We start from the raw sequence: 144,179 nt of genomic DNA on the forward strand, positions 1-144,179 counted from the left end.
GCTGACTACCTGGACAACACTTACCGAGTGGGCATTATTACAAAGTGCGAATACGCCACACTGGACACATCGCGAGTCCAATCAATCCTGGCCGTGGATTCCGAGGACGAATGGCATGGAGTGATGAAGGTCAACAACTGCCCAACCAGTTCAAACTGGACACAGCTGCCTCTGCCAACCTGATTTCGCAGGTGGACTTCAAGAGAATCAAGAAGCCCCGCACAATCCTTCCAGCTGCCTGCAAACACCTGGACTACAATGGAAAAGCAATCAAGGCACTGGGTCCTGCCATCTGCAGGTGTCCAGCCGACATACACAAGCGAGCTTACGCTTCGAGATTGTTAAACCAGACAGGCCGTCCCTGCTAGGTGTGCACGCCTGTAAGCAACTGAACCTCATTCAAAGGGTCTACACCACGACGTTGTCCCATTCGGATCTTCAGGCCAGCATCAACGACATCCTAACCCAGTACCCAAATGTATTTAGAGGGATGGACACGCTGCCTTACGAGTACAAGATTCTATTGCGGCCTGATGCCAAGCCAGTGGTCCACGCAGCACGACGTGTCCCTGCTCCACTGAGAGAGCGTCTGAAGGCAACACACGAGTCTACAACAAAAAGACATCATTTCCAAGTTCACTGAACCAACCGACTGGGTCAGCTCGATGGTGTGCGTAAAGAAGCCTTCGGGAGACCTACACATCTGCATTGACCCAAGGATCTAAACAAAACCATGATGCGGGAACATTACCCCATCCCGAAGAGGGAAGAAACCACAAGTGAGATGGCACACGCGCGCTTCTTCACAAAATTGGACGCAACCTAAGGATTTTGGCAAATCCAACTTGAAGAATCCAGCAGAAGGCTCTGCACCTTATTTATTTTAAGTCTTTTTTATTGGTATTTCTCATATTTATAAACGGTTGTATATAAACACACATCACATTTTTCTCGCCCACGCTAATTTCCTTTATTATACAGAGGTTTAGTTTGTCCTTCGTTTAGCTGACACTTCGTGCATTTCATTGCCCTCGGATCGGTCTATGGGTCCTCCCCCGTTCCCTCTCTCTCTCCCCCCCCCCCCCCACCACCCCCCCCTGCTTTGCTGTGCTTTTCTTTTATTTTCCGGACAGAGTGGAATCATCTCACGTGGTTTCCTCGCCTTCCTTCCTTTGGGATGGTGCTGCCGAGCAGGATCTCCGGCGTGTGATTAGAGAAGCGAAAGCAAGGGCGTTGGCCCCCTTCCCCATGTGTAGCTCTCGCTGCTCCTATACCACGAAGATTGCCACTATTGGGCATGGCTTCACCCTCACCCCCACAACCTTGGACATTGCCTCGGAGAAGGCTTGTCCCGAACCCAGCAAGCTTGGGGCAAGCCCAAAACATGTGGGTGTGGTTGGCCGGGCCCTCTGGCACCGCTCACATTTGTCCTCCACCTCCGGGAAGAACCTGCTCATTCGGGTTCTGGTCAGGTGCGCTCTGTGCACCACTTTGAGCTGCATTAGGCTTAGCCTTGCGCAGGCGGAGGAGAAGTTAACCTTGCTCAGTGCTTCGCTCCAGAGTCCCCATCCTACCTCTGTCCCCAGTTCGTCCTCCCATTTTTGTCTGATCTCGTCCAGTGGAGTCCGGCTCTGTCCAGTAGCTGTCCATATATTTTCCCCCTTCTTGTGCTTGTGCCTATCAGGTCCTCTAGTAGTGTGGTTTCTGGGGCCCCTGGGTACCCCACTGTCTCTTTGTGGAGGAAATGTTTTATCTGGAGGTGTCTCATTTCCTGTCCTTTTGCTAGCCTCCACTTCCTCATCAGTTCGCCTCGTGTCGCCAGTCTGTGCCCTACGTAGAAGTCCCCGACCGTCAATGTGCCCCCGTCCCGCCTCCATCTTATGAAGGTGGTATCTAGCATGGCTGGGGGGAATCTGTGATTGCTGCAGATGGGGCCATGGGGGCCATTTTAGTTATCCTGAAGTGCTGTCTCAACTGGGTCCATGTTCTCAGCGTGGCCGCTACCACTGGGCTCGTTGTGTATCTTGTTGAGGGGGATGGAGAGCTGCTGTGGCCAGAGCCCAGAGGGTCATTCCTTTACAGGATGCCTCCTGTAAATGGAGGATGCCTCCTCCATTTGTACCCAATCTGTGTCGGGTTCTGGTACCCATCCCCTCACTCTTTCTGCCGTTGCTGCCCAGTGTAGTATTGTGGGTTTGGTAAGGCAAGCCCCCTTTGATTTTCCTTCTTTGCAGTGACTGTTTTGGGATTCTCGAGTTCTTAACCCCCCCCCCCCCCCCCCCACACACACACACACAAACGCCATGATTAGACTGTCTACGTTTTGGAAAAAGGCCTTGGGGATGAAGATCGGAATGGATCTAAACAGGAAGAGGAACCTTGGCAGTACATTCATCTTGATTGCCTGCACTCTCCCCACCAGGGAGAGTGGGAGTGAGCCCCACCTTTGAAGGTCTCTTCTTACTTCCTCCACCAGACTGGTCAGGTTCCACTTGTGGATCTGTGTCCAATCTCTGGCTATCTGGGTCCCCAGGTAGCGGAATCTGTTCTGGGCTGTTTTGAACGGGAGCCCCACCAGCTCTCTCCCTCCCCGTTTGGGTTCACTGGGAATGCCTCGCTTTTGCCCAGGTCAAGTTTGTAGCCCGAGAAGGTTCCAAACTCTTTCAGCATTTGCAGTATTTCCTTCAGTCCCTCCTGTGGCTTCAAGACATAGAGGAGCAGGTCATCTGCATAGAGTGAAACTCTGTGCTCTCTGTCTCCTCTCCGGATTCCCTTCCAGCTTTTCGCGTCCCGCAGGGCTATCGCCAGGGGTTCGATGGCTAGCGCGAACAAGAGTGGGGCAGGGGGCAGCCCTGTTTTGTTCCTCTCTGCAGCTGGAAGTATTTAGAGCTGGTGGTGTTAGTTCGGATGCTCGCTTTGGGAGCGTTGTACAGGAGCCTCACCCAGGCGGTGACCCCGCTCCGAGTCAAACCATTCCAGTACCTCGAGGAGGTATTTCCATTCAAATCTGTCGAAGGCCTTTTTCTGCATCCAGGGAGACAATCACCTCTGTGTTCTCTCCCCAGAGGGGGTCATTATTACGTTCAGCAGCTGCCTGATGTTCGCTGTGAGCTGCCGATCCTTGACAAAGCCGGTTTGGTCCTCTGCGACCACCTCTGGTACACAGCCCTCCAGCCTTTTGGCCAGGACCTTTGCGAGTATTTTCGCATCCACGTTCAGCAGTGAAATGGGTCTGTGTGATCCGCATTCCGTCAGGTCTTTATCTTCTTTGGGTATCAGTGAAATTGTGGCCTGCGCTCGCGTTGGGGGCAGGGTGCCCCTTGCCAGTGAGTCCGCGAACATGTCCCTTAGGTGTGGAGCCAGGACTGGTGCAAATTTTTTTGTAGAAGTCTGCCGGGAACCCATCAGGTCCCGGTTCCTTCCCCGCCTGCATGGAGCTGATGTTCTCCATGATTTCTCCCAGGTCTATTGGTGCTTCCAGCTCCGCCCGTCTGTCTTCCCCCACAACTGGTAGTTGCACTCCGTCTAGGAACAGTTTCAGCCCCGCGTCCCCGTTGGGGGGCTCGGAGGTGTACAGTCCCCTGGTAGAAGGTCTCAAATGTCCGATTGACCTCCTTTGGTTCTGTTACCAGTCTGCGTCTGCTATCCTTTAGCTGCGCTATTTCCCTTGTGACTGCCTGCTTTCTCAGCTGGTGAGCCAATAGGCGGCCAGCCTTGTCTCTGTTCATAGAAGGTCCCCCGTGTCTGGCTGAGTTGGTACACTGCTTTCCTAGTGGATAGCAGGTTAAAGTCCATTTGCAGCTTTTTTCTCTCTGCCAGCAGCTCTACGGTCGGGGCCTCGAGAGTATTTTCTGTCGTTACCTTCCAGGATGGAGTCCACCAGTTGTTGCCTGGCCCTCTCTTCCCTATCTCTGCTTGCCTTGTAGGCTATGATCTCTCCTCAAATCACGGCCTTCTGTGCCTATGGCCCACGATGTTTTCTGACAGAAGGCCTTGTCGGCCAGGAGGTCCGTGTCCAGCCTCCATGTGGGGCGCTGGGGCCCAGCCTGTCTCCAACCTCACATCCATATAGTCTGGAGCGTGGTCAGAGATAACGATCGCGGAGTACTCCGCTCCCGTGATCCCTGAAAGCACCAATTTCCCCACTGCAAAGAAGTCGATACGGGTGTATACCTTGTGTACTTGTGAGAAGTATGAAAAATTCCTTCTCTCCCGGGTGCAGGAACCTCCATGGGTCCACCGTCCCCATCTGCTCCATAAATGCTCCTAGTTCCCTAGCCATGCCAAACCCCTGCTCTGGGTTTGATCGGTCGGTCAGTGGGGTCCTGTACACAGTTGAAGTCGCCCCCCCATGATCAGTCGGTGTGTATCAAGGTCGGGGATTTCTGCCATGGTCCTTCTTTATGAATTCTGTGTCGTCCCAGTTGGGAGCGTACACATTTTACCAGTACGACCGGTGCCCCTTCCAGGACACCGCTGACCATGACGTACCATCCCCCCTGGGTCCGTAACTGTCTTGGTTTCCGTAAACCTCGTCCTCTTACTAATTAATATTGCTACCCCCCCTAGCCCTCGTCCCGTAGCATGAGTGGTATGTCTGTCCCACCCAGCCCTTTCTTACCAGCAGTCGGTCCTTCTCCCTCAGGTGCATCTCTTGTAGGTAGATTATGTCTGCTTTCAGGCTTCTTAGGTGGGTGAAGACTCTGATCTTTTGACCGGGCCATTGAGTCCCCTTACGTTCCAGGTAACAATTCTGGTGGTGGGTTTGTGACCCCCAGTCCTGCAGGGTCACCCATACTTACCTGGTGGATGGTCCCCTACCACCAGGGTTTCCCTTTGTTAGGGGGCCGTACAAAATGTCCGCGGTCGCTGCTCTCGCCATGGGGTCGGGCCCCAGGGCTCCGGAGTTTCCTTTTTGTCCAGGGGGCACCCACCATGGCCGCCAGCTGTGCGTACGCCACGTGGCTGCGCCCCTGAACTCCAGGGTCTCCCTTCGTCCTGAAGCCCTCCAGAGTGGCTGTTTGTGGCACCATCTTGGTTCCTCGCCCTGCTCCATGCCTGCCGAGGCCTTGTGTTCGTGCTGCTTATCCACCTCACCCTTCCCTTTGCCTCTCTTTTGTTCTGCGCTCTCCCCCCGACTCCTCTCCCCTCCCCTTAGTCCCTGTTCCTCTGTTCTCCCCCCTGTGTTCTTCCCCCCCTTCTCTTTGTGCCAGGCGCTCCCTCTCCCCTGAGAAAGCGCGCCGTGGCCCTCCTTTCTTCCTGCCCTCCGTGTTGGCCCTTCTCGCTAGCACGGTGCCCCCCTCCCAGCACTTGCCCTGCTCTGGTCCTGTTTTACCTTTCTTTTGCTAGTCCTTGTCTCGCCCTCCTGTCCGCCTTTTTCACCCTCATTCACCTTGCTTCGCTCCCCCCCATTGCATTGAGAGGTGGAACAAGCCCGGAACAAGTTAGCACAGTCCCGTACAGTGCACCAAACATGTGTGTACAGTTCGTGATCGTATTGTTTGCGGCCTGCCCGCTGCTCTTTGTTCCGATTCCTTCTTTCTTTTCAATCCCCGTCGCTTTCATGATGACCGTTGTGACTGTCCCTCCCCCAGTTTGTTCGCTCTAACGAACTCCTCTGCTGCCGCTGGGGTGTTAAAAAACAGCTCCTTCCCCTCAAATGTTACCCAGAGTTTGGCCGGGAATAGCATCCCAAATTTCACATTACTTTTGTAGAGTGCTGATTTGGCCCTGTTGAATTCAGCCCTTCTTTTGGCCAGATCCGCCCCAATGTCCTGGTACACCCTTCTGGTCTTCCCTTCCCACTTGCCCGCTTTTCGTCTGCCGGGCCCACTTTAGGATTTTTTTCCCTTGTCTTGGAACCTGTGCAGCTTCACGATAATCGCTCTGGGCTGCTCCCCGGCTTTGGGCCTGGGTCGAGCGACCTGTGCGCCCTGTTGATTTCTGGGGGTTTGGAAACTTCTCCCCTTCCCACTAGCTTGCCCAGCATTTGGGTGACGTAGCCTGTTGGATCTCTGCCCTCCATCCCCTCTGGCAGCCCCACTATTTTAACATTCTGCCGTCTGGACCTATTTTCCTGGTCCTCCATTTTCCCTCTTAGGCTCCCCTGGGTCGTTACCAGCCTTTTCACCTCGGTTTTCCTGAGTTACCATCCTGTCGCTCTGGTCCGAGGCGGCCCTCTCCAACTCCTGAATAGTTTACTCCTGCACCTCCACCTTCCTTTCCAGGCCCGTTGATGGTTCGCTGCATTTTTTCTGTTGTCTCCGCCAGCATCTCCTTCATCATTGTGTGGAGCTGTGTCCTGAGTGCCTCCTCATGGCGTTTATCTCCTCCTTTATGGCGTTTTTGTCCGTTTTCAGCATGCTTCTCCATTCCTCCCCCTGTGCGGGGTGGGGGGGGTGGGGGGGGGGGGGGGGGGGAATGGTCGCCGCGTCCTGTTCCTGCTCCGCTGTTCGGCTCACCAGCTTTTTCCGCTTCCTGGTTCGCCTGAACCTCTGTCTCGCCCCATGGGCTGCCTGCGCGGCCGCAGCTCCTGCTTTTTTCCTTCGCCTTCGCTGCTGCTCCTTCTTACATCTTGCCGTCCCCTCAATTTATTATTTGCAGGCATATTCCTGTCTGTGCCTTTCTCTTTTTTTTCCTGGGTTTTGGTGCAAAAAAGAAATTCTTTTTTTTTTGTTCCCCCCAAAGAACAAAAAAACCCCAAGGGTTTTTTTTTCTCCTCCTTTTAAAAACGATTTTTTTTAATAAAAGGGATTTTTTTTCTTTTGAAAGTTTTTTTTTCCCTTTAAAAAAGTTTTTTGTTTTTTAAAAATTTGCAGGAGAGGAACAAGGAAGGTTGAATTTAAAAAATCTTGTTTTGTTCTTGTGTTATCCTCTCCGTGCTCTGACTTTCAGGCCGTTTCTGAGCGATCCCCACTCCTCCTCCACATGCAGCAACTCGGGACCAGTCTCGCCTTCTTTTTTTCTCTCCCTCTCCAGCTCCGTGAACGGAGCTTTTCGGCTCTGCACCTTCAACATGCCTTTTGGCAGATTCTGCTACAACCGAATGCCACTTAGCATCATCTCGGCATCAGAGATTTTCCATCACATCATGGAGCAGATGATGGAGGGAATAGAAGGGATTTGTGTCTATGTTGACGATATCATAATCTGGTCCACAACCCCAGAGGAACATGTGTCGCAACTCAAGAAAGTATTCCGACGCATACATGAACATGGCCTCAAGCTAAACAGGTCCAATTGCTGTTTTGGGACATCCACGCTGAAGTTCCTGGGCGATCAGATTTTGCAACACAGTGTGCGCCCGGACACAGACAAAATTAAAGCCATCGAGGCAATGAAAGTTTCCGAGGACAAGAAGGCAGTACTGCGCTTCCTGGGAATGGTCAATTTCCTTGGCAAGTTCATCCCGAATTTGGCCACACACACCACGGCCCTACGCAACCTGGTGAAACAATCAACCGCCTTTGAGTGTAAGGCGGAGCACCACACAGAGTGGCTGGAGCTGAAAGCCAAGCTCACCATTGCACCCGTCCTTGCATTCTTTGACCCAGACTGAGAGACCAAGATATCCACAGATGCGAGTCAGGATGGCATTGGGGCGGTGTTGATTCAAAGAGACGACACGTCACCCTGGGTACCAGTAGCATACGCGTCACGGGCAATGACACACACTGAGACCAGATATGCGCAGATTGAGAAGGAGTGTTTAGGTCTTCTCACCGGCATCCTCAAAGTTCATGATTATGTCTACCGCTTGCCAATATTTACTGTTGAGATGGATCATCGGCCTCTGGTCCACATCATCCAAAAGGACCTGAACGACATGATGCCACGTTTGCAGAGAATTCAGCTCAAACTCCGGAGGTGTGGGCCGGGATTCTCCCCTACCCGGCGGGGCGGGGGGTCGCGGCGGGATGGAGTGGCGTGAACCACTCCGGCGTCGGGTCGCCCCAAAGGTGCGGATTTCTCTGCACCTTTAGGGGCCAAGCACTCACCATGAGGGGCTAGGCCTGCGCCGGAGTGGTTTCTGCTCCACTGGCTGCCGTGGAAGACCGTTGGCGCCACGCCAGCTGGGGCCGAAAGGACTTCGCCGGGCGGCGGAAATCCGCGCATGCGCGGAAGCGTCAGTGCCCGCTGACGTCATCCCCACGCATGCACAGGGGGTTGTCTCTTACGCGTCGGCCATCGCGGAGGCTGTGGCCGAGGCAGAGGGAAAAGAGTGCCCCCACGGCCCAGGCCCGCCCGCGGATCGGTGGGCCCCGATCGTGGGCCAGGCCACCGTAGGGGCACCCCCCGGGGCCAGATCGCCCCGTGCCTCCCCAGGACCCCGGAGCCCGCCCGCGTTGCCTAGTCCCGCCGGTAAGAGAGGTGGTTTGATTCTCGCCGGCGGGACAGGCATGACAACAGCGGGACTTCGGCCCATCGCGGGCCGGAGAATCACCGGGGTGGGGGGGGGGGCCGTCGACCGGCGCAGCGCGATTCCCGCCCCCGCCGAATATCCGGTGCCGGAGAATTCGGCAACCGGCGGGGGCGAGATTCACGCCAGCTCCCGGCGATTCTCCGACCCAACGGGGGGGGCGGAGAATCCCGCCCATGATTTCAACTTGGTGTACACACCTGGCAAGGAGCTCATCATCGCCGATGCTTTATCCCGTTCCATCAACTCACCCAGTGAACCACTGGAGATCATCCAGCACATTGAATTGCAGGTACAACTGTGTGCAAGCACTCTCCCAGCAACAGATGAGATCGTTCTCATCCGAGAAGAGACAGCCAAAGACCCCCTGTTGCAACGAGTCATCCACAGCCTCACCAATGGCTGGCAGAAAGGGCAATGCCCTTAATTCTACAACATCAAGGACGATCTGACGCTGATCGATGGTATCCTGCTCAAACTGGACAGGATAGTCATCCCACTACGTCTCCAGAGCATGGTGCTGTGGCAGATTCATGAGGGACACCTGGGCGTAGAAAAGTGCAGACGCAGGGCCCGGCAAGCTGTCTACTGGCCCGGCATCAGTCAGGACATCACGGACATGGTCCTGAACTGCGAAACCTGTCAGAGGTTTCAACCAGCGCAGAGCAAGGAGACGCTCCAACCACATGACCTATTCCACGCGAATGGTCGCGACTATATCTTATCATCGATTACTGTTCGAATTATCCTGAGGTGCTGAAGCTGCCAGACCTCACCTCACGGACCGTCATCAAAGCGTGTAAAGAGACAGTCTCATGGCTTCCCGAGCACCGTCATGAGCGACAATGGCCCGTGCTTCCACAGTCGAGAATGATCCACATTTGCCAAGAGCTACAATTTCAGACATGTCACCTCCAGTCCGCACTATCCACAGTCCAATGGCAAAGTCGAAAAAGGGGTGCACATCGTTAAGCAGCTCATCCGCAAGGCCTCGGACTCCGCTTCCGACATACACCTTGCACTATTTGCGTACCGGACGACTCCCTTGTCCTCTGGCATGTCGCCAGCTCAAGTGCTGATGAACAGGGACCTGCGGACGACGCTTCCAGCCGTACACCTGCCCAAACTGGATCACCTCCCGGTGCTGCAAAAGATGCAGCAGCTTCGCGACAGCCAGAAGCAGGGCTATGATGCACATGCCACCGATCTGGACGTGCTATCCCTGGCAGACACAGTCAGGATCAAGATACCGGATGGTGGGTGGTCTGCTCCAGCTGTCGTTATTCGACAGGCTGCACCCAGATCCTATGTCATACGTATGGCTGATGGCTCCATTGTGCGAAGGAATCGAAGGGCACTGCGAAAAGTTGCTTGACAAAACCACTTTCCCCTCCATTTCCACATGTCGAATTGCCGCCTCCAGACACCTCAAACTACGAGGCCACCAGTCGTGCCTCCCACTCTCCTGTCAAGACACCGTCAACCCCTCCACCACCTCTCCGGTGGTCGACAAGGATCAGACGCAAGCCTCAGAGACTGGACTTATGAGCATTTGTTTTGTTTGTTCTGCTCCGTATTCCTCAGTCAGTCACATTAGACAGACACATTCACATGTATATACATCTAAAAAAAAAGGGGAGATGTCATGATATGCAAACATGCAACCAATGAACACTCAGAATAGGACACAACCAATGGGCAGTCAGGACACTCAGAGGTGGCACCACCACAAGGGGGCATGACATCAACGCTATAAAAGGGATGAGGCACTCACACTCTGTCTCTTTCCACAGACAGACATCTAAAGAGTTAGATAGGGTTGATCAGCAGCAGCACGTGGCTTAGAGCAAGCTGGTACAGTTAGACTGAGTTACTACAGTCAGATTAGCAGAGAGTCGAACTCATTTGAGAACTGTGTTAATAGTTCAATAAACACGTTGAACTCATTTCAGAGTCTGGAGCATCCTTTAGTTAAGACTGCATCAAGTAGCAGCTTGTATTATCCGAAGCAGCATAACACAACAGGCAGCACTGTTGCTTCACAACGCCAGGATCCCAGGTTCAATTCCCAGCTTGGGTCACTGTCTGTGCAGAATCTGCATGTTCTCCCTATGTCTGCATGGGTTTCCTCCGGGGGATCCAGTTTCCTCCCACAAATCCCGAAAGATATGCTTGTTAGGTGAATTGGACATTCTGAATTCTCCCTCAGTGTACCCGAACGGGCGCCGGAGTGTGGCGTCTAGTGGCTTTACACAGTAACTTCATTGCAGTGTCAATGTAAACCTACTCGTGACACTAATAAAGATTATTATTATTATATTTCAAATCCAGAGGGTTTGTGGTTGGAGAGGAACTTGCAAGTGGTGCTGTTCCCATGTATGTGCTGCCCTTGTCTTTTTTAGTGACAGAGGCTCATTAAACCAGCATGTCCACACTGGAAATCATAGAATCATAAAGTAGCTATAGTACATTTAGCCCATTGTGTGAATTTTTCAATTTTCTTATAAAAGCAACAATTCAATTGACCTCTACCACACTCTCAGGCAGTTCCCTGTTTTCTCTCTACCTCCCTTTTTAGATAGTGGGGCTATATTAGCTACCCTCCAATCTGTGGGAACTATTCCAGAGTTTATAGAATCTTGAAAGATGACCACCATCCACTGTTTCTAGGACCACTTTCTTAAGTACTCTGGGATGTAGATTATCAGGCCATGGGGATTTATTGGCCTTCAATCCCATCAACTTTCCCAACCCCATTTCCCTTCTAATTCTGATTTCTTTCAGTTCCTCCCTCAGTTCCCCAACATTTCTGGGATGTTATTTGTGTCTTTCTTTGTGAAGACACAACCAAAGTATGTATTTAGTTGATCAGCCATTTCTTTGTTCCCTATTATAAATCCCCCTGTTTCTGACTGTAAAGGACCTACATTTGACTTCATCAAACTTCTTCCTGCACATACCCATAGATACTTTTACAAACAATTTTTATATTTCCTGCAAACTTACTCTCCCACTCTATTTTTCCCTTCTTGATCAATCCCTTGATCATCCTTCGGTGAATTTTAAACTGCTCCCAATCCTCAGGTCTGTTGTTTTGTTTCTGGTCAATTTGCCCCTTCGTTGGATCTAATACTATCTCTCATTTCCCTTGTAAGCCATGGTTTGACCACCTTTCCCATTTTACTTTTGCACCAGACAGGAAAAAAAACAATTGTTACAGCTCACCCATGTGTTCTTTGCATGTTTGCAATTGCCTATCCACTCATCCGTTTAAGTAACGTTTCTCAATCCATCATAGCCAACTTGTGCCTTATACCATTCTTTATTAAGATTCAGGACCCTAGTCTCAAAATCAACTATACCACTCTACATCTTTATGAAGAATTACATCATATTATGGTCACTCATCCCCAAGGGGCCTTGCACAACCAGATTGCCAATTATTCCTTTCTCATCACACAATACCCAGTCTAAGATGGCCTATTCGCTAATTGGTTCTTCAATGTATTGGTCCAAAAGAAATCCCGTATACACTCCAGAAGTTTCTCCTCTACAATATTGTTACTAATTAGATTTGCTCAATCTATATGCCAATTAAACTCATTCATAATTACAGATGTTCCGACTTCACGTGCATCCCTAATTTCCATACCCAACATCACTACAATTTGGGAGTCTACATGCAACCTCCACTAATGATTTTTGCTCCTTGGTATTTCTCAGTTCTACCAATACAGATTCCGCATTATCGGAGCTATTCGGCAGAATTCTCCATTCCTGAGACTAAGGGCTGCATTCTCCAATTGCCGACGCCGCAATCTCGATTCCAATGAGAAACGATACTGGATTCGCCGGATTCGCGATTGACACTCAGGAGGCTGACAAGCTTAAGCCGCATATATGCACTGCACTCCCCACACACACCATCCCAGCCAACAAGATGACAGTGAGGAGAGCGGCAACCTGTTTTACGGACGCTAATCTTGAGACCCTGCTGGACGCCGTGGAGGAGAGGCGGGTGACCCTTTACCCCAGCCTGGGAAGGAGTCTGCCAGCCACCACCATTCGCCGTGCCTCAGTGCAGGTGGCAGAGGCCATAAGCACCAGGAGCAACACTATCCGGACTGGCCAGCAGTGCCATAAGAAACTGCACGATCTCCTCAAGGTGGCCAGGGTGAGTAGGCAGCACTGTGACACTGGCACCAAACCCCGCCCCACACACCCATAAACCTACTAGCCCCCCCCCTCCCCCCGCCCCACCCCAACCAGGAGGCATCCAAATCCGCACCCTGCACCACATTCCGGCAGCCATACCGGCCACCATAGCTGGATGCCCTGACCACGAAAGCCACCAGCTACCCACCCCTGGGCTGCATGCGGCGGACTGTCAAACACTGTGTGTTTTCTGTTCCCCACGCGCCCGACCCCTCAGGAGAAGGCCGCCCATACCCGCCCAGAGCGGTATAAGACTGGAGGAGGACCGCCGGACCTGTGTCCTCTCACTGCAGCAGAGTAGAGGGCCTAGAACATGGTAAGTGGGGGTCACCGGGGTGGAGGTCAGCATTGGGCAAGGAAGTGAGGCCCACTGAATTGTGGGTCACGTGTGTCACCACCGCCCAACACCACCCTCACACCGCCCTCAACCTCGGCCCAAATCACACTCACACCTACAACACCCTTACACCACCCCCACGACTCCAACTCCCCCCCGGCCGGCAGTCTAATCATACATTTTGTCTTGTGTCTTGCAGGATCTGCTGCTGATGCGCCCGGTTGGGGGGGGGGGGGGGGGGTGGTATGGCAGAGGGTGGGGTGCGGGGGTGGTGGGGTGGAGGGTGGTGGCTGGGGTGCGAAGGGTGGTAGGGTGGGGGCACCCATATGGCCAGTGTCAATCTGAAGAACCAGGAGCCACGGTGGGTGGTCAGTGGGATGCACAGCAAGGTGGCTGCCTTGCAGGCCGTGGCAAAGGCGGTGCATGCCTGGACACGCCCCAGTCCCGTGGGGGTCACCTTGGCCCTACGGCTCGGCCCCCTGTCACCTCCCCTGCAATGGCAGGTACCCCCACCCCCAGCCAGCTTGGTAAGTGTCAGGACCAGCAGCCCACTGCCGTGCCTCTCCGTGTCTCTCCCCCTCATCAGCCACAGCACCTGTTTCTCGAATTTTAAAAGCGCAAGTACACTTCGCTGTCAGGAATTTGCCCCAGTGGAGGCAGGGAATCACGGAGGCCCCGGAAAATACCGGGTCGGGCCAGCTAATGGTATGCCAATTGCGTTTACTGGCGAGTGGAACACATTGACGCCGCTGTCGCGACACCGGAGAATTGCGATTTGGCATGAAACCAGTGCCCGCCACGATTTCACCGTCAAAAACGATTCTCCGCCCAATTGCGATTCGTGAATCTGGCATCAGCCAACGGAGAATTCCGCCCAACATCTTTCCTTACTACTGCATTAATTTCCTCTTTAACCTGCAATGAAATTCCACTGCCTTTTCCTTTTTATCTTTCCTACCTAAATACTGAAAACCCCTGGATATTCAGTTCCCATCTCTGGTCACCCTGCAGCCACGTCTCCGTATTCCCAACTACATCATACTTGTTTCCATCTGTTTGCGTGATTAATTCATCTGCTTTGTGAATGTTCGGTGTATTAGGCACAAAGCCTTAAGGCTTATCTAGTTCGCACTATTTGTCCCATTCCCACTAATTCCCATTCCGGTTCTTGCGAATGATACTGAAGTTTGTGAAATCATCAGTGAACCTTCCCATGCCTGTCTTTGTGATGGAGAGAAGGTCTTTGATGAAGCAGTTGAAGGTGGTTGAGCCTAGGACACTGCCCTGAGAAACCCCTGCAATGATATCCTGGGACTGAGATGATTGGCCTCCAACTACTAGAACCATCTTCCGTTGTACTCGGCATGAATCCAACCAGTGGAAGATTTTCCCTTTGATTCCCATTGACTCCAGTTTTGCTAGAGTTCCTTGATGCCACACTGAGTCAAATGCTGTCTTGATGTCAAAGGCAGTCACTGTTACCTCATCTCATAAAAGCAAAACATTTAATGGATCTTCAAATAAAAATTTGAATGAATTTCATGTGAGTTTACTTGAAGTGTACAACAGCATGGTAGAACAGTGGTCAGCACGATGGCTTCACAGCACCAGGTTCGATTCCCGCTTGGGTCACTGTCTGTGCGGAGTCTGCACGTTCTCCCCGTGCCTGCATGGGTTTCCTCCGTGTGCTCCGGTTTCCTCCCATAAGTCCCAAAAGACACGCTGTTAGGAAATTTGGACATTTTAAATTCTCCCTCAGTGTACCTGAACAGGCGCCGAAATGTGGTGACTAGGGGCTTTTCACAGTAACTTCATTGCAGTGTTAATGAAGCCCACTTGTGACAATAAAGATTATTATTATTACTTTCCCTATAGACCACAGCAATCTAAAGCTGTTGGGTTGCAGGGAGGGTGACCCACGGTGCGACTCCAATTCATAAAATTTACAGTGCAAAGGATGCCATTCGTCCCATCGAGTCTGTACCGGCCCTTGGAAAGGGAACCCTACTCAAGCCCTCGCCTCCACCCCATACCATAACCCAGTAACCCTACTTAACCTTTTTGGACACTAAGAGCAATTTAGCATGGCTAATCCACCTAACCTGCACATCTTTGGACTGTGGGAGGAAACCAGAGCACCCGGAGGAAACCGACGCAGACACGGGGAAAATGTGCAGACTCTGCACAGACAGTGACCCAAGCTGGGAATCGAGCCCGGGACCCTGGAACAAAGAACAAAGAAAAGTACACGAACAGGTCCTTCGGCCCTCCAAGCCTGCGCCGACCATGCTGCCCGTCTAAACTAAAATCTTTTACACTTCCAGGGGCTGTATCTCTCTAATCCCATCCTGTTCATGTATTTGTCAAGATGCCCTTAAACGTCACTATCATCCCTGCTTCCACCACCTCCTCCGGCAGCGAGTTCCAGGCACCCACTACCCTCTGTGTAAAAAACTTACCTCGTACATCTCCTCTAAACCTTGTCCCTCGCGCCTTAAACCTATGCCCCCTAGTAATTGACCACTCTACCCTGGGAAAAAGTCTCTGACTATCCACTCTGTCTATGCCCCTCATAATTTTGTAGACCTCTATCAGGTCGCCCCTCAACCTCCTTCATTCCAATGAGAACAAATCAAGTTTATTCAACCTCTCCTCATAGCTAATGCCCTCCATACCAGGCAACACCCTGGTAAATCTCCTCTGCACCCTCTCTAAAGCCTCCACATCCTTCTAGTAGTGTGGCGACCAGGCTTGAACACTATACTCCAAGTGTGGCCTAACTAAGGTTCTATACAGCTGCAACATGACTTGCCAATTTTTATACTCAATGCCCCGGCCAATGAAGGCAAGCATGCCGTATGCCTTCTTGACTACCTTCTCCACCTGTGTTGCCCCTTTCAGTGACCTGTGGACCTGTACACCTAGATCTCTCTGACTTTCAATATTCTTGAGGGTTCTACCATTCACTTTATATTTCCTACCTGCATTAGACCTTCCAAAATGCATTACCTCACATTTGTCCGGATTAAACTCCATCTGCCATCTCTCTGCCCAAGTCTCCAAACAATCTAAATCCTGCTGTAGTCTCTGACAGTCCGCATCGCTATCCGCAATTCCACCAACCTTTGTGTCGTCTGCAAACTTACTAATCAGACCAGTTGCATTTTCCTACAAATCATTTATATATACTACGAACAGCAAAGGTCCCAGCATTGATCCCTGCGGAACACCACTAGTCACAGCCCTCCAATCAGAAAAGCACCCTTCCATTGCTACTCTCTGCCTTCTATGACCTAGCCAGTTCTGTATCCATCTTGCCAACTCACCTCTGATCCTGTGTGACTTCACCTTTTGTACCAGTCTGCCATGAGGGACCTTGTCAAAGACCTTACTGAAGTCCATATAGACAACATCCACTGCCCTACCTGCATCAATCATCTTTGTGACGTCCTCGACAAACTCTATCAAGTTAGTGAGGCATAACCTCCCCTTCACAAAACTATGCTGCCTCTCGCTAATACGTCCACTTGCTTCCAAATGGGAGTAGATCCTGGCTCGAAGAATTCTTTCCAGTAATTTCCCGACCACTGACGTAAGGTTCACCAGCCTGTAGTTCCCTGGATTATCCTTGCTACCCTTCTTAAACAAAGGAACAACATTGGCTATTCTCCAGTCCCCCGGGACATCACCTGAAGACAGTGAGGATCCAAAGATTTCTGTCAAGGCCTCAGCAATTTCCTCTCTTGCCTCCTTCAGAATTCTCGGGTAGATCCCATCAGGCCCTGGGGATTTATCCACCTTAATATTTTTCAAGACACCCAACACCTCGTCCTTTTGGATCTCAATGTGACCCAGGCTATCTACACACCCTTCTCCAGACTCAACATCCACCAATTTCTTCTTTGGTGAATATTGATGCAAAGTATTCATTTAGTACCTCACCCATTTCCTCTGGCTCCACACATAGATTCCCTCCCTTGTCCTTCAGTGGGCCAGCCCTTTCCCTGGCTACCCTCTTGCTTTTTTTGTACGTGTAAAAAGCCTTGGGATTTTCCTTAACCCTATTTGCTAGTGACTTTTTGTGACCCCTTTTAGCCCTCCTGACTCCTTGCTTAAGTTCCTTCCTACTTTCCTTACATTCCACACAGGAGCTGTGAAGCAACTGTGCTAACCACCGTGTAATTGGTCATCTTTGGAGCATGCCTGCAAGGAGATAGTGCCTGGTTTGAATCATAAGCTGATTGTTATTTTCACTGAGGACAAGGTGTGCTTACAGTGCTTCGCACTGCCCTAGATCTGGCTGTTTGATCAACTGGCTCATCCCGAGACAATCCCCCCCACTTATCACACGGAATATATCAGGGCTTGTAGATAAGGTTGGTAATATTTGGTGATTGTGTCTAATCTAGATACTTTGACTGTAGATCATGTTGGTGATGCTCTTTTGAACAGGACCACTGAAAGCAAGACAGACCTTGATTGCAGTGTTTCTGAAGTCGCATTCAAATTGTAATATTTTAGTACTGCCATTGCTGGGAAGAGGAGTATCTGCCCATGCTCACTGATTGCCAAAGAAAACTCTTCCATGTGTCTGCAGATGTTGGTGTCCAGGCACAAGCAGAGATGAATTGACATGGGGCAATGTGATAAAATAAAACGTTTTTCTTGTATAGGAAACATATAAGGATACTTATGAGACTAACTGATATTGCTGAACTCACAGAATCATCCATGGCAGATTAAAATTGGCACACTTAATGCCTCAAATTATTCTGCAAGATCTATGTCCTGCTTTTTCCTACATCATTAGTTTAAATAGTTTTTTCCAAAAGTGCTCTACTATATTCCTAACCATTGGACTTGGAAGTTTACACATTATGCAAATATATTTTTTTAAAACCCTTAGTTTTAAAGAAACCTTTGCTTTCTGTTCTCCTTTTTGGTTTCTCCAATTCTCCCTGAATTGTGATAAGCTTTTAATCAAGCTGTTCACTGGAATTAAATAGAGCCTCAATGAGGAGTCTATTTAAGCATTCTTGCTACAGATTATTCCTTCTGTTTATTGTTAGTTACCAAAACAATAAATGCTCTTCCATAATACAATGAAAACATGCCAAGAAGTCGACCTACGTGTTTCCAAAACAGTTAGACAGATAAAATCACTCCTTCAAGGATTGTTTCTGTAGTCAATATCACATTGCACTGAAAGATTTTGCACAGCATGATCAACAAGGGAAACTAAGGTAAGACGTTAAATCTGCCATTGTAGGCAATCTTCTTCAAGTGAATAAAGATGAGTTATTTATAAAAAAGCTTTCAGAATTTGGTAGTATTCATGAACTTATGTGTGCCAATGCTTGGGAAAGGACTGTGAATTCTCACGAATAGATAAGACAATTTTAAGCAATAGACACAAGACTTAAGATCGTCACCCAAAGCCAGAAAATAGTTTCCAAGTCAATTTGACAATAAGTAACCCTTGGGAAGTAAACAACAATGTGATTAATACTGTAATTGCAATTTTGGCATTTAAATATGCAGGGGATAGATGAATAAATGCCCACTGTAAAATATAAATAATTTAGAATGGTATTTGCTGCTTTATTCCTTACAATGCTGTGATAATTCAGTGCAGAATTTTGAGATATAGCAATGGAATACAACTATTATTGTTCCAGTTATTCAAACAGAGGCACATACTGATAAATGGATGCTCATTACTGTAATTATTTCCCATGCCAAGAGACATTTTTCTACATGCATTGAATGGGCACATTTGAATTATCTTGTCATTTTGTTTCAGCAACAATATTTAAATTATTAACACATTAATAAGTATTGTACCAAACTATAAAACTGACATGGCTTAGAGTACCTCAATTTTATGGACCTCCAGTTTATAAAGTGAAAACACGTCGCCAATATTAATTTTAATCAAATAAAATTGTGCGTTTTAAAAATAGTTCATGGATGACAATTATGCTGACTTTACTCAACGGGAGAATCCATATCAATGGCATACGATTATTTGTTAAATCAAGTTATAGGAGTATTAATTTAAGAATGCTTTAAGAGGCATTTTTGAGGACATCCAGTTGGCATAAATTGCACAAGCTGGTAAATTTTAATGAAACATTAAAGTAAGTCAAGCAGAGTTCGATTGAAAAATAGCCTCAATATTTTCCATTTGTCCTTTAGATTATCTGCCTGACACTGCAAAGAGTTCAGAATTTAAAATGTTAACAGGATTATAATATTTACAGTATATTGCAAGAATGCATTGATTAAGAGGTTAAATGTGCGTATAATGTTACCATATAACAAACAATGAACATCACAAACAATTTCCCCCAATATTACTGCATAAATATCTGGTATGTATTTAGTGGACTGCAGCATAAGATGGCAAATATGTTAACGGACAAGGCTTTGAGAACTTATGGCTGAAATGTGAGTTCCCAGTGTGAAGTCTCACTCACTGCCAACACATATATGGCACTGATGCTTGCACTCAGAACCATGTGCTGACTAATACGTTTGTGAGGAGCTTACCTGTATTTTTTTTTATATAGGCTACTGGTAGTCCAGGCCCTTAGCTTGGGGTGCATATTCAAAAATAGTGGGCTGAATTTTCCAAAGTAATGGCAAAGTGTCATTTTTGACAGGAAAAGCGGTGCAAATCGCATTGGCCCCTGCGGCTTGACCCGAATCACAATCTTTAGACGCTTAGAAAAAAATGTTTTGGGTGGTACAGTGGCGCAGTGGTTGGCACTGCTGCCTCACGGTACTGAGGACCTGGGTTCGATTCCGGTCACTGTCTGTGTGGAGTTTGCACATTCTCCCCGTGGGTCTCACCCCCACAACCCAAAAAGATGTGTAGGCTAGGTGGATTGGGGGGGGGCGAAATTGCCCCTTAATTAGAAAAAACTTTAAAAATGAAAAACATGAAAAATACTACGCCAGAGGTGCAAAGTGTCTGACTGACCTACCCTGGGGGTCATTTGAGCTCTTCAGTCAAGGGGCTCAGGATCTAAATGGCTCCACAGCACATGATCTCGTACAAACCAGGGGGATGGCAGCTAGAAGACCAGCATCCAGATTTTCAGAGGGGGTCTTAACTCAATTGCTGGGTGCCATGGAGGAGAGGAAGGCCACAATCTACCCACAGATTGGCAGGATCACCAATTCCGCCTGGGAGACAGTGGCAGCACTGGTCCATGCCAGCAGACTGACCAAAGAATAAGAGTTCAATGTAGGAAAAGATGAATGACCCACTACAATCTGCAAAGGTAAGTGCCCCCTGGCCTCCCCTTGGCATGGCACCCTTCCATCAACCCCAGAATGTCACCTTAACCCAACATGCCACCTCGCAGGTTCCTAACACGCGACATCCCAGCAACATCCTCAAATCCTCCGCCAGCACTCCTCATCACAACCCCTCCCTGCTTAAGCATAGTGCCCACACAGGCCAGTTGTCCTCAACCTTTGACCTGCCAAGCGTCACATTATCCCCTTTTGTGTCCCCGCAGGAGAAGATAGCCCACAACTGCAGAGAGAGAGAGAAGATGGGCGGGGGAACGCCCAAACTTAGGATCTTGACACTTTTTGAGGAGGGAGCCATGAAGCTCGCAGGGGAGGAGCAGGACTGGGCCTGCACAGAGAGCAAGGTTGGCCTGTGACATGAAAGTGAGGTCAGTAAGAAGTCTTACAACACCAGGTTAAAGTCCAGCAGGTTTGTTTCGATGTCACTAACTTTCGGAGTGCTGCTCCTTCCTCAGGTGAATGAAGGGGTATGTTCCAGAAACATATATATAGACAAATTCATAGATGCCAGACAATGCTTGGAATTCGAGCATTAGCAAGTGATTAAATCTTTACAGATCCAGAGATGGGGTAACCCCAGGTTAAAGAGGTGTGAATTGTGTCAAGCCAGGACAGTTGGTAGGATTTCACAGGCCAGATGGTGGGGGATGAATGTAATGCGACATGAATCCCAGGTCCCGGAACCTAGCTATAAGTTTCTGCTCGGCGATTCTGCGTTGTCGCGCGTCCTGAAGGCCGCCTTGGAGAACGCTTACCCGGAGAGGGGGCAGCACGGTAGCATTGTGGATAGCACAATTGCTTCACAGCTCCAGGGTCCCAGGTTCGATTCCGGCTTGGGTCACTGTCTGTGCGGAGTCTGCACATCCTCCCCGTGTGTGCGTGGGTTTCCTCTGGGTGCTCCGGTTTCCTCCCACAGTCCAAAGATGGCAGGTTAGGTGGATTGGCCATGATAAATTGCCCTTAGTGTCCAAAATTGCCCTTAGTGTTGGGTGGGGTTGCTGGGTTGTGGGGTTGGGTGGAGGTGTGGACCTTGGGTAGGGTGCTCTTTCCAAGAGCCGGTGCAGACTCGATGGGCCGAATGGCCTCCTTCTGCACTGTAAATTCTATGAGATCAGAGGCTGAATGCCCTTGACTGCTGAAGTGTTCCCCGACTGGAAGGGAACATCCAGTCGGGGAACACTTCAGCAGTCAAGGGCATTCAGCCTCTGATCTCCGGGTAAGCATTCTCCAAGGCGGCCTTCAGGACGCGCGACAACGCAGAATCGCCGAGCAGAAACTTATAGCCAAGTTCCGCACACATGTGTGCGGCCTCAACTGGGACCTGGGATTCATGTAGCATTACATTCATCCCCCACCATCTGGCCTGCAAAATCCTACCAACTGTCCTGGCTTGACACAATTCACACCTCTTTAACCTGGGGTTACCCCATCTCTGGATCTGTAAAGATTTAATCACCTGCTAATGCTCGAATTCCAAGCATTGGCTGGCATCTTTGAATTTGTCTATATATATGTTTCTGGAACATACCTCTTCATTCACCTGAGGAAGGAGCAGCGCTCCGGAAGCTAGTGACAGCGAAACAAACCTGTTGCACTTTAACCTGGTGTTGTAAGACATCTTACTGATCTCACCCCAGTCCAACGCCGGCATCTCCACATCATGAAAGTGAGGAGCCACTGAGCCTTCATCCAGATGACCAGTCTCAAGTGAGGTTTTGGTTGTACAAATCCTTGACCAGGCCATGTACTTAAACCATGTCCCTTGCCTTGCAGGAACATCAACTGATGAGCCTTGGTTGTCAACCAGCAGTGCTCCACTAGCCACCCTCAACAGCACCTTGGACGAGATCTCCGAGGAGGATACAGATGACGTGTTACAGCTATCATCCGCACCATCCACTGTCGCAGAGACAAACACTTTGGTGGGCAAACTTAGCAAACAGGCTTGTGGGTCACTGCCTGGTGAGCACCACACTGCTTCTGATGCACATCAGTTGGGGACAAGAACGCCCTCGCGATCGGAGAGTCAGAGATCTGCTGGATCACAGGACTTAGCTATGCCCCAACAAGATGCCATGCCTCTGGACAGAGTTGTCCCTCAGCTGCTTGAGATGCAAAGGCAGAGCCGGTAATAGCAGAAGGGTGTATCAGCGGCATTCCTGTGACTGTAAGATTGAATGGAGGAGTCCCAAAGCCTTCAGTCGCAGGAAATGTTGCTGGTGTTGCATGGCACTCAGGCAACACTGCAAGGGTGGCATCTGCTGTGGGATGCCTGGGGCAATGCATCAAAACATCGTCATCACCAAGGGTGTCACCTCGCGGTGCGCCAAGTTATGAAGGGCGTAGCAGACCACGATGATGTGGGAGATACGCTAGAGACTAGATTGCAGGCCCCACCGGACCTGTCAAGGTAGTGGAAGTGTGTCTTAAGCAGCCTGATGCATCGCTCAATCATAGACCAGGTGGCACTGAGAGCCTCGTTGTAACAGGCCTCTGCATTTGTCTCAGGCCTCCACACCGGTATCATCAACTGAGACCTCAATGTGTATCCCTTGTCACCCAATGAACAATCCCTGCAGCCTGTGCTAACCCTCGAATATCCCAGTAATTTGAGTTTGCCGAGAATATAACTATCATGAACGTTCTCTGGATAACTTGCACACACCTCATCTGGTGGTCGCAGGCCATCTGGACATTAAGGGAGTGGTATCCTTCCAGTTGATAAACGGGATTCCCTGATGCCATGGGTGCCATCAGTGGCCCTCCACACCTGTGACAGACCAGCTATGGTGCTGAAACCCACAGTCTTCCGCTTATGATGGGCCTGGTTCAGGGCAAAAGTAATATAGTCCAATGCCGTAGTGTAGAGTGCATTTGTGAACTCAAGGAGCCATTTGTGGGTGGATGGCTGCGAGACGACGCACATTGAGCCCTGGAACGATCCCGTGGCATAGATGTTTAGCGCTGCTGTGACCTTCATGGACAAGGGTGTGTGTGCCCTCCTCTCCCCGTGGCGTTAAGTTGGAAAAACTCGTGCACAGGTGCCGCATTGTCTCTCTGTTGTAGCAGAGGGCTCGGTTCTCCAGAAATATTTCCAAATGCGGTAGCGAGCGGGAATTGCCGTGTGTTTCCCGGTGCTTGGCCCAGCGAGGCCGGCAACACTTTTGAACGTTAACTGGTCCACTTATTGAGGCCTCCTGGCTTCCCGCCCTGAATGCCGGCTCGCCAGCTGAATTGCCAGGACTGCGCTCGCCAGCCCCCCACTAACAAGGTTGAGCAGCACTTAGGCTGCACTTTCTCAGCCAACCCCAGCCAGCTCACAATAATGGCGCAGAGGAGACTGGCCCCAAGATTTGGGGATGCTAACCTGGGGAGGCTCCTGGACACAGTGGAGGACAGGAGGGATGTTCTGTTCCCCTGAGGGTCCCAGAGGGTAAGCCACAAGGCAGCCAATGTTGCCTTGGACGAGATAGGCAGCTGGCTGCCTCCACCTCTGATGTGCATCCTGGGGACACAACTAGACGTAGTGGTAGAGGTAGGAAGGCAAAGCACATCGAGGATCACTGAGGGCACCAGGAGAGGGGGGACGGGGTAGGTAGGGTGTGAGGGGGTGGGGGATGCACCATCGGGAGAGGTGGGGCATATATTAAACAATAAACACCCTTGTGCACAATCAGTAGGAAGCCTCTGTCACTTTTTTCTGCAATGTATCACCGCGTGCAGGTGATGGGTGTGAGCGGGCACCAGTGCCCAGCTCTCTGCGGGTTATCATTACCTCCCCCCCGCCCTCGACAGTGATCTGCGGACAGTGACGATACAGTCCCAGCACCCTGGAATGATGTGACACATACCCTCGTAGGGTGGGAAATGGGAGTGATGGGTGGGTAAGAATGCAGCAATAGGCCACGTCCTAGGTCAATCGGGCCAGTATGACGGCCTCCCTGGCCCTCCAGGCTTGCTGGGCCCTCACTGCCGCTGCCCGTCCTGGAGCCTCCGGCTGGGCCTCATCCCACAGCCCCTGCTGGTCCCACGCCTCCTCATCATCCTCTTTCGACTCCTCTTACTCCTCCTCCTCCGAGGTGGCCGCATGTGCCTCATCGCCAACCTCCAGCTCATCGCCCCGCTGCTGTGCAAGGTTGTGGAGGAGACAACAGACCACAACAAAGCGGCGGCCCTCAGGGCGGTGTACTGGAGTGTGCCTCCGGAGTGGCCGAAGCACCAGACCTGCATTTTGAGGAACCTGATGCACCAATCACAGCCCGCGTGGCTGCATGGGCCTCGTTGTAGCGGGTCTCCGCTTCAGGCTCCGGCCTCCGACTTGGCATCATTAGCCAGGTCCTCGGCGGATGTCCCTTATCTCCCAAGAGCCAGCCATCCATCCTGGGGTGCTCCTCAAAGAAGGCAGGGATGACCTACTGCCCTAGGATGCAGCTGTTGTGCGCACTCCCCGGGAAGCGGGCACACATGTGCATTATCTTGATCTGGTGGTCGCACATGAGCTGTATATTGAGGGAGTGGAACCTGCTTCCGGTTAACATAGGGAACCCCTGTATGACCTGGTCAGCGCAGGGCACCATGCATGGCCTCTATGGACTTGGGGCGATGGTGGAGAAACCTGCTGCCATGGGATGGGTCCATGTCAAAAACAATGTAGTCTTCCGCCCGGGCATACAGGGCATTCATGACCTGCCAGAAGCACCTGTGGGCTATGGCCTGTGAGATACCACACAGGTCCCCACTCGAGCCCTGGAATGATCCCGTGGCATAAATGTTCAGGGCTGTGTTGCTCTTTTTAACCTTAGTCTATTTGCTCTGTTTAGGTCACCTTTGCTCATGAGTCGCCAGGTATCTTTATGATACTGCCACGTGGTTCAAGTTCAGGTTATGATTAATAACACAGCACACCGCTTAGTAAGGATTAAAACAACGGTCATTTATTATATACAACAAGCAATATTAATACCCTAATACTACTATTTATATAATAAACCTATCACTACTGACCAATACTTAACTTAGGAAGAGCCCACCAGGTCAGGGAAACGAATGGCTTGTCCAATCAAATCTGGCCCGCGGGATTCAAAAGGCTGCTACAGGTCGGTGGCTAGGTGTCTCTACCGGATAGCGATCGTTGGATTCAAACTTACACTTGCCGGTGGCTGGTCTTGCGAAGGTCTCGAGCAGGCGAAGATGAGAGAGAGAGCGATCTGAACTTGGACCTTCACTTTTATAGGGCCCAGGGGCTTCCCGCCTCCCGGGGCGGCCCTTGACCCTGAGTCCCAAGTGATTGGATTCTGTCCCCAGTCTCTGGGGTCGATGTGTCCAATGGTGAGGCGATTCCTCGATCGGGGGGTGGTCGCTCACCTGTCTTTGTTTCGGCCACTGCAGGCGCCGACAGGTCTGGCCCGGTATTCAATTGCTAATATGTTGCAATTGTTCCCGGGGATAGCCGATTTAACTGTGGATGTCTGAGTAGATTAGGTGTAAACAGTCCTGAATGCAACTGCGGGTACCTGGGTTGATGGGCTATTGATAGCCCTGAGTATCGATCTGGGCTACGTTCCCAGAGCTGAATATGCAAAACTGTCTGCAGCTGCCTGCTTGTGTCTTCTTAGCTGCTTTTCCCAGCAGTCTTTCACTGACCTTGACGGCCACCAGGAGCAGGTGTCCTCCTTCTCCACATGGTGCCAAGTCCACGAGGATATGGCACAGGTGTCGCGCCGTCTCCTTATTGAGGCGGAGCTTCCTGTGGCACATGCTGTCTGTCATTTATTCGAATGACCAGCAGTGCCTGTACACCGTGGGCCGCCGCGGGACCCCCCTCTGGGTCCCTCCCTGGCCTGATGGGCGGCCGGGTCCTCAGGCTGTGAGGCGGGGTCCGGCACCTGGGCTGCTGCCTCGAGCATCTGCAGGTGCTGCTGCCACTTTCTCCGGCGTCTGGCCGCATTGCGTAGCACCAGAATCACTGGGGCAACTTCTGCGTCCAACATCCCTGCCATAATGTTCAACACCTGTAATGCATTGGGAGAGGGCGTTAGACCGACAAACAGCAGTGGCTTCCATTCCGGGACCCTCTATTCCCCCATTGATTCCCCCGACCATTCTACTCAGAACGCCCTCCCCATGTCCCCCAGGCAGCAGCGGGCCCCCCCCTCACCGGGCCCCAGACCCTGTACCCTGGACACCCTCTAACAACACCACTTGGGCTGGGTGCTGGCCCCCTCCACTGTGGCACTCACCCACCCTCTGTCAGTGGACACGTCGCTGCAGCTGTGCCCCATCTCCTGGGCGTTTGGATGTTGGCTGCTGCACCTGTGGTGTTGCATCCCGCAGTGTTCAGGTATACTGTCCAGGCATCACGGTCTGTTTGGGATGCCAGGCAATTACTCCCGCATGCTACATGGCCCGCCTACCCACAGGAATACACTTGGGTTTTGTGAAGTGCTCAGCTAACCACGGTTGCCAATTCCCCATTGGCAATAACATTCAACTGTAAGGCCAGAGGCCTCGGCAGCCAGTGGGGGTTGTGGGTGGTCTGGGGGCACATGGTTAAGGACATGGGTTGCCCCCGGAACAGGTACACATGATCCAGGGATTGGAATGGAGGTGCAGCGAGCCGTTGCCCCCCCCTACCCTCCCAAGGCGGCCCATCGCTGCGGAGGGTCCCCCCACCCCCAGCTGAGGGTTTTCCATCCCCCACTGAGCACAGGTGCAGCAAGCCCAGCGCTCCCGGGCTCTTTGCCTGTGAGCAGAGCTGGCAAATCACCTCCTCGGCTCCCCACAGAAGCCCTTCCATCAGGTTCACGTTTTTCAAAAGGAGTACTAATTGGTGCCTGTGTGCCCACTTGCTGGGGAGGCCGCTGAATGACAGGAGGCCGTTGGATGATGGGGGGCTCATGTATGGAAATGGGGCTTAAGTACAGATAATTGGTTTCTCGCTGTGCTACAGCGAGATTCTGAATTCGCCATTGGGAGCAGGTCAGTTGCATCGCAAACTGTTTGCCTGGCGCGTTCCCGCTTTTGGTCTCTCCCACTATTCATCGGCCTTGTTACGCTTGAGCACAAGTGTTGTCCAACAGTTCCATGAAGGACACCCGGGTCCTGAAACCCCTGGGTCTCCTTCTTCACCATCGAACCCCATATTTAGCATGAGCTGTGTCTGGCCCTTGAGCTTGCACTGTGGCCCCCTGGCTTTTAGGTGCTGTGTTCTCCCTTGGTGCTGTGATTCATTGTTGCTGGCGTCTATGCTCCTCCAGCGCTGTTATAAGCAGAATTGCCAGCTCTCTCGGATCTCTCGGAAAGCTGCGATGAATAAGAGAGATAGACACAGTCTGTTTGGTGTACCAACCAGTTACTTCAGACTCCCCCCTCACCCTTTTCCTCCCAGTCCTGGTGGGCAGGAAGATTCAGTGAGGTCGGAAAACTCGAATTTAGACTCACTGATTAGATTAAAATGCATTTATTCATTCAAATTAATTCAAATCAGATTCTTGCCCTTCCTGCGAGTGAACCTGATTTTGTCATCAGTGAGCGCACAGGAAGATTGTAATCGGAAATTTTCACCAGCGCAAGTCCTGGGATGAATTCTCCGCAGCCCCACGGCAAGATCGCATTTGACACGGGGGCAGAGAATCCAATTTCACGCCGAAATCGGGCCTGGCGCTTGTCCGACGATTCTCCAGGATCCGAGAATCGGCGTGTTAGCGGAGTACTCTGCGCGGCTGGGGGCCATTACCAGAGGCCCGTCCAGCTTTCCTCCGCTCCCAACCGGTCGAGTTCCCAACGGCGTGGTTCTAACCACCTATCGCCGTTCGGGAAGCTTGCTTGGCGGCTGCGGACTGGGTTGGGGGTATTGGACACCGGGGCGGTGGGGGGGGGTGGGGGGGGGGTGGCCTTATGGACGGCCGGGGGGACAGATTAGGCTGGTTGGATCTTCGGGCGGGCGGCCGATTGGGGGGGGGGGGGGGGGGGGGGGCTATATTCTTCTTCAACTGCCTCCATGGTCCGAGTCTGCCATGGCGCTCAGCGCGGCCGCTGGAGGCCGCTGACGTGCGAATGCACGGACTCATAACCGGAAGTGGAGGGGCCCGTATCCGCAGCTAAAGCTGCGTGAATCACTCTGGGTCCCTGCTGGCAACCTGCAGGTGAGTGAATTGGCTTATCTTTTTTATAGGAAGCTCCGGAGTGAAACGCTAGCGTTTTATGCCAGCGTGGGGACAAAGTCCCAATTTGGGGAGAATCCAGCTGCCTGTTTTTGGTTTCTCGCGATATTTTGTGGCTACTTGTGGGATTTGTGCCCGCGACGTATGGACCTACAAAATGGCGGCCAATATATTTTTATTCTTGAAGCAATGTTCCTAAATTATCTTTCCCTCTTTCTTCTTTTTAAAGGAATCAACCAGTTCCAGAGCTGTTGAAAGTAACTTACAAAGTCCTCATGTATATCACGGTGAACATGAACGATCCTGCCAGGTAACAAACTTATAAACCTTAAGAACAAATTTACTGCAAAGCTGAGCCATGCAACAACCTGTAGAAACAATAGTTAGAATTTTGTAGAACATCTTGATGGGGAGCAACTGAGCCCAAGAGGTTTATATGAATTGCAATTAAACACTTAGTAAATAAAACAGCATTGGTTGAAAAACTTGCGAATATCTTTGTGACATGTGTTATGTGAATAACGTTAGGAATTTTTGATTTTGATTATTCCATCTGGATATTAAAAAATGAATTTAAAATTGAATGGTTATGGATGAGATTTTTAAAATAATGGGACTGGCTTTCTAAATGCAAGCTTCCAACATGAGCCTCATTCATCAACTGAACTGAGCCATTTATGTTTTGCTGGAATAATTATGCTGAGGTTTGGAGGCCTGATTGTTGTATCTGGTGGTAGGGGAGACAGGAAGATACTGCTAACAGATAAACACGAGGAAGGGGGTTACATTTCAATTTTTACTTCAATTGTCACATAGTGTAAAACATTTTGTGACAATTTATTGATCGCAATTTTGATCAAGTTTTATTTTAAACTTGGTTAGTCTGTACCATACCTTCAACATTTTAATAGTCTGGGGTATTGATCCTTCGAATAAATCACGCATCTCAGAAGGGAAAAGCATTTTTTTTGGAACTGTTTGAGATTATCTGGCATTAAGTACATTTTAAATAGATTTGAAATGACTCTAATGTTTCACTCCTTAAATAAATACAGAAAGAAATGTGTTTTTGCAGGCACGGAAGTGAGTTTTTTAAAGCAGCTCACATAAATGACACTGTCAGCATGAAGTCCTTGTTAACAAGTAAAGATTTTGATCCTGCCATTCGAGGTGTGTTTAATAATAGACTATTGCTCTCTGCATTTATTTTTTTCCTCCCCATTTGTGTTCCCCTCTCCACATTGCATTAAAAATCCATTGTGTTTGCCTTGGTGGAAGCAGTCGATACCTGAAAGTTAACAACAGTAAGAAATGGATTTTGATTAATTTGTTTATGTTATTCTCCTCCATCTATTCTGTCTCAATCCCTTCTCCAACTATATATATAATTCATTACATTTCTATCCCTCAGCACTGTGGCTAACCCTGCTGCCTCACAGTGCCAGGGACCAGGATTCAGTTCCGACTTTGGGTGACTGCGTGAGTTTCCTACGCGTGCTCCAGTTTCCACCCACAGTCCAAAGATGTGCAGGTTAGGTGGATTGGTTGTGCTAAATTGCCCTTAGTGTCCAAAAGGTTAGGTGGGGTTATGGGGATAGGGTGGGGGAGTGGACCTAGATTGATGCTCTTTCAGAGGGTAGGTGCAGACTTGATGGGCCGAATGGCCTCCACCTGCACTGTAGGAATTCTATGATACAGACTTATCCCAACACCTCTCTATTGATACACCATTGCTGCTTGATGATTATATTCATATTGTATATAGAGGGCAATCAATAGAAATTCATGAAGTACAAAATCTGAGCATGAGGGACTGCAGGTAACTCATGAGCACTGGAGGGTTTAGCTTCTCATTTTAAACAGCTTGACCTTCCACGTTTTGAATTCCCCAAACTATGGTGTTAAAAAGTCAAATTATATGTTTTTTTAATGAATTCTATATTCGATTTTAGTCGGAGCTTTTAAAATTCACCCTCTCTTACCATTTTTCCTCCGCTTTCCGACAAATTGGTGGTTAGTGCATTTCAACTCAGCATCTTGCCTCGAGCATGCCTAAACGGTAGGTGTTGTTCTCCCGGTTTGTGTTGGGTATCGCTGGAGCTTTGCAGTAGGCCCAAGACTGACATGTGGGCAGAACCCTACCCCTCCCCCACTTGGCCACCTGTCCCTTGCTGTTCAGTTGCTCCCATTAACACATTCTGCTATCCCACCTTTTGTCATTATTAGCAATCTTCATCCCATAATGTTACCATTAACACTCTCTTTCGCCCGGGACAAATTTGTCAGTATCTCCCTTGGCCGACCTATCCCTGTTCTTCTATTCTGCCCCACCTCCTCTGACCCCTTTGCAACTATATAATTCTTTACACCTCTATCTTTCTTCAGTTCTGTAGAGGGGTCATTTAAACTTGAAACATTAACTCTGTTTCTTTCCACAAACCTTTCCAGACCTGCGGAGGGCTCCAGCATTTTCTGTTTTTATTTCAGATTTCCAGCATCTGCAATATTTTGCTTTTATTTATCAGTCCATTCTGAGTCCTTGGTCCTAATATCTGATCACCAAACAAAGTTGTCACTATTTACCCCTTCGAAAATTTGCTGAATCTTGGGAACTTCTCCGAGAATCACTTGGATTCCCTCACAATCCTATTTTTGAGCTTTTCTCCGTAACTATAATCTCTCAATCCTGATTTCATTCAGGTGAATCTTCACTGTTTCCTAGCTTGACTCTAATAATCTTGCTGGAATGGAGTACCCTGGACTCCACACAATCGGCTGAATTTAGTGGAGCCTGCTGCAGCTGGTGGAATGGAATGTGGACTGGGAGAGATGGATGGGAATTCTCGCATCCGACTCCCGGCAACAGAAAAACTGTCTTCCTTTTAGTGGAGGGGACAAAATGGGCCCAATCCAGGAAACTCACACTCTGGTGGTTAGATGTCAATTAGGCTTATTAACGAACCACTTGAGAGCAATTATCTCCGAACCCACTGGGATTTAATACAACTGATGGATATATTGGGTCTCCTGAGCCTCCAAACAGCTGCCCAGAAAACCCAGTTGGGTTTGGCTGCTGCCCCTTTGGCATGCAGTGCCCAATCAGGGGAACTGGCATTGGGACGTGGATGGATGCGGAACGTCAAGCCCTCACCCAACCGGCCTTGATGCCAATCCCCCCTCTCTACCATCGCCGGTGACCCCTTCCCCGAGGTCCCCCCACCCTGCCTACATGTAACTGTCTCCAGGGATCCAGCGTCAATCCCTGATGAAGACCTCAGTTCATTACCAGCAGCAGCCACCTCTCCAGGTGACCCTGCCTATACTGGAGAACTGCCAGCCTCTTACTGGCCGGCAGCATTCGATTGAGTGGGAGGCCTAATGCTGTCCAGAGAGGTTCCTGGTCACAATTAAATAGCATTGATCATCCTGGGAAAAAACAGGTTCTCACTGGTTCTCTAACTGGTGGGTGGGGCCCCTGTCACCAACACCACATTCTGCCCAATGTTCCTGTGTCTGCCTGCCAAGTGTTCTTGTAAATAGTCACTGTCACTTCCTTATGCTTATGTTTAACATAAAATCCAAAACCCATTTGCCTATTACATACCGATTTCTATCTGTACTCTTGCCTTTAAAGCTTCTAAATCTGCAATCCTGGATCTCTAACTTCTCCTCTCTTTTTAAGGATCTTACTTTGCTATGAATAATACTTTCACTTATTTTCTGCGATTAATGTTGTATGTGTCTCACTGAATATTTACCCAGCTGTTGTTCATTGCTGTCTCAATTTTGTCTCTTAGAAACCATCCGTGCTGTTTGCTTTTCCCTTCAAGTAGGCCCAGTACTAAAGATTGTCTTATAAATGCTTGTGGAAATCTGCAAAATCTTTTGTCAGTAACTTGGCGGAATTATCCCAGAATCGCAAAGTGCGATAGCATGCCCAAAGGAAGGTATTTTTTTGCAACGTATTGTCCGCTTCCCATCTCATTAATTATGCAGCCACAGGAAACATGCCGTATCCCTGGCGGGTGGCTTCTGAATCGCCCACCACACCGCTACCTCACCATATCCTTACTCAGGGTGCCATATCTAAACCGCGGCTGTGCACACAGTTCTCAATGCTTGAAGCCCAGGAATGTTTCAGTGAAGATATGATCCTGAAAGCCAGGAAGAGTTCAGTGACCCATCACTGGAATGCCTTTTGGAGGCCCGCCATGACGTCCTCCACCCCTCGCTTTGGCTACAGGAGGTCCAGTATCTCACCACTCCGGCTTGGGAGGTGGCGGCAGTGGCAGTCAGTGCCAACGCTGCATAGAAAAGATCGGACATTCAGTGCAGGAAGAGGATGAATGATCTCATTCATGCTGCCAGTGAAAGTAAATCATCTCATCACTCTAAACTTACACTGACCAGCCCAGCACACATTCACTGGAGCCTCACTCACTGGCGGAGCAAGGCACATCACCACTCACTCGCTCGCCCATGCATATCTCCATCTGGTCTCATTTCCTCCGGAGACAGCTTCCTTTGCCCTCACCAGCTGGAGGCCACTTGCACAGATCAACATGAACCCACCTACACATCCTGGGATACCCCCCTTCCCCAGTACAGCTCTTCCCTGCGACCTCTTCCCTTGCCTGAGACCACCTTTCCCCATGTTGAAGCAAGCCCTATAGCCGCTGAAAGCTCACCCCTGCTTTACTGCTGGTCGGGTAGGCAGAAACTTGCCCATGTGATCCAGAAAAGCAATGTGGTGCTGATACTTAGTGCTGATGCCCATGTGTGCTGCCTGAAACCAGGCAAATTAACCTCCAAGTCCTGAGCGAACTGAAGGTTACCTGGTGCACGTCACTTATGTACAGTCGTAAAACGTATCAGGGTATAATCATGCTGATGTGGGTGCATGATTTAGAGTGGGGTGATGTTTCTGGTGAGCAGGTTCATAATGTGATCTTAATGTATTGAAATTGGTGTTCCGTTGTGCGGTGGCTTGGAACACGGCCTGCCATTGATGGGTGGAGCAGACTGTGGCAAACTGATTTCATAATGACGTGAATGTGCCTTCTCACCATATGTTTTGCTCACGCCACCAAACATGCCCGCCACAAACTGGAGACGAAAACGTTGTCCAGTGGTTCATAAAGACCATGTTATTGCTGCGGGCTGTAATATTGTGGAGGTCCAGTTTAGCTCTGTGCGCTATACAGCTGGTTTGTGGTGCAGAACAAAGCCAGCAGCGCGGGTTCAATTCCTGTACCAGCTGAGATTATTCATGAAGGCTTGAGGTGTGGTGACCCTCAGGTTAAATCATCACCAGTCAGCTCTTCCCTCAAAGGGGAAAGCAGCCTATGGTCATCTTGGAGACTTTCTTATTGCAGGTCCTAATAGACGCATGGGCGCTTTCAACAAAACCTCAATTTTGCAATGCGAAAATTGTTGTGTCTTCTAAACATCTACTGAATTTCACAGGGAGAGAAGAGAAGGTGCTCAGTATCAGTAAGCTTTTTGATGTGTTGCACCTTTATGACTTGATGGATGTTATATGGCAACTTGGAATAGGTGGTAAACATTGTGTCTAGGAAGTGATGTTGAAGACGTTTTGGCAATTTCTTAGCCATGCTAATATATAATGCGGGTTAACAGCATCTCAAACGCCAGAAAAACAGCACAGTTCCGTCATTTCTTCCTTGGTGAAGCAAAGCATTTTTCTTTGGTATTCCCAAGTTGGTGTGTTTAATCTATATGCATGGACCCATTCAAAAGAATTCAAAAAGAGACAATTAACCTTCAGAGCTCCAAAGTCAGGACTTTTTATTTTAATTATGACAAAGCCCCGTTTCTCACAAATTGCTCCTCTGAAAGATCACCTTTAGGCAGTTGACTGAGAAGTGCATTGTTACTGGGGAACTCTGACTGATGACTCTGACTCGGCAGAACAGCCGGAGAAAACTGCCGATGCCATTTAACACAGTTCTTCCATTTCCTCAGCGTTTCCAACAAAGTTAAGGCAGATGAGTAGGAAAAACCTGTAGAAATTTACTGCGCAATTCACTAGGCTGCTTAGAAAGTGCTTCATTGTCACACTGTTGGGCATTTTCCTGCTCCAAGTTGACAGAAAGGCACTCATTGACCTAAAAATATCCACTACAACGTTTTAAAAAAAATTTAGAGTAGCCAATTATTTTTATTTTTCCAATTAAGGGGCAATTTAGCATGGCCAATCCACCTAACCAGCACATCTTTGGGTTGTGGGGGTGAAACCCATGCAGACATGGGGAGAATGTGCAAACTTCACACGGATGGTGACCCAGGGCTGGGATTCGAACCCGGGTCCTCAGCGCCGCAGTCCTAGTGATAACCACTGCGCCGCAGTCCTAGTGATAACCACTGCGCCACATGCCGCCTGTCCACTACAATGTTAGCACCATTCAACCTGAAAGTCTTGGGAAGAAAAATTTAATACAATCATAAAATGATGCAGCATGGAAGGAGGCCATTCAGCCTATTGTGCTGGCACCGGCTCTTTGAAAGAACTGTCCAATTAACCCCACTGTAATGCTCTATATGTTGGAGAAATGCAACTCTTTGTACAATCCTCTTTTCAGCACTGTGACTGGTCCTGAGAACTGAACAAACCCCTTTTCAAAAAAAAAATGAACCATTAAGAGATGGTTGAATAACAAGAATATATGTATTGATTTATAATGCCAGCATCCATGTTACAAATGTATAGATAATGATATTGCCAGCTGGCTAGTTAGATAATGACATTAATTTTCACATACTAATGGCAAACATTTGTTCCTGAATCATTTATTTTATTTGTACAAACTGTAAAATGTAAGTTGTAAAATAATATCATCAATGTTTTGGCATTCCACTAAGTATTTGTTCTGAAACTGAAATTCGATAATATAATTTAAAGGGAATTTAGAAGAAACAATACTACATACAGCATTATTAAATGGAAATAAGGAAATTGCAGAGTTCATTCTGGATATGATGCCATCGCTGATCAATGAACCAATGACGTCTGATATGTACAGAGGTAAAATATAGCAATGGCGTTCTCTTTGTTTATAGAAACAGCTCTGACTGTGTTAAAGATGATAGACAAATGCAAGGTGTTGTTATTTTAGTATCTTATTTTTAGACTCACTTAAATTCAAATGCTGGCTTATATATATTTATCAAAAATGAACACATTTGGAAGACAAATTAAGTGCTAATTTTTACCTATTTAACTGGTCATGATGCTCTGGAATATTGGTTTACAGATGCTTAATGTAGTCAATTGAAAATTGTTTATCGTTAATGGAGGTCTTCTAAATTAAAATAACTGTTTCTCAACCTATTTCAAGGCCTATATATGAGGTGAAAATGCCATAGCAGTGCTATCGAATGATGCAGTTGATTAAACATTGGCCTTTCACTGACAACATGTGGATCAAACAAACGTAGGATGAAAGTCTCCTCAATTTCTTGGCTGAAAGAGAGTTTGTGTAATGTATTGGGACTGTCTCGCTTCCTAATATGGCATAGGATTGCAACACAAAATTGTTCCCAATTCGCCACAAAATGGCATTGTCACTCAGGTGGGCCTCAGGATGGTTGATGTCGGAAAATCAGAGAAATGTCACACTAGTGTATTGGCAAGTGCTCTCCCGAAGTTGGGCTGAAGCACACTGCGGTTGAGTTTCTGCTTGTTTACACCAATAATTTCAGTACAATCTGGGTGAAATCGTTGCTAAAGATTGGAAATTTTAAAAATGAGATATGTCTAAAAGCACTTGCAAATATGTCTTCTGCCATCTTTTGCATGAATTCAAGGTTCAATTTTCTTGGATAAGATGTTGCCCACAAAACTGGTCAGGACCCTCGGACTAAATTGCAAGCTTAAGCCAATTGTGCTGGCTCCGGAATGTTCTTCAAATAGTGCTCCTTAACTGCGTGGTCATTTGTAGAAACGTATCTTTGATTTTTCCATATCAAAATGATTTAATTTACTTCAAAACCCACCAGTGTATTTCAATGAACCTATTAAATAGTTCAGGATAGTTTTAAATAATTTTCAAAGCTTTTCAGTTAGGTTACTCAGACAGAGAGGACCAAATACCCTTATTAAAAATATTTGGTTTTGCAGATTGTTAGGATCTCAGATGAGAACCCAACTATATGCAATTTATAAAACCCGGAGGAAAGGTGACTCCTGAAGAGTGAAAAATATGTTAAAACAAACTTTAATTTAAACACAACATCAATCACATCAGCAACAATGTAATAGCTTTACAGTTAACAGTTTAAACAGTTTTTAAATAAAAGGAAAAATCTTACTTACTCCCTACACCTGCAGCTATATATATTTTAATTAAGCAAACCAATTTAGCTCAAAGACCATAAGTTAACAATCAGGTTTACTTGCTTTACTCTGTACCAAGTCCTTGGAGAGAGCATTTCAGGAGCCAATTCAAGATGCGTCTGTTCAACTTAAAATCCTATGGGAAACTGAAACTACAGACAGACCTGGATCCTCCCCTTAATTACATCCTAAACTTAAGACATTTTACTGTCTCCTCCCACAAGATGTCTCATGACCTGGTTTGCCAGCACCAAAACATAATCCCTCATAAATTATCTACACCCATGGACTCTACTAAATCCAAAACAATATTCCATCAGTCCACTACATGTAAACAAGTAAATGGTTATAATTAATGGTCACCTTATGTTTACAACCCCTTAATCACAGCTTTAGCAGACACACTAGCTGTACGTATCTTGAACCAGATTTTAATAACATTACTGCAACAAATATAAAATATAATAATTTCTTACATTCATCACAAGATAACCCCATTTTCAGCTGAATGAGTCAAATGCACTGCTTAAATATTCAAATAAATTATTTTTAATGGAAAGCAATAAATAAACAATTGCATTCTATTGTGCTGCTCAATTGCATGGGTTCAAGGAATAATTTCCTCTTGTGATTATGCAAATTAATTTTATTGCACACTGAAACTGCAACATAACCAATGCAATTTCAAGTGCCTTTTGGGCACAATTTCACAATCATACCCGAAACAGAAATTCTACCCATGATGGGAGACAATGATGGGACGCAAGGCCAAAACATTGCTGATTGACTGACTGTACAGAGATCGTCACCAGTTTGCTTTTAATGCATTTGAACTCAGTAACAAAAACCTGTGCTCAGTAATGTGAAAGATGTTGGTTTTCTGAAATGCAACCTTTTCATTTTTGTTCACCGGTGTCAGTATCTGAGCTTCTGAGGTTAAATTAAACCTTCTGGCATAGTGAAATAAAGAACCAAGGAAATTTGTTACTCAGTAAAGATGTTTAGCGTGGAGCTATTTCTAACACTGTCTACATGAATGAACACTATTGACATGAATAAAGACATGAGTGATGTCTCCAGCATCACTTTCAATTCCTTTTTTGTATCTATCTACAGGTGAGACACCCATGCACATTGCTGTTCTGAAACAAGATGTGGAAATGGTTAAAGAACTTTTGAAGCGAGGTGCTGATGTGATGAATGCTCGTGCAACAGGATCCTGCTTTGTTCCCGGAGAAGAATGTCAGTGTTACTATGGTAAAGTCTCATTGGTCTTCTGAGAGTTAAGATGGTCAATTTTCCATTATATTGACAGTTTGAGCAGACACCAAACTATATAGCCAGGCTTAATTGTATGCACAATGAGCTCCTGCCATGTAATTTGCTGGTCATTCGGGGATTTCCTTTATGGGGGAAGAAGGAGGGTGCAGGATATATAGCACAAATGCAGAAACTTGATTGGATTACAAAATCATAAATACTTCTGGAAATAATGCAGCACAAGAGATTTGCCCTGTGTGGTATTGCAGGCATCATCCACACAGGTTATCTTTCACAGTGAAAATAAGGAACTAACATTCCACTTCAGTGATGTTTTTGTGATGAAGGAATCTGGCTGCTAATGCTTGATTTCAGCAAATCTTACAAGGTAAGAGTAACCTCATGCATCAATTAGATTGGCAAAACAGATATACCATAACATACTTTCCCACGTAGATGCTTTACCTTTGAACGCTTCCTTATTTATTCATTCTACAGCAGAGTATACTTAACAAGTACTTATATCTGTATTACGATCCCAGCCCAGCCCAGTCCAGACCCGAACAGAATAGGATACTGGACCAAAACCCCAATATTTTTGTTTATTTGGTAAGACTGTGTGGAAAGAATGATGTGCTCCAGGAGTGACTGCATAAAGAAATAGGGATTTGGTATTTTTAAAACAAAACTTTATTATTAACACAGTATTAAAATATTTAAACTCACATCCAAAAATAACTTATAATTAACCCTTAAACAATACTACGAAGTACAGTAAATATCATACCCTTAATTACTATCTCTATTCCCAATTAAACTACAAGAAAGGAAATACATACAACTCTCAATCCAACCTACATCCCAATGACACAGAGGAATTTTTTCCAGAACAGATTTGGCTCCTGTTGGAACCCATGCAGGCTCTGGCTGGATATCTTCAAAAAGCTGTTTCAAATTGCAAATAGTTGGATCTTACACCAGGATCTTAGCACAGAGACAACTGGCTGCACAGTATGACCGTCTCCACAGCACAACCAGTTACCACTATGCTGGTGGGATAGCACAAGGCTCACTCAGTGAAGAGACCTACAGTAGACCACACTGGGAGAAACAGGACAGGGGCAACAGAGCCCATCGCTAACACCGGTTGCGACAGCCACTGGTACCCCTGTTGGCAGGGATGGGTGGTGAGGATAGAGGCTGCCCACATCACAGGCCATGCGTCAGTCACTGATGGGAACAGGGGTGCAGTGCAGACGACATCATTTCAAAGGGGCTGGAAAAGGGATGGTGGGACATGTTGAGGGTGGCACAGCATTACAGCTCAGTGTGACCGTGTAAACTGATGACATTGAATGGTCAAGTGAATCTCATTTTGCTAACATTCTCAGAATTTTGGACAACAGCCAGCTGTGCTCGCTATCTACCTGGCCGCTGCAATCACTGCAGATGCACGGTGGCAAGAGCACCAAGGCCAGCCCAGGGAGGCCCCGGCTCAAGCCTGCCCCAGAAGAGCTGGGGCCAGCCAGTGAGTCTCAAGTGCCGGCTGTCCACCTAAGAATTGAGAAAGCAGCTCCACATTAGGGCATGTGTATAACATCGGTGCCTGTCCTTCAAGGAGTTGCCAAACCACGAGTGCTGCCAATGATTCCTGATCACCAGGGATACTGTGCCAGATGGTGGTGCATCTGACACCGCAGGGGTATGGAGAAGGGCGCCAGCTTCCAGTGGGCGTCAAGGTGATGGTCGCCCTGAACATTTATCCCTCTGGTTCACTCCAGGGGGTGATCAGGGACCTATGTGGGATCTCGCAAATGTCCGCATACAGGCGCTTCCGCACTGTCACATATGCCCTATGCACCCAAACACTGGACTACCTAACCTTGAACCTGGACCAGGCTGTGGTAGTCACCAGTGTTGTATTGTATTGTTTATACCGCATACGAGGGGTATTACGGTAAGGCCCCTGTACTACAGGTAGGGGGGTAGATTCCTGCCTGCTGGCTCCACCCAGGAGGCGGAGTATAAATGTGTGTGCTCACCGAGCTGCAGCCATTTCGGCAGCAGCTGCGGGAGGCTACACATCTCTGCGTAATAAAGCCTTGATTACTCTCTACTCTCGTCTCGTCGTAATTGATAGTGCATCAATTTATTATGCAGAGATTTTACAACGATGGACCTCCGCATCAAGCCGGATCGCCTGCAGCTGCACCCTCAAGCAGACAACGCCAAGTCTGCCTTCGCACATTGGCTAGCTTGCTTTGAAGCATTCATCGGATCTGCGACTGAACCACCCTCAGAGGCACAGAAGCTCCAGATCCTTTACAAGCGGCTGAGCTCTGATATCTTTCCCCTCATCTGGGACGCGCCAACCTACGCTGAGGCCATGGCGCTACTGAAGGAGAACTACACTCAGCAGACTAACAAAATCTACGCCAGGCACCTCCTGTCCACGCGGCATCAACTCCCCGGTGAGTCTGTGGAAGATTTCTGGCATGCCCTGCACGTCCTGGTGAGAGACTGAGATTGCCAGGCCTTTTTGGCTGTTGAACATTCTGACCTGCTAGTTAGAGACGCGTTCGTTACGGGCATAGGGTCAGCCTACATCCGCGAGCGCCTCTTAGAAGGGGCTACCCTCGACCTCGCGCCGACCAAGAAACCAGCGACTTCGCTCACAGTCGCCTCACGCAATGTACAGGCGTATGACCCGACCACACGGCCCACCCCTCCTGGGCATCGTGGGCCCTGCCAGCGAACACCACATCGAGGACCCCATCAGTGACCACCCCCAGCCAATCCCAGGCCTGTGCCACGTGGCAGCCAACCAACCCCGGGGGACCCAAGTGCTACTTCTGCGGACAGATAAAACACCCACGGCAGTGCTGCCCGGCGCGGAGCACACTCTGCAAGACCTGCGGGAAGAAAGCACATTTCACTGCTGTGTGCCAGGCCCGCTCGATCGCCGCTATTGTCCCTGCACCCCCACGTGCGACCCGTGGGCGCTGCGGTCTTCCTCGCCTCAGACCATGTGCGGCCCGTGGGCACCGCCATCTTGCTCGCCATCTTGCTCGCCTCACAAAACGTGCGGCCCCTGGGCACCGCCATCTTGCTCGCCTCACAACATGTGCGGCCCGTGGGCGCCACCACCTTGCTCGCCATCTTGCTCGCCTCACAAAACGTGCGGCCCCTGGGTGCCGCCATCTTGCCTGCCTCAGGACACGTGCGGCTCGTGGGTGCCGCCATCTTCCCCGCCTCAGGACCCCTGCTTGTCGGCCATCTCATCGGGCCGCTCATCGCCTGCAACTGCTGCCGACCAACCGCGTCTCGCCTCCATCACGATCGACCAGTCCCGACCGCACAACCTCACGACGGCATCGACGACAGTGAAGGTCGATGGGCACAAGATCTCCTTCCTTCTGGACTCCGGGAGCACAGAGAGTTTCATCCACCCCAATACGGTAAGGCGCTGTTCCGTTATGGTACACCCCATTAACCAGAAAATCTCCCTGGCCTCCGGATCCCACTCCGTGGCGATCTGGGGGTACTGCACCACTGCCCTCACCATCCAGGGCGTAGAGTTCAGCAGTTTCCGGCTCTACGTTCTCCCCGACCTCTGTGCTGCCTTGCAACTCAGCCTGGACTTCCAGTGCAACCTCCAGAGCCTAACCCTGAAATTTGGCGGGCCCCTACCACCCCTTACTGTATGCGGCCTCATGACCCTTAAGGTTGACCCACCTTCTCTGTTTGCAAACCTCACCCCGGATTGCAAACCTGCTGCTACGGGAAGGCATCATTGAGGCCAGCAACAGCCCCTGGAAAGTCCAAGTGGTAGTTGTGAAAACTAGGGAGAAAAACAGGATGGTCATTGACTACAGTCAGACCATCAATCGGTACACGCAGCTCGACGCGTACCCCCTCCAACGCATATCTAATATGGTCAATCAGATTGCACAGTACCGGGTCTTCTCAACAGTGGACCTGAAATCTGCCTACCACCAGCTCCCCATGCGCAAGGCAGGCCGCCCGTACACCGCGTTTGAAGCAACAGCCGCCTTTACCACTTCTTTAGGGTTCCCTTTGGCGTCACAAACGGGGTCTCGGTCTTCCAACAGGAGATGGACCGAATGGTTGACTGGTATGAGCTGCGGGCCACCTTCCCGTACCTGGATAATGTCACCATCTGCGGCCACGACCACCAAGACCACGACGCTAACCTTTCCAAATTCCTCCACACCACTAAACTCTTCAACCTAACCTACAACAAGGAGAAGTGTGTGTTCAGCACGAACCGATTAGCCATCCTTGGCTATGTGGTCCAGAACGGAGTCCTAGGGTCCGATCCCGATCGCATGCGCCCCCTCATGGAACTCCCCCTCCCCCAATGCCCTCAAACGATGCCTGGGCTTCTTCTCTTACGATGCCCAGTGGGTCCCTAACTATGCGGACAAGGTCCGCCCACTCATTCACTCCACTGTTTTCCCCCTGACGGCCGAGGCTCACCAGGCCTTCAACCGTATCAAGGCCGACATCGCCAAGGCCGCGATGCACGCAGTCGACGAGACACTCCCCTTCCAAGTCGAGAGCGATGCATCAGACGTCGCTCTAGCTGCCACCCTCAACCAGGCAGGCAGGCCCGTGGCATTCTTTTCTCGCACCCTCCATGCCTCCGAAATCCGGCACTCCTCCGTTGAAAAGGAGGCCCGAGCTATCGTTGAAGCTGTGCGGCATTGGAGGCAATACCTGGCCGGCAGGAGATTCACTCTCCTCACTGACCAATGGTCAGTTGCCTTCATGTTCAACAACACACCGCGGGGTAAGATCAAAAATGTTAATATCTTGAGGTGGAGGATCGAGCTCTCCACCTACAATTACGAGATGTTGTAATGCCCCGGTAAGCTCAATGAGCCCCGCGATGCCCTCTCCCGAGGTACTTGTGCCAGCACACAAGTGGACCGACTCCGGACCCTGCACGACGATCTATGTCACCCAGGGCTCACCCGCTTTTATCACTTCATAAAGGCCCGCAATCAGTCCTATTCCATCGAGGAAGTCAGGGCTGTCACCAGAGACTGCCAGGTCTGTGCGGAGTGTAAACCGCACTTCTACCGGCCAGACCGAGCGCACCTGGTGAAGGCCTCCCGCCTTTTTGAACGCCTCAGCGTGGACTTCAAAGGGCCCCTCCCCTCCACCGACCGAAACAAGTACTTTCTTAATGTGGTCGACGAATATTCCAGATTCCCCTTCGACGTCCCATGCCCCGATATGACATCTGCCACCGTCATCAAAGCCCTCAACACCACCTTCGCTCTGTTCAGTTTCCCCGCCTACGTCCACAGTGACCGGGGATCCTCATTTATGAGCGATGAGCTGCGCCAGTACCTGCTCAACAGGGGCATTGCCTCGAGCAGGATGACCAGCTACAACCCCCGGGGAAACGGGCAGGTGGAGAGGGAGAATGGGACGGTCTGGAAGGCCGTCCAGGTGGCCCTACGGTCCAGAAATCTCCCGACCTCCCCCTGGCAGGAGGTCCTCCCCGACGCCCTTCACTCCATTCGGTCGCTCCTTTGCACTGCGACAAACGAAACTCCCCATGAACGTCTCTTTGCCTTCCCCAGGAAGTCCACCTCTTGGGTTTCGCTCCCAACGTGGCTGGCAGCTCCAGAACCCGTCCTCCTCTGCTAGCACGTGCGGCTCCACAAGGCGGACCTGTTGGTTGAGAGGGTACAGCTACTTCACACGTAGGCAGTATGCCCATGTAGCGTACCCCGGCGGGCGCCAAGACACAGTCTCCCTCAGGGACCTGGCACCAGCTGGGTCCCCACACAGCCCCTGCCTTGGCGCCACCCTCCCTCCCCCCAATGCACCCCACCACAGCCCCGCTCCAGGACGATCCGTCCTCCCCTTGGACCCACCCGGGGATGAAGATGAGGTCGACACGCTCCCGGAGTCACCGATGACCGAACCGACGCCGAAATTGCCACCAGAACTGCGGCGCTCGCAACGACGGATCAAGGCACCGATCGTCTGAATTTGTAAACTTTTCCTTAAAATGTTAAACAACTGAATGTAAATAGTTTTCCACCACCCCCGCTGGACTCTTTTTTAACAGGGGGTGAATGTGGTAGTCACCACTGTTGTATTGTATATACCGCATACGAGGAGTATTACGGTAAGGTCCCTGTACTACAGGTATGGAGGTAGATCCCTGCCTGCTGGCTCCACCCAGTAGGCGGAGTATAGATATGTGGGCTCTCCGAGCTGCAGCATTTCGGCAGCAGCTGCGGGAGGCTACACATCTCTGCGTAATAAAGCCTCGATTACTCTCTACTCTCGTCTCGTCGTAACTGATAGTGCATCACAGGCCCACCAAGATACCCGGGCAGCAGGATTTGACACCATCGCTGGCTTTCCCCAGGCCCAGGGGGATATTGATGGCAGGCATGACGCCCTCTGAGCACCAGTTCAACAAAGTGTGCCCTTCATTGATAGGAAATGTTAGAGACATCTCTGTTAGGTCCCCCTCAAACGCATAAGAAAAATTACAACGATCCATCATTGGGCAGGAACATGGAGTCTCAGGGGTCACCTTTAGCAGCACAGTATCGGATAATCAGTTGCAGATGTGTGGACATTTGGCCAAGTTCCATGCGACAGTGGGAGCACTTGGACTGTGAATGGGGGAGCCTGTTGCTGTCAGGAGTTCCACACTGTCTTGGGGTTCAACCAGGTGACCTCTGACCATGAGAGAGATTGGTAGGTCTGCTGGAGAACAACACTTGGAGCGGGTGCAAGAGCAAGCATTTCGGCCAGGAAAGGGTGTAAGCCTCCCTCAGTAGCCTGGACCAGTCCATTCAGAGTATGAGCTCTAACATCCATGGAATACATGAGGCGCTGCAAAGCCTAAACTGAAAGGTTGCACTATTGACACAATGGTTACTGGAATGGACGTCTGCTCTGCACCAGCAGTCAGCTCAATCAACCCCACCTGAAGACCAGCCCAAGGCTGTGGAGGTAACTGAAGAGAGTGAGGGTATCAAGAGGTCCTCAGCACCCTCATCTCCCTCGATCTCCCCAGTATCTCTGCCAGAGCCCTCGTGTGCTCCACAGTGCCAGTGACCATGGCTGTGCATGGAGAGGCCACAGTCTGAGTACGATCCCAATGAGTATGGACGAGGCCAGCCACCGTGCCTCATTGCTGTTGTGAGAGAGAAATGGGCAGCCAGCCTCCATCGGCTCTGAGGCAACATGGGGGTCACTTTACAGGTATGAACACGGGCTCAGGGTGCAGTCTCACCTAGAGCTCTAATGAGTTCACTGTGGTTACATTATTCACATTGCATATATCACATTTGAATAAATTTACTTACACCTGTATGTGAATCGGTGTGTGTTTGTCACTAGAGATATCAAAAAGAAGGTGGTTCTTACCAATAATAATGAGTGTGACCAGCCGAGGTCCATCTTGATCTGTCGTCAACAGGATCAAGGTTGTCAGCTGGTGCTTTGGAGGGATTTTTCCCTCTCTCTGTATCATGTAAGATTCCAGTGTACAAAGCTCAAACACTGTTTCATGTATCTTTCATTGTCCATCAAAGTTTGGCTTTGAGGTTGGCTCAATGATCAAAGTCCACAAGGAGATGCTGGGCAGCAGGTTCATCTCAAGCATGAGTGCAGGGTGCAAGACACTTATTTACACTGCAGTGTTACACATTGGCCTAGGTGAATGCATCACAGTTCCAGAGGTCATGTATCGTGCAGATAATATTAGTTATTTGCTATGTCAACTAGTTTGGGCTGCATTTGTAATCCAGGTATCACAGGATGTGTCTTGTTCACTAAGCAGAGATATATGTAAACCAGGAATGTTGGTGTGAATGTCAGAAACTAGACCATTGGCCAGAATGGATGGTGTGCAATTTCTTGCAAAGTGCTGTTGCTGAACAGTTATGGGCTGTTATGTGCATCATGCCTTATCTGCATGTATGTTACAACATACAATTCTATCAGCATGTATTGGGTTTGAAGTCTGACATAGTGCCACTCTCAGCATTGTGGGCACTGTTTGATTGTGAACAATTTGGTGGTAGGGTCCCATATTTACAGTCGCTGGCATTCATGGGAGGGGCGGCCAGGTTGTGAATGACTTAGTACCATGTGTGTTTGCAATATATCGAGGCTATGGTTGTGATGGTGATGGCTTCAGCCATGTGTGACCGAGTCCAACTGCAGTACATCCCAACCCTTCCCCCCCTCCATTCCTGCCCTCGCAAAAATGGGAAGTGTCCTGCTCAGGGGCAGGACATAGGATTTTCAGACAGCTCTGTAATTTTCGCCACAACTGAGAGGCTCTCCATCGTGGCAAAACGCTTGGTCTGTGCAATCTATGGTTTTCTTAGAATAACAGGAGGGCAACAATCAGACTGTTGTAACTGAATAAACTGTCCAGCTAGTCCCGATTCTCATTTAGCTCTGAAATTCTAATTTTAACATGGTTATCCTGAAGGGTTTTAAGATACTAGAGCACCATGTTACTTAAGTATAGGCACGTGGCTATCAAACAATAGCACATGTGGAATAATCATTTTTGAGATTCTTAATCATTTTGAAACCTCTGCAAAATATCTGTTGCAACTGTCTTTCACAATGTTGACTGTAGACTGATGTGCAGAGATGGGTTCATTTTTTGATTCAGCTCTATGCAGGTTATTATTGTGTCTGTGTTTGACCATATTTTCTTACCTCCAGGTGAATATTTGTTGTCGTTTGCAGCATGCATTGGCAATGAAGAGATTGTCAGAACTCTTATTAAGCATAGTGCTCCATTAGAGGCACAGGATTCATTAGGTAAGTATTCCATAATCATTCCAACAGTTGTGCCTGAATTAAACTTTTTTTAAGGAATGTTCCCTTTTTTACCGATGGCTCCATAGCAGATGTAAACTGCAATCGTAACTATTCATGAAATACAAAGGTGGGTTAAACGCTTTTACAAATTCTTTCTTCTGAAATGTCAGACCACTGTGGAAACTTTTGTTTTAAATTGGAACAACAGACATGAAACATCATCGTGCGGGATATCAGCAGCATTAAAAACATCAGGAAAGAAGATGTGATGAATTGAGAAACATTGAGAGGAAATTGCTGAGGCCTTGACAGAAATCTTTGGATCCTCGCTGTCTTCAGGGGATGTCCCGGAGGACTGGAGAATAGCCAATGTTGTTCCTCTGTTTAAGAAGGGTAGCAAGGATAATCCCGGGAACTACAGGCCAGTGAGCCTTACTTCAGTGGTAGGGAAATTACTGGAGAGAATTCTTCGAGACAGGATCTACTCCCATTTGGAAGCAAATGGACGTATTAGTGAGAGGCAGCATGGTTTTGTGAAGGGGAGGTCGTGTCTCACTAACTTGATAGAGTTTTTCGAGGAGGTCACTAAGATGATTGATGCAGGTAGGGCAGTGGATGTTGTCTATATGGACTTCAGTAAGGCCTTTGACAAGGTCCCTCATGGTAGACTAGTACAAAAGGTGAAGTCACACGGGATCAGGGGTGAGCTGGCAAGGTGGATACAGAACTGGCTAGGCCATAGAAGGCAGAGAGTAGCAATGGAGGGATGCTTTTCTAATTGGAGGGCTGTGACCAGTGGTGTTCCACAGGGATCAGTGCTGGGACCTTTGCTCTTTGTAGTATATATAAATGATTTGGAGGAAAATGTAACTGGTCTGATTAGTAAGTTTGCAGACGACACAAAGGTTGGTGGAATTGCGGATAGCGATGAGGACTGTCGGAGGATACAGCAGGATTTAGATTGTCTGGAGACTTGGGTGGAGAGATGGCAGATGGAGTTTAATCCGGACAAATATGAGGTAATGCATTTTGGAAGGTCTAATGCAGGTAGGGAATATACAGTGAATGGTAGAACCCTCAAGTGTATTGAAAATCAAAGAGATCTAGGAGTACAGGTCCACAGGTCATTGAAAGGGGCAACACAGGTGGAGAAGCTAGTCAAGAAGGCATACGGCATGCTTGCCTTCATTGGCCGGGGCATTGAGTATAAGAATTGGCAAGTCATGTTGCAGCTGTATAGAACCTTAGTTAGGCCATACTTGGAGTATAGTGTTCAATTCTGGTCGCCACACTACCAGAAGGATGTGGAGGCTTTAGAGAGGGTGCAGAAGAGATTTACCAGAATGTTGCCTGGTATGGAGGGCATTAGCTATGAGGAGCGGTTGAATAAACTCGGTTTGTTCTCACTGGAACGAAGGAGGTTGAGGGGAGACCTGATAGAGGTATACAAAATTATGAGGGGCATAGACAGAGTGGATAGTCAGAGGCTTTTCCCCAGGGTAGAGGGGTCAATTACTATGGGGCATAGGTTTAAGGTGAGAGGGGCAAGGTTTAGAGTAGATGTACGAGGCAAGTTTTTTACGCAGAGGGTAGTGGGTGCCTGGAACTCGCTACCGGAGGAGGTGGTGGAAGCAGGGACGATAGGGACATTTAAGGGGCATCTTGACAAATACATGAATAGGATGGGAATAGAAGGATACGGACCCAGGAAGTGTAGAAGATTGTAGTTTAGTCGGGCAGCATGGTCGGCACGGGCTTGGAGGGCCGAAGGGCCTGTTCCTGTGCTGTACATTTCTTTGTTCTTTGTTTTTGTTCTTTATTTGTAGGTAATCACAAACTTATGCTTATGTGCCCACTGGGATAGAATTGTATTCTCAAATAAAATTAGAACAATTCTAGTTAGTGGCATTGCATAATTGTGGCAATGGACTCCCAATGTGTGCAGAATCCATGGCACCGGAGGTAACAGCATGCATTGATTTAACAGCCTTAATGTAGGCCCGAGGTACTTTACACCAAAGGGAGAAAAATATCAATAAAAGGAGATTTTACTGGCTGAGTTTTTCCAGCACCCTCTGTTCTTGGTTCAGATTCTAGCATCTGCAATATTTTGCTTATTTAAGTAAAAGGGGAAACAGACAAAGAGCCATTGTGTGAGAGTGAGGCGAGGTGACCAAAGGCTTGATTGAAAAGATGTGTGTAATAATAATAATCGCTTATTGTCACAAGTAGGCTTCAATGAAGTTACTGTGAAAAGCCCCTAGGTGTGAGAATGTTTTTCAAGACAAGGAAGAAATTTGACAGTGTAAGGTGATGAACCAAAGGGAAAAGGCCATGCACAGTGTGCGAGGATAATGGACTGAAAGTTATAAGTCTGGAAGTGATTGCAGAGATAGATTGCTATGCTCCAATGCCTCAACAGTGGCATGAATGCATTTCACACCATTTGCCAGCCTGGGCACGCAAATTGTACAGTAAAGACTGCTGATACATCATTAACGGGCTGGCGCTGCAATTTCCAGGCCCCCCCCATGATGCTTCACCTCCGCCAGGAGGAATTTCCATCGGCGAGGTTCACTTGTGGTATTTAATATCGGGAAACTTGTGCCGAGGCAGCTGTGGGAGAGAGAGGGAGAATGAAAAGTGTCCAACATCGCTATAGTGTGCTGACAGCTGTGCCGCTGGCTGGGGGCTTCTGCCAGCAGTGGGGGAGTGTGGGGGGGTGGGGGGGGGGAGTAGTGGGGTCAGCCAGGAGGTGGGTCATGGGGTCAGGGTGCCCGGGCAACCTGAAAAGCAGCTAGGTGGCTTTGCAAACTGCTGACTGCCCACTGTGACCTTAGCATCACAGTTCGTTTGGGTGCCTCCCCAGGCCACCCCTCTAGGTACCCTTTGGGCCCAGCCGACCCATTAATGGGATGGGCATGCTCCAGCGCAATCAGTGCCATCTTCTTGGCTGGGTTGAAGGTGTGGGGGTAGTGGAGTGCCGATATACAGCTCCTGCTTTTCAGGCTCTCCAGTGCTGATCCCGACTCCATTGTATCACAGGCCGACATGCATTGGAATTGCAATAGTTTCACGTGGCGCTGGAGCTCGCCCATTAACGTGTCCTGAATTGCTCCGGGACCGGCGCCGCTTTCGGGGCCAGAGAACAGTCACAATTCAGCGCTTAGTCTCTCAAACGGAGAATACTGCCCAATAAGCTTTTCCTGTCATCTTTAGTAGCTTAACCAAATGTATGGAGCTGGATTCTCCGATTCTAAGGCTATGTCCTGATGCCGGCGTGGGAACTGTGGCCTTTTACGACCGAAAATTCGGTGCACAACGGCTACCGATCCTCCATTTGGTGGGGGGCTAGCAGACAGGCAGCGTAGAGCTGCCGATATGGCCTGGAGAATTGCTAGGTCCGTGGCCGTGCATGCGTACGGCAGCGGCCGCACCGTGCAACATGGCACCGGCCACGCATAGACCCGGCCTGCAAAATAGTGCCCCCCTTTTGGCCAGCACGCGAGCCGCAGACTGTACCCCAACAGTGCCCCCAGCCCCTGCCAAAGCCCCCACTGCCCGCGGATCGGCCCTCCCCCTACTATGGCGGCGCTGGACTGAGTCCGCAGCCGCCACGCTGAGTTCCCGGCAGGTAAGACCATGAAAGACCCACACAGTTGGGAACTCGGCCGGTCGGGGGGGGGGGGGGAGCATTGGGGGATGGGCCTCAGGCAACGTCCTGAGGACGTCGATACGGCGCACGACGAGTACGCCGCTTTGGAGGGGGCGGAGCATCGTAAAAGTGGTGCCGCACCCGATTCCGTCGGAAATTCTCCGGCCAATCACCGAACGTGATTTTGGCATCGGGGACCGGAGAATCCCGCTGTAGGTATCTGTTGCTTTCCTGCTCTGTGAATTCACTTGAGATATTTTTCTACTTTCAAATGTAAATTTCAGTTGTTGTCATTTCTTCATTGGCTGTTTGTTTGTTTGTTTATTTGAAACAAGTTTGAATTTCTTAGCAAGTCTTCTGGTACAGGCGTGGAAGTTGTTTTCTTCCATCTACAAGCTCATGAATGCTGAAATCAGAAGCTAGGAGCAGTAATTATGATATGCATTCTCTGTTGTGTGAGCCTCTGTAGAAATAAAAATGTCCCCGAACTGATTGGGCGTTAGAGTTGTTACATGTTTGTTATTGGGTGATAAACAATCCGACATGAGATAGAAAAATATTTCACTTTGAAAATATAGCCCCAGTTTTACAATATGAGCAAAATCAATTCTAGTGGTGAAGAGTATTTACTTCACTGAATAAAGGGCATGTTCTTGCGATTGAAGGTGAGGAATTGTATATCATGGTGAAAGTTGTGCTTGCTGCAAAAATACTGAATAGTTTCAGACAAATTGGCCAGAGGCACATTCCTCCAAAGATGATGCAGGAATGTGAAGATTTTCTTACATTTATTGATAAAGCCTTGGAAATGCTGCAGAAGGAGGTAACTTTCTTTGAGACAAAAGCAACTTTACAATCATATTCAAATGAGACGCAGGAGTTAAGAATGTTCAGGAGTTAAGAATGCTGAGATGTAACACTGCCACCATTGGGCCTTTAGTTAATTGCCCCACATTTCACCCACTCAAATCTCAGTTAATAATTGCTCCTCCGTGTCTCCTGTATGCACTTTATGAATCTGCAGATAACAGGAATTGATCATGGTTATGTTTGAGAAATTCCACAAACGTTCAAATTTTGGCAAGTTTTCCTGAAGACAATATGGATTTCAATACTTCAGATAAGTGCAACTGTTCATATCTCTTTGGACAGCAGGTCCTGGTATTCATTCTGCTGTTGTCATATTTATACCATTTTGAGACCCAACTTTTATTTTTTTCACTTGTTTCATTAGCACTCTCTTTTGCTTTGCAACATCAACACTTCTTTCATGCATCTATCTTGCCTGATATCCTATTCACAGACTTTCCCCATTGATTTTTTAATGCCCTCTTCCCTTTCCCCACTTGGGTAAATATTTTACATCTCTAATTTCATCCAGTTTTGGCAAAAGATCATTGAATTGAAGTATTCGTTCTGCTCCTTTCACCACGGATGCTCTCCATCATACTGAGTATTTCCACCATCTTTTGTATTTATTTCAGAATAAGAGTATTGCTATGTCATTCACGATAAATATGCTCTTCTAAATCTTGTATCCTGGTTGTCCATCTCGCGTAATAGTTAGCATAGCCAAAATTGACACACTAAACATTACTTATGACAATAACACTTCAACACCCAACTTTCAGCATTATAGGCACGATTTAACTAAATGGGAATAAATTCCTATAGCGAGCGTGTTTAGCCATGTGTTTCCCGGTGCTCACAGTGCTCAGAAACATGAGGATATAAAACGTGACTCATGTTTGGCGACTTCAGCGGGGAACGTGCGGCCGAGGCCACACAAAGCTCGCTCGGTTGGAGCTCCACTCGCCTGAAGTCCTCAGTGTAGCAAGAGATCGGGATGCTATTAAATGGCGTCCCAATCTCCGAGGCCCCGGGAAAACAACCCCTGACACCCACCCTCCCAAGCACTCAACACACTCAATGCACCTTGGCAGTGCCAACCTGGCACCCTGGCAGTTCCCCTGCCAGATGGAAGTGCCAGGATGCCTGGGTGGCACCAGCAGTACCAGAGTATCACTCAGCCCAAAGGGCATGCACCTGGGGACCCCCAATCTCCTGAGAGACCTCCACGAGTACCGTTCTGTTGGTTCCCATTTGTGGAGACCAGTACTGAACGGTGCTTTCCCGAGGTCTCTGAGCTGTCTCGCTTTAATATGCAGATTTGCTGATATGTGATCCCACCTACAATGGGAGGGACTCACATTGCAATGTCTCTTGAGATCGTGGGATCTCTTGGCTTTTATTGACCACGCTATGCCACGGCAAGCTGCTTTTTGGCTACAGTGTGGTCATTAAATAGTGCTGTGCCCTAAGAGTGAGAATGCAGGATGTTTTGTGCTAACCAAATGGAATCAAAGGTTTGAATTAATGCTAATACTGTACGTGCAAATTAACCATGAATTTGACCAATTTAGGTGGTTTTAAGATTTCACTTTAACTTATGAATTCACCCTAAATGCAGACTCACATACTCTTGTTCAAAATGCACATTCATACCTGAAAATACTTGTCCACATAGTTCCCATAGGCTTTGAGCCATCAGCATCACTCTCAGGCAGAATAAGTTACATCGGTATGAATGCTTACAATGATTGGGAAGGCATACTGCTTCTGAAAGTGATTACAAATATGAATCATTTTTCTGCAGGTAACACAGTGCTTCATGTGTTAGTTCTACAACCAGAAAAAGAACAGGCATATTCCATGTATGACCTCATCACATCTCTTGTGTCTGAGAAACATCATCAATTTGTAGAAAACATTGTGAACAATGATGGCTACACTCCATTGAAGCTCGCAGCAGCTGAGGGTGACTTTGTAGTAAGTAAATGTTTTTTCTGCAATAAAATGAACCTATCTCATTAGTTGGTAAGGGAAAATAAAGTGAAGTAGCACATGTCGTGATATCATGGTTGTATTGTAATACACCGACTGGTCACTAGGAGTCTCACTAGTATATAAAGCCAGCTGACCTCAGACTGCAGGAACCAAAGAGAAAATGCTGGAAAATCTCAGCAGGTCTGGCAGCATCTGTGGGAGAGAAAAGAGCTAACGTTTCAAGTCCAGATGACCTTGCCACACTTGCTGAGATTTTCCAGCATTTTCTCTTTGGTTTTAGATTCAAACATCCGCAGTAATTACTTTTACCAGACTGGCTGGAGGAAGTTGAAGAGAGAGGCTGCTTATGCGTGTTTTTACTGTTATTCATCTGTTGTCTTGTATATAGTTTATCCACAGTTAATATTAATAAACCATTTATAGCTTTAGTTACAAGTGTTCTTATAATAAATCAGGCCATCTGACAAAAACATTACACCACACTCTCTCAGAGTCAGATGGTTTGGGGTTTAAATCCCTTACCAAGGACTTAAAAGATCTCTTTCAATATATACCTTTCTATTATTTCGGACAAAACATTTTCATTGTTGAAAAGAGAGACATATTGCTAAAGTTTTTTATCCTGCATGGATCAGGACAACTAAAAGAATGCCAGATTTTAAACAATCACAGCAATTTATACTGCAGGAGGAAAGTGTGCTGATTTGTTAGCTAGTCAACTCTGATTGGCCAAGGCATTGCCATGGAGAAAGCAAAGGGGACATATTGGCTTCCCAAGCTGCTGACTAATTAAAAAAACCACAAAGCTTGAATATATTTCTTTGCTTTGCTGAGAATGGGTCACGATGTATGAATGAATGTCACTTCCAGAAAGCGTAAATGAGTCAGGTTATGACCTCAACTGATTATCTTAAGTTGGTTGTTAGTGTAGCTATAGTATCAGCAAGTGCCACAGAATCACATCTAAAAGTAGTTTTGTTTTGGTTTTTGGACGGGTTGATTGAGTACGTTCTATACTGTGCCCATTCCGAACAACCGAAGGAACAAACTGTTTGATTCGATCAGCCAATATTTGGGACATATGGCCTACGTACCTGGCATCACGTCAGCACTAAAATTCAGGCACAACATTGTTCAATTGTGTCTTTTTGGACTGTCGGCAGCAACTGTTAGTGGAAAATTCTACTCGTGTAGCCACTACATACTAGCAGCGTGAAATGGCTTTCTTAATCTGTTGTTCAAATTTTTGAGATACTTTGCATGGTAATTTGAGGGAGGCACAACACTTTTCAGGCCCAAAAGTATTGCCCATTTATGAGTTTGTACAACGCATCATGGACAATGATCGGTCTAGCCATTATACCGCAGGATAGTTTTGAAGTGCTCTGTTTCTGAATCAGGCCTGCAGGGTGAACAAATGGCTTCAGACCCTATTTAAAAGATTGCTGATAAAGCCTATCTTTTCCTGTGTGTAACTATATGAATCCCAACTGGTGAATGTAAGCTTGCAGTAGACAGTAGCGTATTTCTCAATTAACCATCGAGGAAAGGGAGCGAGATGGACTGTTTCATCTGAAAAGTGAATTTTGGCCAGGGATGGAGTGTATTAAGTTGTTGTAAAGAAATCCTTAGACACAGCTGCAGATTCAAAGGTCACAAACATACCAGTCCATCAAAAACACATTTCTTGTGGAAATTGAAAGAAATATTTGAAAGATCTGAGCATGTACAGTATCTCCTGGCCACACTATCTATTTGGGCATTTATGATATTATTAAAACTGAACTCGATTTAGTGATTTGCTAAATTTATTCGTTCAGTGAATGAAGTTTCAGAAAATGGGGCCTCATTTATATTGTGCCGTGATATAGAGACACAACTCAAATGTCAATGGCTTTCCTCAGCAGCACGTTTGTAAATTAGCTCACAATGCCGAAGGAGCAGATAGGTGTTGCTAGCATATGTATGTCATGAAAATCTTTACAATTGGAAAATTGCTGGGAGATTATGCAAAAATTGTATAAAACACTAGTTAGGCCACAGCTATAGTACGGCGAAGAATTCTGTTCACCGTATTACATGAAAGCGAAGGCTTTTGTGCTCATCCTAGCCAAATTCAACATAAAGGTTGTAGGTCAGGTGAACTTAATATGCTTTGGAGTTTCTAAACCCTGGCCCAAAACAATGCTAAAGAAAGCGATGGACGCATGTTGAAACGCAGAAGTTGTCAAACATCTGCCAGAGCACATGTTTGGCTTCTCCAAATATAGAGCAGAAACATTGGCCCCACTGACTCTTCTTGGGATGGGAGGAAGGCAGAGGTTGCGGGATTGCTCCCACTCCTCTTCAAGTTTAATTACTAGCTCAGCTTCCTAGAAGGGTTGCTGCATTTCATGGCTTGACCCTCCCCCACATTACCACCCCACAAGCCCAGAAATGGCAAGTCACCAGCTTCTGAAACAAATTCAAATGGAATCCAGCCATGAATTTGATTCAGGCCTCTGATCTGGTACCATTGGATTAACAGTACACTTTTAAGTTCTTAATATAATTGCTCAGTCCATTGATTGGTTGATGTACGTTGCAATTGAAAATTGGCTCCAGGATATCTCCATACTCAGGAACGACCTCTTTCCTGCTGTGTCCCGGTTCCAGTTAGATCTCTATTACATGGGGCTGAACATTTAAGCCCCGATGCGGGCACAGAGGTGAGTGGAATATTGTACCAGCGGTTCATAGAACATAGAACATTACAGCACAGTACAGGTCCTTCGGCCCTCGATGTTGCGCCGACCTGTGAAACCACTCCACCCCATTCTCAGGCCATTTTCACGGAGGTGGAATGGGAAGGACAGCAAGGCTACTCGCCAACAAGCAGCTAGCCATTTGAGGCTTATGAAGGTCCACATAGACAGTTTGCAACAGTGTGACTTCATGGAGGTGGACTCCTGGTGACAGACTAGGGGACATTGCTCCAGGCAAATTTCAAAGTCCTCCCTGCTTGCCTGGTTTGAGCATCAGCCACCGGCCATGAGCGGTTCCCTCTCCAGTGGTGAACTGGCTGCAAAGGCCCATTTTCATTTCAGGTTTTGAAAAGTTGTAGAGAGGGCTTTCAGCCATTCATCTTGTTCCTTTTATAACTCTTTTTCTTTTAAAAATAAATAAATTTAGAGTACCCAATTATTTGTTTTCCAATTAAGGGGCAATTTAGCATGGTCAATCCACCTATCCTGCACATCTTTGGATTGTGGGGGTGAAACCCAAGCAGACACAGGGAGAATGAAACACCACACGGACAGTGACCCAGGGCCGGGATTCGAACCCGGGTCCTCAGCGTCGCAGTCCCAGTACTAACCACTGCCGCCCTTTTAACTCTTTTTCTGATGTTGACTTACCATGCTCCTGATTTTCCATACTGCAAATCCGTGCAACATATGCCAGCTACATCCACTCATGCCGCAGATTCCTGCACTGCTCTCTCCCATGATATTCGCAGCTGTTGGCTGTTCCTGAGCTAAAATATGTAGATAGCGCTGATGCACTATCAATTACGACAAGACGAGAGTAGAGAGTAATCAAGTCTTTATTAAGCAGAGATGTGTTGCGTCCTGCAGCTGCTGCCGAAATGGCTGCAGCTCAGTGAGCACACACATTTATACTCCGCCTAGTGGGCGGAGCCAGCAGGCAGGGAGCTACCCCCGTACCTGTAGTACAGGAGCCTTACCGTATTACCTCTCATATACATATTATACAAACAGTGGTGACTACCACAAGCGCTTGCAACTTGGAACCAGTATTGAAATATAAAGATAGGCCATGCTAAATTGCCCCTTAGCGTGAAGTTGCAGGAATAGGACGGGGGTTTGAGCTTAGTTAGGGTGGTCTTTCAAAGAGTCGTTGCAGACTCCATGGGCTGAATGGCCTCTTCTGCACTCTTCTATGATTCTATAAAAACCAGACCAGCTTTAACCGCTGAATTAACTGTTGATCGGAACTTTCTAAACTGCCTTGGGTAGTGGTTGAGTCACTGTAACAAAACAAGCAGAAAGAACAGTGCGGCAGTACAGTGGTTAGCACAGTTGCTTCACAGCTCCAGGGTCCCAGGTTCGATTCCCGGCTTGGGTCACTGTCTGTGCAGAGTCTGCACGTTCTCCCCGTGTCTGCGTGGGTTTCCTCCGGGTTCTCCAGCGAGGTCCAAGGCCCTCTGCTCGTGAACGGTTAGGGGGTGCAGGACAGGAGAACCCCCTCCGGTTCTCATGCGCTCACGCTGGTTGTGCGCTGTCTTGTCCTGGGGTGGGGGGGGGGGTTGGATAAAGCATCACCATTAGGCGGGTATCATCAGGGCGTGCAGATATAGACAACATTGTTGCTGGTTCAGGAGACAGCACGCCATGGCTTCGCTCCAGGGGGGTCCCGGGGCTCATGTGGGTCGAGTAGATAGTTGGGCACCGTGAACCCCCCCAAACCCCCCTGACCCCCCAACATTGCCCCTGATGCCCCAGTCCCCCCCAACACTCCCAACCCCCCCTGATTCCCCCCCAGCACTGCCCCTGATGCCCCAATCCCCCCCAACACTCCCAACCCCCCCTGCCCCCCCCACCCCACTTCCCCCCCCGTTCCGGGGGTGGTGGCCTGGGGGCACCCTCATGGCACTTACCCTGGCAGCCTGGGTGAAGTCGTGCAACTTCTTGCGGCACCGTTCCCCCCTGTCCGGGGGGGTCTGCCCCACAGCACTGACTGCGGTGCCCACCTCCCGCCAGCCGCGCCTCACCGCGCTGGATGGCTGGCGATGCCCACGTCTTGGGCAGAGGGTGCCCCTTCTCTGTTCCATCTCATCCACCAGGGTGTCCAGGTCCGTGTCCCGGAACCTCGGTGCGGCTCTTCGGGGCTCAGCCATCTCCTCTCTTCTCATCCGGATCGCGCCATTTATGACGCAGCGCTGCGTCATTCGGGCGTCGCGCGGTGACGACGCGGCCTTCGCGACATGCCCCCCCGAGGTTCTCGCGGCCCCGATCCTAGCCCATTTTCGGGTCCTGAATCGGTCGGGATCGGGGCCGTTTCGCGCCGTCGTGAACCTCGACGGCGTTCACGACGGAGTGGGCACTTCGGCGCGGGAGTGGAGAATCGCGCCCCCGATTCACCCCCCCTCTGTTGTGCTCCATTCCTCACAGCCGGGAGTCAAGTGGGTGTGAGTTGCTGCAAGTATGTACCAGTGGCCGTCATGGCATTTGAGGGGGAGCAAGGAGGTAAGAAAACGGTTTAAATTTTCGGGCTTGCTGGGGGGTGTAAGCCTGGACCTCGGGGAGTAGTGGGAGTGACTTGGGATGTCCCCCTCAGGATCTGGGTACCCTGGCTGAGACCCCCATTGCTGCATTAGACCATTTAAACCTTTCCCTAGCAGCAACTTACAGGCTTCTGGTGACTGCTGACTGCTCACGGGACCCTGCAAATGCTCTGAGAGCTACTGGTCATGTGGCAACCCACCCTGGCCGCCCATCTGAACACCCTCATATCCCAGCAACAGCAGCTAGCACATCCCTGAGGATCACAAGATCCAAGTGCTGCCTGTCCACCTTTTGAACGGCGGGACAAGGGGTCCTGGGGGTGGCGCGGGGCGATCTGACCCCGGGGGGTGCCCCCCACGGTGGCCTGGCCCGCGATCGGGGCCCACCGATCCGCGGGCGGGCCTGTGCCGTGGGGGCACTCTTTCCCTGCCGCCTCCGCCACGGTCTCCACCATGGTGGAGGCGGAAGAGACTCTCCCCACTGCGCATGCGTGGGAAACTGTCAGCGGCTGCTGACGCTCCCGCGCACGCGCCGCCCCGAGATGTCATTTCCGCGCCAGCTGGCGGGGCAACAAAGGCCGTTTCCGCCAGCTGGCGGGGCGGAAATTCCTCCGGCGTCGGCCTAGCCCCTCAATCTTGGGGCTCGGCCCCCAAAGATGCGGAGCATTCCGGACCTTTGGGGTGGCGTGATGCCCGTCTGATTGGCGCCGTTTTGGGCGCCAGTCGGCGGACATCGCGCCGTTTCGGGAGAATTTCGCCCATGGTCCCTGTCACAACCTATGATGAACCCTGGCTCCACATCACAATGCGGCTAAGGTCCCAGCAAACACACCCATCCCTCATTCGCCTCCATCTGTAGGATGTGATCGCACACCAGTCTCTCATCTTAGAGCCACATGCCTGCACAGGCATGTCCCCATCACACAACCAGTTTCCAAACTCCTGGTGGGATAGCACAAGGCTCACCCAGTGAGGTGACCCACAGTAGACCCCACTGTGAGAAACAGGACAGGGGCCACAGAGCCTCGCATTAACACCTGTTGCAGTAGTCACCGGGAATCTGAGGAGCTGCGGTGTTCCGGCACCTCCTCTGCAGGAGTCACTGCCATGGGCTCCATCACCTCCTCCCCCCTCGGGGTGCCCAATGGCCCCCGGGCTATTCCATGGGACTGGGCTGCGGGCGGAGCTATCCCCTGAGGCTCACCCGCCACCTGGCGCTGACAGTCCTATAGGCCCACTCTGTAATCGACCGAAGTCCGCACACTCGCGGCCATGGAGCACAGGGAGTGGACCATCTCCCTCTGGGACTGTGCCACATCACCTATTGACTGTCCACCATCTTCTGAGTTTGTGTCACATCAGCCAGTAACTGCGGCATCTCCCTCTGGGTCTGTGCCACGTTGGCCAGCTCCTGGCAATGCCATCGATGTTCCCAGCCATGGCCTGTTGTGACTGGGCCAGGCTCAGGAGCGTCGCTGCAATGTCCAGATGGCTTTGGCACATGGCTGCCTCAGCTTGCACCTGCACAGAATGCCCCAAGCCTTAGACATGCTGATCCATAGCAGAAACTGTCATCCCCAATGCTTCAACTGCAGACGCTACCCATGCGGTGTTAGACTGGGTGGAACGCATTGTCGGCACCACATCCTGCTGCTGTACGCGGTTCGACTCCTCCAATTGCACCTGCAGGTACTGGATACTTGCCGACAACCCTCATGTAGTCCCTGGCTCTGCGACTGCATCTCCACAATCAATGGAACTGTCCATTACAGAAACCCAAAATCCAACTGGACGGCAGTTAGTTCTGGGGCCCCACCGACTGTCCGCCTGTGGTAGTCACCACTGATGTACATATTGTATATATAGGATGTTGATATAGGTGCTTTACGGTAAGGCCCGTGTACTACAGGTACGGGGGTAGATCCCTGCCTGCTGGCTCCGCCCAGTAGGCGGAGTATAAATATGTGTGCTCCCAGTACAGCAGCCATTTTGTCAGCTGCTGTAGGAGGCCGCACATCTCAGTGTAATAAAGCCTCGATTACATCCTACTCTCGTCTTTGTGTAATTGATCGTGCATCAATTTATTACACTGAGTTTTTCAGAAGATGGACCTCCGCATCAAGCCGGATCGCCTGCAGCTGCATCCGCAAACAGACATCGCCAAAAAGGACTATGAACATTGGCTAGCCTGTTTTGAAGCGTACATCGGGTCTGCGCCAGACGAAATTCCAGAAGCACAGAAGCTCCAGATCCTTTACACGCGGCTGAGCTCCAACGTCTTTCCACTTGTCCAGGACGCGCCGACCTACGCAGAGGCCATGGCGCTACTGAAGGAAAACTACGCTCAGCGACTAGCACACTCTACGCCAGGCACCTCCTCTCGACGCGGTGTCAACTTCCCGGTGAGTCGGTGGAAGATTTCTGGCGCGCCCTGCTCCCCCTAGTTAGAGACTGTGACTGTCAGGCCGTTTCGGTCACGGAACACTCGAATTTTCCAATGAGAGACGCATTTGTTACAGGCATAGGGTCTGACTACATCCGCCAGCGCCTCTTAGAGGGGGCCACGCTCGACCTCGCGGCGACCAAAAAACTAGCGCTTTCACTTACGGTCGCATCACGCAACATTCAGGCCTATGCCCCGACCGCGCGGCCCCCCCTGTGCATCGTGGACTCCGCAGACGGCCGCCCCATCGTGGACCCCATCAGCGACCGCCCTCAGCCAATCCCACGCGTGTGCCACGCGGCAGCCAACCAACCCCGAGGGGCCCAAATGCTACTTCTGTGGGCAGTCAAAACATCCCCGAAATCACTGCCCGGCGCGGAGCGCCCTCTGAAAGGCCTGTGGCAAGAAGGGACATTTGGCTGCAGTGTGCCAGGCTCGCTCAATCACCGCTATTGTCCCGGCACCCGCCACGTGCAGCCAGTGGGCGCCGCCATCTTCCCCACCTAGGACCACGTTCGGCCAGTGGATGCCGCCATCTTGCCCGACCCGCACCACGTGCGGCCCGTGGACGCCGCCATCTTACCCGACTCAGGACCCATACCCGCCGGGCACCTCGTCCGGCCGCTCATCGCCTACAACCACCAACGACCAGCCGCGTCTCGCCTCGGTCACGATTGACCAGTCTCGACCACACAATCCCGCGACTGCTTCAACGAAAGTGAAGCTCAACGGGCACGAGATCTCCTGCCTGCTGGACTCCGGGAGCACTGAGAGCTTCATTCACCCCGATACGGTAAGGCGCTGCTCCCTCGCGGTACACCCCGCCATTCAGAGAATCTCCCTGGCCTCCGGGTCCCACTCCGTGGCGATCGGGGGTACTGCATCGCCAGTCTCACTGTCCAGGGCGTGGAGTTCAGCGGCTTCCGCCACTTCGTCCTCCCCAACCTCTGCGCTGCCTTGCTACTCGGTCTGGACCTCCAGTGCAACTTCCAGAGACTAACCCTGAAATTCGGCGGGCCCCTACCACCCCTTACTTTGTGCGGCCTCGTGACGCTTAAGGTCGACCCACCTTCCCTTTTTGCAAACCTAACCCCGGATTGCAAACCCGTCCCCACCAGGAGCAGACAGTACAGCGGCCAGGACAGGACCTTCATCAGGTCTGAAGGCCAGTGGCTGGTTCGGGAAGGCATCATCGAGGCCAGCAACAGCCCCGGGAGAGCCCAAGTGGTAGTGGTCAAAACTGGCAAGAAAAACAGGATGTTCGTTGACTACAGTCAGACCATCAATAGGTACATGTAGCTCTACGCATACCCCCTCCCACCCATATCTGATATGGTCAATCAGATTGCACAGTACCGGGCCTTCTCGACAGTAGACCTGAAATCGGCTACCACCAGCTCCCCATCCGCAAAGCGGATCGGTCATACACTGCATTCGGAGCAGATGGTTGCCTTTACCACTTTCTTAGGGTTCCCTTCGGTGTCACCAACACGGTCTCGGTCTTCCAACGGGAGATGGATCGAATGGTTGACCAGTACGGGCTGTGGGCCACTTTCCCATACCTGGTCAAAGTCACCATCTGCGGCCACGACCAGCAGGAAGGACCATGACGCCAACCATGCCAAATTTCTCCACACTGCAACTCTCCGCAATCTCACGTATAACAAGGAGAAGTGCGTGTTCAGCACGAACCGCTTAGCCATCCTCGGCTATGTGGTCCAGAACGGAGTTCTGGGGCCCGACCCCGATCGCATGCGCTGCCTCATGGAACTCCCCCTCCCCCACTGCCCGAAGGCCTCAAACGCTGCCTGGGGTTCTTTTCGTATTACGCCCAGTGGGTCCCAAACTATGCGGACAAGGCCCGCCCACTCATTCAATCCACTGTTTTTCCTCTGACGGCCGAGGCTCACCAGGCCTTTAACCGTATCAAGGCCGACATCGCCAAGGCCGCAATGCACGCGGTCGACGAGATGCTCCCCTTCCAAGTCGAGAGCAATGCATCAGACGCCGCTCTGGCCGCCACCCTCAACCAGTCAGGCAGGCCCGTGGCATTCTTTTCCCCCACCCTCCTTTTCCCGCACCCTCCATGCCTCCGAAATTCAGCAGTCCTCCGTCAAAAAAGAGACCCAAGCCATCGTTGAAGCTGTGCGGCATTGGAGGCATTACCTGGCCGGCAGGAGATTCACTCTCCTCACTGAACAATGGTCGGTTGCCTTCATGTTTAATAACACACAGAGGGGCAAGATCAAAAATGATAAAATCTTGAGGTGGAGGATCGAGCTCTCCACCTACAATTACGAGATTTTGTATCGCTCAACGAGTCCCCCGATGCCCTATTCTGAGGTACATGTGCCAGCGAATGAGTGGACCGACTCCGGACCCTGCACGACAACCTCTGTCACCCAAGGGTCACACGTTTTTACCATTTCATCAAGGCCCGCAACCTGCCCTACTCCATCGAGGAAGTCAGGGCGATCAGCACAGACTGCCAGGTCTGCGCGGAGTGTAAACCACACTTCTACCGACCAGACTGTGCGCGCCTGGTGAAGGCCTCCCGCCCCTTTGAACGCCTCAGCGTGGACTTCTAAGGGCCCCTCCCCTCCACCGACCGCAACACGTACTTTCTCAGTGTGGTCGATGAATATTCCCGATTCCCCTTTGGCGTCCCATGCCCCGACATGACGTCTGCCACCGTCATCAAAGCCCTCAACACCATCTTCGCTCTGTTCGGCTTCCCCGCCTACGTCCACAGTGACCGGGGATCCTCATTCATGAGCGATGAGCTGCGCCAGTACCTGCTCAACAGGGGCATTGCCTCGAGCAGGATGACCAGCTACAACCCCTGGGGAAACGGGCAGGTGGCGAGGGAGAATGGGACAGTCTGGAGGGCTGTCCAGATGGCCCTACGGTCCAGAAATCTCCCGGCCTCCCACTGGCAGGAGGTCCTCCCCGATGCACTTCACTCCATTCGGTCGCTCCTGTGCACCGTGACTAATGAAACGCCCCATGAACGTCTCTTTGCCTTCCCCAGGAAGTCCACCTCCGAGGTTTCGCTCCCGACATGGCTGGCAGCTCCAGGACCCATTCTCCTCCGTAGACACGTCCGACTCCACAAGGTGGACCCGTTGGTTGAGAGGGTACAGCTACTTCACGCCAACCTGCAGTACGCCTACGTAGCGTACCCCAACGGCCGCCAAGACACAGTCTCCCTCAGGGACCTGGCACCAGCTGGTTCCACACACATACCCCCCTCCCGCCCCGGCGCCACCCTCCCTCCCCTGGCGCACACCACCGCAGTCCCCGCTCCTGCACAATCCGTCCTCCCCTTGCTCAAATCCGGGGATGAAGAGGATTTTGACACACTGTGGAGTGAAAGTCCACAAATTTTATGTTGGCGTCAGCACTTCGCCTCAGAAACAGAGAATCCCGTCCGAGATTTCTCCTAACTTATATATGAGATGGAAATACTAACTTTTGCTCAAACTCAGATTTGTAGCCACACAGAGGAGACGATCACAACCTCAGGAGAACGAGTGCATTCTAATTAAATTTGAACCATGTAAAATAGTTTGTTTAAAAATGTACCTAAATTTTTTTAATAATTTGTGTAACGCATTAAATGCTTTTTCCCCTGTAGATGTTCAACTACTTGGTGCAAAAGCAGAAGAAAATATACTGGACAATGGGAACGATTTCTTACTGTGTCTATGATCTCACCAACATTGATACATGGGGTGATCAAAAATCAGTCCTGGACATCATAACAACAAGCAGAAATAGTGAGGTAATCATAAAAATAAACCTACCTGTACTTTGCTGTAGTTGTCTATTAAACCATACTTTTCCGGAGGACAGTTCAACATGTGTTGTGACTTTGCGGTCTCTATTGTGCAAATATACATTTATATTTTCCATGAAAATGGACTTCAGTAAACATGGTGGCCTTACTGGGAATGGCTCCCCACTTGAAATCTTCATTCAGTAACTCAGGTATTGGGGCGGTTTAGCTCAGTTGGCTGGACAGCTGATTCGTGATGCAGAGCGAGGCCAGCAGCACGGGTTCAATTCCCTGCACAGAGCTCCTCAATGCAGAAGGCGGGGCTACGTGCAGCCTTGTCAGGGAGTTCCCCACTGAGGCCCCCGATCTACCCTGGATGGGCATTAGCTAGGAGGATGTTTCTCGGCGCTCCGAGCATGAGGAAACACCCGGCTAACCTTGCATGCTACGGGTCTCTATCCCAATTGGGGTAGATCATGCCCTAAATGTGGGCTGAACCGGGGAGAGACTCAAGGCCCAGAAAAATGATAATGTGTGGGTAAATACCGGTGTGGATCTCACCCAAAAAGCCAGCAGGAAACACCCCGCCAAACTCACCCAAAATGACACTTTAAGCACGATCTTCCCAAAAGGAAGATCATGTTGAATTAGGGTCCTGAACGGGAACACGCGGCCGAGGACACACATAGCACCATTTTTTACAATGGGGAGCTCCCGTCATAACATTTTTAAATGGCGCCCCGATCTCCGAGGCCCACAAAAAAATCCCTGATCTCCCCCTGGCCCAAACGCAACATGGGAGGATCCCTCGACCCCCTAATACCCATGGTGGGCAACACCGGCCCAATAGCGCAACAAATGCCAGCTGGGCACCTTGGGACTGCCAGGATGGCACCCAGATGGTACTGTCAGGGTGCCAGGTTGGCACTGCCAGGGTACACATGTGGCACCAGCAGTACCAGGGCACCATCCTGCCCAAAGGCCATGCACCTGGGGGAATCCGATCCTCGATCCCCGTTTGTGGGTACCAGTATTGAACAGCACTCGCCGAGGTCCCTGAGGCAAAGGGATTGAATGCCAAAGCCTCAGCTACCTTGAGAATCTGCATATTGAGTAAGGCTTACTGCCTCGCTCTAATGTGCAGATTTGCCAAAAAACTGATCCCACCCATTGCGGGCGGGATTCCTCTTTCAACGTCTTGCAAGATTGCCTTCACCAGCTACGCTGCGCCGTGGCGAGCTGTTTATCTGGCGCAGCGGGAGAGAGCACGCCCTCCATCACTTTTTAGGAGAATCACGCCATGGTCAATTACGTCACTCCATCGGAAGGGAAGACGATTGGCTGAAAAATAAGAACGAAAACACTGATGGAAAACTGACCAGACATTAATTGATTTTATTTTTGCAGGTTCGCAAACTTGTTGATGCTAAACCAGTGAAGGAGTTATTACATCAAAAGTGGAATTCTTTTGGGTACAAGTATTTCCTGATATGGATGTTCTCCTATATTATGTATATTATTATATTCACCGTTTCTAGCCTTTATCGGCCCTTGAAGCCAATTCCACCTGGGTTATCTGACAACCTTACCATTAGGACACAGAAGACTTTGGCAGTGAGTATAAGCATTTCCGAATATTGACATTCTCCAGTTATGTATATGTTTATCATCCCAAGTCTTTCTAATAGCCTCACCTTATGAAACATTAAAATTTGGTGGAAACGATAATGCAATAATACAGACTGCAATAAATAATTTCCAACAATAGTCCGTGTTTGTGCAGGAGGATTTAAATAGTGAAAACATGTGGAAATCGAGGAGACAACCAGATGCAATTTGGTTGCTTGCCTTTGTGGGAGAGTCTAGGACCAGAGGACATAATCTCAGGGTAAGGGATGGCCCATTTAGGACAGAGATGAGGGTGAATTTCTGCTCTCACAGGGTAGTGAGCCTGTGGAATTCTTTACCGCAGAGGGCTGTAGGAGCTGGGTTGTTAAATATGTTCAAAGTTGAGATGGACAGATTTTTAAACAGTAAGGGAATCAAAGGTTATGGGGATAAGAGAGTTGAGGATTATCATATCAGAACAGTCGTGATCTCATTGAATGGCAGAACAGAATCAATGGGCCAAATAGCCTACATCTACGACAATGTCTTATGGTCTTATAAAACAATAAGTAATCCATTCCAACATTGCCTACAAATTGCATAGTTACATGGCAATCCAGATGTCCCTGTGCAGGCTGCAAACAATTTTACCCCTTAAAGTTAACGTAAGTGCGGGGCTGCACAATGACTTTAAAGGGGCCTTTCACTTAAATGAGTCACCCACACATCAAAAAGGAATTAAAGGGGAGTATTGATCAATTCTCAGATGTTTGAAGTATGTTACCATTGATGAAATATTCCATAACAAATCCTCATCCAATCATTTCACAGAATCCTATAAAGATCGAAGAGATTTCCAGGATATATTCTATATGACAGGCTTAAACAAGAAATTCAACTCACCGTCCATAAGACCATAAGACATCGGAGCAGAATTAGGCCACTCGGCCCATCGAGTCTGCTCCGCCATTTAATCATGGCTGATATTTTTCTCATCCCCTTTCTCCTGCCTTCTTCCTATTAACCCCTGGTCCCCTTATTAATCAAGGCATTTCACTTGCTATTAAATGCTCTCATCGTTTTCAGATATTGCATCAGGAGCCCGGCTTCAGCTTCCCTTGCATTTTCTTCCCCTGTCAATGGTTGGGTCCCTCTTGGTGATGTGGATCTCAGCTGGATCCCCTGACTCCACCTCCGACAAACCCTGTATGAACCCTGGTCCAGGAAAATGGCCCATGGTTGGAATAGTGAGGAAAAAGATCACTCTGGCTCTGCTGGAATGGGCTAAGAAGACTCCAGGCCAAAGTACCTCAAAGGTTTCCTGATTATATCAGGCATTGCATAATTATTTTTTTTACGATGGAACTTATCAGATTGAGTGTAATTCTTGCTAAGGTAGAAAGATATTCATGCGATTCAAGAATTTGATAAGTCTCCAGTCACATCATGGTTAAATTTCTCTGTGGTCAAAATTAGTTTGACATGAATCAATCGCATTACAAAATTCTGTTGTATTTAAATTTGCGACAAAAATCATGTACAAAAAAAAGATTTGAAACGATATTGTACTGAACTTTATGAGATCTGACATTGGGGATCAGGAGGTGATTGTGGCGGGGGGGGGGGGGGGGGGGGGCGTGGAGGGTGTCAGGAAATCAAGACGGAAAAGGATTGATTGCCAATTACCTTCATGCCGCCGATGACTGGCACTGATGACCCCCGACCTCACTTACCTTGCTGTGAGGCAGGCGTCCATTGCTGCATTTTCTCAGCTGGATGCAGTCTCAGCGATGGCCCTTGCTCTCAGTGATGCTGCTGAAACTGCCCTCCAATTTGGCTGGCAGCTCTTACCTGAAAAGGGATAGGAGTACCAATGGAAATGCATTTGCTGCAAAATGGACAGAAAATACAGTCAGAGCTACTCCTGAAATGTCCGCGGAGGGCTTGTCCCCAACGTCCTGGCCTATTGTCAGGGGCACAGTTGCCCTGGCAAAATCTAGCCCCATTGTTTTTAAAATGAAAAAATTAAATATATTTCCAGAACAGTATTGCCAGTACACAGCAAAATGACTTAACATTCCCAATGGAAAGGTTTTTCCAAGGTAGCAGATTTCCTAAAGTCAAAGCAGATGGGCAGGAACTTGGGAATATTAGAATGCCTTTTCTGGGCACTGTGAAGGGCCTCAGATTTTCCAAATGGCATCCGTGGAGCACATAGACAGAACCATGGAGACCGTTCGGCCCATCTTGTCTATGTCAGCTGGAAAATGGCTGCCCAGCCTAATCCCACATTGCAGCATTTAGTCCAAAGCCTTGCACTTGAGGTGCATATCCGGACACCTGTTAGATGAGTTGAGGGTTCCTGTCTTTACTGTCCTTTCAGGCAGTGAGTTCCAGACCCCCACAGCTTTCTGAGTGAAAAGATCTTTCCTCGCCTCCCTCCTAATCTTTCTATGAATCATTTTAAATCCCCTTGTCACTGACCTCTCTGCTAACAGAAATAGGCCCATTCCCCTCTATCCAGGCCCTTCATATATTGTAGACCTCAATCAAATCTCCCCTCAGCCTAACTAATGTTTTATATAGTTGCAACATAATCTCCCTGTTCTTATATTCTAAGCCTTGACCAATGAATGAAAGGATTCCGGGTGAAGGTTTACGCTCCGGTCAAAGTTAATGGAATTTGAATGGTTCGTCGCATTTTCCAGCCCCACCCCTGTTGTGACAGGGCCATAAAATCGTGCCCTTCATATGCCTTATTAACAAATTATCAACATGTCCTGTTACGCTCAGGGATCTGTGGACTTTCACTTCAAGGTCCCTCATTTCCCCTACTCTAAGTACTCTCCCATTTATTATGTAATCCATTGTCCAAATACATTCATCTGTACTTCTCTGGATTGAACTCCATGTGCCACTTTTCTGCCCACCTGACTGGTCCATTGGTATCTTCTGACAGACTACAGCAATCTTTCTCACTATCTACTGTGCGGCCAATTTAGGTGTCATCTGCAAATTTCTTGATCATTCCCCCACATTTATGTCTAAATCATTAATAGTTACCACAAAAAGCAGAGGACCCAGTACTGAGTCCCGTAGGACCCCACTTGAAAATTCCTGCCAGTCACAAAAACACCCTCAATAATTATCCATTGTTTCCTGCCACTGATGAAACAATTTTGTATCCAGCTTGCTACATTCCCCTGGATCCCATGGGATTTTATTCTTTTAACCACTCTTCCATGTGTTCTCCCCTGTTCTCCCATCTGCATGGGTTTCCTCTGGGTGCTCCCGTTTCCTCTCACAAGTCCCGAAAGACGTGCTGTTAGGTGAATTGGACATTCTGGATTCTCCCTCAGTGTACCCGAACAAGTGCCGGAGTGTGGTGGCTAGTGGCTTTTCACAGTAACTTCATTGCAGTGTTAATGTAAGCCTACTTGTAATGACAATGATAAAGATTATTATTATTGTTATAAAGCCTGTGACAGAATCCATGTACACCACATCAACTGCACCACCCTCATTAATTCTCCTTGTTACTTCCTCAAAAATGAAATCAAATTAACCAGACACGAATTTCCTTTAACAAATCCGTGCTGCCTGTCTTTGATTAATCCTTGCCTTTTTAAGTGACACCTTATCCTGTCCCTCAAATTTGATTCCAATAATTTGCCCACTACCAAAGTCAGACTGACTGGCCTGAAATTCTTTGGTCTATCCCTTGCTCCCTTTTTTTTGAAAAGTTACAGCATTTGCAGGCGTCCAATTCTCTGGCACGTCATCTGTATCCAGTGAGGATGGGAAAATTATCATCAGATCCAGCATAAATACCTTCCTGGCTTTCTTAACAGCCTGGGGTATTTTTCATCTGGCTCTGGTAATTTTTCCACCTTCAACGTTGCTTGTCCCCTTAATAATTCCTCTCTCCCTATGTTAATCACATCCAATACTCATCAACTAAAATATTTGCATTATATTCCACTTTTCTGAAGATAGCCACAAAGTATTTATTAAGAACCACACCCACATCCTCCTCCTCTGTATATAGGTTACCTTTTTGTTTTTTTATCGGCCCTACTCTTTCCTTAGTTACCCTCTTATTCTTAATGTGTTGATGAAAGATATTTGCCAATATTCTTTCATGTCTTCTCTTTGCTTCCTAATTTTCTTTCTGTTTCAGCTTCCTCTTTCTATATTTCTCCAGCCTTTCTTCAGTACTGAGCTCTCAGTATCTGACATAAGCTTTCCTCCTCTGCCTTACGTTATCATGTGAGCATCTTGACATCCAGACATCTCTAGATCTGGCAATCCTACCATTTTTCTTTGTGGGAACATGTTTACTCTGAACCCCTTGAATTCCTATCATCGCTCTGACACTGATTTGCCTTCCAGTAGCTGTTCCCAATCCACTTTTACTAAACCTCTCCCCAGCTGAGTGAAATTTAGCCTCGCCCAAATTTTGGACTTTAACTCATTTTCATCTTTGTCCTTTTCCGCAATTATGTTAAAACAAACCGAATTATAATCGTTACCATCAAATTACGCTCCCATTGTCATTCCTTCCATCTGGCCAGCTTCATTTCCTGAAACAAAGTCCAGAACCACACCCTCTGTTATTCGACTTGCTACATCCTGGCCAAAAACGTTCTTCTGAATGCACTTCAAGAATTCTGTTCCCTCCATTCCTTTCACACTAAAACAATTCTAGTGAATATAGAGAGATAAAATCTCTTACTATTACTGCTATACAGTTTCTGCAATTCTCAGAGTTTTGTCTACATATTGCCTCTTTTATCTCCTGCTGATGGCTTTCGGTTCTACAGTACACTGCTGGTAGTGTGACTGTGGTAGTATGTATTAGGGGTCATGTGGGACTGGAAGCCCTAATGTCATTGGCTGACAGATCCCGGGTCCTGGTTGGCCGATGACCTCTAGCTCCGCCCTGAAGGCGGAGTATAAGAAGCCGGAGTCCTCCCCCGCAGGCCATTCTACTATCGAGCTGCGGGGGAACAGACACGCTTAATAAAGCCTCATCAACTTCACTCTATTCGTCTCACGGAGTCTTTGTGCGCTACAGTGACTGCCCCTTTTTTGTTCTAAGTTCAATCCATATGGCCTCAATAGATGATCCTTCTAACATATCACCCTTCCTACTGCTGTAATTGCTTCTCGAACCAAAATTGACAGCCCCTCCTTTTTTTATCCCTCATCCTATCTTGTCTAAACACCCAGTCAGCAGGAATGTTGAGCTGCCAGTCCTGTTCATATTTCTGTAATAGCTATGATAGCATACTCATGCTTTCATCTGTGCCCTCTGCTCATTGATTTATTCACTATACTCCTTGCATTGAAGTATAAAGGTAAGGTAGAGTCACCATAGTCCCCTTTGAAGGGGAGAGCTGATTGGTGGTGGTTTAACCTGAGGATCACCATACCTCAGGCGAGCGGTAAGGTTGAGAAGGCGAACCTTCATGAATAACCTCAGCCGGTGCAGGAAGTGCACCCCTGTGCACTGTCAAACTCTCATTTTTTATTTTCCATCTTTTGTTTACTCTGTTTTCCAATTACTCACAGCTTTAGGAGGCCTTGTGGCACAGTGAGTAACACCCCTACTGCTGGACCAGAAGCTCGGGGTTAGAGTCCAACTCCAAGACATGTCGGCCATGAAAGGAGGGTCCAGAACGCAGATCAAAAGGCTGATAATCAGCTCAGGAATCCTTCCATTACTTCCCCACTATTCCCCAACAGATAAAGAGCAGTGTGTGGGTTTAAAGATACACTAAACAAAACTCACTGCTTTTTTGCCTTCCATTTCCATTTCTAATTTTGCCCTATCTGAGGTTACTCACAGGTTCCCATTCCCCTGCCAAACTAGTTTAAACCCTCCCCAACAGCACTAGCAAACCTCCCAGCAAGGATACTGGTCGCAGCCACATTGAGGGGCTTGTACAGGTCACACCTCCTCCAGAACCAGTCCTAATGCTTCAGGAACCTCACATTTGTTAGCTGTAACCTCCTGTTTTGGGGCTCACTAGCATGTGGCACTGGTAGCAATTCTGTGGTGACTCTGAATTCCTGCTTGTTACAGTCTTCCTAGCTCCCTAAGATTTACTTTCAGGGCTTCATCCCTCTTTTTACTCATGTTGTTGATACCAATGTGAACCACGACCTCTGGCTGTTCACCTTAAGAATGCCCTGCAGTTGCTTTGTGATATTCTTAACCTTGACACCAAGAAGGGAACATATCATCCTGGAATCATGTCTACGGCCGCAGACATGCCTGTCTTTTCCCCAGCTATCAAGTCCTCTACCACAATTCCTCCATCACTCTTCCTCCCTATGCAGCTGAGCCACCCATGGTGCCCTTAACCTGGCTTCTGCTGCATTCCTCCCAGGGACCATCACACTCAGTGGCATCCAAAATGGGAAACCGGTTTGTGAGTGAGTTAGACTCAGAGGACTCCTGCACTACTTGCCTAGTCCTCCTAAACTTTCTGGTGGTCAACAGTTCCAACTCTGCCTGCACAATCGTCACCTGTGGTGTGATCGCCCCCCTAAACAGGCTATCCATGTAGTCCTCAGGGTTGCAGATGCACCTCAGTGACTCCAGCTACCGCTCAAGTTCTGAAACCCGGAGCTCAAGGTACTGCAGCTGGTGACACCTCCTACACACGTATTTATCTAGCCCACGTGAAGTAACCACAATTCCCCACATGTCACAGGACAGGAAAGCTACCCTGCCATACCCTAAGTTTACTTTTTAATTATTTACTCTAAACTGGAGACGAGGAACTAAAGTTGACTTACTGACCAATCAGCTCCTTCTCTTGTTCCAAGTTCTGGAAACTGATTTTTTTTAAAAAAAGGTATCAGATGGAGCAACTCTTTTGCCCAATGCACCAACTTCCCATGTGAACCAAATTTCCAACTCCACACTCCATCTACACCTCACTTGGACATAATCTCCTCGTTTCCCCTTACTGTCCATGCAATTTAAAGGACCAGCTCTTATACAGAGTTTCTGATGAGTCACTGCACTGTTTAGCTATGTGCTTCAGTAATTAACATCAATTGAACTAACTTCTTTCAGCAGATTAACAGATAACTGCTACTACCAGGCGGATCCTTCCTATTGAACCAACTCCTTTCACTGAAAGGGGTAAATCTTGGAGGGAATATAATCTGATAACATATTTGGTATATTTATGCATGTATGTACAGCGAACATGAAAATGAAAGTATTCAGAACAGGAAGGTCATTTTTAATGTAATATTACCTTAATGTAACGCTAATTTGACATTCGCACTGCCATTTTGGAGCTCACAAAGTGCAATTTCCTCCGCAGGATGGAGCCCCCATCAGCTGCCCACAAAGGAATTATTAACATAATTTCAAGTTAGTAACTGATTGATTTCTAATGGCTCTTGCTATAATTCTACAGATTATACAAAAGCCTGCAGAGGATGACTTGGCAAGTGCGTATTGACTTTGTGTTGATTTTAATGTTTCTGCACAAACAAGTTGTCCCCACACATGCGGCATTCTCTTAGAATACAGCATGAATTGGAGAATGAACAGATTGTCATGCAGAGTAAGAGGAGCTGTTGGAAGAGGGAGGAGAAGAAGGGGGAGAAGGGCTCTCAGTAGGATGCCATACCCACATATGGCATTCAGGGAGAAATTTGTATCCTGAACCTCAGGGGTGAACCATGCATGAGACATCTGAGCCAAGTATCTGTGCTGCCTGCATTGCAGTCAATGGGTCCGGGTTAATCATATATTGCTATCTCTGCACCTATTTTTGGCCCCCTCTGTAGGAGGGTCAAGCTTCTAATTTTACCAATTAGCAAGGTACAGGGTCATCTTTGTTTGTGATAAATGCATTGTATTTGTGTTAACAGTCATCTTTATATTGCTTACTTAATTTAGGAATCCTATCAAACAAAGGAAGATTATCTGAGACTTGTGGGTGAATTGATAACCATCATTGGAGCACTGGTGATACTCATCAGTGAGGTAAGTCCCAGATCTTTGTCCTGAATACCTCAAAGTGAAATGAAGCACCTGCAGTTTATGGAGAGAGAGTAGCCGGGAAAGAAATTCTTTAATTACTCACCCTTGTCAGCTGTTTGCGAAGAGAAGTCCAGAGAAGGCAGAGCCGTAGAATTCTCCCGACAAACAATTACCCAGCCTTAGATGGCAAGGTGGTTATCCAATCTTGCAAGTGATGCCATTTCCAGAAGACCTAATGGAGCTGAAGGTTGCCATGCTCCATGAGCTCTGTTGTGGTATTCCCCAAAAGTTACTTCTTCACAAGCTTGTGAGAAAAAAGTTACATTTTCCACAAGGTAGGATTTATAAAGCATTAATGAGGAAATAATCTTGGAATTCCAGTGCACTGTGCAACAGAATGGCAATAGGTTAGTTCACAGTTGTGAATCACTTCATGATAAATTCCCAGACTCAATCTATTATGAAGCTTGTTAACAGTTCTTAATGTGGCTATTGGCATCACCTCTGATTCTGGGAATCCAGTGTCAAAAGATATCTTAGCCAGAAACAACACAGTTAACCTGCAGAGTTACTGGGGTGCATTGCACATAACCATTGATATTCCCACACCAAAATGTGCAAACTAAGAAACTCTTATTTCTTGCTGTCCCAAAAGCAGATCTTTCAGAGGCTGTGCTCCACAAAAGAAGCCAATAATGAAAATAATATGAGTTTTGACAGATTTATAAAAGTTAAATGTATCAACATTGGAAGGAACAAAAACGTACTACAGTCCATCTTTACCATATTGCCAGTGGCTGTGGAAGCCACAATTTTCCTCAACAATTGTGCATCATCTTTCCAGGCTGCACTGGAGATATTTGTAACATTTGCCAATGCGCTTGGCATGGGAATATTGAAGTAAGCATCGTATGTATTGGGCGGGTGGCAGCACGGTGGTGCAGTGGTTAGCACTGCTCCCTCACGGCGCCAAGGACCCAGGTTCGATCCCAGCCCTGGGTCACTGTCCATGTGGAGTTTGCACATTCTCCCCGTGTCTGTGGGTGTCTCACCCGCACAACAAGATGTGCAGGGGAGGTGGATTGGCCACCACTAAATGACCCCTTAATTGGGCACTTTAATTTTATTAAAAAATATATTTATTGGGTGTGATTTACCGGGCACATCCTACTGTAATCAGGACAGGATATGGCTGGCAAATCTCGAGAGAAGCATCTTCCAGGATTCCTGACACTCGTTACGCCCCACGAGAGCGAAAGAGATCTCGCCACACATCGCGATCCCTCAATGGATGGGATCCAGATTTGCATTGTTAACTGTGCAGTCAGGCATACTTAACTATGTCTATGCCAGAACTAACCAGCTCCTGGGATCAACCGGCCTCGCCAAGGCGACCCGGACCTGTTTAGTACAGGTCTCCACAAACAGGGACAAGGCAGACTTGGGGGGGGGGGGTCTCCTGGGCAATTGGAGGCCTCAGGTGGTTGACCCCTGGTCAAGGTAGCACCCTGGAGCTGCTGATGCCACCCAGGCATCTTGCCTAAGGCAGGTATTTGATGGTCTCAAATTTCAATATTTATTTTCATTTCCAGATCCCTTATCTGTACAGGATTGGTCCAAGAAATTATTTAGGGAATACATCAATTGGAGGGCCTTTTCCATTGCTCTTGTAAGTATAATCTCCTGCTCTTGTCATTTCTTTTCCTAATTGGATCATTCTAGAAAGTATATTGGAATCCAATTAGAGAAGGTGAATAATTTACAAATTGGTAATCACAACTGAAAATTGATCAGATTAGATAACGATGTCTCACTCCTTGCTGTATTTATAATTTGCAAAGATTAGGCTCTCAGTGATGCTGGGATAGATTGTTCCTTTACTATTGTTAACAAAGTTGGCGGTACATAAAGTGTGGAACCTACTTTGTGCACACTTACGGCCTTTATCTCCCAATTAGCCATAATGCAGAGCCTCTGCCTGTGCTCAAGATGAGAGCCTGACACCAGTTGAATTGCTGGAATTAAATTGATGTACTTCCTATGCATGGAGAATGGTTGTAGGCTCTGTACAGCATCATGCACCCATTAGCCGCCCAGGCAACTAAATAGCAGGGACAATACGTTCAACATTATTTCACATCGCAGAATTGGGATGTTGAATCAGCTGTCCTTCAATTAACTTTATTTGGAGATAGCTGTCATAATATGCACCCATGCACATCATGAGGTAAAAGCAGGCAGCGACAGACACCCAGGTGAGCCAATCAACATACAGAACAGAACACGACCAATCACCAGACAGAACACCAGAGGGGGGCTTCCAACTATAAAACACATGAGGCATCAGCACTCTGCTTCTTTTCACTGGTGACAACTGTAGTGACAGTCAGGGTGTACAAATCATTCAACACCTTCTACACGTGGATCAAAGCTAGCCTGGTCTAGATAGTTAATGTTAGTTTACTTAGAGTAGTAGAGAGTCAACCCACAGGCAGCTGTGTGCTTCGTTACTGAAGTTCAATAAATCTTATTGAACCATGCCTACGTTTGGTGTATGCTTGATCATTGAACTGCATCGTGTTGCAGTCCTTGTAACCCCAGGGTGAATAACACGACATGGTACCAGGAGTGGCTACTGCTTTTAAGTAATTTACCTTCAAAAAATCATTGATGACCAGCAACTGCCTTCCAGCGGCAAAGAAAAGATCCAGGCACCTCCAGACCTCCGGATCTCCGGGAACCTTGGCGCAACTGGTGGGTCTTCAAGCAGAAATTCAGTCTATACCTTGAGGCCTCGGGCCTCGAAGGTGCGTCCGATGCCCGAAAAATCGCGTTGCTACTGTCGACTGCGGGGCACCAGGCCATCCAAATCTTCAATTAGCTCACTTTTGCCGACGGTGAGGACAAAACCAAGTTCCAGACCATCTTAGCCAAATTCAACAGTCACTGTGAGGTAGAGACAAACGAAAGCTTCGAGCGTTATGTCTTCCAGCTGTGCCTTCAGGGTAAGGATGAGCCTTTCCAGCCCTTTCTCACTCATCTTCGCATTCTCGCGCAATCCTGCAACTACGGTGACACCGCTGACGCCCTCATCAGGGATCAGATGGGGTTTGGCATCCACTCCAGCGCCCTGCAGGAGCAGCTCCTAAAAATAAAAAATATGACCCTGCCAGTGGCCATCGAGACGTGCAAAGTCCACAAACAGGCGAAAAGTCGCTATTCCCACCTGAAGTTAGCAGAGCAGGACCAACTTGCCCAACACAAAGCTGAGAGTGTACAGGCCATCGCCCGAATGCGGTGCCTGAGCATCGACGTAGGCGGCCATTTCACGCGCTTTTCCAGGGGTCCCACGCATGTGCACCACGGTTGGGAGAACGAAGCGGCCAAAGACTACACTGCGCAGGTGCGAGCGGCGGCTGGCAACGACGCACCGAGCATCGCGACATCGACATGATGACGTGCCCCAACTGCGGCACCGCCCATTTATAGCGGCAATGCCCTGCAAAAGGCAGGCGATCTCTCAACTGCAAGAAGCTTGGCCATCATGCGGCTTTGTGCAGGTCTGCACCTCCGATAGGGGGCCAGCGATCCCAGCTCCAATGCAGACGCGTTCGAAGTGTGCAGCAAGGGCTGCTGGATTTGGAACCTGATCCCGTCACGGATCCACAGGTCGACTGCCCGGAGTCCCCATATCGAGTGGGCACCATCACCATGCATGACAAGGCCTCCTCGCATTCAGCAACACACACACCCATCCTCAATGTGGATTATGCGGTCGAGTGGTATGCCACAGTATAAGTCAACGATTGTAGCATCCGGTTCAAGCTGGACACCAGTGCTTCGGTCAATCTAATATCCCAAGCAGATCTTGCTCGTATCCAAAGGCAGCCAACAATTCTTCCGCCGGCCTGCCAGTTGCTCGACTACAATGGAAATGCCATCACTGCGTTAGGGTCCTGTCACCTGCATGTATCCAACAAGGCCATCAAGGCCACTTTGCGGTTTGAGATTGTCAAGCCTGGCAGGGCTTCGCTGCTTGGTGCCCATGCATGCAAGCTACTCCATCTAATCCAGCATGTACATGCCATGTCCTCTGCCGATAGCACTCTTCAGGCCGACATTGAGGAGCTACTATTGCAATACCCGGATGTGTTCAGTGGGATGGGTACGCTGCCCTACCGCTATAAAATTCTGCTCAGGCCTGATGCCTGTCATCCATGCGCCACACTGGGTGTCGGCGCCCCTAAAAGACCGTCTAAAGGCGCAGCTGCTGGAGCTCCAAGATCAGGGAATAATATCCAATGTTATGGGTCAGGGTTTAGAGAACCCCAATTTGTATCATGGAGTTCACCTACCCCACAACTTTTAATAGACTGTGGTATGGGGAGCACATGGCCCACTCTACAGGTGTGGTATGGCAGAAATGGTAAGGTATTTTTAAAAACAAAACAATGTTTATTCTATGAACTCAAGTTAACCTTTTTAAAACAAACAGTGAATATCTTAGCAACCATTAATTCAAAGATAACCCCCAAAGAATACAACACTAAGTAATCCTTTAAGCTGTCCTTTTAACATCCAAAAGACTTAACAACCTTTAAGCAGAAGCACATCAGAGTTTACATTCAATACTGAAAACATTTAAATTTCTGAATTCACCAAATGATTAAGAGATAGTCCTTCATGGCAGAGAGAACAGCAGTACAGCTGCTTTGGCTGACTTCAACTGCAACACATTGAAAAACGAAACCAAAAAGACAGACACACCCAAGCTTTTCTCAAAGTGAAACTAAAAAGCAGAACCAGAGTTCAGCTCCACCCACACTCTGACATCACTGCAGTAACATGAGCAGCCAAACATTTCTTAAAGGTACCTTTCTTAAACACCCATTTCTTAAAGGTACTCTCACATGACATCTTCCCCCCCTAAAAAAAAACACCATCAACTTCAAGATTGTTTCATTGTTCACCTTTTCACCATCCTTTAAGAAATGCATACAGTAAATATACTTTATCGTTTCAAAAAACAACACACGCAAACAGGTATAATAATATAGTCCATTTTTTTTTCGTTCTTCTTCCTCCAACTGAAATTGTTTCCATTCATCACATTCATGACAAAGCATCAGCTATCACGTTTTCTCATCCTGCCACATGTACTATTTTTAAATGAAATGGCTGTAACAGTAAACTCCAGCGCAACATTGTTATTCCGGAATCGCTCCAAAAACGTCAATGGGTTATGATCAGTATATATAACGGTGTCAGACGGATTGCTGGTCACATAAATGTGAAAATGTTGCAAAGCCAGCACCAAACTCAAATCTCCTTCTCAATCGTGGAATACTTTTTCTGGTGAGAATTCAATTTCTTTGAAAAATAACCAATAGGCTTGACTAGCCCTTCATCATCGTCTTGTAGAAGCACCGCACCTACACCCACATCACTCGCATCAACCGCCACTTTGAATGGTTTGGTATAATTTGGGATGGCTAACACAGGAGCAGTGGTTAACACAGCCTTCAGGCAGTCAAATGCCTGTTGACACTCCGCTGTCCACTGGAATTTGTTACGCTTCTTGAGCAAGTCCGTCAGTGGAGCGACCACACTGCTAAATTTGGGTACAAATTTCCGGTAAAATCCACTCATACCAAGAAATCGCATCATTTCCCGTCGTGTCGAGGGTATCGGAAAGTCCCCAATAACTTTTGTTTTCACATCCCGTGGGACCATTCAACCCTGTCCGATTGTATGGCCAAGGAAAGTGACTTGGGTCTTTCCAAATTCACTTTTGGCTAGGTTTTGTCACCAAACCCGCCTCCTGAAGTCGATTGCCAGTGGAGATAAAGTTTTAGTATTGTTACCAGTGGTAGGTGAACGTTTAAAAGCTAGGTTTGGGGGTCGATCAAATAACTCCATCAGTAGTTTCAAATGTTCTGTCCATGTCTGGCTGAAAATTACCAGATCGTCGATGTATAATCGCACAATTGGGTAATCCTGAAATGACTTTGTTTGTTAACCGTTGAAATGAGGCTGGGGTGTTTTTCATGCCAAATGGCATAACTTTGAATTGGTATATACCATCTGGAGTCACAAAAACTGAAATCTCCTTCACCCTTTCGGATAAAGGTATCTGCCAGTATCCTTTAAGTAAATCCAATCTGGAAATAAAAGCGGACTGTCCCACTTTCTCAATGCAATCCTCCAAACGTGGGATAGGATAAGAGTCCGTTCTTGTAACTGCATTAACCTTTCTATAGTCCACACACAACCATTGGGTACCGTCTGGTTTAGGTACCATCATGATGGGTGAGCTCCATTGGCTGCAGCCCACTTCAATTATGCCATTTTTAAGCATACTCTCAATCTCTTTGTTAACCTGTGCCAATTTTAAAGGGTTAAGTCTATATGGATGTTGTTTGATTGGAACAGCATTTCCCACATCTACATCATGTATAATCATTTATTCCCAATTTATCTCCACAAACTTGCCCATGTGATATCAATAACTCTTTCAGGTCAGTTCGTTTTCCTCTGGAACGTAACTCAACAATTTATCCCAATTTAAAAAAATATATATTTTTATTCTCCTCCTTTTTCACATTTTCTCCCAAATTTATACCCACCAACAATAAACATTAATCAGCAACCAATATGTCAATCCCCATAACAATAACAACAATCCCATCCTCCCACCAACCCCCAAACATTAGCCCGCATGTTTATATGACCAAATCACAAAAAGGATTCAGGGATTACCCATAGTCACCCTTAATACACACAGCCCCACTCCTCCCCCAACCCTCCCACCCATCCCCCCAACTAATGTTCGATGTTATCCAGTTCATGAAAGTGCATAATGAATAATGCCCATGACTTGTAGAACCCCTCCGTCCTTCCCCTCAGTTCAAACTTAACCTTCTCAAGAGTCAAGGATTCCAACAGGTCCCCCGCCACGCCAGGGCGTAGGGTGGAGAGGCTGCTCTCCATCCCAACAGGATCCGCATTCGGGTGATCAACGAGGCGAAGGCTACGATATCTGCCTCCGCACCCGTTTCCAACCCTGGCTGGTCCGACACCCCGAATATGGCCTCCTGGGGACCCGGTCCGGTTTCACATGCACCACCTTGGAAATTACCCTAAAAACCTCCTTCCGGTAATCCTCTCGCTTTGGACAGGACCAAAACATATGAACGTGATTAGCGGGCACCCCCCCCCCCCCCCCACCCCACAACGCTCACACACATCTTCTACTCCTTCAAAGAATCGGCTCATCCTCGCCCTCGTGAGGTGTGCTCTGTATACCACCTCCAGCTGCATCAGCCCCAACCTCGCACATGAGGTGGAGGCATTTACTCTCCGGAGCACCTCACACCAGACCCCTCCTCCATAACCTCTCCCAACTCTTCCTCCCACTTTGCTTTGACCCCTTCCAGTGGTGCCTTATCCTCTTCCAAAATAGCTCTGTACACCACTGACACTACCCCCTTCTCCAGTCCCCTTGTCGTCAGCACCTCCTCCAGCAATGCGGAGGCTGGTTCCTCCGGGAAGCTCTGTATCTCCTTTCTGGCAAAATCTCGAACCTGCATGTATCTAAACATTTCTCCCTGCTCCAGCCCATACTTCGCTTCCAGCTCCTTCAATCCTGCAAATCGACCCCTAAGAAACAAATCTTTTAGCGTCTTAATCCCCTTCTCTTCCCATTTCCGAAAATTTCAATCCTACCTCCCTGGCTCAAATCTGTGGTTCCCCCGAATCGGCATTTCCCTTGACCCTTCCCCCAACCTGAAGTGATGGCGAAACTGCCCCCAGATTTTCAATGAAGCTATTATTACCGGACTCCCTGAGTATTTCCCCGGAGCTATCAGGAGCGGTGAATTTATCCCAATTTTTAAGAACATCCTCATTTTCCAATTTAATTTGAGGTCTGCCAAATTCACAATCATCTGGATTTGGTCCTTTTTCTCTCCTTCCCTTTCAAAGTACCTTTTAAGCATATTCACATGGCACACTTGGTGAGTCTTCCTTCTATCTGGTGTTTTTACCACATAATTTACCTCACTTAATTTCCTTTCAATCTGATAAGGTCCACAAAACCTAGCTTTTAAAGGTTCACCTACCACTGGTAACAACACTAAAACTTTATCTCCACTGGCAAAACTACGAACTTTGGATTTCTTGTCCGCTACCCGTTTCATCACATCTTGTGCAACTTTCAAATGTTGTCTAGCCAATTCACCTGCTCTATTTAATCGTTTCCTAAAATTTGACATGTATTCCAATAATGTAATTTCCGATTTCTCACACACCAATTTTTCCTTAATCAATTTAAGTGGTCCTCTTACCTCATGACCAAAAATTAGTTCAAAAAGACTAAATTTGGTTGACTCATTAGGTGCATCCCTATTGCAAACAGTTCAAATGGAATTCCTTTATCCCAATCCTCTGGATAATCTTGACAATAAGCCCTCAACATTGTCTTTAATGTCTGATGCCACCTTTCTAACGCTCCCTGCGATTCTGGATGGTACGCAGTTGATTTAAATTGTTTTATTCCTAAGCTATACATTACTTCTTTGAATAACCTCGAGGTAAAATTTGATCCCTGATCCGATTGTATTTCTGCGGGTAGTCCATATCTAGTAAAGAATTTAAGTAACTCCTCCACAATCTTTTTAGCTGTAATATTACATGCTGCAATGGCCTCTGGAAACCTAGTAGACACATCCATTATAGTCAAAAGATATTGATTCCCATGTTTTATTTTAGGAAGCGGTCCTACGCAATCAATTATGACCCTTGTTAAAGGTTCCTCAAATGCTGGAATGGGTATTAAGAGCACTGGTTTTATCACTGCTTGAGGTTTCCTTATCCCCAAATGACCTCCCACTGGTACCTCCTGTGCAACTCGCAACAGCTCCTTTCTATACCCTACCGGCAATGTTACTTGATGAACTTCTGCCCACTTTTCATCCGCCTGCATATGTAAAGGTCTCCGTTTTCTCATCAAGACATCATTTTTACAGTAATAACACTCTGGTATACACTCAGATTCTTCTTCCGTGTATGCTTTCTGATACATCCGTTTTATTTCTATATCTTTTTGTTGTAACTCCCCCAATTTTCCTGAACTAAGAATATCCGCCTCATCCTCCACCTGTTCTTGTTCTTTTCCAACCATCTGATCAAAAATCGTTTCTGATAATTGCCCTTCAACTTCATCTTCACTCTTTGATTTCTCCTCTTGTCTGAACCTGTGACTTTGCAACCTTGTTACTACACAATCCGGAAAAATCCCAGGATATTCGTCCTTCAACACTTCAGTTGTCTGATTTTCCAGTGGCTTATCAACCACAGTCGGCATCACTCCCACCTGTGATCCAGCTATATCATTACCCAAGATAAACTGTATTCCTGGACAAGATAGTTTCTCTATTACTCCTACTACCACTTCACCACTCTTCACTGGACTTTCCAACCTTACCTTATATAATGGAATGATACTCCTCTCACCCTGAATTCCACATATTAACACCTTTTCTGGCAACATTCTTCCCAAGCTACATGACTCTTCATCTCTTACCATTAAAGATTGACTAGCTCCCGTATCTCTTAAAATTGTGACTTCTTTATCTGCTCCTCCTGATATACATGAATAAACTTTACCCACACAAGTAAATTCTTTAAAGAGATCTGGCACCTTCTTATCAATCAGCTCTTGATCAGGCTGTACAATCTATTGCACCTCCTTCGCTTCACTTGGGCTTTCCTTTACCCCTTTAACAAACCCCATTGTCTTATCCTGTTTTACCACATCTGCCTTCCCAGTGCTTTTCTTCAATCACCAACATTGTGACTTTACATGGCCTAGTTTATTACAGTGAAAACATTTGAAACTTTTCATGTCTTTTCCACCTTCCTGGATTTCTTTTTTAATCTGAGGTACACTCTCCTTATTATCTCCCATCAGATCACATTTACGTTACCACTTGAGTATTTCTCATGTCCCCAGTTTCTTTCTCTCACAGGCTGAAACTGATGTCGGAAACCAATCTTTGATTTATGAACTAATTCATAATCATCTGCCATTTCGGCTGCTAACCTCGCAGTTTTAACCCTCTGCTCTTCCAATTGAGTTCTCACTACATCAGGAATTGAATTTTTAAACTCCTCCAAAAGTATAGTTTTTCTGAGAGCTTCATACGTTTGGTCTATTTTCAAAGCCCTTATCCGCCTATCAAAATTACTCTGTTTGATCCTTTCAAACTCCATGTATGTTTGACCAAATTCTTTCCTTAAATTTCTAAACCTTTGGCTGTAAGCTTCAGGCACTAGTTTATATGCACCTAAGATGGATTTTTTCACCTCCTCATACGTGCCAGATACCTCCTCCAGTAGTGATTCAAACACTTCACTAGCTCTACCTACCAGCTTTGCTTGAATCAGTAATACCCACATGTCCTGTGGCCATTTCATTTGTTCAGCTACCTTCTCAAATGAAATGAAAAAGGCTTCTACCTCCTTCTCGTCAAACCTTGGCAATGCTTGGACATATTTAAATAGATCCCCACCACGCCTTCAACTATGACGCTCTTTCTCACTATCCTCATCACTATCATCCAACTGTACGTTTCCCTTTACGTCTGCCAATTTTAACTGACTGTCATGTTTCATGGCCATTTCCTGAAGTTCAAACTCTCTCTCTTTATCTTTTTCCCTGATCTGTATCTCCCTTTCTTTTTAAACTTGTTCTGCTAGGGCTATTCTTTCTTTGTTTCTTTCTTCTCTCTCCTTTTCTTTTTCTCTCATTGCATATTTTAGCTGCTTAATTTCTTTTTCATGTTCAAGTTGCTTAATCTGCAACTGGATTTTTGCCATTTCTATTGAGTCAGACTGTATCTCAGGCAACTTTAAACGCTTAGCCACCGCCATAATTACCTCACCTTTTCGTATTTGGTCAGGTAATGTTAACTGCAATGTTTTTGCCAAATCTAACAGTCTGCTTTTAGTCTCTGTCCGTAAGGTACTGCGTGTGACTGCCTCCACCCCGAAAAACTTCAAAGCCTCTGAAAGAGCCATTGTCCACAACACACTCCCCACTTAAACTAAAATACCACACCTGAAAAGCAACCACAATATGCTCACCCCTCACTGTCTTTAAGTTCACAAAGCCAATCCAATAGATAGACTTTTATCCCCCTCGTGCCCCCAATTGTTATGGGTCAGGGTTTAGAGAACCCCAATTTGTATCATGGAGTTCACCTACCCCACAACTTTTAATAGATTGTGGTATGGGGAGCACATGGCCCACTCTACAGGTGTGATACAGCAGAAATGGAAAGGTATTTTTTAAAACAAAATAATGTTTATTCTATGAACACAAGTTAACCTTTTTAAAACAGTGAATATGTTAGTAACCATTAATTCAAAGATAACCCCCAAAGAATACAACACTAAGTAATCCTTTAAGCTGTCCTTTTAACATCCAAAAGCACATTCAGTACTTAAAATATTTAAATTTTTGAATTCACCAAATGATTAAGACATCGTCCTTCATGGCAGAGAACAGCAGTACAGCTGCTTTGGCTGACTTCAGCTGCAACACACTGAAAAATGAAACCAAAAAGACAGACACACCCAAGCTTTTCTCAAAGTGAAACTAAAAAGCAGAACCAGAGCTCAGCTCCACCCACACTCTGACATCATTGCAGTAACATGAGCAGCTAAACATTTCTTAAAGGTACCTTTCTTAAGCACCCATTTCTTAAAGGTACTCTCGCATAACACCAAGTTGATGGAACCAACTGACTGGGTCAGCTCGATGGTCTGTGTCAAGAAGCCCTCTGGAGAACTGCGCATTTGTATCGATCCCAAGGATCTGAACCACAACATTATGAGGGAACACCACCCGATCACGAAGCGGGAGGGGCTGACGAGTGAGATGGCACATGCCAAATTCTTTACAAAGCTGGATGCATCGCATGGCTTCTGGCAGATACAACTGGATGAGTCCAGCAGGAAGCTCTGCAGGTTTAATACACCCGTCGGAAGATATTGCTACAACCGCATGCCGTTTGGTATTGTTTCAGCCTCCAAAATCTTTCATCCAATAATGGAGCAAATGCTAGAGGGCATTGACGGTGTGCGGGTTTATGTTGACGACGTCATCATATGGTCCACGATCTCAGAGGAACATATTTCTCGTCTGCAACTAGTCTCCAGGCACATACATGCCAACGGCCTGAAGTTAAACAAAACCAAATGCTCCTTTGGCATGTCGTCAATTAAGTTTCTGGTTGATCAGATATCCCAGCAGGGTGTGCAACCAGACTCGGATAAAGTCAAGGCCATCAACACAATGAAGACTCCAGAGGCCAAGAAGGCGGTCCTCCGCTTCCTGAGGATGGTACATTTTATAGGGAAGTTCATTCCCAACCTTGCGTCACACACCACGGCCCTCAGGCACCTGGTGAAGAAGTCCACTACTTTCCAGTGGCTACCTGCACATTAAGCAGAGTGGCTTTAGTTGAAAGCGAAGCTAACCACCGCTCCTGTTCTAGCTTTTTTTGACCCAGCGACGGAGACTAAAATATCCACAGACTCCAGCCAGGACGGCATTGGGGCGGTGCTCCTCCAGAAGGACGACACCTCGTCCTGGGCTCCAGTGGCCTTCGCGTCAAGGGCCATTGTCATAATATACACCGGTATATCATGGTGCAGACACACACTGATGGACACACAGTGGGACCAATCAACATACACAACACCGCAGCCAATCACCAGTGAGAGCACATGCAGTATAAAGACAGGGGACATCAGAGTTCCCGCTCATTCGAGTAGCAGCTAGCTAGGAGCACAGAGCTCACAGCCTGTAACACAGACATTAACCATGTGCTAAGTACATCAACTGGTCAGGATAAGGCAAAGGTCTTTAGTTGAAGCTGGTATCGTATTTACCCACAGTTCAATTATGTTTAAATAGTTAACCTTTTAATAAAATAGTGTTGCTTTGTGTTGGTGACCTGCATGTGATCCAGAACACCCAACACATCAGCCATGACCCCCATTGAGCAACGATATGCTCAGATAGAGAAAGAATGCCTGGGCCTTCTCACTGGCATCGTGAAATTCCACGATTATGTCTATGGTCTCCCAACCTTTACAGTAGAGACGGACCACAGACCCTAGTGCATATTATACATAAGGACTTAAATGACATGACACCCAGGCTCCAGAGCATTCTCCTTCGACTCCGCAGAAATGATTTTGAACTGGTTTATACACCTGGAAAGGAGCTAATCATCGCGGATGCCCTGTTGTGTGCCATCACCTCGCCATGTAAGCAGGTAGGCTTCATACACGACATTGAGGCACAGGTGCAACTGTGTGCCAGCACCCTCCCGACATCCGACGATGACTCATCATCATTCGAGAAGAGACCGCCAAGGAGCCTCTTCTGCAGCGGGTCATACATCATCTCACGAATGGCTGGCAGGAAGGGCAATGCCCCCAATACTATAATGTAAAGGATGACCTAACAGTTGTCGAGGGCAGCACGGTAGCATTGTGGATAGCACAATTGCTTCACAACTGTTGTGGCCATTCACGTACCTGACCTGGATCACCTACCAGTGCTGCAAAAGATGCAGCAGATCAGAACCCAGCAAAAGCTAACATCTGATGTTCATGCTACTGATTTGCCTGTGCTCTCTCCGAAGGATGCTGTTCGCATCAAGTTGCCTGGTGGAGGCTGGTAAACCCCAGCTGTTGTTGTTCGACAGGCTGCTCCCAGGTCGTGTGGTTCACATGGCTGATGGATCTATTGTCAGGCGCAACAGAAGGGTACTACGCAAACTTGCCTGACCACCACCGGATCTCATATTCCCAGATGTCGTTGTGCCTTATCCGGACACCACGCTCCACGAGGCCACCAGTCTGGCTGCATGTCAGCCTGTCAAGACATCATAATCCCCGCCTCCACCTCTCAGGCGATCGACAAGGATCCGACGCCAGCCCCAACGACTGGATTTATAAATAGTTCCTTTGTATATATACTGTTATGTTTCTGCATGCTAGACACCTTACATGTACATATCCATTCACTCACCAATTGCTGTGTATAGTTACTTTTGTAAATAATTCGTATATGCTCTAAGCAGCCAACAATTTTTTTTTAAAAGGGGGATGTCATAATATACACCCATGCACATCATGAGGTAAAAGCAGACAGTGACAGACACCCAGGTGAGCCAATCAACATATAGAACAGAACGCGACCAATCACCGGACAGAACACCAGAGGGGGGCTTCCAATTATAAAACAGATGAGGCATCGGCACTCCGCCTCTTTCCGCTGGTGACAACTGTAGTGACAGTCAGGGTGTACAAATCATTCAACACCTTCTACACGTGGATCAGAACTAGCCTGGTCTAGTTAGTTAATGTTAGTTTACTTAGAGTAATACAGAGTCAACCCACAGGCAGCTGTGCGCTTCGTTACTGAAGTTCAATAAATCTTATTGAACCACGCCTACGTTTGGTGTATGCTTGATCATTTCACTGCATCGTGTTGCACTCCATGTTACCCAGGGTGAATAACACAACAATAGCTTCCTTCTACTCTTCACAGTAATGCTGATGCCAGGGACATAGAGGCATTTCTGTCATCCGGAAGACCAGAAGACGTAGGAGCAGAATTAGGCCATTCGGCACATCGGGTCTGCTCCGCCATTCAATCATGGCTGATATGTTTTTCATCTCCATTCTCCTGCCTTCTCCCCATAACCCCTGATCTCCTTATTAATCCAGCATTGATAAGGTACAAATGCCAGGAATATATATTGCGCCATACTCTCACCACTTTTGACCTCCTCCTCAGCGACTTGTGTAGCCGATCTACTTCAGGATGTCAGTCAAAGACTCCCTCCCCCACCAGCTTCAACCATCCTCGCCACATATTTTGTGGCCTACATTCCCTCGATCTCTTCAGACAGCCCCACAAGCCTGAAATTCTGCCTCCTCAAGCGATTCTCCAAATCATTCACCTTCTCCCACAACTTCTTCTGACCCTCCGTCATCATCAGCATTTCAGCCTCCAACAAGGTCTGGCATCGACTCCTCCACCTTCTGGAGCGCAGCATTCTATGCTTCCAGCCTCTGCTCCACTCGCTCTCGGGAAGCCCGGATTGGCTCTGCCACCCTAGCCAAGTATTCTGAGGCCACCTTCCTCCGCTGCTGGAATTTAGTTGTCAAAAACTCCACAAGTTGCTCCATTGACAATTGTGTGGGCAATGACGCCACAGAGTTCTCTGACATCGTTTCCTCCGTTGTACCTCGAGAATTCTCGTGGTCTGACTGTTGCTCTTTATTAGTTGCATTCTTCGTTTGGTAGGGCTTATACATTGCCTGACGAAGGAGACTCACGAGCTCTCACTTTTCCTTCATTTTCCACCTGCGTAGCACCCCACAAAATGGGCAAAAAGGACCAAAACATCCAACCTCGGACAAGAGCCATCTAATGTGCGACCACTCACTCCAAGGCCACTACCGGAAGTCTCCACTGAAATTTTGTGCCTTCACCTGTACCGAACCAGACTTAGGGTGAAAGAAAAATGGTGATGGGGCCTGGAATGTGGAAGTCCATCCCCCTTTCCGGCCCTGCATATTTTAATTTGCATGGAAAAGGGGATGGGAGAGTTTCACATACAGGTTCAGGGAGATGTTGGAGAAGCCAATACCTGCAGCAGAAACAGTTTTCAGACTTAATTTTCATGGTTTCAGTCACTGCAGTGAAGGCCTTTGGAAGAATATCCTTCTCTAAGAGTCCTGAAAGCTGTTGGAGGGCAGTTTCAAGTTGGGCAAACTTCGTACAAAGTGATCCCAAACTGTTATTAATTTTTTGAAGTCACCTCGACTTGACTATTGAAAGTGCTGGCGTTTCCCTTGGGGTGGGGAAGAGGAAGGGAATAGTCCTGGGTTACCTGACGTGCTGCAACACGTACAAAAATATTAGACTTTAGATAAGGCCTGTGGGTTTTAGAAGGGGAGCCAATTCATCCCACCTCACCTGGTCACACCAATTCAGGGGTATCCCAGCTGGAAGTTAACAATTCAAGGGATCTCGCCCATGTTAACACTTTTGGGGAAACTTGCCTAGGCACTGTTCGTAACAAAGGCCTCCAATTATAAAATGGGTGCAGCTCCCTCTGATATCCAGACCACTGGGTCAAGAAGACTGGAGGTGCATGTTCCTAGACAGCAGGAGACCAAGAAGGAAGACCTGATATTATCCTGAGCACAGGGCACACCATGTTAGGCATAGCTTTCTGGACATGCCAGTGCAGGAGATGCCAGAGAATATCCAGACATCTGGGGCGGGATTCTCCAATCCCGCGGCAGAATGTCCACGCTGACGTAAACGGCATCGTGTTTTATGACGACGTGAACGGGCCGGCCCTCGGACTAATTCTGGCCCGGAAAAGGGTCCAGCACTGGCGCGGCGAGGAGCGCAGGGTGGCATGGCGCCAGACTGGCGTCAGTCACACGACGCCACGATGACGCAGTGCCGTGTCGGTAAAAGGTGCGCGTGCGGCGCACAGCCCCGAGACCGGTGAGATGGACGCCCCCCCCGTCGTGCCGCCCCTAGGTTCAGGGACCACGACCTCGAGACGCTGTTGGATGCGGTCGAGGAGAGGAGGGCGATCCTGTGCCGTAGATGTGGCCACCGGCACCCTGCCAGCACAGTCCGGCTGAATTGGCGTGAGGTGGGCAATGCCGTAGGTGCGGTGGGGCACACCCCACGGCCGGGCGAGCTGTGCCACAAGAAGATGCACGACCTGATGAGGGCAGCCAGGGTGAGTACACCGAGACGTGCCCCTGGCATCACCAACCCCTACCACCATACATTTGATAGTAACCCCCCCCCCAGGAGGGGTGCCAAAAACCCCACCTGACCCACATGGGCTGCGCTCACCCCTGAGAGCCGCCGTGGCCGGGTGCCCAGTGCTCCCATGCCATCATCTAGGCATCATCTGCGCGGGATGCTGCGGACAGCCTAACTCTGATGCCTTTCTGCCCCCCCACCCCCAGAGAAGAACAGCCACAACCACAGGGAGCGTGGGAGAACTGGAGGAGGTTCACCTGTACTGAACCCCCTCACAGTACACGAGAAGAGGGCACTATACCTCGTTGGCGGAGTCAGGGACCGGGAGGTGGCCCCTTGCCAAATTGGAGGTGCACCAGCAAGTGAGAATCCCCTGCCTGGCTCCACCCCCTCATCCCCCCCCCACTACAACCCCTCCCCCATCATCCCACACCCCTCCACCCCTCATCCCAATCCCTCCCCCACCAGTTCACCCCCTCTACCATCACCCTACACCACCTCACCCCATTCCCCCCACCACTACACCCACTCACCCTATTCCACGCCACCCACTACACCCCCTCCACCATCATCCCACACCCCCTCCACCCCCTCACCCCATTCCCCCCGCTACACCACCTCACCCCATCACCCCACACCCCCTCCACCCACTCATCCCATTCCCCCCGCTACACCACCTCACCCCATCACCCCACACCCCCTCCACTCCCTCACCCCATTCCCCCCCGCTACACCACCTCACCCCATCACCCCACACCCCCTCCACCCCCTCCACCATCACCCCACACCCCCTCCACCCCCTCACCCCATTCTCCCCCACTACACCCCCTCACCCCATTCCCCCCCACTCCACCCCCTCTCCCCATCACCCCACAACCCCCCCACCCCCTCATCCCATTCCCTCCCCCACTCCACCCCCTCCCCATCACCCCATACCCACTCCACCCCTCATCCCATTTCCCTCCCCACTCCACCCCCTCCCCTATCACCCCACACCCCCTCCACCCTCTCACCACATTTCCCCCCACTCCACCCCCCCACTCCACCCCCTCCCCCCATCACCCCACACCCCCTCCACCCCCTCACTCCATTTCCCCACCCACTCCACCCCCTCCCCCATCACCCCACACCCCCTCCGCCCCCTCACCCCATTTCCTCACACCACTACACCACCTCACCCCATCACCCCACACCCCCTCCACCCCCTCACCCCAGTCCGCGTGTTTAACGATACATGCTGTATTGTGTCTTCCAGGACCTGCCGCCGATCGTCCCAGCTCGTCTGGCGCTCCTCGCCCAGGACCAGTGCCAGGTCCAGATGCCCCCAGGAACGCACGCCATGGCGGGTAGGACAGACGGCAAGGAAGGCCTTCCTCTGTCACTGGGACCCAGGAATCGAACGCACAGAGGACTGACACCCAGGTCAGCGACAGCCAGGAAACGGAGACGCTGGACACTGACACGCACGACAGCCAGGACAGTGATGCACAGAGGACGGCCAGACCGGACAGTGCCCCTCAGATGGGGGCGACTCAAAGAACATCGGCCCAGGGCTCGAATCAGGAGACCCCTCACTTTGGGTCCGATGAGGACATAGACGCGGCGTCACTGCTGTCACCCACACCCTCCACCATCACAGAGATTCGCACCTCGGTTGGGCATTTTAGTGATGAGGCTTCTGGGACACAGACTGGTGCACACCACATAGCCGTACCGGTACAGCAGGTAGGTAGGAGCAGCCAAGGGGCCGGACGGTCGGAGGGCTGCCCGGCCCCAGCAACCAGCTGGCGCCCAGACGGTTCCCGGGTTCCTGACGTTCCAGACCCACCCATAGGCCCGATGCAGTTAGAAACCCAGGGACTAGACAATGGGATGATGGCCAGCTTCCAGCAACTGCAGACGCAGGTGGAAGAGTCCATCCGCGTCCAGGAGCAGGGAGTGGTGCCGGCCATGGCTGCCACCCAGGCGGACACCGCACGGGTGGCGCCCGCTGTGGAGGCAATCGTGCAACGGTTTCGGCCATGGGTCAGGTTATGTAAGGCGCGGGGCTTCATGTGCATGCATCATCCGTGGTCCAGGACAGGGCTGCCCTCTCACAGGCAGCTGGACATCTCAACCACGCTATGCAGTCTGGCTGAGTCTCAGCAGGCCATCGCTGAGAGCATCGGTGGCATTGCCCAGGTGATGGCCCAGTCTCAGCAGGCCACCGTTGAGAGCATCGGCAGCCGCACCCAGATGCTGGATGGCCTCGCACAAGCCCAGAGGGAGGTGGCGCAGTCCCAGAGTGGGATGGCCCACGCCCTGAGCTCCATCGCTGCTAACATTCAGACCCTGGTCGATACCACAGCGGGCCTCCAGGGTTGGCAGCGCCAGGTGTTGGTGATGCCTCGGGGCTTGTCTCCGCTCGCACCCCCATCCCATTGAGAGACCCGGGGGCCACCCCGAGGGAGGAGGAGGTTCTGAGGCCCGTTCCAGTGACCCCTGCAAGGGAGGTCCAGGATAAATGTGTCACGTACACTGCCCGGGTACTGGGCGCAGATGTGCATGATCTTCATGCGGTGGTCACAGACCACTTGAGTGCTCATGGAGTAGGCCCCCTTCCTGTTCTCCGCTGGTGGCCGCATGGCGACGTGCACCCCATCGATCGCCCCCTGTACCATGGGTATCCTGGCCACGGCTGCAAATCCCGCTGCCCGGGCATTCTGGTGGGTGCGGTCCAAGAACAAACAAAGAACAAAGAAATGTACAGCACAGGAACAGGCCCTTCGGCCCTCCAAGCCCGTGCCGACCATGCTGCCCGACTAAACTACAATCTTCTACACTTCCTGGGTCCGTATCCCTCTATTCCCATCCTATTCATGTATTTGTCAAGATGCCCCTTAAATGTCACTATCGTCCCTGCTTCCACCCCCTCCTCCAGTAGCGAGTTCCAGGCACCCACTACCCTCTGCGTAAAAAACTTGCCTCGTACATCTACTCTAAACCTTGCCCCTCTCACCTTAAACCTATGCCCCCTAGTAATTGACCCCTCTACCCTGGGGAAAAGCCTCTGACTATCCACTCTGTCTATGCCCCTCACAATTTTGTATACCTCTATCAGGTCTCCCCTCAACCTCCTTCGTTCCAGTGAGAACAAACCGAGTTTATTCAACCGCTCCTCATAGCTAATGCCCTCCATACCAGGCAACATTCTGGTAAATCTCTTCTGCACCCTCTCTAAAGCCTCCACATCCTTCTGGTAGTGTGGCGACCAGAATTGAACACTATACTCCAAGTGTGGCCTAACTAAGGTTCTATACAGCTGCAACATGACTTGCCAATTCTTATACTCAATGCCCCGGCCAATGAAGGCAAGCATGCCGTATGCCTTCTTGACTACCTTCTCCACCTGTGTTGCCCCTTTCAGTGACCTGTGGACCTGTACTCCTAGATCTCTTTGACTTTCAATACTCTTGAGGGTTCTACCATTCACCGTATATTCCCAACCTGCATTAGACCTTCCAAAGTGCATTACCTCACATTTGTCCAGATTAAATTCCATCTGCCATCTCTCCGCCCAAGTCTCCAAACAATCTAAATCCTGCTGTATCCTCCAACAGTCCTCATCCCTATCCGCAATTCCACCAACCTTTGTGTCGTCTGCAAACTTACTAATCAGACCAGTTACATTTTCCTCCAAATCATTTTTATATACTACAAAGAGCAAAGGCCCCAGCACTGATCCCTGTGGAACACCACTGGTCACAGCTCTCCAATTAGAAAAGCATCCTTCCATTGCTACTCTCTGCCTTCTATGGCCTAGCCAGTTCTGTATCCACCTTGCCAGCTCACCCCTGATCCCGTGTGACTTCACCTTTTGTACTAGTCTACCATGAGGGACCTTGTCAAAGGCCTTACTGAAGTCCATATAGACAACATCCACTGCCCTACCTGCATCAATCATCTTAGTGACCTCCTCGAAAAACTCTATCAAGTTAGTGAGACACGACCTCCCCTTCACAAAACCGTGCTGCCTCTCACTAATACGTCCATTTGCTTCCAAATGGGAGTATATCCTGTCTCGAAGAATTCTCTCCAGTAATTTCCCTACCACTGAAGTAAGGCTCACCGGCCTGTAGTTCGCGGGATTATCCTTGCTACCCTTCTTAAACAGAGGAACAACATTGGCTATTCTTCAGTCCTCCGGGACATCCCCCGAAGACAGCGAGGATCCAAAGATTTCCATCAAGGCCTCAGCAATTTCCTCTCCAGCCTCCTTCAGTATTCTGGGGTAGATCCCATCAGGCCCTGGGGACTTATCTACCTTAATATTTTTTAAGACACCCAACACCTCTTCTTTTTGGATCTCAATGTGACCCAGGCTATCTACACACCCTTCTCCAGACTCAACATCTACCAATTCCTTCTCTTTGGTGAATACTGATGCAAAGTATTCATTTTGTACCTCGCCCATTTCCTCTGGCTCCACACATAGATTCCCTTGCCTACCCTTCAGTGGGCCAACCCTTTCCCTGGCTACCCTTTTGCTTTTTATGTACGTGTAAAAAGCCTTGGGATTTTCCTTAACCCTATTTGCCAATGACTTTTCGTGACCCCTTCTAGCCCTCCTGACTCCTTGCTTAAGTTCCTTCCTACTTTCCTTATATTCCACGCAGGCTTCGTCTGTTCCCAGCCTTTTAGCCCTGATAAATGCCTCCTTTTTCTTTTTGACGAGGCCTACAATATCTCTCGTCATCCAAGGTTCCCGAAAATTGCCGTATTTATCTTTCTTCCTCACAGGAACATGCCGGTCCTGAATTCCTTTCAACTGACACTTGAAAGCCTCCCACATGTCAGATGTTGATTTGCCCTCAAACATCCGCCCCCAATCTATGTTCTTCAGTTCCCGCCTAATATTGTTATAATTAGCCTTCCCCCAATTTAGCACATTCAGCCTAGGACCACTCTTTTCCTTGTCCACCAGTACTTTAAAACTTACTGAATTGTGGTCACTGTTACCGAAATGCTCCCCTACTGAAACATCTACCACCTGGCCGGGCTCATTCCCCAATACCAGGTCCAGTACCGCCCCTTCCCTACTTGGACTGTCTACATATTGTTTTAAGAAGCCCTCATGGATGCTCCTTACAAACTCCGCCCCGTCTAAGCCCCTGGCACTAAGTGAGTCCCAGTCAATATTGGGGAAGTTGAAGTCTCCCATCACCACAACCCTGTTGTTTTTACTCTTTTCCAAAATCTGTCTACCTATCTGCTCCTCTATCTCCCGCTGGCTGTTGGGAGGCCTGTAGTAAACCCCCAACATTGTGACTGCACCCTTCTTATTCCTGATCTCTACCCATATAGCCTCACTGCCCTCTGAGGTGTCCTCTCGCAGTACAGCTGTGATATTCTCCCGAACCAGTAGCGCAACTCCGCCTCCCCTTTTACACCCCCCTCTATCCCGCCTGAAACATCTAAATCCTGGAACGTTTAGCTGCCAATCCTGCCCTTCCCTCAACCAGGTCTCTGTAATGGCAACAATATCATAGTTCCAAGTACTAATCCAAGCTCTAAGTTCATCTGCCTTACCCGTAATACTTCTTGCATTAAAACATACGCACTTCAGGCCACCAGACCCGCTGTGTTCAGCAACTTCTCCCTGTCTGCTCTGCCTCAGAGACACACTGTCCCTATTCCCTAGTTCTCCCTCAATGCTCTCACCTTCTGACCTATTGCTCCCGTGCCCACCCCCCTGCCATACTAGTTTAAACCCTCCCGTGTGACACTAGCAAACTTCGCGGCCAGGATATTTATGCCTCTCCGGTTTAGATGCAACCCGTCCTTCTTATACAGGTCACACCTGCCCCGGAAGATCTCCCAGTGGTCCAGATAATGGAAACCCTCCCTCCTACACCAGCTGTTTAGCCACGTGTTTAGCTGCTCTATCTTCCTATTTCTAGCCTCACTGGCACGTGGCACAGGGAGTAATCCCGAGATTACAACCCTCGAGGTCCTGTCTTTTAACTTTCTGCCTAGCTCCCTGAACTCTTGCTGCAGGACCTCATGCCCCTTCCTGCCTATGTCGTTAGTACCAATATGTACAACGACCTCTGCCTGTTTGCCCTCCCCCTTCAGGATGCCCTCTACCCGTTCGGAGACATCCTGGACCCTGGCACCAGGGAGGCAACATACCATCCTGGAGTCTCTTTCACGTCCACAGAAGCGCCTATCTGTGCCCCTGACTATAGAGTCCCCTATTACTATTACTCTTCTGCGCTTTGACCCTCCCTTCTGAACATCAGAGCCAGCCGTGGTGCCACTGCTCTGGCTGCTGCTGTTTTCCCCTGATAGGCTATTCCCCCCGACAGTATCCAAAGGGGTATATCTGTTCGAGAGGGGGACAACCACAGGGGATTCCTGCACTGACTGCCTGCCCTTTCTGGTGGTCACCCACTTCTCTGCCTGCACCTTGGGTGTGACCACATCTACATAACTGCGATCTATGATGCTTTCCACCACCTGCATGCTCCTAAGTGCATCCAATTGCCGCTCCAACCGAACCATGCGGTCTGTGAGGAGATCCAGTTGGGTGCACTTTCTGCAGATGAAGCCATCCGGGACGCTGGAAGCCTCCCGGACCTGCCACATCTCACAGTCAGAGCACAGCACCCCTCTAACTGACATTGCGTCAATTAATTAAAATTAAAATTAAAATTTAAAAAAAAATTTTTTTTTAAATATATTTTTTTTAAATTTCAAAGTTACTGTTGACTATCTGTTTCCTAGCACTAGATTTCTAATAGAAATGCGAAAGCTAAATATAGTACTCTCCGATCTCTGGCTTAGATATCCCTCTAAATTATAATTAAGTAAGTATGTACCAGTCCACGATGTCGTACAGGGCGTCAGTCACTACACGAATGCACTGGTGCGCCGATGGCTGGGAGATGCTGGACAGGTCCCCACTCAGCGACTGGAATGATCCCGTTGCATAAATGTTGAGGGACTGGAGCGCACAATGACTTACGAGAGAGACGAGAAGTGATGAAGTCGATTCAGGCTTTATTAAGCGAGACTTGTCCCCAGCAGTTCAGCAACAGAATGAAGTGGCGGGGAGAAGCTCGGGTTCTTATACTCCACCTTCAGGGCGGAGCCAGGAATCAGCAGCCAACCAGGACCCGGGATCTGTCAGCCAATAGCATCACGGCTTCACAGTCCCACATGACCCCTAATACATACCACCACATTTACCCCTTGTTAAAAAGGAACCCGGCGGGGTGGTGGTTCGCATGGTGGTAGGGGTTTACAAGGCTGGTCCTGGGAGGAAAATTTCGGACATGTTACTACAGTTTTAGCCCTACACTGGGCTATGTACAAAGTTTGTGAAACTATTTACAATATTATTAAGAGAAAAATTTTTGTTTTGTTTTTTTGTTACAATACAACAACATTCTTGGTGTCACGCGGATGCCACGAGTCGAGCGGGCGGTCTGGTCTTCCTCGTCGATCGCCTCTGCCCCAGTGGTGGTGCAGGTGCTTGTTCAGGCGTTGTCGTCTCCGGGAGCGTTTCGGTGTTCGTTCCTGTTTCACTCCTGGGCGGGCATGGGAGGAGGAGCGATCCTCCCGGGAAGGGGGCGGTCGCGGTGTGCGGCGGTGGTAGGGAGGGGATGATCGGTGTCGGGGGGGTGTGTGTGTTGCCGGCGGGCGCCAGGTCCCGCAGGGAGACCGTGTCCTGTCGGCCGTCGGGGTACGCCACGTAGGCGTACTGCGGGTTCGCGTGGAGAAGGTGAACCCTCTCGACCAACGGGTCCGATTTGTGCGCCCGCACATGTTTCCGGAGCAAGATGGGTCCTGGGGCCGCCAGCCAGGTCGGCAGTGACGTTCCGGAGGAGGACTTCCTGGGGAAGACAAGGAGGCGCTCATGAGGCGTTTGGTTAGTGGTGGTACACAGCAGCGACCGGATGGAGTGGAGAGCATCCGGGAGTACCTCCTGCCACCGGGAAACTGGGAGATCCCTGGACCGTAGGGCCAGCAGGACGGTCTTCCAGACCGTGCCGTTCTCCCTCTCTACTTGCCCGTTCCCCCGGGGGTTGTAGCTGGTCGTCCTGCTCGAGGCTATGCCCTTGCTGAGCAGGAACTGGCGCAGCTCGTTAATCATGAAGGAGGATCCCCTGTCGCTATGGATATATGCGGGGCAACCGAACAGTGTGAATATGGTGCCAAGGGCTTTAATGACTGTGGCCGCTGTCATGTCGGGGCAGGGGATGGCGAAGAGGAAACGAGAGTACTCGTCCACCACGTTCAGGAAGTATGCGTTGCGGTCGGTGGAGGGGGGGGGCCCTTGAAATCCAGACTGAGGCGTTCAAAGGGGCGGGAAGCCTTGATCAGGTGCGCTCTATCCGGCCTGAAAAAGTGCGGTTTGCACTCTGCGCAGATGTGGCAGTTCCTGGTGACTGTATGGGCCTCCTCCACAGAGTAGGGGAGGTTGCGGGACTTTATGAAATGGTAGAACCGAGTGACCCCCGGGTGGCAGAGGTCCTCGTGGAGGGCTTGGAGACGGTCTATTTGTGCGTTGGCACATGTGCCGCGGGATAGGGCATCGGACGGCTCGTTCAGCTTTCCGGGACGGTACAAGATCTCGTAGTTGAAGGTGGGGAGCTCGATCCTCCACCTTAAGATCTTGTCATTTTTAATTTTGCCCCGCTGTACATTATCGAACATGAAGGCTACCGACCGTTGGTCGGTGAGGAGAGTGAATCTCCTGCCGGCCAGGTAATGCTTCCAATGTCGCACAGCTTCCACTATGGCTTGGGCTTCCTTTTCCACTGAGGAGTGGCGGATTTCTGAGGCGTGGAGGGTTCAGGAGAAAAAGGCCACGGGTCTGCCCGCTTGGATAAGGGTGGCCGCCAGAGCTACGTCGGATGCGTCGCTCTCGACCTGGAAGGGGAGGGACTCGTCGATGGCGTGCATCGTGGCCTTTGCGATATCCGCTTTGATGCGGCTGAAGGCCTGGCGAGCCTCTGTCGACAGGGGGAAGGTAGTAGTCTGTATTAGCCGGCGGGCCTTGTCTGCATACTGGGGGACCCACTGGGCGTAATATGAAAAGAACCCCAGGCAACATTTCAGGGCTTTGGAGCAGTGGGGGAGGGGGAATTCCATAAGGGGGCGCATGCGTTCGGGGTCGGGGCCTATTATCCCATTGCGCACTACGTATCCCAGGATGGCCAACCGTTTGTGCTAAAAACGCACTTTTCCTCGTTGTATGTGAGGTTCAGGGCGTTAGCGGTCTGGAGGAATTTTTGGAGGTTGGCGTTGTGGTCCTGCTGATCGTGGCCGCAGATGGTTACGTTGTCGAGATACGGGAACGTGGCCTGCAACCCGTGCTGGTCAACCATTCGGTCCATCTCCTGTTGGAAGACCGAGACCCCGTTCGTGACACCAAATGGGACCCTTAGGAGGTGGTATAGATGCCCGTCTGCCTCGAAGGCTGTGTACTTGCGGTCACCTGGGCGGATGGGGTGCTGGTGGTAGGCGGACTTGAGGTCCACGGTGGAGAAAACCTTATACTGGGCAATCCGATTTACCATGTCGGATATGCGGGGGAGAGGGTACGCATCTAGCTGTGTGTACCTGTTGATGGTCTGGCTATAGTCTCTGACCATCCTTTGCTTCTCTCCGGTCTTTACTACTACCACCTGGGCTCTCCAGGGACTATTGCTGGCCTGGATTATGCCTTCCTTCAGCAACTGCTGGACTTCAGACCGAATAAATATCCGGTCCTGCGCGCTGTACCGTCTGCTCCTAGTGGCGACGGGTTTGCAATCCGGGGTGAGGTTTGCAAACAAGGACGGCGGTTCAACCTTGAGAGTTGCGAGGCCGCAGATAGTGAGTGGGGGTATTGGGCCGCCGAATTGAAATGTTAGGCTCTGCAGGTTACACTGGAAATCTAATCCCAGTAATGTGGGCGTGCAGAGTTGGGGAAGGACGTAGAGCCTGTAGTTCTTAAACTCCCTCCCTTGCACCGTTAGGTTCGCGATGCAGAATCCTTTGATCTCTACGGAGTGGGATCCTGCAGCTAGGGAAATCTTTTGCGTACTTGGATGGATGGTCAGAAAACAGCGTCTTACCGTGTCTGGGTGAATGAAACTTTCGGTGCTCCCGGAGTCGATCAGGCATGATGTCTCGTGTCCATTGATCAGCACCGTTGTTGTCGTCGTCTGGAGCGTCCGGGGCCGTGATTGATCCAGAGTCACCGAAGCCAGTCGTGGTAGTAGTGTCGCGGCGTCTTCTTCGGACCCCGTGGAGCCGTCGATGCTGGGGTCCTTTGTTGTCATCCAAGATGGTGGCGTCCATGAATCGCACGCGACCGGGGGTGGACAAAATGGCCGCCCCCATGGATCGCACGTGGTCGGGGGTGGACAAAATGGCCGCCCCCATGAATCGCACGTGGCTGGGGGGTCACAAGATGGCGGCGCCCATCCTCCCCTCATGGTGCCCGGGACCCACAATGGCGGCACCACATGGGGCGCTGGGGGGGTTGGGGAGCGTTCGGGCTATGCTGGGCTCGTTCTTCTCCGGGGATTGCGGCGACCCCCCGGGACCGGCACACAGCCGCGTAATGGCCCTTCTTGCCGCAGCTTTTACAAATAGCTGCGCGGGTCAGGCAGCGCTGCCGGGGGTGTTTCGCTTGCCCGCAGAAATAGCAGCGGGCCCCCCCGGGATGGTCTGGCGCTTTAACCGCGCAAGCCTGTGAGGGGGGGGGGGCGGGGGTTTGTCGCGACGGGGGTCCACAGAGCCCAAGGGGCTGCCGCACGGTCGGGGCCGTAGGCGCGAGGCCACATCTAGGGAAGTTGCAATGGCCCGTGCCTCTGAGAGTCCTAACGACTCTCTTTCTAAAAGTCTTTGGCGGATTTGGCCACAAAAGCATCGCGAATTAGCATGTCCGTGTGTTCGATCGCGTTCACCAGCGGGCAGCTGCAGCCCCGTCCCAAAATTAGCAGCGCGGCGTAGAATTCTTCTAGCGATTCTCCGGGACTTTGCCGTCTCGTTGCGAGTTGGTAGCGCGCGTAGACCTGGTTCACGGGGCGAACGTAGATGCCCTTCAGTAATGCGAGCGCCGTCGGGAAATCCTCTGCGTCTTCTATGAGAGGGTAAATTTCCGGGCTTACCCTCGAATGCAGGACCTGCATTTTCTGGTCTTCTGTGATCCGGCCGGGGGCCGTTCGGAGGTAGCCTTCAAAACATGCTTGCCAGTGTTTAAATACTGCTGCCGAGTTCGCTGCGTGGGGGCTGATCCGCAGGCATTCTGGGGCGATCCGGAGCTCCATAGTCTTTTAAGCTCGCTTAATAAATTGTAGCGCACAATGACTTACGAGAGAGACGAGAAGTGATGAAGTCGATTCAGGCTTTATTAAGCGAGACTTGTCCCCAGCAGTTCAGCAACAGAATGAAGTGGCGGGGAGAAGCTCGGGTTCTTATACTCCGCCTTCAGGGCGGAGCCAGGAGTCAGCAGCCAACCAGGACCCGGGATCTGTCAGCCAATAGCATCACGGCTTCACAGTCCCACATGACCCCTAATACATACCACCACAGGGACACTGTAACCTTGACGGCCACCGGGAGAGCATGTCCTCCCCCAGTGCCACGCGGTGCCAGGTGTGCCACCAGGTGGCAGATATGTGCGACCGTTTCCCGATTCATCCTGAGTCTCCTCCTGCATGCCCTGTCCGGCAGGTCCTCGAAGGACATGCGACGCCGGTAGACACGTGACCTCATCGGTCGCCTCCGGCACTTTGGCACCACCACCACCTGTTTCTCCTCCTGCTCCCCCTGCTCCTCATCCACATCGGTATCCTCATCCTGTGCATCCCCTCGTTATTCTGGTCGTCGTCCGCCTCGGCCTCCTCCTGCGCCCGTCGGGCAGGCGGCCCTGCAGCCTGAGCGGGTGCCAGCTGGCCTGCGGCAGCCCGTCCCTCTGCTGCAGCCGCCGCTGCCGCAATCGCTCTGAGCCGCCTGCGCCGACGCTGCCACAGGGCCACAGGCAGAGTAGCGGCTCCCGCCACGGCGGCCAACATCGCTGGCTGGTGCCCAAACATTCTGATCTGCAGGGGGTGGGAGGTATACAACATGTTTAGGGATGGCCCATGGCCCCCTCTGCACCCATGTGCCATGGGCTACATGTCTGCCCAGGTTTGCTTATTGCACCACAGCCACGCAGGCACCCAGGCCCTTGCCCACACCCTCCGTGCTCCGCCCAGTACTGCCCATCCCTCCTGATAGCGCCATCGTTGGATGGCTATGCCCTCACGGGGGGGCTGCCATGGTTGCGGCCGCGCGCCTTCCCGCCGATGGTTGCCGGCTGCTGGGAGGTCTGCCCCTGTGGGGTCCGGCACCCATGGGCAAGGCCTGGGGCCGTGTGGGCAGCCAGCGCCCGGGGCCGGTGCCCATCAGCCTGGCCGCCAAGACTTTGGCACCGCCCTGCAATGGCAGGCTGGCTGGCCCCACTCCCCCCCACCCCGAACATGGAGACCCCCTTCCCAACCCCCCCCACCGCTCCCCGAGCATGGAGGCCTCCCCCCCGAACATGGAGGCCCCATCCCCAACCCCCCCCGAACATGGAGGCCTCCCCTCCGAACATGGAGGCCCCATCCCCAACCCCCCCCGAACATGGAGGCCCCCTCCCCAACCCCCCCCCACCGCCCCCCGAACATGTAGGCCTCCGCCCCCGAACATGGAAGCCCCCTCCCAACACCCCCCCGAACATGGAGGCCCCATCCCCAACCCTCCCCACCACGTCCCCTCCCCACCACGTCGAACACGGAGGCTTCCCCCCCGAACATGGAGGCCCCCTCCCCAAACGTCCGCACCGTCCCCCCGAATATGGAGGCCCCACCGAACATGGAGACCCCCTCCCCAACACCCCCCCCGAACATGGAGGCCCCCTCCCCAACCCCCCCTGAACATGGAGGCCCCCTCCCCAAACGCCCGCACTGTCCCCCCGAATATGGGGGCCCCACCGAACATGGATGCCCCCTCCCCAACACCCCCCCGAACATGGAGGCCTCCACCCCAACCCCCCCTGAACATGGAGGCACCCCCCCCGAACATGGAGGCCCCCCCCCCGGACATGGGCCCCACCCCCTCGCCCCCAGTCCCGAGAGTCTCAGAATGCAATACGCTGGCCGCTCACCTCCTCTCCCGCATCGTCAGCCAGCACGGCTGGCTGATGATTTTTATTTGCAGATGTGAACGGCGCCGGCGTGACCTGGGATCACGCCGTCAAGACTTCATGATGATGCCGTTCTCGCCGGTTGAGAGAATGGCGGAACAGCGTCGGACTGGCATCGCGTAAAAAACGGCGCGATCACCAATTCTCTGACCTGGAGCGGCCTGAGAGAATCCCGCTCCCTATCTGATGTTGATCACAGACTTCCATGCCATCATATACTGTCTGTGCGGAGTCTGCTCATCCTCCCCGTGTGTGCGTGGGTTTCCTCCCGGTGCTCCGGTTTCCTCCCACAGTCCAAAGATGTGCAGGTTAGGTGGATTGGCCATGATAAATTGCCCTTAGTGTCCAAAACTGCCCTTAGTGTTGGGTAGGGTTACTGGGTTGGGTGGGGTTACTGGTTTATGGGGATTGGGTGGAGGTGTGGACCTTGGGTGGGGTGCTCTTTCCAAGAGCCGGTGCAGACTCGATGGGCCGAATGGCCTCCTTCTGCACTGTAAATTCTATAAATCTGTAAATTCTATGAATATAGGAAGAAGTGACACCTGAAAGCAACAGGCAACCGATGCTGCCCATAGCAGTTAAGGTTACAGTAGCCCCAAGTAGTTTTGTGGCTCATTCCAGTGTTTTGCTGCAAATCTGTGTGACATTTCACAAGCGACAGCCCAACGTTATAGTTACAGATGCCCTTTTTATGCAGCTGGTGGAATTTATTAGACACAGTCTCCCAGATGCTTTTCTGCAATAGCCACCCGCCACCCCCTGCCAACCATTTGCAAGGAGCAATTGATTGCACACATCTGGCCATCAGGGCATCCAACAGCAGGATTGAGAGATTCACAAATCAGAAAGCATTTTATTCTATCAATGTTCACGTAGTGTGTGACTACAGGAAGATATTCCTTAAAGGTGCTTGATTCCTGGGCAGCTGTCATGATGCTTTTGTCCTGCAGGAGTCATACCTGCCTCAATTATCCATCCCACTCTGCAGTTACGTGGCTGACTACTCAGTGGCAAGGTCCATACTTTAAGGAGGTGGCTTCTCATTCTCCTCCGAACCCTCACAGGATGAGGCCCAATAATATTATAATGTGAGCTCTGTTCAGATGCGTTCCATCGTTGAGCAGGAAATCGGGCTGTTGACCATGGGCTGTCGGTGTAGCATCTGGTGCTACAGCTGGAGATATTTATACACTCTTCAAACTGTGCCTACATGTGCCAGTTCCCATGTATTCTGCTTTCTCACGTGAATGTATGACAAACAAAAACTGTGTTAAAACTAATTCAAGTCGTTAACCTTTAAATTAATCACCTCTCAACTTTCGAGTAATCAGGTCACCAATTGATCAGGTCTTGACACAAATCAATCAGGCCTACAACTGCGTGCCACTACTATACTGAGCTGACAATTCTATTTCCCCCTAGCTCATTATGTAACTATTCCCACTCTGCATATCTGCCTTTGCTAATTTCTTCCTGTCCTTATGTACCCCTACACCCGCCTCTGCATCCAATGCCATTTCAAGCTCTGCAGAGCCTTCATAGTCGGTGGGCTGGTCTCCATCGTAACCTTGCCTTCTTGGGTAGGTGGAGAGAAGATTGCAGGGTTGGGAAAATTTCCACCTCCCGATACCCATCTCGGCAATGAACATCTGACCCCCAGTTTTACATCATGAAGATAATCAGCTTCCAGACATGAACTGTACTCACATAAGGAAGAGGACCTTGATGTGTTAGGCAGGTCGGTTCGGTGTGGACTGCACTTGATGCAGCAATGCGAGAAACAGACCTCTAACACTGTAGAAAATCCAACACAGATTTATTGAACGATAGAACTAACATACATATTTAACTGTGGGTCGACACTATACTGAACTGACTGGAGACCTTGTACTAGCCTGACCAAACTTACTAGCTACCACATGGTGTTTGCACTGTGCTAGCTCGTGGACTCTGACTGTCTCAGTGGCTGGGTCCAGAGAGAGCGGGAAACCTAGTGCCCTCTGGCTTTATAGTGGTGGTGTCGTGTCTGGTGATTGGCTGCACTGTGCTGTGTGCTTACTGGTCATCCTGTGTGTCAATCACTGCCTGTCTGCATCTCATTATATACATGAGTGGATATTATGACATCTCCCCCCCTTTTTAAAAAAAAATAAATACTACGGTGTGGATGCTTATAAATATATACATATATATATATATATATATGTGCCTGACTATATACAGAAAGATGTCTAAACGAACGTATATACATAGGAAGGTTGCGATAGTGCAGATACATGGCAAACGAAACGATATTTACAGAGGTCCAATTGATGAAGTCACAAAAATGTACAAAAGCTCAGTCTGTGGATTTAGTCTTTGTGGTGGGCGACGAATTCTTGTTGATCGCCGCAGAGGCGGATTAGAAACCGCCTGCTCTTGGAGAAGCGGGATCGCTGGCATCGCAGTGGGCACGTGGACCGGCAGGATTGCTGGTAGATCGATGACCTCGTGGTAGTGTACGTCCGGAGGAGGCATCGTAGGCGGCGGGGCACGCCGGTCAGGTAGCGGGCGTGGAACTCTTCGCAGTGCCCGTCTGTTGCGCCGTAGCAGGGAGCCATCAGCCATGCGGACAAGGAACGATCTTGGGGCCACTTGTTTGAGCACAACAGCTGTGGCTGACCAGCCGCCCTCAGGCAACTGGACACGAACATGATCAGTTGGGGCCAGCTCGGGCAGATCCGTGGCATGAGCATCGTACGTGGCTTTCTGTTGGGCCCGTGACTGCTGCATTTTCTGTAGGACCGTGAGGTGGTCAAGGTCGAGAATGTGGATGGCTGGAACTGTGACCTGAGAATGCGATTCATGAGCATCTGGGCTGGAGACAATCCAGTGGACAGTGTGGTCGCCCTGTATGCCAGCATCGTCAGGTTAAAATCGGAGCCAGAATCTGCAGCTTTGCACAGCAGCCGCTTTACAATGTGGACCCCTTTTTCGGCCTTCCCGTTTGACTGCGAGTAGTGGGGACTGGAGGTAACGTGATGGAAGTTGTAGGACTGAGCGAAGTCAGACCATTCCTGGCTGTAAAAGCAAGGACCGTTGTCACTCATTACCGTGAGCGGTATCCCATGCCTGCCGAACGTTTCTTTGCAGGCTTTGATTACCGTCTTCGACGTGAGGTCGGACAGTTTCACTACTTCTGGGTAACTGGCGAAGTAGTCGACCAGGAGTACGTAGTCACGCCCCTTGGCGTGGAAAAGGTCTACACCGACGTTGGACCACGGAGAGGTCACAGTCTCGTGCTGCTGCAATGTTTCTTTGGGTTGAGCTGTCTGAAACTTCTGACAGGTAGGGCAATTGAGGACTGTGTTGGCAATGATGCTGGCTGATGCCCGGCCAATAGACCGCCTCCCGAGCTCTGCGTCGGCACTTCTCGACCCCAAGGTGACCCTCATGGTGTTGGCCCAGCACCATAGCACGTATATTCTGAGGAATTACGATTCTGTCGAGTTTCAGAAGGATTCCCTCCACCACCGTCAGGTCGTCGTTTACGTTATAGAACTGGGGACATTGCCCCTTCTGCCAGCCATTGCTGAGGTGCTGCATCACGCGCTGCAGCAGAGGATCCTTGGCTGTCTCCTCACGAATTTGGACCACCCGTTCGTCGGAGGCTGGACGGTTCGAGGCACACAACTGCACTTGGGCTTCTATGTGGCAGATGAAGTCACTTTGTTCATGCGGTGTGGTAATGGACCAGGACAGGGCATCTGCAATGATCAGCTCTTTACCTGGCGTGTAGACCAGTTCGAAGTCGTAGCGGCGTAGCTTTAGAAGATTACGCTGTAACTGAGGTGTCATGTCATTTAAATCCTTCTGGATAATGTGGACTAGAGGCCTATGGTCCGTCTCTACCGTGAATTTTGGCAGGCCATAAACATAGTTGTGGAACTTGACTATCCCTGTTAGGAGGCCCAGACACTCCTTCTCAATCTGAGCGTACCGTTGCTAAGTGGGCGTCATGGCCCTCCTGGAGGCATACGCTACTGGAGCCCAGGACGTGGAGTCATCCCACTGAAGGAGCACCGCCCCAATGCCGTCCTGGTTTGCATCAGTTGATATCTTGGTTTCCTTGGTTGGGTCAAAGAACGTTAGGACCGGGGCTGTCGTGAGTTTTGCTTTCAGCTCGCGCCATTCCTTTTCATGCGTGGGCAGCCACTGTAATTCCATCGACGTTTTGACGAGATGGCGGAGGGCCGTGGTGTGGGATGCCGTATTAGGAATGAATTTCCCGAGGAAGTTGACCATTCCGAGAAAGCGGAGGACCACCTTTTTGTCCTTCGGGGTCTTCATGGCGTTGATCGCCAAGACCGTGTCGGCGTTTGGCCGTACGCCCTGCTGCGAGGTGTGGTCACCTAGGAATTTGATCTCCTATTGACCGAATGAGCACTTGGCCCTGTTGAGCTGAAGACCATGTTCATGGATTCTTTGAAATACCTGTTTGAGGCGAGCGATGTGTTCCTGGGGCGTTGTGGACCAGATAATGACATCATCAACGTACACTCGCACCCCCTTGATGCCCTCCATCATCTGTTCCATGATGCGATGAAATACTTCGGAGGCAGATATGATGCCAAAAGGCATCCGGTTGTAGCAGTAGCGACCAAACGGGGTGTTGAACGTGCACAGCTTGCGACTGGATGCATCCAGTTGTATTTGCCAAAATCCCTTGGAGGCGTCGAGCTTAGTAAAGAATTTGGCATGAGCCATCTCACTGGTCAACTCTTCTCGTTTTGGCATGATGTTGCGATTTAGACCCTTAGGGTCAATGCAAATGCGAAGCTCCCCTGATGGCTTCTTGACGCAGACCATGGAGCTGACCCAGTCTGTGGGCTCTGTAACCTTCGATGCCTTGGAGGTCCTGTAATTGCTTCTTCAGACGATCCTTGAGGGGTGCCGGCACCCGGCGAGGTGCATGAACTACAGGGGTGGCGATCGGCTTGAGCAGGATTTTGGATAGGTATGGGAGCGTGCCAATTCTGTCGATCACGCTGTGGTACTGCGTGATGATGTCATCTATGTCGGCTTGCAAGTTTCCATCGGGCAAGGCCATCGCCGGTGATGATGACATGGTGTGGACGTGTTGAAAAAGGTTCAGGAGCTTGCAGGCACGAGCACCGAGCAGAGATGCTCTGTCAGGCCCAGCGATTTCAAACCGCAGCGTCGCCTTGATCACCTTATTGGATACCCCCAGTTGACACGAGCCACTGGCAGCTATGACGTTGCCATTGTAGTCAAGGAGCTGGCAGGCCGGAGGAAGAATGCTTGGTTTGGCGTGGGTGGTGTCGAGGTTGGATTTCGAGATGAGGTTCGCCGATGCGCCAGTGTCCAGTTTGAACCGGATGTGAGCCTTGTTCACTGTGAGGACAGCACACCACTCGTCATCGGGATCCACACGGAGGATCGAGAGGCGTTGCGTAGGTGTGGTGGAAGGCAGCGCATGTGTAGTTATGATGCCCACCCGGTATCAGGGTCCCTTGGGCTGTCGGGATCATAATCTGGCATGCCTTGTTGTATTGAGTGGACACTTCTGCTCCGCAGCTGGGATCGCTGGCTGCTGAGCGGTGGAGCAGATCTGCAAAGGGCTGCGTATTGGCCAAGCTTGCCACTCTGTAGACACCGGCGTCCTTTTGCCGGACATTGCCGCTTTAAGTGGGCGGAGCCACAATTCGAACACGTCATGACGCCAACGTCAGCGCGTTCTGTGTGCCATCGCGCATGCGCAGTGCGGTCGGTAGATGGGTTGTCGGGCATGTTGTCCACTCGGTCGTGGCGCGCATGCGCAGGGACCCGGGAAAAGCGTGCGAAACGGCCACTCTCCTCGATGCTCAGGCCCTGCATTTGTGCAATGGCCTGCACCCGTTCCGCCTCGTGGGAGGCCAGCTTTGCAGTTTCTACCGCCTTGATGTGGGAGTAACGATTCTTAGCATGCTCATGGACAACGCACGTCTCGATAGACCCCGAAAATGATCTGTCCCGGATCATGGAATCAGCCATCGAGTCATAATTACATGACTGCGCTAAGATGCGGAGATGGGTGACGAAGGACTGAAAAGGTTCATCCTTACCCTGAAGCCTCTGCTGGAAAACGTACCGTTCTAAGCTCTCATTCACCTCAATGTCGCAGTGGCTGTCAAACTTCAGCAGGACTGTTTTGAGTTTTGTTTTGTCTTCGCCATCAGCGAACGTGAGGGAGTTGTAGATGTGGATGGCATGGTCCCCGCGGTGGAGAGAACAAGCGCGATCTTCCTGGCATCCGATGCTGCTTCGAGGTCGGAGGCCTCGATGTACCAGAGGAACTTTTGCTTGAAGAGCTTCCAATTTGCGCCGAGGTTGCTGTAGATGCGGAGCTGCGGAGGAGGCTGGATGTTTTCCATGTCACCGGATGGCTGCTTGCTGGTCAATGCTGATTCACTCGAGGTAGGTCCGTCAATTTTCAGTATCACTCCGTGGTACCATGATGTGTTAGGCAGGTCGGTTCGGTGTGGATATTATGACAGATGGAATGCCAATCAAGCAGGTTGCTTTGTCCTGAGGGTGTTGAGATTCTAGAGTGTTGTTGGAGCTGCACTGATCCATGCGTGGATATTATGACAGACCTTACCTGATGAAATTCAGTGAGGCCAGCATGCCACATTATCAATGTGGGCCACCATGGAAAAGTTCAATTCCCATTTTGCTAGCTGCAGAAAATCAGGGCTTAAATGTTACATTTACTGCCAGTGTATGGTGCAAAATAATGAATATATCATGTAAAATGTACATCTGTGTAAAATAGTTAATTTATTCACTTTCACACAGGTTTGGCTTTTTATAAATTGTGAGATTACTGTTTTCCTTCTGTTCCAGGGTCTGTTATTCCCTTTTGATTGCTGTGGCAGTCATCATGAGAATCCTCGGCAATGTCGAAGAAGCCGTTCCAATTTCTTTGGCACTGATCATTGGATGGTGCAACACCATCTATTTTGCGAGAGGTTTTAAAATGCTTGGACAGTTTTCCATTATGATTCAAAAGGTAGGAAAGCCACTTGAAATCATTTAATAATGACGGAAAGTATTTCAAACACATTGAAAACAGTTATGTAACTATTCGGGGAGACGTTGGTGCAGTGGTATTGTCAATGGACCAGTAATCCAGTGGCCCAGGGGGGCCCGAATTCAAATCCCATCATGGCAGATGGCAAAATTTGAATTCAATAAAAAACTGGAATTAACCAGGAAACCATTGTCGATTGTCACACAAAACCCATTTAGTTCACAAATGCCTTTTAGGGCAGGAAATCTTCCACCCTTACCTGTTTTCGCCTATATGTGACTCCAGATCCACAGCAATTTGATTGAATCTTGAATCCCCTCACGGATAAGCAATAAGTGCTGGCCAATAGGTGGACAGCACGGTGGCATTGTGGATAGCACAATTGCTTCACAGCTCCAGGGTCCCAGGTTCGATTCCCAGTTTGGGTCACTGCTGTGCGGAGTCTGCACATCCTCCCCGTGTGTGCGTGGGTTTCCTCCGGGTGCTCCGGTTTCCTCCCACAGTCCAAAGATGTGCAGGTTAGGTGGATTGGTCATGATAAATTGCCCTTAGTGTCCAAAGTTTCCCTTAGTGTTGGGTGGGGTTACTGGGTTATGGGGATAGGGTGGAGGTGTTGACCTTGGGTAGGGTGCTCTTTCCAAGAGCCAGTGCAGACTCGATGGGCCGAATGGCCTCCTTCTGCACTGCAAATTCTATGAACCAGCCATGCCCACATCCCATGAGCATATTTTAAAAAATATTTGTCTCTGGCGACCAGAAAATTGAGTTTCCACTGATGGGACTCCCTGAAAATTTTACTCCCATCTTATTTTTTTCTCCTTTTTTTAAATAAATATTTTTATTAGCTTTTTCAAAATTTTTGTTATACATAAATTACATTACACATATTTAACAAACAGATATAAACGGATGCCATATTTTATGAAACCCTTCCTCATTCCTTCTTAAACTAAATTCAACTTACTCTCGGCTTTGAAATTCCATTAAGTCTCCAAGCCGTATTGAGGCACAGGGTGGACAAACTGATCATCTCATTTTAAATTTAATCTCACTCCCATCTGAGGAACTAATGTCAAATTCAGAGTGGGCAGCACGGTAGCACAGTGGTTAGCACAGTTGCTTCACAGCTCCTGGGTCGCAGGTTCGATTCCAAGTTTGGGTCACTGTCTGTGTGGAGTCTGCACGTTCTCCCCGTGTCTGCGTGGGTTTCCTCCGGGAGCTCCGGTTTCCTCCCACAATCTAAAGATGTGCATGTTAGGTGGATTGGCCATGATAAATTGCCCTTAGTGTCCAAAAGGTTAGGTGGGGTTACTGGGTTACGGGGTAGGGTGGAGGCTTGGGCTTAAATAGGGTGCTCTTTCTGAGGCCCGGTGCAGACTCGATGGGCTGATTGGCCTTCTTCTGCACTGTAAATTCTATGTTGCTACACACCCAGTGAATTTTGGCACTGTTTTCTGGTTTTTCAATTAACACTGATGGTTTGGGGAGCTTAAGTAATAAATATAGACCGGGATTCTCCGCCGGCAGGATCTCCGTTATGCCGGCGCCCGGGGGTTTCCCGATGGCGTGGGGCTGCCCCACAATGGGAAACCCCATTGACAGTCTGGCGAAACGGAGAAAGGTCGGGGCAGAAATGTGGCGGGGCGGAGAATCCCAGCCATAATTTTAATAAGTTTTAAACAACAACAATTTGCATTGATAATAACATCTTAAATATAGAAAATGTTCTTAAGTAGGTCAGCAAACACAGTGGTAACGAGTGAATAGTACTTGGTGAGGGTTAGGATGTGCTTTTTGATGGGTTAAAGCTTCTGAAGGGTAGAGGATGGGGAGCAGGCATGGGAGTATTGGAATATTTGAACTGGAGTGTGGATGAGGGTTTCATCAGCGAATCATCTGTGGCAAGGCCAAAAATTGACAATTGTGGCGGAGGAGCAAGCAGGCAGACTTTGTGATGGAAAGGTTTTGCTGAACTTGGTGATGGTGATGGAATGCTGAACTTCGGTTCAAACCAGGGCCGGGATTCTCCCCTACCCGGCGGGTCCCGGTGGGATGGAGTGGCGGGAACCACTCCGGCGTCGGGTCGCCACAAAGATGCGGGTTTCTCCGCACATTCAGGGGCCAAGCCCTCACCTTGCGGGGCTAGCCCCGCGCCGGAGTGGTTGGCGCCCCGCCAGCTGGCGGGAAAGGCATTTGGCACCACGCTAGTCGGGGCCGAAAGGACTTCGCTGGCCGGCGGAAGTCCACGCATGCGCGGGAGCGTCAGCGTCTGCTGGCGTCATCCCCGCGCATGAGCAGGGGGGATGTCTCTTACGCGTCGGCCATGGTGAAGGCTGTGGCCAAGGCGGAGGGAAAAGAGTGCCCCCATGGCACAGGCCAGCCCGCGGATCAGTGGGCCCCGATCACGCACCAGGACACCGTGGGGGCACCTCCCAGGGCCAGAATACCCCGCGCCCCCCCCAAGGACCCCGGAGCCCGCCTGCGCCGCCTAGTCCCACCGGTAAGAGAGGTGATTTGATTCTCGCCGTGGGATTGGCATGACAGCAGCGGGACTTCGGCCCATTGTGGGCCGGAGAATCGCCGGGGGGGGGGGGGCGGCGCCGACCCGCGATTCCCGCCCCCGCCGAATATCCGGTGCCGGAGAATTCGGCAACCGGCGGGGGCGGGATTCACGCCAGCCCCCGGTGATTCTCCGACCCGGTGGGGGGTCGGAGAATCCAGCCCCAGATGTTGAGAGTGAACAATGAGTTCAACCTGAGAGCATGGCCAGAATGGGCCAGAATTGAGAGCTTGTGATGATGGCTTTAGTGCTCTCAATGTTTAACCAGAGGAAAGTTTGTTTCATCTAGAAGTGGATGTCAGACAAGCAGGGGCACAGGACAGAAGCACTGAAATGTAGATGGATGTCATGGGCGAAATTCTCCTACCCGCCCCGCCACATTTCTGCGTCGACCGGCCGGCGGGAGTCTCCGTAACACCGGCCGGTCAATGGGGTTTCCCATTGTGGGGCAGCCCCACGCCGTCGGGAAACCCCCCGGTGCCGGCAGAACGGAGACTCCCGCCGGCGGAGAATGACGCCCCATATGTGTGGAATCTGATACAAATGCCTTTGAAAAATGTCACCAAGGGGAAATTACAGATGAGGAATAGGATATGAGCCAAAGATTGATCTTCGCAGAGCTGTCAGCTGAGAGTTAATCAAGGTGGGTACTACGTTGTCTTCACAGAGCTGGCCACTCAGTCCAGATTGTATGGAAAAACCTCCTGATGTGTAGAAAGCCTTGACACGGGTGCAACTAGGCTGCTCCATGCTCCTAGCTGTTTTACACAAACTTAGCAGACTGTCCAGTATACCTGCACATCAGCCTTCTTCAGTAGCCTGGACTCTTGATGTCAACATCAAAGTCCTAATTGGTGGGTGATCTCAACCTGGAAAGGAGCTGATTTCTGTGGCATCTCCTTTCCCTGGCCTGGCTCCGGCACATTTTTGTTTGTTGATTCACCACATGAAGACCCATCAGTTAGCCCAGCTTCTAAAGTACATGTGGTGCCAGCCTCTGACCTGGTATTTGCTCCAATCAGATCAAGCAGCAGCGCATCTTCAGATAGACTGACCACCGTTTCCTGATGTGGCAGGGGCATCTCTAGCCCTCAAAATAAAAGAGAGGAGTAAGTATCAAAGAAGAGAGAGTTGAAAGAAGGTGAAAGTTTAATGGTTTGTTGTGTGGAGTGTGTTGGGTGAGACAGAAGGAAGGGAAAAAGAAAAAGTGTAACAAATTCCTGGATAACATTTCCTCCAGTGTTGACACTTGTCACGAAATATTAAAGTTAAAATCCAACTTAGATTTTTTTTAGAACTTCTATTTAAGCTTTAGATTATTTAGTCACCAACTAAAGCTAAATAATTTGTAAAATAATGTGACTCTCGAAGTATCATGTTTGTGGATTGCTATTTCCTTTCAGATCATTTTTGGTGATTTTATGCAATGGTGCTGCCTGGTGCTCATCTGTATTACTGGATTTACCTCTGGTATGTGTCTCAGGTGGTAACAATTATTGTAATAGCTGGTTAAAGGAAGTACAATGGAAGGTTTAAAACAGAACATTTGTGTGATGTAATTCAAAAGAATGAGGTCTGTTCACTGTCATGATATGCAGATAATGATATACAGACAGGCACAGACAGGCAGCTAATGAACACAGAGAACAGGACATGACCAATGAGCAGGAAGGATACTCAGGGGTGGTATTTCACTATAAAAGGCACGAGGCACTCACACTCCATCTCTTTCCACTGATGATCATCTACAGAGTGAGTCAGGGTGTATGTACAGTATCACACCTCCAGCTCGTGGCTAAGAGCTAGTCTGGTTCAGTCAGCCAGAGTAACCACACTTAGGTTAGCAGAGAGTCGAACTCATAGAGAACTGAGCTAACTGTGCTACTGGTTCAATAAATTAGATTAAACTAACTTCAAGGTCTGGAGTATCTTTTGGTTAAAGCTGCATCCAGTTGCAGCCTGTGTTATCCCAGAGTACATAACACATCATTGACCATGCCCCACATAGTTAAGTTTAGTTACAAGATTGCACAGTGGATGTAGAATGTTTGTGATAAGTCGATATTAAATAAATTCATTCCTTTTGATTCCAAACTGTTTTACAAATTAGATAAAGTAGGTGTCTGATTAAAATGTCTGGCTGGGATTTTCTGCTTCCGTTTGTGTGGGGATGTTTTGGTGGCTGGATTGGAAAATATCGTGAGAACTGCCAATTCACGTTTGACGGCGACGTAAATGAGCAACATGTTTGTGGGTGCGTGCCCCATCACCTCCCCCCAATCCCGTCCCCCACCCCTGGGCACATTCCCTGACGTTCAATGTCAGGAACTTCATTTGCATTTATTAACATATCATCATCATCAGGCCCCTACGATGAATCAAACCTGCCCCCCGCAGAAAATACATTCACAACGGTGCGGTAGCGGAATGCTCTAAAATTCAACTGGCCTTATGCCAGGGGAAGTGCTGGTTTGGAGAAGGGTGTGGGGGTGAGGCGGTTCAGGGCGTTGGGACAGCCTTTAAAAATGGCAGCCCGATCTTTGGGAGACTAGGCAAATCAGAAGCTGCCCTGCCAGGGATACGTCATTTTCTTTCCTATGTATTGCAGTATATGCAGAGAAAGCACCATCATTGTTGATGGCGTCAACGCACTTTTCCAGCACGCTATCAGCCTTTGCCGAATTCCCGGAAAATTTCACCCTCTGTCATAAAATCGCAGGAAGTTTATGGCACAGGAAGAAACCACTTGGACCATCGTGTCTGCGTCTTATAAAAAAAAAGCCACCAAACCTAATCCTGCTTTCCAGCATTTGATCTGTAGCCCTGCAGGTTACGGCACTTCAGATTCATAAACCCTTTCCACAGGGCAGCATGGTGGTGCAATGGTTAGCACTGCTGCCTCACGATGCCGAGCACCCAGGTTCGATCCTGGCCCTGGGCCACTGTCCATGTGGAGTTTGCACATTCTCCCCGTGTCTGTGTGGGTCTCACCCTCACAATCCAACAATGTTAAGGGTAGGTGGATTGGCCACGCTAACTTGCACCTTAATCGGAATTAAAAAAAAAAAAAAAAATTTCCATTATTCAATCCAGCATGGAGACTACATTGAATGGCAGTGCTGGGTATTGAACCAAAGTCCACCTACGTACAAAACATATACCCTATACTTTGCTACCCCCGCCACATGTAAATGTTTCTAATCCCAGCAGAGACTATCAGCGGGATTCTCCGACCTCCCGCCAGGTCGGAGAAGCCCCGGGTGTGCGGCGCGAATGCCGCCCCGCCGCCAGCCGCCGTATTCTCCGGCGCCGGTTTTCGGGCGGGTTCGGGATTCAGGCCATGCCAGTCGGGGGCCTTTGGCAGCGGCCTCCCCGGCACTTCTCCGGGCCCCGATGGGCTGAGCGGCCATCCGTTTCTGGCCAGTCCCGTCGGCGTGGATTAGACGTGGTCCCACATGGCGGGACATGGCAGGTAAGTCGACTGGTGTGGTCCTCGGGGTGGCACGGGGGGATCCACAGTGGCCTGGCCCGCGATCGGGGCCCACCGATCTGCAGGCGGGCCTGTGCCATGGGGACTCTCCTTCCTTCCGCGCTGGCCCCTATAGGGTTCCACCATGGCCGGCGTGGAGAAGACAACCCCCTGCGCATGCGCCAGTATACGCCAGCCAGTCTGCGCATGCGCGAAATCATGCTGGCGGTTCTGCGCATGCGCGAGATCATGCTGGCGGTTCTGCGCATGCGCGAAATCATGCTGGCGGTTCTGCGCATGCGTGAGATCATGCCGGCCCTTCGGCACATGCTCTAACTAGCGCAGTCTCTTCGGCGCACTTTCGGGGGCTGTTGACGCTGGAGTGGTTTGCACCGGTTTTCCCTCCGGCATGGGGACGAGGGAGAATCCCGCCCCACAATATGGATTTGGTTCAACTGCACTGTTAATGAAGGCATTTCCGAGGTTAAATTAGACCTTGGGTAGGCCATCCCTTTATGCATAATTTTTCCCATTTCTTCTACCCCTCTGAAATTCCAGAATTCATTTTGCTGCAGTACTCACTGTTGACATTTTAATTTAAAACAAATCTCATGTGGTTTTGTCTTTTTGCTTTTGTTCTGCAGCTTTTTATGTTATGTTTCAGTCTCTGGATTTGAGACATTATCCATATTTCAGGGATTTTTCAATGACAATGTACACCACAGTTGAGCTAATGATGGGTTTAATTGATCTTCCGGTTCCGTATGATAGGCCAACTCCCAGCATCATATACACTGGCTACGTTCTATACATGATTTTTGTGTACCTTCTGCTGTTGAATTTGTTGATTGCAATGATGGATGACACATATTGGAGAATTGCATATGAAAGAGAGGAACTTTGGAAAGTGCAGGTAAGCTAAACTATTTTTAGTTCAGTTTATGAACTAGACAAATTGAAATGTTAGAAAGCAGAAAACATGACTGCGTAGGAAGTGATCTAATTGATTGGGAACACTGACACCGCAACCTTGACTGGAACAAAATGGGTTTGTCTATTTCTAATAATTACAGTCCTTGAATCAGTTTTCTATAGTGATTAATTTGTCAACTTTGCAAGTTAAACACGTACCATAATGTTTGACTTTATAGAAGAAAGCCAACATTGTAATTAATCAAATTTGGTAAATTTTAATGCAAGTTAATGAACAACTTCCTTACAATAGATTTTTCTAGTCCTTACCCATAAGGACATTCCTCATCTGCTGTGAGTGCCTATTGAAATTCCTGGGTACACTGCCTGTGATTTTCAATACACCTGCAGCAAGACTGGCTACTTGGGAAAATCTATCCTTGTTGCACAGAAAATATGCAGCGTGGGATTGTCCACTCTGGTTTAAATACAAATGTAATCATTACCTAGCAAGATAAATAATGATTCGCAGAGTTAGTACATGAAATGACTGTAATTAATTCATTAAGAGTTAATGACCAAACCTTAAGTTAATCATTTCAAATATATAGTGCAGAAAAATCAGACAAATATTGTAACATATATTTTGGATCAATTCTTCTCCAATGCTCATTTAATTAGTACTGCATGTTGCAGTATTAGGTTGCACCAATCAGGAAGCTGCTGCATTTCACCACGATTTGGGTGGTCACAGTTAGAGTGGGATTAGGTGTTCTACAATTGGATTTACCTTAGGATTCAAAAGCTTTACACAACAACCTGTTTTTAACCATCATTTAAATATCATCATATATGGAATGTGTCTCCAACCTATGGCCGAACAACCATCAATTCTTGCTGAGCTGAGAAATCAGCTGAGATAGTTCATTATCAACATCCTGGGGATTGCCATCGACCAGAAACTGAACTGGACTCCTCGAGGCCTCTCATGAGATTTAACGGCCTCATTATGCCTGGCAAGATCTAACAAGTACTCGTGAGGAGTCACGATCCGGATCCAGTCCACAATGGGCGGAATCCAGATTTGCATTTTCAAGTGTACAGTGAGGCTCACTTGAATATATCTGAGCCGGAGTTACCCAATGCGCAGGATCTAACGCTAACACCACATAGACCCCGAGCGAGCGCCGTTTAGCACTGGTCTCCACCAATGTGGACCAGCCGTACCAGCATTTAGGGGGACACCCAGGTGATCCGGGGCCCCTGGGTGATTGGGCACTGGGTAATGTGGTACCCTGGCACCCCAATGCCACTTGGGCACCATGGAACTGCCAGCCTGGCACCCTGGCAGTGCCACCTGGGCATTCTGGCAGGGGCACTGCCGGGGTGCCAGGCTGGCATTGCCAAAGTGCCCAGATGGCATCTTGCCCATACCAGTCATTTGGCGTTGGGGGTCGCGATGGAGAGGGGAGGTCTAGAGAGGGGTGCCATTTAAAAATGGCACCCCGATCTCTTCCTGCATTGGCGAGCAGAGCTCGTTAGTGCAGGAAATGGCACTAAATGAGGCATTGGTGGAGGTTCCTTGCCGAGGCTCAGAAATGAAGCAGAATCCCCTTTAATAGCGGGGTTGTTCTCGGCACTGCCAGCAGCAGGAAACACCTGGCTAAACGCACCCAATGCGGATCTCTGTTCCATTTCCACTAAAACGCGCTCTAAACATTCTGAGGTGTGTATGTCACTCCCTGACTTGCCTGGATGATTGCAGCTTCAACATTAAAGAAGTTCAACACCATCCAAGACAAAGCAGTCCGCTTGATTGCTATCCCATCCACCAATTTATACATTCAGTCCCTCCACCACAGTGGTAGCAGTGTGTAGAATCTAAAGATGCACTGCAGGAACTCACCAAGTCTCCTTCGACAGCCCCTTTCAAACCCGTGACCTATGCCACCTAGAAGAACAAGAGCAACACACATATGGGAACACTACCTGCAAGTTCCCCTCAAAACCACAAAGCATCCTGACATGAGGAAGATAGTGGCATAATAATGATGTCACTGGAGTAGTAATCATGTTACATGGGCTGAAATCCTATCATGGCAGCTAGTGTAATTTGAGATCAATTAACAAACTCTGGAATTGAAAGCTAGTCTCTGCAATTGTGACTGTGAAACTATCATTGATTGTTGTAAAAGCCCATCAGGTTCACTAATGTAATTTAGGAAAGCAGAACCTTGGCCATTAGGTTTTAAATAATATTGAGCTGTACTGCTGTTGACACTGTGCATGTCATTGAGGATTTGGGTGAAGGAGGATTGCCCACCTTCCCCAAGTTTTTATTTGTTTTGTATTAGAACCCCAAATAGCAATAGTATAAACCATTCCAAGTATTAGAAATTAAATTGCGAGGTAACTCTTTTTCAGATTGCAGCTACTATACTGCTTCTAGAACGACGTGTACCAGTATTTCTGGAGATCCGCTCCGGGGTACCTGGAAGATCTCTGGGCTTTGATGATGACAAGTGGTATATTGGGTAATCCAAAAACTGCATTTCAGTATTTGACTTAATCGTTTTTGCGTTTCAAATACAAATGTCATTTATCTAAACGATTCTTTTTATTGCAGGGTTGAAGAAATTCTTACTGAGACAGTAGGCACAAAAGTACAAGTTCCAGCATTGAATGCACAGAAGTATTCACACCATCTCGGTTGGGATGCAATTCGCAAAAATCTTGCAAAGATCATAAGCATGAGAGAGTCTTCCGAGTCTACCTCTTTTTAGGGAGCATTTTCTCCATATGGATCACCATTCAGTTTTGTTATTTGCATTGTGCAATGCTATTCAAGTGATAATACTGCACACTGGTATATACCGACAATTTATTACTAGTGATTGTACAAATATTTAACATGCTCATTTTAAATTTCCTTTCACTCATTTTACACCTTGAAAATCAATTTACCGTTAGATATTTTTGTTAAAATAAAGAAGAGAGGACTTTGAGCGGACATTTTAAGCTGCGGTACTATATGACAGTAACTTTCAGACGATAGCCTGCTGACAGCTTCCTTTCAGGTCAGCTGCAGTGAGTGTTTTCCCATTTATTTGGGAATGTTCTACATTTTACTGAGTGGATGAAGTGCTATTTTAGAATCATGAGTTATACATGTGTTTTTACCACCAGAGATTATTTTTGAATACAAATGGGTAACATTTCTGCAGGGATTCTTCTCACTCCCATCATCGCTTTAGTAGTACCCACTGAGAAACACAAGAGATTTTGTTTTACCCCAAACTACCTTCCTAAAGTAGGGAAAGGTTATCTGTTGATGGATTAAAAAAACAGATCTATCATAGGATAGGGTAAGTTTGGAATCACATTGCTGGAGGACAGTGGAAGGATGCCCTTCAGACCAGAGGTATCATTTTGCAAGTCAGTTGTTGGCCTCATCGTCAACATCAGAAATAGACCAAAAATAGAGGTAGAAGCACAATGACTGCTGCAGATAGAAGTTCAACTCACTGCGAGTTCTAAATGAGCTCATATCGTCAGTGGAAAATATCCCCCTCCCCCCTCCGATTCCAGCTTGTGAAGGGTTATTAAGATCTATCTGTTGCATTACTGGTTGCAGCATTGCCATAGTCTGCTTAAGCCATTATTTGTCTTTATTTAAAGTTGCAGTAAAAATGAGAGAGAGAAAGATGCATCCTCACGGACGTTCGGGCCTGATCGGGACATTTTCCAGCTCTGCAAACCAGATCCAGGGTAAAGCATTCCAGAAGGTTGGATTTTCGTTCCAGGATAGCAGGGTTCTTGGAGTTGGGCTGGACAACTCCTTAACAGTGTTCTGGGTGCGGAGGCGGGCTGGATGGTGGGCCTACCTCAGTGCACCAACACTGTATCAAAGTGACTTTTTTTGAAAAAAATAGGATAAACAGCCCTCACCTCTTACAGCCCTTCACCACACACATGTCCCATCCATTTGTCCTCCTCGGCCCTTCATGCACACTTATGGCCCTACCCATCACTCCGTGGTCCCATATACCCTCCCTGAAAGCCTATTTGCTTTTGTCCAACCCCCATGGCCTCTCATAGCCTGAGTGCCATCCTATGCCCCTACCCATGGTCCTTTATAAACCTGTGTCAACTTAGTGCCAATTCATGCCAATCCATGGCCTCCACCCTTTGCTCTTTCATCTACCATACCAACTCACCCAGTAGCCACCATGGGCAGACTTCAAGACACACGCTGAGATTAAATAAAATCAAGCTCCAAGTAACCATTGGGGACAGGGGTTTTGGGGAGAAGGCAGGAGAATGGGGACGGGAAACATGTCAGCCATGATTGAATGGCAGAGCAGAATCGATGGGATGAATGGACAAATTCTGCTCCACTGCCTTATGGGCTTAATAAAGACTTTATTTTTTTGAAACACTGTCATTCTTAAAACACATTTACGTCATTTACATTCCTTTAACTGCATAACCCCTTACAAGAACAAACATTTCATTCAATTGCACAATCCCTTATAAAAGCAAACATCCGGCATTGGAGATTCGGCAGGGGCGGGAATCGCGCCGCGCCGGTTGGCGGGCCCCCCCGCTCGATTCTCCGGCCCGGATGGGCCGAAGTCCCGCCGATAAATTGCCTGTCCCGCCGGCGTGGATTAAACCACCTTTTGAACGGCGGGACAAGGCGGTGTGGGCGGGCTCCGGGGTCCTGGGGGGGGGGCGCGGGGCGATCTGACCCCGGGGGGTGCCCCCACGGTGGCCTGGCCCGCGATCAGGGCCCATCGATCCGCGGGCGGGCCTGTGCCGTGGGGGCACTCTTTCCCTTCCGCCTCCGCCACGGTCTCCACCTTGGCGGAGGCGGAAGAGACTCCCTCCACTGCGCATGCGCGGGAAACTGTCAGCGGCCGCTGACGCTCGCGCGCATGCGCCGCCCCGACATGTCATTTCTGCGCCAGCTGGCGGGGCAACAAAGGCCATTTCTGCCAGCTGGCGGAGCGGAAATTCCTCCGGCGTCGGCCTAGCCCCTCAATGTTGGGGCTCGGCCCCCAAAGATGCGGAGCATTCCGCACCTTTGGGGTGGCGCGATGCCCGTCTGATTGGCGCCGTTTTGGGCGCCAGTCGGCGGACATCGCGCCGTTTCGGGAGAATTTCGCCCCAGATTCCCACTCAAAGAGTCCAGAATCACTTGGTGTTGTAAATCATACAGTGAAATGGCAGGCACCCTTCTTTGATAATAGGTGGTTGTGAAATCAATCATGTGGTGTTAATCCATTAATTGTTACCCTGAAGCTCATGTTCATAATGTGAATTAGCAATAAATCTTTGTTTAACACGCCAGATATTCTTTTTTCAAAATATTTAAAAGGAAGTGATTTTAAATGCTTTGTCAGCTTGACAGTACCCTTCAACAGACACTTTTGAATTGATTTTGACAGCATATTTTGACATTTCAAACTGACATTCCTGACAGTTATTTTTGACAGCTTCTCAGGCCACTTCATCTTGACACTTTTGACAGGTGTTTTGATAATTCCAATGAACTTCACAGTTCTAATGAGTTTATACACTTTTTACACACATTCATGCCTAGTTTTATTATTCCCAAAGGGCACCTGACCTCACCGAAATTTCCTTGGGATCATCTCCAAATGATACCCTAGCTATCTAAATGAACAGCACTGTAAATTCTATGATTCTATGAATCCAAAAAGTTCAAACCTGGTCCTACCAGGTCTAGCTTGTCAGATACTTCTCACACCAAAATCACACATGAGGGGAGACAGCTGCTGATTTAATAGACGGCTGTTTCCATGAAAATGCACATGTCCAAATTCTGACGTGGGCGCATTCCTGCACCAGCAAAAATGGTCAGTGCGATTTGCGGAGCGGGACATCCAGATTCGGACTTCTTCCACTGTTTTTGCCATGAAAGAGAGGCTCTGCTTCATTGTGAAAATCCAGACCTTGAGTTTGTATTTGTTCTTCCTGCAGATGGTTAGTCATTGATAGTCTAAGAGTTGAAGATCAATTTGCCTCTAATTTCTCACTCACAAATTTAAAATAAAAAATGGCTGCCCCCTTTAACCTGAGACAAACTCACTGAGGCTATTTTTGGCTTCTATGACACTATAAAGTAGCAATTGGCAGCCATTTTATCCAGAGAAATGTAAAAGGCCTGAGAATATAATTTATTAACTTTTCTGATGGTCGAGGGAAGGTTGACAGGGTGGTATTGTAGCCCAGATTAGAGCTAGGCTGTACGTTTTGGTCAGGCATACTCGGGCAAACTTCATCGTTGTCAGACAAATGTCAATGCCTTAGCTGTGTGGGTTGTTTCATTCAAAGCAGTGGATTCACCTCCTTGGCTCCCCACAGAAGCCCTCAAAAGGAGTCATAATAATAATCTTTATTAGTGTCACAAGTAGGCTTACATTAACACTGCAATGAAGTTACTGTGAAAAGCCCCTAGTTGCCACATTCCGGCACCTGTTCGGGTACACTGAGGGAGAATTCAGAATGTCCAATTCACCTAATTTTGGGACTTGTGGGAGGAAACCGGAGCGCCTGGAAGAACCCCATGCAGACATGGGGAGAATGTACAGACGCTGCACAGCCATTGACCCAATCGAACCGGGGTCCCAGATGCTGCGAAGCAACAGTGCCAACCACTGTGCTACCGTGCCGCTGTATTTACTATTTATGTTTTAATTGCATTTTCTTCCAAAATAAAATGTTGTGTAATCTTCTTTTACTGTTAAGAGCAAACCATTGGTTGATGCTATATTGAATAAATGTTGGTAGTGCTTTACAGTTGGAGATGTTTGTTTTGTCAAATAAGTGAAGTTAAATTTGCCCTGCTTAGAATGTGGGAATCGGTTTATTTATGTCCTGGAATAAAGCTTTAACATTGTAAGATTATCTGATTTCATCTGTTCTTATTTTCAATCCTTTAGCACTAACTTTCTTTTAAATGGATACACTTCGGTAGAATATTACTCCTTTAAACATACTTTCTAGAAATTTTAAATGTTGAGTTTATTTAATGGCACTTGCCTTCATTAAGGTGAGAGATGCTGGAACAGTTTCCATTTTGAGAACCGTGTCGACAAAAAGATTCACAGTCAGGCACAGCACAGTTTGGTGCAAAGTCGGATTTCTTTCATTTTGCCTCATCAGATAATCTAAGAAGAAAATATCTTGGCCGGATTCTCCTTCCGTTCATGCTAGCGGGATTCTCCAGTCGTGTTGCAGTGAATGGAGTTTTGGCTGAGCCAAATTCTCCATTCACGCTGGCAGCGGTGCCGGGGGACGAACACAATCAGAGAAACCCGGCCCTTGTAATCATTTTTGCTTTTTCACTATAACTGTATGATGTGAGATTTAGAGCCAACCAATGTCAAATCAGGCAGTGATCCATAGAATCATAGAATTTACAGTGCAGGAGGCCATTCGGCCCATCGAGTCTGTACCGGCTCTTGGAAAGAGCACCCCACCCAAGCACACACCTCCCCCCTATCCCCATAACCCAATAACCCCACCCAACACTAAGGGCAATTTTGGACACGAAGGGCAATTTAGCATGGCCAATCCGCCTAACCTGCATATCTTTGGACTGTGGAAGGAAACCAGAGGAAACCCATGCACACACGGGGAGAACATGCAGACTCCGCACAGACAGTGACCCAAGCTGGGAATCGAACCTGGGACCCTGGAGCTGTGAAGCAATTGTGCTAACCACTGTGCTACCGTGCTGCCCTATCCATATCCATTAAAAATCAGATTGAGGCTACCCAAATACATTTGATGTGAGATCCACAGAGTTAGCAGATGGGCTTCCATTTCATCATTCTAGATTAAGTCAGAAGCCAGAGAGGAACAACCAAAGTACCCACCCAGTTTGATACACTGGGCAGATGCTCTGATTCCATCCGGGGGGGGGCGGGGGGGGGGGGGGGGAGTTGGTGGCAAGTGGGTGTAGGGAATCTAATGGGTTGTACTGTCCTTAGATTTCCAGAAGGATAGCATGCCACATCAAAGATTATTATGGAGAATAAAAGTTTATCGTATCGGGGGTAACATACTTTCAGGATTGAAGATTAGCTAGCTAACATGATTGGCATAAATGAGCCTTCTTAAGGTTGGCAGGGTCTAATGAGTAGTGTGTCACAAGGATCAATGCTGGGGCCTCAGCTGTTTACAATTTAGATAAACAATTTGGATGAAAGAACTGAATGTATGTAAAATTTGCTGATGACACAAAGATACGGGGCGAAATTCTCCCCCAACGGCGCGATGTCCGCCGACTGGCGCCCAAAACGGCGCCAATCAGATGGGCATCGCGCCGGCCCAAATGTGCGGAATGCTCCGCATCTTTGGGGGCCGAGCCCCAACTTTGAGGGGCTAGGCCGGCGCCGGAGGGACTTCCGCCCCACCAGCTGGCGGAAACGGCCTTTGTTGCCCCGCCAGCTGGCGCGGAAATGGCGTTTGTTGCCCCGCCAGCTGGCGGAAATGGCGTTTGATGCCCCGCCAGCTGGCACGGAAATGCGGCGCATGCGCGGGAGCGTCAGCGGCCGCCGACAGTTTCCCGCGCATGCGCAGTGGGGAGAGTCTCTTCCGCCTCCGCCATGGTGGAGGCCGTGGCGGAGGCGGAAGGGAAAGAGTGCCCCCACGGCACAGGCCCGCCCGCGGATCGGTGGGCCCCGATCGCGGGCCAGGCCACCGTGGGGGCACCCCCCCGGGTCAGATCGCCCCGCGCCCCCCCCAGGACCCCGGAGCCCGCCCACGCCGCCTGGTCCCACCGGTAAATACCAGCTTTGATTTACGCTGGCGGGACAGGCAATTTCTGGGCGGGACTTCGGCCCATCCGGGTCGGAGAATTGAGCGGGGGGTCCCGCCAATCGGCGCGGCCCGATTCCCGCCCCCGCCCAATCTCCAGTACCGGAGACTTCGGCGGGAGCGGGGGCGGGATTCACGGCGGCCAACGGCCATTCTCCGACCCGGCGGGGGGTCGGAGAATGACGCCCATGAGCGCGATTCTCCACTCCCACGCCGGTTGGGAGAATCGACCTGGCCGCCAAAATTTCTGGGGACGCCGGTCCGACGCCCTCCCGCGATTCTCCCAAGCGGCGGGAACGATCCGGTCGAGTTTCGCGGGCCGCAGGCCTGAGAATCGCCGGAGAAACCGAAAATGGTGATTCTCCGGCACCCCCGCGATTCTGAGGCCCAGATGGGCCGAGCGGCCAGGCCAAAACGGCGGGTTCCCCCCGGCGCCATCCACACCTGGTCGCTACAGTCGTGGGCGGTGCGTGAACGCTGGGGGTTTGCCTGTGGGGGCGGCGAGGTGGGATCCTGCACCGGGGGGTACCTAAAATGCGGGGTGGCCCGCGATCGGTGCCCACCGATCGTCGGGCCGTCCTCTCTGCAGGAGGACCTCCTTCCTTCCGCCGCCCCGCAAGATCCGTCCCCCATCTTCTTGCGGGGCGGATTTGGACAGGACGGCAACCACGCATGCGCGGATGACGTCCGTTATGCGGCGCCGGCGACGTCATCTATTCGGCGCCGCTTTTACGCGGGCGACAATGCCTCGCCCGGGTAGATGACGCGGCCCCTATACTGGCCCATTGCCAGAGCCTGAATCGGTCGGGACCGGGGCCGTTCCGCGCCGTTGTGAACCTCGACGCGTTCACGGCGGCGCGGCCACTTCGGTGTGGGGGTGGAGAATCGCGCCCAGGTAGCGAAGTAAATTGTGAAAAGAATGTAAAGAGGCTACAAAGGGACATAGACTGGTTAAGAGAGTTGGCAAAAATCTGCAAAATGGAGCATAATGTGGGTAAATGTGAAATTGTCCATTTTGGCAGGAAAGAATGAAAAAGATGCTTATTATTTAAATGGTGAGAGGTTGCAGGGCTCTGAGGTGCAGAGGGATCTGGGTCCGAGTGCCTGAATCACAGAAGGCTAGTCCAAAGGTATATAAAGTAATTAGGAAAGCTAATAAAATGTTATTGTTTGTTGTGAGGGGGATTGATTACACAACTAGGGAGGTTATGCATCAGTTGTACAGCTGCTTTTGCAATACTCCACCCCCTCGAAAACGGCATACTCAAAGAGTACGGGGCGGCTGCAGACTGAGTCCAGCACCGCCAGAGTCGGGGAGAGCCATTCCGTGGGCAGGTTGGGCTTTGGCAGGGGCTGGGGGCACTGGTGGGGGGTGTTCTGGGGTTGGCGAGGCTGATTACAGGGGTGCAATGTTTGGCAGGCCAGGTCCGCATGCGGCCACGCCATGTTCCAGAGCGCGGCCGCTGCAGGCCGCCGGGGTTCGCATGCGCGGCCATGGACCCAGCAATTCTCCAGCCATATCCGCGGCTAAAGCCGGGGGCTTTATGCTGCTTGCCTGCTAGCCCCCCCGCCACACGGAAAATCGGTCCAGCTTTTGTGCCGCTTTCTTCGGATTTACAACGCCACTGTTCCCATGCCGGCATCAGCACTTAGTCTTCAAATCGGAGAATCCAGACCAGGATCTTTGAATAATTTTTAAGACAGAGCTCGATAGATTATTGATTAACAAGGGGTTGAAAGATTGGGCGTCATTCTCTGACCCCCCGCCGGGTCGGAGAATGGCCGTTGGCCGCCGTGAATCCCGCCCCCGCCCCCGCCGAAGTCTCCGAAGGGAGAAAAGTCGGCGGGGCTTTAATGGCACCGCTGCCGCGGAGAATGTCACGGGTCTGCGCAAGGCAGCCGATTTTCGGCCTGCCGATATTCTCCCTTCCGGATGGGCCGAAGTCCCGTCGACGTGATGACCGTTCACGTCGACGTGAATCAAACCTCCTTTTCATCGGCGTGACCCGGTGCTCCAGGCTCACGCCGACCAGCGAGGAGGTGAGTGACGGCCTGGGGGGTTGGCTCTGGGCAGGAAATGGCGTGGCCGCAGACTGATTGCGTGAGGAGAGGTGTGTCTCGGCTTGTGTGTGTATGTGTGCGGCGTGGGGGGTGGTTAGAGTAGGCTGGGCTCCGGGGGAGTGCCAGGAGGGGGTCCGTGCTGGGGTGGAGGTTGAGGGTTGGGGGGGTCCGTGCTGGGGTGGAGGTTGGGGGTTGGGGAGGGGGTCCGTGCCGGGGTGGAGGTTGGGGGGGGGTCCGTGCTGGGGTGGAGGTTGGGGGTTGGGGAGGGGGTCCGTGCCGGGGTGGAGGTTGGGGGGGGGGGGTCCGTGCTGGGGTGGAGGTTGGGGGGGGGGGTCCGTGCTGGGGTGGAGGTTGGGGGTTGGGGGGGGTCCGTGCTGGGGTGGAGGTTGGGGGTTGGGGAGGGGGTCCGTGCCGGGGTGGAGGTTGGGGGGGTCCGTGCTGGGGTGGAGGTTGGGGGTTGGGGAGGGGGTCCGTGCCGGGGTGGAGGTTGGGGGGGGGGTCCGTGCTGGGGTGGAGGTTGGGGGGGGGGGTCCATGCTGGGGTGGAGGTTGGGGGTTGGGGAGGGGTCCGTGCCGGGGTGGAGGTTGGGGGGGGGTCCGTGCTGGGGTGGAGGTTGGGGGTTGGGGAGGGGGTCCGTGCTGGGGTGGAGGTTGGGGGGTGGGTCCGTGCTGGGGTGGAGGTGGGGGGGGGGTCCGTGCTGGGGTGGAGGTTGGGGGTTGGGGAGGGTGTCCGTGCCGGGGTGGAGGTTGGGGGGGGGGGTACGTGCTGGGGTGGAGGTTGGTGGGGGGGTCCGTGCTTGGGTGGAGGTTGCGGGGGGGTCCGTGCTGGGGTGGAGGTTGGGGGTTGGGGAGGGGGTCCGTGCCGGGGTGGAGGTTGGGGGGGGGGGTCCGTGCTGGGGTGGAGGTTGGGGGTTGGGGAGGGGGTCCGTGCCGGGGTGGAGGTTGGGGGGGGTCCGTGCTGGGGTGGAGGTTGGGGGTTGGGGAGGGGGTCCGTGCCGGGGTGGAGGTTGGGGGGGGGAGTCCGTGCTGGGGTGGAGGTTGGGAGTTGGGGAGGGGGTCCGTGCCGGGGTGGAGGTTGGGGGGGTGGTCCGTGCTGGGGTGGAGGTTGGGGAGGGGGTCCGTGCCGGGGTGGGTGATGGGAGGGCAAATGAGTTGGTCCACCTGGCCAGGTGCCAGCCTCCAACAGTTGGACCCATGCGGTCCATGCCACCTGGCTGGGGGGAGGAGGGGATATGGGCAATGATGACATGTCGTCGTTCCCCTCCCCCCCACCAGGCCGTCATGTTTTCAGACCATCCAGCGATGTTGGCCGCCGTGGTGGCGGCCGCTCATGTCTATGTTGCCCTGGATGAGGAGGAGGAGGAGGAGGAGGAGGAGCGTGCCAGAGAGGCGGCGCAGGCTGCCGCAGAGGGGCAGGCGGCAGCCGCCCAGGCTGGAGGGACACCTGACCGACAGGACGAGCAGGGGGAGGAGGACGTCACGGCCCCACGGCAACGGAGGCACCCGAGGGCGCCCCGTGTGTACCGGCCCCGGCAGTCATACCAGGACCTCACGGATCGGGAATGCAGGAGGAGACTCCGGATGAGCCGGGAAACCGTGGCACACATCTGCCACCTGCTGGCACACCTGTCACCGCGTGGCACTGGCGGGGGACACCCTCTCCCCGTGTCCGTCAAGGTTACGGTAGCCCTGAACTTTTATGCAACGGGGTCATTCCAGGCACCGAGTGGGGACCTGTCCGGCATATCGCAGACATCGGTGCATCGGTGCATCCGGGCAGTGACAGATGCCCTTTATGCCATGGCGCACCGCTACATCCGCTTCCCCGTGGACCGGGCCAGCCAAGATGCCCGGGCCGTGGGCTTCTCTGCCGTTGCCGGGTTCCCCATGGTCCAGGGCGCGATCGATGGGATGCACGTCGCCGTGCGGCCACCTGCAGAGAACAGGGCCGTGTTCACCAATAGGAAGGGGACCTATTCGATGAATGTACAGGTGGTCTGCGACCACCGCATGATGATCCTGCACGTCTGCGCCCGTCACCCAGGCAGTGTACACGACTCATTCGTGTTGTCGCGGTCATCCATCCCCGGCATGTACGAGGGACGCCATCCCCGGCTGAGGGGCTGGTTGCTGGGCGACAGGGGCTACCCATTGCGATCGTGGCTGATGACGCCTATACGGAGGCCACGCAATGAGGCGGAGAACCGCTACAATGATGCCCATGTAGCGACAAGGGGAGTGATCGAGAGGTGCTTTGGCGTGCTGAAGATGCGTTTAAGGTGCCTGGACCTCTCTGGGGGCGCCCTCCAGTGTCGGTCAGATAGGGTCGGCCGCATCATTGTGGTGTGCTGCATCCTGCACAACATAGCCCAGCAGAGGGGCGATGTGCCGCAGGCAGAGGAGGGCGGAGTGGAGGAGCAGCAGGAAGAGGCCCAGTCCTCCCCAGATGAGGGGGATGGGGGCAATGGTCAGGGCAGACGGGGTAGACACAGGCGGGTGGCTGTCCACCGTTACCGGCTGGCCCAGCGGGCACGGGACAGACTGATAGACGCCTGCTTCACTGACTAGATGGGCGTGGGAATCGGGTAGTATGGCCACAGACCGCACACCATGGCAACAGCCGACCACCCACACCCCCCACCCATCCACCCACCCAGCACCCTCACCCCCCTCCCCAACCCCACACACCCCACCCGCATGCACACCACCACCCCCCCCCAATTGCCGATCCACCGGCGGCACAACGGGCCGGGCTCACCCAGTTGCGGGTGGACGCGTGTCTATCGCAGGCCATGGAGGATGATGACAACCCGCCTCTGATGAGCTCTTGGCTCTACATCGTTGGACTATGTCTGACCCATGGCCACAGTACCACCATCCACCCGGACCATCCCTGCATGCGGCTGTGACACTGCAGCGCACGGTCCCGTCCTCTGCCCGGGGGATGTTGATGGCGGCCCAGGGGGAAGGGGGCAGACTCACCTGGGGCTGAGGTAAGACCACCCGTCACACACACACTTGCACTCAACGTACATGACACGCCCGCACACTTTGGACAGAGCACAAAGGCAGCTTCGGTAGGTGTAGCATTGACTTTAATAACCAAAGGAGTTCATGCACGTGCCCTAGCCCCTAAAACTCACGTGCCCTGCACCCGTGTCAACTTACTCAGTGTCTAATTGTTTGGCCTTACGGGCCCTTTGACTACGTCTACGTGGTTCCCCAGACGGTACAGCAGAACTGGAGGTGGACTCCTGTGATTCCTGCCCTCTGACACTGGATCCCTTTGGCGGCCGTTTCCTGGGGCGTCCTGGCCTAGATGGGCCAGGCTGCGGCCCGGGCGACTGGGATGGCGAGCTGCCAGCCTGTCGTGCCCGTTGCCCACCCGATGCACCTGGGACGGAAGGGGGGGAGTCCGAGGTGTGGCGGTGTACCGGGACCTCCCCTACAGAGGGAGCCGGGACGGACCACACCACCTCCTCCTCCCTCGGGGTGCCCGATGGCCCCCAGGCCTCTACATGGGTGGGGGATGCGAACGGACTGGCCATCCGACGCACCCCCGACATCTGGCGCTGCCAGTCCTGGAGGCCCGTGCTGGTATCGACAGGGGTCTGCAGGTTTGCAGCCATGGAGCCCAGGGGGTTGTCAAACCCTGTCTGTGACAGTGCGACGCCGGCTCGCACATGGCCACTGGCGCTGGTGCCCTCAGCGATGGCCTGCTGAGACTGGGCCATGGCCTGCAGAGACTGGGCCATGGCCTGCAGAGACTGGGCCATGGCCTGCAGAGACTGGGCTATGGCCTGCTGAGACTGGGCCATGGCCTGCTGAGACTGGGCTATGGCGTTGAGCGCCTCTGCCATCTGGCGCTGGCACTGGCTCATGGCCTCCTGTGAGAGGGCAGCCATTTCCTGGGCCACAGACGCCGCCTGCACGGAAGGCCCCAGGCCTCGCAAACCGTTCCCCATGTCTGACACCGTCGCACCCATTTCCTCCACCGCGGACGCCACCCGTGCGGTGTCAGCCTGGGTGGCACGCATGACCGGGACCACTCCCAGCTCCTGGACGCGGGTGGACTCCTCCACCTGCGACCGCAGCCGCCGCAAGCCACCCGTCACCCTATTCGCTCGTCTCCGTGTCGGTGGTTGCATCGGATCTATGTGTGGGTGTGGTAACTGCAGGAACCCGGGATCCATTTTGGCGACAGATGTTCGCTTGGCCTGGGCTGCCCTCCGACCGCCCGGTCCCTCTGCTGCTCCTACCTCCACCTGCTGTACCGGGACGGCTGTGTTGTGCGCACCAGTGAGTGTACCAGACGCCTCATCACTAAAGTGCCCAACCGTGGTGAGTGTTTCTGCAATGGTGGAGGGTGTTGGTGACAGCAGTGGCGTTGTGTCGTGCTCTTCGTCCCACTCTGACTCCATGGCATTTTGGGTAGGGGGTTCGTCTCCACCCATCCACTCTGAGTCACTGTCCGGTATTTCGTCCTCCCGGGTAGGGGTGTCCTGGGTAGTGCTGTCCCGGGTAGTGCTGTCCCGGGTAGTGCTGTCCCGGGTAGTGCTGTCCCGGGTAGGGGTGTCCTGGGTAATGGTGTCCCGGGTAGGGGTGTCCTGGGTAGTGGTGTCCCGGGTAGGGGTGTCCTGGATAGTGGTGTCCTGGGTAGTGGTGTCCTGGCTCGGATGTGACGGGGGCCTGTGGCTCGCCCCCTCATCGCTGGGTGATCGCTCCCGCACGTGACGGGGGTGTCGGCTCCCTGTTGCTCCAGGTCTCTCCGTCTCCCGTGGTGTGCGAGGGGCATCCTGCGGGCGTCGCATGCTGGAGGGTCCGGGTCTCCCGTGGTCTCCGAGGGGCATCCTGCGGGCGTCGCATGCTGGAGGGTCCGGGTCTCTCCGTCTCCCGTAGTGTGCGAGGGGCATCCTGCGGGCGTCGCATGCTGGAGGGTCCGGGTCTCTCCGTCTCCTGTGGTCTCCGAGGGGCATCCTGCGGGCGGTGTGCATCTGCGGGGATGGGTGCCTGCACGTTTGGTCCTGCGATACACAATGAAGCATGCATGGTTAGACATCAGGCAGTGATCAGGTAATACGGGGGAGGGGGATATAGGGGAGGGGGGATATGGGGACGGGCTGTTGGTGGCTCACTTGCTCGTGGGCCCCCGACCTCTGCATCAGCAACCTCCCGGTCCTCAGGTCCGCCAGCCAGTTCCAGGGCCCTTTCCTCGTGTACGGTCAGTGGCCTCTCATCAGCGGGCCCTCCTCCAGTCCTCACATGCTCCCTATTGTTGTGTGCGCGCTTCTCCTGTAGGGGGGGGGGGGTGGTGGCAGGGGTAAAAGGCAACAGTGTTAGGCAGGTATATGAATGCACGCCATCGGTTGCGCGTGCATTGCAGAGGTTAAGGTTAGGGCTGGATTCACTTGGGGATATGGGGGATATGGGGGAGGGGGGGATATGGGGGAGGGGGGATATGGGAGAGGGGGGATATGGGGGAGGGGGGATATGGGGGATATGGGGGAGGGGGGATATGGGGGAAGGGGGTTATGGGGGAGGGGGGATATGGGGGATATGGGGGAGGGGGGATATGGGGGAGGGGGGTATGGGGGAGGGGGGATATGGGGGAGGGGGTATGGGGGAGGGGGGATATGGGGGAGGGGGGATATGGGGGAGGGGGTGATATGGGGGAGGGGGTATGGGGAGGGGGATATGGGGGAGGGGGGTATGGGGGAGGGGGGGATATGGGGGAGGGGGGATATGGGGGAGGGGGGATATGGGGGAGGGGGGATATGGGGGAGGGGGGATATGGGGAGGGGGGATATGGGGGATATGGGGGAGGGGGGATATGGGGGAGGGGGGATATGGGGAGGGGGATATGGGGGAGGGGGGATTTGGGGGAGGGGGGGATATGGGGAGGGGGGGATATGGGGGATATGGGGGAGGGGGGGATATGGGGGAGGGGGGATATGGGGGAGGGGGGGATATGGGGGAGGGGGGGATATGGGGGAGGGGGGATATGGGGGAGGGGGGATATGGGGGAGGCTCACCCTGTCTGCTCTGACGAGGTCGTTCACCTTCTTGTGGCACTGGGTGCCTGTCCGTGGTGTCAGGGCCACAGCGGTGACGGCCTCTGCCACTTCCCTCACAGACGCCGGCTGTGGCGTTCGGCAACTCTGCGGCCGTGCCCGGGATACAGGGCGTCCCTCCTCTGCTCCACCGCATCCAGGAGCGCCTCCACATCGCGTGACTCGAACCTCGGGGCTGAGCGACGGCCAGCCATCCAGTCGGGTGTTGCGGTCGGGTGTTGCGGTCGGGTGGGGGGGAGCTGCGCGGCCTTATGAGCCGTCACACCGTGCAGCGCGCATGACGCTGCACGGCGTGAACCACTGCGCAAGCGCAGATCCCGTCACGTCGCTGCTAGCCCATTTCGGGCCGGAGACTATCGGCCCATTTTTATGAAATGACGCAAGTGGGATTTGCGCCGTTTTTTGCGCCGATCGGCGGACTTTCCGCCGATAACGGAGAATTTCGCCCATTATCTTTAAAAGGGTGGACACGAATGTGGAGTTGAGGTTACAATCAGATCAGCCATGATCTTATTGAATTGCGGAGCAGGCACAAGGAACCGAGTGTGCTTCTCCTGCTGCTAATTTATATGTTTGTATGACTTTCAAGGTGAGTTTCAAGGCAACTTTCGATGGCTCGGGGGAAAAGGACGAAAGACTGTTCAGGGGATATGTTTAAGAGACAGTCCAGAAAGGGTGGAATTCTGTCCGGGTGCCATTTAAATACGGAGCTGACGCTTGACCCCATGAGGTAATGGTGGGCTGGGCGACTTCCTGCCGACTCTATCACAAGATTTACCAAGCTCCTCACAGATGCATAATTAATGAGTTGAACAGCAGATGATCGGGCGTGTTCTGCCGTCCCACCTCCCGATGGGAATCATTCCGACTTTACCGCCTGTCAAGGGAGCTAGTCTCTGGAAAGAAAATTCTGCCTACAGTTATAAAATTGTTTTATTTTCTGACCTGAAGAGACATTCCCCTTCTACCCTGGGTCACTCTACACTGTGCATATGTTTGGTACGGGGATCAGGGGCGGGATTCTCTGACCCCCCGCCGGGTCGGAGAATCGCCGGGGGGCGGCCACCGAATTCTACGCACTGAAAATTTGGCGGGGGCGGCAATTGCGCCGCACCAGTCGGCGGCCCCCCCCGGCGATTCTCCAGCCCGCGATGGGCCAAAGTCCCGCTGCTGTCATGCCAGTCCTGCCGGCGTGAATCAAACCGCCTCCCTTACCGGCGGGACTGGCGGCGTGGGTGGGCTCTGGGGTACTGGGGCGATCTGGCCCCGGGGGGTGCCCCCACGGTGGCCTGGCCCACGATCGGGGCCCACCGATCCGCGGGCGGGCCTGTGCCGTGGGGGCACTCTTTTCCTTCTGCCTCGGCCATAGCCTCCACGAGGGCCGATGCGGAAGTGAGTCCCCCCTGCGCATGCATGGGGATGACGTCAGCACCCGGCTGGCGTGGCACCAAAGGCCTTTCCCACCGTCGACAGCGCGCCAACCACTCCGGCGTGGGCCTTGCCCCTCAAGGTGAGGGCTTGGCCCCTAAAGGTGCGGAGAAATCCGCACCGTTGGGGCGGCCCGACGCCGGAGTGGTTCCCACCACTCCATCCTGCTGGGACCCCCCGTCCCGCCGGGTAGGGGTGAATCCCGGCCCTGGCGTCTATCCGAAGATCACTTAAAGAAAAGAAGAAACAAAGATTGGCTGGGGAGCTCAGAATTTGCCACTTCAAATTGCCAACCAATCATGTGAAACCTGACCATTTCAAATTGACAACCAATGGTGCCTGACCTATGTCACAAGCATCTAATAAACCCAATCCAAAGGCAGAATGAAGAAAACCATGATGGAAACTTGCAGCCGGTGGTGTTCCCATGCTTTTTCTGCCCTTCATGGTGGTGGGATGTGTCTCGAAGGTCTAAAATTCTGACCAATGAAAAGTAAGTAAGGGTAAAAAATCCTTCATAAATATGTATTAACATACCTTCTTATAAAAGCCGTGTTGAAAAAACCCCACAAATATTTAAAATATGTATGATTGTTCTCTTTAACAAATTATAAAAAGAACATTTTACCAGGTTTAATGGTGAACTGGAATTGTAATGGTATCATACTCTTAGCTGGAAGTGCTGGTCATGAAATTAACCCCCATCTATAAAATTTCTTTGAGACCCCATCAGACCCCACATCAGAGACCCTCATCAGACCCCCATCAGAGACCCCAATTAGACCCTCCATCAGAAACCCCTTTCAGGTTTTCCTGTAGGTTTAAAAGGTGTTACAATTTCTGAAAATACAGGACAATGGGCGGGATTGTCCCAGCCCCACGCCGAAAAATCCCCGCAACCGCACCACGCCACCCCGATGCCGGCGTGCGATTCTCTGAGGAGCGGTGAATCGGTGCCTGGTGCCAGTTGCGGGCCGCTCTACCTGGCCGGGCCGCCGATTCTCCGGCCCGAATGGGCTGAGCGGCCGCTCTAAAAAGGCAGAGTCCCACCGCCGCCGCCCACACCTGGTCGCAGCTGGCGGGAACTCTGTGCGCAGGGTCGGGGGGCGGCCTGTGGGGGGGGGGGGGCTCCGACCCCGGGGGGTTGCCTCCGATGGGGCCTGGCCCCCGATCGGGGCCCACCGATCGGCAGGCCGGCCTCTCGATCCGGGCCTATTTTCTTACGTGCCGGCCCCTGAAACCCCGCGCCGTGTTGCGTTGCGGCTGGCACGTTGAGGGAGGCCACCGCGCATGCGGAATGGGAGGCCGGAGTGGCGTGAACCGCTCCAGCGCCGTGCTGGCCCCCTGTAGGGGCCCGAATCGGTACTCCCAGCGGCCCATTCACGGCGTCGTGAAACGCAATGCCGTTTCCGACGGCGTGGACACTGGGCCGCTGAATGGGAGAATCCCGTCCAATGTACCTATAAAAATAGGCTTTAAATCTACAAGGAATGTAAAATTATCACAATACATATGGAGCAAAACCATTTAAACACGCCAAATAAATCAATAGCACTGATATATTTGCAGAGTTCACTTTTGTTTATATTGTTAAAAATCTGACACTGATGCATCTAAAACCGTCTGTCCATAAATCTAACTTCTTGACCTACATACACATATCTTACTTGTTCTTTGCAACAGCAAGCGTTTCTGCTAGAAACAGGCGGAAACAGCGAATGTTGCAAATCGGGTCAGATGTCCGTTTGGGACATTATATTCTCCCGCCAGAGGTGAATTGCTCCTGGTTTGCGCTGGCACTAGGAGCAGTGCCCAGGGGTAATTCATTCTCCCCAGCCATGCTAATTTATGCATGACAAGGTGCTGGAGGAATTCTGTCCCGCATTCCAACATTGGGCTGTCATTTTTAGACGGCGGCCTGATACCAAGGTCCAGCAGCTGCCCCCCTCACCCCCACAATGCAAATCCTGACTGCATCACTCCCTGACAAGGAGGGGCATCCTCCCCGCCCCCACCACGGGAATTTCCGGATCATTCCCACAAAAGCACACGTATAAGGATGACCCAAACCCCTCCATAAGGCCCCGACCAGACCACCATCAGAGATCCCCAATCCGACCCTTCATAAGAGACCCCATCAGACTCCCCTCCATCAGACTCCCCAACCAGACCCCCCACAAGGGATCTCCACCAGACCCCCCCATCAGAGACCCTCACCAGAGACCACCATCAGGCTCCATTCTCAGAGACCCCCCATTTCAGAGACCCCTCATTTCAGAGACTCCCCATCAGAGACCTCCAATATCTGGGATCCACCACCCACCCCCCTCATTAGTCAACCCTGCCTGAAAGCTAAAGAGCAGTCCAGGCAGAAACAATGAAAAATCACTGCTTTTTCACTTTACTGTCCCTTACACCTGCTGCCTCAGACAGATATGTAGAAAGCAGCAGCTGTTAGAAAGTCAAAACACAGCAATACAATGTTTATAAACATCTATCTATGATTGACAGCTCCTGACCACATCAAAAGCAATTACCTGATTTCTGCTGAGATAAAGAGGAAGATAAAGCACTTAACTCCTAGATGTTTATAAACATTGTGGTTAGCTTCAAAGCAGGCTACTTGAGATGCATTTCAGTGTGAACAGAAATGAAAATAAACAATCCATGGAACTGACTGTCTGAAAGATATTACCCTGCCAATTACATCCTCCTAAAAGCTATTCCTCTTTGAAAGTGAATAGAAGTCTTGCAGATCAAAGGATCTGAGGGAGTCTAAAGCCTTGTGATGTGTTTTGACTTTCTAACAGCTGCTGCTTTCTAGACATATGTCTGAGGCAGCAGATGTAAGGAACAGGGGGGGGGTCCGTGCTGGGGTGGAGGTTGGGGAGGGGGTCCGTGCTGGGGTGGAGGTTGGGGGTTGGGGGGGTCCGTGCTGGGGTGGAGGTTGGGGAGGGGGTCCGTGCTGGGGTGGAGGTTGGGGGGGGGTCCGTGCCGGGGTGGAGGTTGGTCGGGGGGGGGTCCGTGCTGGGGTGGAGGTTGGGGGTTGGGGAGGGGGTCCGTGCCGGGGTGGAGGTTGGGGGGGGGGTCCGTGCTGGGGTGGAGGTTGAGGGTTGGGGGGGGTCCGTGCTGGGGTGGAGGTTGGGGAGGGGGTCCGTGCTGGGGTGGAGGTGGGGGGGTCCGTGCCGGGGTGGAGGTTGGGGGTTGGGGGGGGGGTCCGTGCTGGGGTGGAGGTTGGGGAGGGGGTCCGTGCTGGGGTGGAGGTTGGGGGGGGTCCGTGCCGGGGTGGAGGTTGGGGGTTGGGGGGGGGGGTCCGTGCTGGGGTGGAGGTTGGGGGTTGGGGAGGGGGTCCGTGCCGGGGTGGAGGTTGGGGGGGGGGGTCCGTGCTGGGGTGGAGGTTGGGGGTTGGGGGGGGTCCGTGCTGGGGTGGAGGTTGGGGAGGGGGTCCGTGCCGGGGTGGATGGGAGGGCAAATTAGTTGGTCCACCTGGCCAGGTGCCAGCCTCCAACAGTTGGACCCATGCGGTCCATGGCACCTGGCTGGGGGAGGAGGGGATATGGGCAATGATGACATGTCGTCGTTCCCCTCCCCCCCACCAGGCCGTCATGTTTTCAGACCATCCAGCGATGTTGGCCGCCGTGGTGGCAGCCGCTCATGTCTATGTTGCCCTGGATGAGGAGGAGGAGGAGGAGGAGGAGGAGGAGCTTGCCAGAGAGGCGGCGCAGGCTGCCGCAGAGGGGCAGGCGGCAGCCGCCCAGGCTGGAGGGACACCTGACCGACAGGACGAGGAGGGGGAGGAGGACGTCGCGGCCCCACGGCAACGGAGGCACCCGAGAGCGCCCCGTGTGTACCGGCAGTCATACCAGGACCTCACGGACCGGGAATGCAGGAGGAGACACCGGATGAGCCGGGAAACCGTGGCACACATCTGCCACCTGCTGGCACACCTGTCACCGCGTGGCACTGGCGGGGGACACCCTCTCCCCGTGTCCGTCAAGGTTACGGTGGCCCTGAACTTTTATGCAACGGGGTCATTCCAGGCACCGAGTGGGGACCTGTCCGGCATATCGCAGACATCGGTGCATCGGTGCATCCGGGCAGTGACAGATGCCCTTTATGCCATGGCGCACCGCTACATCCGCTTCCCCGTGGACCGGGCCAGCCAAGATGCCCGGGCCGTGGGCTTCTCTGCCGTTGCCGGGTTCCCCATGGTCCAGGGCGCGATCGATGGGATGCACGTCGCCGTGCGGCCACCTGCAGAGAACAGGGCCGTGTTCACTAATAGGAAGGGGACCTATTCAATGAACGTACAGGTGGTCTGTGACCAACGCATGATGATCCTGCACGTCTGCGCCCGTCACCCAGGCAGTGTACACGACTCATTCGTGTTGTCGCGGTCATCCATCCCCGGCATGTACGAGGGACGCCATCCCCGGCTGAGGGGCTGGTTGCTGGGCGACAGGGGCTACCCATTGCGATCGTGGCTGATGACGCCTATACGGAGGCCACGCAATGAGGCGGAGAACCGCTACAATGATGCCCATGTAGCGACAAGGGGAGTGATCGAGAGGTGCTTTGGCGTGCTGAAGATGCGTTTCAGGTGCCTGGACCTCTCTGGGGGCGCCCTCCAGTATCAGTCAGATAGGGTCGGCCGCATCATTGTGGTGTGCTGCGTCCTGCACAACATAGCCCAGCAGAGGGGCGATGTGCCGCAGGCAGAGGAGGGCGGAGTGGAGGAGCAGCAGGAAGAGGCCCAGTCCTCCCCAGGTGAGGGGGATGGGGGCAATGGTCAGGGCAGACGGGGTAGACACAGGCGGGTGGCTGTCCACTGTTACCGGCTGGCCCAGCGGGCACGGGACAGACTGATAGACGCCCGCTTCACTGACTAGATGGGCGTGGGAATCGGGTAGTATGGCCACAGACCGCACACCATGACAACAGCCGACCACCCACACCCCCCACCCATCCACCCACCCAGCACCCTCACCCCCCTCCCCAACCCCACACACCCCACCCGCATGCACACCCCCCCCCCCAATTGCCGATCCACCGGCGGCACAACGGGCCGGGCTCACCCAGTTGCGGGTGGACGCGTGTCTATCGCAGGCCATGGAGGATGATGACAACCTGCCTCCGATGAGCTCCTGGCTCTACATCGTTGGACTATGTCTGACCCATGGCCACAGTACCACCATCCACCCGGACCATCCCTGCATGCGGCTGTGACACTGCAGCGCACGGTCCCGTCCTCTGCCCGGGGGATGTTGATGGCGGCCCAGGGGGAAGGGGGCAGACTCACCTGGGGCTGAGGTAAGACCACCCGTCACACACACACTTGCGCTCAACGTACATGACACGCCCGCACACTTTGGACAGAGCACAAAGGCAGCTTCGGTAGGTGTAACATTGACTTTAATAACCAAAGGAGTTCATGCACGTGCCCTAGCCCCTAAAACTCATCTGTGCCCTGCACCCGTGCCAACTTACTCAGTGTCTAATTGTTTGGCCTTACGATATGGGGGAGGGGGGATATGGGTTGGGGGATATGGGGGAGGGGGATATGGGGGAGGGGGTATGGGGGAGGGGGGATATGGGGGAGGGGGGAATATGGGGGAGGGGGGCTATGGGGATATGGGGGAGGGGGGATATGGGGGAGGGGGGATATGGGGGAAGGGGGTATGGGGGAGGGGGGATATGGGGGAGGGGGGATATGGGGGAGGGGGGATATGGGGGAGTGGGGTATGGGGGAGGGGGATATGGGGGAGGGGGGATATGGGGGAGGGGGATATGGGGGATATGGGGAGGGGGAATATGGGGGAGGGGGATATGGGGGATATGGGAGGGGGTATATGGGGGAGGGGGGATATGGGGGAGGGGGGTATAGGGGAGGGGGATATGGGGGAGGGGGATATGGGGAGGGGGGATATGGGGGATATGGGGGAGGTGGGTATGGGGGAGGGGGGATATGGGGAAGGGGGGGATATGGGGGAGGGGGGATATGGGGGATATGGGGGAGGGGGGATATGGGGGAGGGGGGAGATGGGGGAGGGGGGTATGGGGGAGGGGGGTATGGGGGAGGGGGGATATGGGGAGGGGGGATATGGGGTATATGGGGGAGGGGGGATATGGGGGGGGATATGGGGGAGGGGGATATGGGGGAGGGGGGATATGGGGGAGGGGGGTATGGGGAGGGCGATATGGGGGAGGGGGGATATGGGGGAGGGGGGATATGGGGGAGGGGGGTGTGGTGGAGGGGGGATATGGGGGAGGGGGATATGGGGGAGGGGGGATATGGGGGATATGGGGGAGGGGGATATGGGGGAGGGGGGATATGGGGGATATGGGGGAGGGGGGATATGTGGGAGGGGGGATATGGGGGATATGGGGGAGGGGGGATATGGGGGAGGGGGGTATGGGGGAGGGGGGATATGGGGGAGGGGGGATATGGGGGAGGGGGGATATGGGGGATATGGGGGACGGGAGGATATGGGGGAGGGGGGTATGGGGGAGGGGGGATATGGGGGATATGGGGGACGGGGATATGGGGGAGGGGGATATGGGGGATATGGGGGAGGGGGGATATGGGGGAGGGGTATATGGGGGAGGGGGATATGGGGGATATGGGGGAGGGGGGATATGGGGGAGGGGGGATATGGGGAGGGGGGTATGGGGGAGGGGGGATATGGGGGAGGGGGGATATGGGGGAGGGGGGATATGGGGGAGGGGGGATATGGGGGAGGGGGATATGGGGGAGGGGGGATATGGGGAGGGGGATATGGGGGAGGGGGGGATATGGGGAGGCTCACCCTGCCTGCTCTGACGAGGTCGTTCACCTTCTTGTGGCACTGGGTGCCTGTCCATGGTGTCAGGGCCACAGCGGTGACGGCCTCTGCCACTTCCCTCCACAGACGCCGGCTGTGGCGTAGGGCAACTCTGCGGCCGTGCCCGGGATACAGGGCGTCCCTCCTCTGCTCCACCGCGTCCAGGAGCGCCTCCACATCGCGTGACTCGAACCTCGGGGCTGAGCGACGGCCAGCCATCCAGTCGGGTGTTGCGGTCGGGTGTTCCGGTCGGGTGGGGGGGAGCTGCGCGGCCTTATGAGCCGTCACGCCGTGCAGCGCGT

At 50.8% G+C, this 144,179-nt stretch overlaps 1 protein-coding gene across 1 annotated transcript; it reads left to right on the forward strand.

Annotated features, from left to right (window-relative positions):
• The first annotated feature begins 28,731 nt into the window (after nt 1–28,731).
• LOC140389312 (transient receptor potential cation channel subfamily V member 6-like) lies at nt 28,732–121,493 on the forward strand. Its single transcript, XM_072473480.1, has 15 exons — nt 28,732–28,766; nt 29,532–29,626; nt 35,379–35,501; nt 37,929–38,069; nt 46,818–46,916; nt 53,228–53,400; nt 64,783–64,929; nt 66,331–66,537; nt 74,462–74,548; nt 76,138–76,214; nt 111,520–111,685; nt 115,670–115,736; nt 118,380–118,648; nt 121,072–121,181; nt 121,274–121,493. Exons 1-15 carry the CDS (start codon nt 28,732–28,734, stop codon nt 121,428–121,430), a joined length of 1,953 nt encoding a protein of 650 aa, XP_072329581.1. The 3' UTR covers nt 121,431–121,493.
• Nucleotides 121,494–144,179: the final 22,686 nt, after the last annotated feature.

This window comes from Scyliorhinus torazame, chromosome 14 (genome assembly GCF_047496885.1).
Source record: "Scyliorhinus torazame isolate Kashiwa2021f chromosome 14, sScyTor2.1, whole genome shotgun sequence".
NCBI classification, from domain to species: domain Eukaryota; kingdom Metazoa; phylum Chordata; class Chondrichthyes; order Carcharhiniformes; family Scyliorhinidae; genus Scyliorhinus; species Scyliorhinus torazame.

Bases quoted from the DNA above. Each gene is read 5' to 3' on its own strand.
- LOC140389312 (XM_072473480.1), top strand. From the start codon at position 28,732: ATGTATATCACGGTGAACATGAACGATCCTGCCAG. The intron at 28,767-29,531 runs GTAACAAACTTA...GTGTTTTTGCAG, and splicing joins AACATGAACGATCCTGCCAG to GCACGGAAGTGAGTTTTTTA. The intron at 35,502-37,928 runs GTAAAATATAGC...ATCTATCTACAG, and splicing joins GACGTCTGATATGTACAGAG to GTGAGACACCCATGCACATT.